Source organism: Sarcophilus harrisii, chromosome 1 (assembly GCF_902635505.1).
Source record: "Sarcophilus harrisii chromosome 1, mSarHar1.11, whole genome shotgun sequence".
Taxonomy (NCBI): Eukaryota; Metazoa; Chordata; class Mammalia; order Dasyuromorphia; family Dasyuridae; genus Sarcophilus; species Sarcophilus harrisii.
Genome location: NC_045426.1, coordinates 49,964,484 through 50,108,662, shown reverse-complemented (window position 1 = coordinate 50,108,662; position 144,179 = coordinate 49,964,484). Strand labels below are relative to the sequence as shown.

General features: G+C 40.3%; 5 protein-coding genes across 16 annotated transcripts; 1 reads left to right on the top strand and 4 right to left on the bottom strand.

Annotated features, from left to right (window-relative positions):
- Positions 1–2,966: 2,966 nt before the first annotated feature.
- GHRL (ghrelin and obestatin prepropeptide) lies at positions 2,967–15,206 on the top strand. Of its 6 annotated transcripts, XM_031955085.1 has the most exons (7): positions 2,967–3,064; positions 4,926–5,032; positions 5,582–5,743; positions 6,638–6,776; positions 6,976–7,074; positions 12,110–12,218; positions 15,024–15,206. In XM_031955085.1, exons 4-7 carry the CDS (start codon positions 6,669–6,671, stop codon positions 15,041–15,043), a joined length of 336 nt encoding a protein of 111 aa, XP_031810945.1. In that variant the 5' UTR covers positions 2,967–3,064; positions 4,926–5,032; positions 5,582–5,743; positions 6,638–6,668; the 3' UTR covers positions 15,044–15,206. The 6 variants fall into 6 exon arrangements, with proteins under 6 accessions (XP_031810945.1, XP_031810943.1, XP_031810912.1 ...); XM_031955083.1 differs by lacking the exon at positions 5,582–5,743 and having other exon boundaries at positions 2,968–3,064; positions 4,926–5,001; XM_031955052.1 differs by lacking the exon at positions 5,582–5,743 and having other exon boundaries at positions 2,968–3,064.
- A 5,181-nt stretch (positions 15,207–20,387) lies between these two features.
- TATDN2 (TatD DNase domain containing 2) lies at positions 20,388–44,212 on the bottom strand. Of its 4 annotated transcripts, none has more exons than XM_031955031.1 (7): positions 44,136–44,207; positions 42,965–43,429; positions 33,191–33,646; positions 29,196–30,059; positions 23,200–23,327; positions 22,001–22,184; positions 20,388–21,508 (listed from the first exon to the last, which is right to left on the bottom strand). In XM_031955031.1, exons 2-7 carry the CDS (start codon positions 43,421–43,423, stop codon positions 21,368–21,370), a joined length of 2,232 nt encoding a protein of 743 aa, XP_031810891.1. In that variant the 5' UTR covers positions 43,424–43,429; positions 44,136–44,207; the 3' UTR covers positions 20,388–21,367. The 4 variants fall into 4 exon arrangements, 3 of the variants coding, with proteins under 3 accessions (XP_031810891.1, XP_031810902.1, XP_031810895.1); XM_031955042.1 differs by having other exon boundaries at positions 20,391–21,508; positions 42,965–43,089; positions 44,136–44,212; XR_004232350.1 differs by lacking the exon at positions 44,136–44,207 and adding an exon at positions 21,651–21,752 and having other exon boundaries at positions 21,417–21,508; positions 42,965–43,671.
- A 14,909-nt stretch (positions 44,213–59,121) lies between these two features.
- Positions 59,122–112,913, bottom strand: IRAK2 (interleukin 1 receptor associated kinase 2). 4 transcript variants are annotated; one of them, XM_031955017.1, is made up of 13 exons: positions 112,850–112,913; positions 97,794–97,976; positions 79,081–79,248; positions 75,455–75,561; positions 71,563–71,757; positions 71,362–71,426; positions 68,947–69,061; positions 67,169–67,278; positions 66,485–66,680; positions 63,733–63,795; positions 61,936–62,136; positions 61,550–61,802; positions 59,122–60,503 (listed from the first exon to the last, which is right to left on the bottom strand). In XM_031955017.1, the coding sequence occupies exons 2-13, from the start codon at positions 97,963–97,965 to the stop codon at positions 60,382–60,384; spliced, it is 1,767 nt and encodes a 588-aa protein (XP_031810877.1). In that variant the 5' UTR covers positions 97,966–97,976; positions 112,850–112,913; the 3' UTR covers positions 59,122–60,381. The 4 variants fall into 4 exon arrangements, with proteins under 4 accessions (XP_031810877.1, XP_031810871.1, XP_031810875.1 ...); XM_031955011.1 differs by lacking the exon at positions 112,850–112,913 and adding an exon at positions 108,037–108,215; XM_031955015.1 differs by lacking the exon at positions 112,850–112,913 and adding an exon at positions 108,037–108,215 and having other exon boundaries at positions 79,096–79,248.
- Positions 112,914–116,809: 3,896 nt separating this feature from the next.
- On the bottom strand, positions 116,810–128,442 carry VHL (von Hippel-Lindau tumor suppressor). Its single transcript, XM_031955019.1, has 3 exons — positions 127,970–128,442; positions 124,921–125,043; positions 116,810–119,051 (listed from the first exon to the last, which is right to left on the bottom strand). The coding sequence occupies exons 1-3, from the start codon at positions 128,163–128,165 to the stop codon at positions 118,873–118,875; spliced, it is 498 nt and encodes a 165-aa protein (XP_031810879.1). The 5' UTR covers positions 128,166–128,442; the 3' UTR covers positions 116,810–118,872.
- Positions 128,443–133,422: 4,980 nt separating this feature from the next.
- On the bottom strand, positions 133,423–140,957 carry BRK1 (BRICK1 subunit of SCAR/WAVE actin nucleating complex). Its single transcript, XM_031955024.1, has 3 exons — positions 140,713–140,957; positions 134,268–134,350; positions 133,423–134,132 (listed from the first exon to the last, which is right to left on the bottom strand). The coding sequence occupies exons 1-3, from the start codon at positions 140,828–140,830 to the stop codon at positions 134,106–134,108; spliced, it is 228 nt and encodes a 75-aa protein (XP_031810884.1). The 5' UTR covers positions 140,831–140,957; the 3' UTR covers positions 133,423–134,105.
- Positions 140,958–144,179: the final 3,222 nt, after the last annotated feature.

The following is a 144,179-nucleotide window of genomic DNA, read 5'->3' as shown; positions in this document are numbered from 1 at the left end:
TCCTTTTGTTCAAGGGCAGAGGATGGGGAGGTGGAAGGAAGAGAGAGGTTTAGTGCCAGGCTGCCAAAAATAAAAGAGAATCATTGAAGCGCAGTGACAGAAAGAAAACAAGAAGGAAACCCAAGCACAAGAGCTTCAGGAAATCATGTTGAAGTTATGCAGACTTGAGTGAAAGTTCAATTTAAGAGACCTTCATCTATAACCCTCTTTCTTTCTTTGACTTTGCTTATGGAAAGGTGTGATTTATTCAGTGTTTGTCAAATTCAGAAGAGTAACAAAAATATTTAATGAAGCTTCATTTCTTGAAAGAATACTCAATCCATGTTTAACCTATATTGGATTGCTTGTTTTCCATGGGAAAGGGATTGGGGGGGGGGGGGGGGGGGGGGGGGGGGGGGGAGAGGAGGAGAAGAATTTGAAACACAAGGTTTTGCAAAGGTAAATGCTGAAAACTATCCTTGCATGTATTTGAAAAAATACATTATTTCAAAAAAGAAAAGAAAGAATATGCAATAATCTGGACTTTTCATTCAGTCTCACTGGTCTTTCTCTCAGATGATCTGAATCAGATCTGTATTTCTGATCTTTGGGCCGTATTTCTTATCTCAAATCTAGCTCAGGCTCAGAAATTACACTGGGTACTTTTTATAAAGAAAGAAAATCAGAGTAAGAATCAGGCGGGAAGGCGCATGGAGCTCACCCCTTTACTGGTATTTGCTCTCTGGCTGCCCACCTGCCACATCACAGATTGGATGGGCCCTGTGACTAGGGCAGTTTCCACATTCTTGCATAAGTATTTCCTTTCCATGAAGATAAAGTGGTTGGTATTTACCTAAAATCAACACTGGCGGTCACGCTGGGGAGATTTGCGCCATGGTTAGAGAGGATGGATTCATTCCCCAGCTGGGGGACAGTTACCCCAGAGGCCTTCTCATGCCTGTTTCCTGTAAGAAACTTGCTTCTGACCTAGGTTTGGCCCCAGGCAGATTGATATGTGGACAAGCTGTGTGTGTCATGTCTTACCAGTGGCTCCAGACCTCTTCCTCCAACCTTTCTCTCAGCGAACTCCCCATCCTTCATCTGGTCCTGGTTTCTAAAGTCCCCAATTTTGCCAGCTCTTGCTGGACCCCTCTGCATGGCCAGTCTTTCACATTATTCCAAGTACCCACCTTGTATTCCCATCTCCTTTCCAAAGGAGCTCAAGCTGAGAACTGGATAATCTAATAAACTAATCTGAGATAAGAGGCTAAGCGACAATGATAAGGTTGGATATCACGTGGATTTCCACATGGATTATCTCACTGGATCCTACTAAGCAATCCTGATCGTCCCCATTCTCCAGCACAAGGAACTGAGGGCCTATTAGCTGAAAAAGTAGGAACAAAACCAGCACCCACCTTTCAGGGTTGCTAAAAAAAAAAGATCAAATGAGATTATAGGTGTAAAGCTTATTGAGTCCTATGTAAATGTGAACTTTTACTGCTATTTTCTTATTTTAATGTCCTGATATTTTTTTATATGTAACCTTCTACTGTGCAGGTGTAGAACATGAATGCTTTCTGTCATTGAATAAAAGTATAGGACGGAAGGTCATCTTGGGGAGGTTCAGTGAAAAGAAAGCCTCTTTGGAACAACCTCCAGAGCAGATGGTCAACAGGGATGACACATCCACCCAGCCTCTTCCCGGTTTTATTTCCTCCTCTTAATATCTATTTTGTAAGTTGTTAATTCCAGGTTTTTCTAGAAATTTTGACTTCAGGGGCAACTAGATGGCTCAGTGGATAGAGCACCAGACCTGAAGTCAGGAGGACCCGAGTTCAAATCAGACTTCAGACATTTAACACTTCCTTGGCTGGGTGACCCTGGGCAAGTCACTTAATCCCAATTGCCTCGGCAGGAAAAAAAAGGAATTTTGAGTTCAGTATATCAACATCTATTAGAAGTGTTAGCCTTAAATGTTTGTGGATGTGTATTAAGTCTGGGCAATAGTTTTATTCATGATCATGCTCAGCCTCCGGGCCTGCTGATTTACTGAGTGCTCAAGGATAGCTTGGCTGCTTGGAGGAATAGGATTCTGAAAGGCGCAGGCGAGGGGGGGGCCCATTCGAGGCAGGGTCCCTTACCTGGCGCTCAGGGTCCCTTACCTGGCGCTAAGAGTCGTTTTGTTGGAGGACGGATGGGTTGGCAGTTGGGTAAGGAAGAAATCGGGGGAGGGATGGCCCGGGACACAAGGCAAATATTCCCCGCGATAGGAGCCCATCAGAGATGTCCTGGGGAAAGGTACAGAGGGCCCGAGTGAAGATGCTGTTCATGTAATTGGAAAGAGCATCATCAGGTGGTGCTGTCTATAAAGGCTGCTCTCAGGCGTTTGTGTGAAGTCTGAGCCATTGGGGCAGTGCTTTATTCTGACCCTGCTCCGCCTGCAGGGCTGCTCCTTTTGCTTCTGCGCTCCTTTGGGGGCACGGGGCCTTGGGGGGCTATTTTTCTGTCTTTCACAGGGAGCTCAGACCTAGTTGCTCTGCGGCGGCCTTCGGGCCCTTTGGGAGAAAGACGGGGCTCAGCCTCGGTCGCCGCGGCTCCCGTCCCGGGCCGGCGGGCGGGCGAAGGGCCGGGGCCTAAGTTATCTGCTAGCCGCGCTTCAGGGCCCAGGAAAGATGCCAGGCTCAGGGCCTCACGGAGCTCCGCGCCCCCTCCCTGCCCCGCCGCGGGACTCGCAGAGAGAACCCGGGACGGGACACAGCTCCGGGGAGGCCGGCCCCTGGGCCCCGAGGGCCCGCGCGGCGGAGAAGGCCCGGGGGTGGGCCCGGGGAGGCTGGCCCAGAGCGGCGGGCAAGGGCCCCAGGACACGCGCGCTGGTCGGTGCTGGGGAGCGGGCCGCGGCGCCGCAGGGGGAGACCCGGGATCCCCTGGTTCTGATCGGTTTTCTACCTCCGATGTCACGGACCCGGGCCCCGGAAGCGCTTCTCGGCAAGCGTGGGAGCCTCGGGGGGGGGGCGGGGCGGGGGCGCTGGGCGGCCTGCCCCGGAGGGCCCCCCACGGGGGGTTTCGTTATCCCCACCATAAGGTAACGTCACAGACGTTGGTGACTGGCTGTGGGCAAGGAAGGAAGGAAAGGGCAGACTCTGAATCTCTGACTCGGGGAGGGTCTGGCAAGGGCGGGCAGGAGGAGGAGCGGGGTCGGGGAAAAGTAAGAGTCCGGGGTGTTTATGGGACATCCGCAGGGGGACCCTGGCGGGACGGGTCGGGTGGGGAGAGAACCGGAAGCGGCTGGTTCACGGAAGGGGGGGGGGCTAGTGATTTGGGGCCCCGCTTTCCCCGGTCTATAATTAGGAAAGTGACGTCGTTAGTCCCAGGGGAGGGGCTTGAAACCCTCCGGCCTATGAAACCTTTGCGGCTTTCTCGCCCTTAACTTCCTGAGGCACAGGAGGGTCAGAAGACTTGAATTCAAATCCCGCCACTTCCACCCTGACCCAGCTAGTTCCTCCCGGTTCCCCCCCAAACGAGGGCTCCATAAATGGCGCCTGACGAGTCCTCCGAAGTCCCGCCCAGCCTGGCGCGTGTACGTTCAGCCTGGCGCATGGCGTCACGGCGGCCGCCGCCCCCCACCGGGCCTCCCCCTCCCCCACCCACGGGCCTCCCCCCCACTCCTGCTATAAATTAATCTGCCGTGCTGCAAGGGTTTGGCCGACAAGTAGCAAAGAGCGGCGGCAGCATCAGGACCCGGCTCCTCCGAGCCCAAGCCGACTCCCCTCCGCGGACAGCGGCAGCACACGGAGTGGGACGGTCCTGCCTCGCTCCCCAGAGGGGCCCTTTTTTCCCGAGGCCCTCGGGGCGCAGTGACTCGCCCAGGGTCCCACCGCCAGGACGCGCTAAGTGTCTGAGGGCACATTCGAACTCGGCCCCGCCCTGGGGCTGGGGCTCTGCCCCTGCGCCCCCTGCTGGCCCCCTTAGCGCCTTTCGAACACCAGCGTCTCTTGGCCGCATAAGCAAAGCTCTGAGTTCGAGTCCAGCCTCAGCCCGGGGCAGCCGTTGGTCCCAAAGGGGCTCCCGAGGAGGACAAGGGCACCCCCCTCCCGGGGTCGCTGTGGGGATATAATGAGATGCTACATAAAACCCCGTCACCGCCGTTGCTGTCCCTGGACCCCCTCAGCGCGGAGGCGCAGGTTCTTCCCCAGGACACACAGGGTCGGGTGCCTGGGGCCTGGGCCTGGGCCCGCCCGCTGCTGCTCAGTAAATGCCAGGGCCCCCCCCTCCCCGCCCCCCCCCTTGCTTTTAACGCTTCCCCCTCCTCCCATGCTCAGCGGGCCTCCTTCCCTGGGGCGCGCTGGTCTCCGGGACGCGCCCCCAGCTCCGACCCCGCGCCCTCCACCTCTTTCCCTGGTCCTCCCCCACGGCTCTCCCCTTGCAGCTCCCTCCCAGACGCCCCAAACCCCTGGTGGGCCTTCCCCCAGACCCCTTTCTGTTGGCCCCGCCTGCACGCTGTCTGGACATGGCACGAGTGGGTGCTTAATGGGGGCTGTGATGCATTAATTGATGGAGAAACTAGATGGCGGAGAAGGACTGATCCAAAGTCCGTGACGCGAGTTAGGGGCCCAGGCGGGAGCGGGTCCGGATGCCCTGGTTCCCGGGACGGATGGCCCGTCCGCCCCTCCCCCTCTCTGCTTTCTGGGGACAGCTGGAACAGGCCCCCCCACCCCCCCGACTGATTTCCACGACGACGGGAGCAGGGGCAGTCTCCAGGGTGCGGGAAGCATCTCTGGGCAGAGCCCGTTTCAGGGCCGAGTTGGGGCGTTGGCTTGGAACAAACTCTAGCCCCGCTATATAAGGGCCCAGAATCGGAGGGGGTCAGTCCTCGGCAGACCCCGCAGGTGAGCGAGCCGTTCTAAGACTCCTTGACCAGCTTGCCTGTGCTTGTTTCTCTGCAGGTTTAATTGGCGGCCCGGACCTTGGCCAAGCTGCTTCCCTGCCCTGGGAATTTCCTGATCTATAAAACGGAGATTGGTGGGTGGAAGGACGCAAAGCCATCCCTAGGGTGAATGCTCCTTGATGTCCCCGTCCTCCTCCACCCGAGAAGCAGTTCTGGGCTTTGTCGCGGTCGCCCCATCCCCTTACCAGCCCGGTCTCTGGGCCTAGAGGTCCCAGGGTAACCCCTCCCTCTGGGAAGGAAAGTGCCCCGCGACTCCTTCCCCTGCTTGGACACCAGGCCCCCGGACTGCCCAGGGAGGGAGCTGCCCGGCTTCTCTCTAGCAGGGCAGAGCACGTCCCCTCAGCAGCCCCTTCCCTTGTACCCTGGACCACCCCCCCCCCCCCAGCCAGAAGATGCTGACATTAGGAAAGAGTTAAAGCGGGCTCTGCCGGGGGGGAGTCCCTGGGACTCCCCTGACATTGTTGGTTCTGAAACCTATCGGGCCCAAAAGCTCTTTCTCTGGTTATGAGGCCACTGACCTCCATACTGATCATCTCACAGGAGTTAGCCTTGTCTTCTCAAGCCATAAAAAGCCCCCCTCTTCCCCCCCCCCCCCCGCCTTTCTCTTTGTTTAAATTAACCAACAAGCATTTATCAAGCCCCGTGGTGTTCCAGGTGCTGGGCAGGGCGCCGAGGATACGGGTCCAAGAAAAGGGAACCATCCCTACTCATTAGCTTACTTGTGCAAAGTGCTCCAGAAATAATACCCTCACACTCCCCGGCGTGGGCTCACATCACCCTTGGCAAGAGGCCACTACGGAGCCACAGCCGAGGAAGGTCCGAGTTCTGTGACGCCGGGCAAGCCGCTTGCACTGTTTGCCTCAGTTTCCTCATCTGCAGAATAGGGATTATAATAATGCCTACCCTTCAGGTTCATTATGAGGGATAATACCCGGCATGTGTAGGGGCTACATAAATGTTATCTGCTATTTTTCCTGTTGTTTTTTTGGAAGATGAAGCTATAAGATTGGAGAAATTGTTGTGTAGGACTGAGAAAACAAATTTTCTACTTTGAGTACTGTCCTACTACGTGCATGAGCACGAGAGAGCCATGATCTGGTTCAACCCTCCCCTCTGAGGTTGCCAGCCTAACAGCCTTGTGAAGAATATCTTGGCAGATGGATTTAGGCCATTTACTTAACTTCCCGGGACTTCAGTTTCTGCATTTGTAAAATGGAGTGGGGGGAGAAGGGAAGAAAAATGAGAGAACACCAGACTTGGTCGATCACCTCTGAGGTCCCTTCCAGCTTTAACTCTATCACTGTGCAGATCTCTCTAGGGACATAGGTTATCCAGTAGAGTTAAAAGAAATCAGGCAGAAATAAAAGGAACTGGCCTGCGAGCACAGAAGGTGAGAGCAAAGGAGAGAAGAGGGGCTGAGAGTAGGGGGTCCCTGGGGCCAGGCCGGCTGCCCACTGAGCAGTCATACAGGGCAAAACTTAAGCTGCAGCTTCTGACCCAATGTAAGGTCTTGTAATCAAATGTGGGGGTAACAGAATTAGGACTTATTATCAGGAAATGTTGGTTTTACATATACCTGTACACCCGGGATCATGTGAACATTTCTCAGGCAAAAAGGGGTCATGAGTGGGTAATGCCTGAGAACGGCTGGTCCGGGGGTCTCTTGGCCAGTGGGAACGAGGTGCCATCTTGCTGCCTTTCTCTCTTCAGGCCCTGGCTGCTTCCTGTCCCCTCCAAGAAGATGCTTCCCAAGGTGGCCATCGGCAGCCTGCTCCTTCTCAGTGTGCTCTGGATGGATGTGGCCTGGGCGGGCTCCAGTTTCCTGAGCCCTGAGCACCCCAAGACCCAGGCCAGTATTCACCCATAAAGGGCTATTGTCTTAGCTCTGCTTTTGTGACTGTGTGAATATTCTCAAGGCATCAAACCTCTCTGAGCCGCTTCCTCTCAAATCCTTCTCAAACTCCGAACCCCGTTCCACCCCCCAAGAAACACAAGGGAGAGAATCAGAGGGGCTCCTTCCCTGAAGGAACATTCTGTCTTTCTCACAGAGGAAGGAATCCAAGAAGCCATCTGCCAAACTTCAGCCCCGAGACATGGAAGACCCTTTCAGTCAGCCCGGAGGAGTGGAGAAGGGTTTGGAAATCCAGGTGGGTGCTTGATCTGATGATGGTCAGAGGGCACGGGGAAGGAGGAACGGGTTAGGAAGGACAGCTCATCCCTCATTCCAGGCACTGTGAGCGAGGTACAATTAGGGGACCCTGTCCCTGCTCTAGGGTAGGGTTCACTGCAAAGTTCAACTGGAAATCAAGAGACCTGGTTCCTAGTCCTGGCTCTCCCCCCTGGGTTCCCCATGTGTAGGATGAACCAGGTGATCTCAAAGGTCTCTTCTAGCTCTTGGGACTTTCAAATGAACATTAACCCACACCCACAAACACACACAACACACAAGTAAGACAGGGTTCATTTACGGAGGGCACCAGCAGACTTCTAGCATAGTAAATTTTTTTTTCAATAATGTGGGTCCCTGCCACCAGGCTACAAGCTATAATCAGTCACCCACTGACTTAGCAAGAAACCAGATCTAGAACCCACATCTCCAAGTTCCTAGCTCGGCGTTCCTTCTCTTGCTCCACTATAGCACAATGTATGGATCAGGCCTCTTTCCAGGGACTCCAACTAAATGCCAGATGGACTCACTGCATTTTTCTCTCCATTTGAGGATGGCTAATCATCATCCATTAACATAGTCTCCATTAACATTAACATCCATTAACCTAAACACAAAATGGCAGAGTTGCAAGGTCTCAGAGGTCAACTAATCCATAAATTGCTGCCCAGAGCTAGGAAGGGCCAAGATCACAGAGTCAGTGGCAGAATGGGACTAGAATCCCAATCTCTGGGTATTTCCTTTTCATTTAATTGCTTCTGATAAGCCAATTGGAGATGGAACAAATGAAATGATTTGACCTGAATAATAAGGCCCTAGAAGAAAGCACACTGTCCAATGCTTCACTCCTACTCAAGGACAGAAAGTTTGTCACAATTCGGATCTGTGTTCTGCTCCTAGTTATACCAACAATCACAGAACACTGAGCAGTCACTCCACTGAGACCAGCTAGCTCTAAAAGCTATTTAGTCAGGAAATATTGATTAAAGGCCTGCTATATACAAGGCACTGTGCTATTCACTGATAATACCAAAAAAAAAAAAAAAAAATTTACTTAGCTCCTGCCATCAAAGGATTTACATGTCATTGGAGGATAGAGTTTGGAGGTAGGAGATCTATCTACACATATAAGCATGGTACAGGGAAACTGTGAAGACAGAAAATTAACAAGTGGAGAGATCAGAGAAAGGCTTTAAGAAAGCGAAGAGTCCAAGAGGTATAAATGGAGGATGAGTACAGTCTGTCCAAGAGGTCATTTATGTACGTATGGTAGGGGTTCAGGAAACAACTGTCCAGTTGACTGGGGGACAGAATTTGAGAAGAGTAATTTGAAATGAATGTGGTAAAGTAGATGGCAATTAATCAGTATTTGAAGGAGACTATTATAAATGCCAAGTTTAGGAGTGGTATTTTTTTCCCAAAGACAATGAGAAGCCCCTGTAGTTTTTTAAGGAGAGGATGACATGACCAGATCCTTTAATTAAGGAAGATTCTTTTCATGGCCATGGAGAAAGGATGGTTTAATCACGGGAGAAGCCAGAAAGTGGGATGCCAATTATGAGGCTGGTACAGTTGTCCAGGAGGAAGGCAATGAGAGCCTAAATTAAGTGCAGAGGTTACAGATGTTAAGAGATGGAGAGTTAAGGTTTGATACCTGATAGGCTACGGAGAATGAGAGGGAACAATGCCAAGGCTGTATACCTGGGCAACCTGTAAGCACAATAGGAAAGTTCGGATGGAGGGACAGGTTTAGGGAAGATAGTAAATTCAATTTTATATATATTGAGTTTGAGATTCTAGGGGACATCCAGGTGGATGAATCCAGCAGGCAGTTAACGCTATAGGAGAAATATTAGGGCTAGACACATAGATTTGGGAGTCATCTCTATAGAAATGCTCCTTGAAGCTGTGGAAGATGAGCTCATCAAAGCAGAGAGGAGACAGAAAAGACTGAAGGGGCTGCTAGGATGATTGAGCAAAGGCAACTGAGATGCAGCAGCCAGACAAGGAGAAGGCAAAGCAGGAGAGAGGAATGTCACAAAAAGTGAGGGAGGATCCCGGAGGAATGGATGGTCAGTGGGATAAAAAGCTACAGAGTAAGCAACGAGGAGGAGGATTGAGAACAGGCTGCTACATTTTGGTGGTAAACAGATCTTGGAGAGAAAATACAGAAATGACAGGGTGGAAAGTTAGATTATGAGGGTTGGAGAAATTAGTGGGTAGTGAGGAAATAGAGGCAGCCAGTGAGCTATTTGTTTCCATTAGAAATTCTTTCCAAAAAAAAAAGAAAAAACTTCCTTACAACAGTTTGGAAGTAAGAGTGAGGAGAGATGAGATGATTGTGTTAGATGGATGGCAGAGTCAAATGAAGATTTTTCAGAATGCCATGGACTGGAATGTATTTGGAGGCAAGAGTCAACAGGCAGTTGGCTCTGACAAAGAAAAGGACCAATTCTTGTTCAGTAAAAAAGAGCAAAGAACGAGAGGATGGATGTAATTATAGAAGAATTTTGATCAGTGGAGTAGGGGACATGAGGAAACTTGCTTTGATTTTCTCATTCAAATAGGAAGTGTACGAATCAGAGAGAATATTGGGAGTCAGTAGGGCTTTGAAAAAAAGGTTTAAACACTTCACAGAGTAGAGAATGGGATAAAGAAACAAAGGAGAATGCACATTTTGCCATGCAACAATAAGGGTTCCATTGAGACAAAATATATTAATTTACAGTAGACCCAGTCAGCATGGTGATGTGATTTTATTCCTCCAGCTGTTAGCCTTTTAGGAGATTGAGCAGAGAAGGCAAACATGGTGGGAGATGATCAAATATTGATCATTTGTGAAAAGCAAAGGAAAAGGCAAAAGAATCCAAAGTATACTTGGTTAACTACAAATAATGGGGTTAATCACATAGAGGGGGAAAATAGGGTCATGTAAGAGTGATGGATTTGGTGATAGGCTAGAGAATGCAGAAATGATCCATCACAGATTTAGAAGTGACTCGGCGGGAGATTGAAGGACAAGAGATTATGATCAGAGAGAAAAACTTCACAATTTGAAAATAGAGGTGGCCCAATGTGAGATGTGGTGAGATCAATAGTGGTCATTTTTATGAATGACTAAAAATAAAACTGTAGATAACAAGAACTGAGATAGTTGATTAACTCAGAGACCAATATTTTTGAGGAACCCCCAACATGTATATAGGATCCTTGGGGAAGAAGATGGGTTGAGGTAAATGATGCATATACTGAACTTGAGAAGGAAAATACTCTAGATGTAAGTGGGTCACAGCAAAGAGAATCTGAATGGGATACTCTAAACAGATGAAGTAAAGCTCATAGGAAGAAATTTGTGTTGAGAATCTGGAAGGAGCAATGGAGAGAAAGGAGTATGTCAACTGCTCTTTGGGAGACATGAAATCAGAGCCAAGCAGCATGGTAGGTGGTAGCCATGAACACCCTGGTTTCTATGAAAGCTGGATGGAGACATTAAGGATTGAAGGGAAGTTTTTTCATGATGTGCATGTGGGGGTAGAAAGTACAATGGAAAAGGAGGGAAGAGATTAGTTAGGATAGGATTGAGGTGAGTACAAAAGTAGAGAAGAATTCAGCAGAGAAAAGTGATTTTTGCAACTTTAAATCCTTAGAATGAGAGAAGCAAAAAGTACAAATTTGCTAACCTGGGGAAAGGCCATTTTGTTTGGACTTCTAACTTCCAAAGTCCTGTGATAATGGTGGGATGGCACTGATGTGGATCAATCTTCTCCAAAAATCAAGAAATTGGAATTGAAGGCAATAGGGAGTTTAGACAGGAGATATGGACCCCCGGGGATCAAACCAGCTCCTACATGGCACACCAGCTCAGTAATTATATCCCAAGACATCAGACATTGAGGAATGTCCAAGAGATAGCAAATCAATAGAGTATAATGCATTTGGTGTAGACCTGATAAATAAGACCCTATTCTTTAGGCATTCAGTATAAGGTATCTCTATCCCCACCCTATCCCATATTTGATTTAGGAGGTCTTGATCAGAACAGCTCTGAGACTATAATTCTATGACAAAGCTATAACTAGATTTTTCCCCCTCCTTTTTAAAGAAAAGACTACACTGGGCGCTTTTAAGCTCCAATTCATCTGCTGACATTGTTGGCAAGGATTGGGCACTGATTTTTTCCATTTTAGAAATAGAAAAACTGAGTCACAGATTCAGTGACTCGATTTGTGTCACCAGTAACAAAGCCAGATTGTCTGTTCAGTATTTTGGAGTCTAGACCAGGCTCTCAGGATCCTCATTAGCTTAGAAGGATACCAAGGGGCCAAGAAATCCTCTGACATCAGAACCAATCTGGGTAAGGATAAAAGAGAAAAAGGGAGGGTGAGTGAAAAAAAAAAAGATAAGCAAAGAGAGAAACGAGTGTTAAGAAAAGGTGTCAAAGATTTCACACCTCACACCCCAAGACTTGACTCTAGAATTTCAGTGAGATTTCAAAAGCACTAAGCAAAACGCCCTGCTTAAAAATATATTTCCCTCCTATAGTCAACGTGACTGAAATTCCACCATTTTTTATTCCTTTGGATTTTGAAGATTTCTTTACCTACCTCCCAAAATCTGCTGAGACAGTTTGAATAGCCTTGGTTGGATGGGTAGGGGTGCCTGTAAGAGTGGACAACTTAAGCCATTATTAGCTAACTTCTTGATCCTGAAAACAAGTCTGAGGGGATAACCCTTAGACTCCTAGGATGGAAGAAAAGAAGGAAGAATAGTTCAGGTGTCTGAGCCCTAGACACTAACTAGTCTAACATTTTTCTGTTTCAATACTAGTGTTAGTGATTTTTGTGTCCCTGCTCTATATTCCCCTCTCCAATGTCTGTGCTCTTGGAAATAATCTGACTTTGAAGAGTATTTCTAAGCTGAAATCTTCCTAAAGGAAGCAGGCAACAAGGAAAGTTCCATTTATTTCTAATCCAATTTCTATTTTTTTTTTTTGGGGGGGGGACTCCTTTCTATAGTTCAACGCTCCCTTTGACATTGGAATTAAAGTGGCAGAGGCTCAGTATCGTCAGTATGGTCACGCACTGGAAAAGGTCCTACAGGAGATTCTTTTGGAAGAGAACCAAGGTAATTTCTTAAATATAGGAAAACAATAACAACAAAATAAGGTCAACAGCTAGCATTTATTTAGGCTTTCAGGTTTGCAAAACATTTTATACATATGATCTCACTTGATCACAAGATTTAGAGCTGAAAAGAAACTTAAGAGATTCTCTAATTCAATTCCCTCAGGTGGGAAGGGAGGAAAGTTAACTGAAGCCCTTGGTCATTCATAGAAACATTCAAGTATTAAGTTTCTACAGAATACAGAACACTGTGTAAGCCTCAGGGCACAACAGAAGGTTTCAGCCTTTTTCTTTTCCTCAATAAGCTTTTAGGCCAATAGTGGGGGGTAAGACAAACATATATAAGGAGAAGGGGGAAGCTGTTCCCACCAATAAGGAGACCTCTTCTGGAAGTTCATGATGGTGGGATGGAACAGATCACCAGTCCACTTAAGAGCACAGATATTCTTTGAGAGCCTTCAACACTCATTGCACAGAAAACTTTGGCACAATCAATACTTAACAAATGTATTAGAGAAGTACAAAGTCTGCAGGGGGAAATCCTCACTTATCAGGGGAAATTAGAGAAAATTTCCTAAAGGAAATGGCATATGAGTTAGTTGAGTTTTAAAGGAGAGCTTTGATGGGCAAATTGGGGCTGAGAGGATACTCGGACCAGAAAACAGTGTGAATAAATAAAGGGAATAGGAGGATGCCCAAGGTTGTTGGGGTACAAAGTAGCTCAGTGTAGCTAGAGTAGAATGCAAGGAAGAAAATACTATGCGATAAGGTCGGGAAAGAAGGAAGCCACAAGTCTATACAATTGCCCAAATACTTGCCAGGAATACTGCCTATATTTCCCATTGTCTGGTGAGATGGGGAGCTTGTAGAGAAGACCACTTCTCATTCAAGCTTAAAAATCAAATTAAAAAAAAAAGGATCAAATGAGATTACATGTGTGAAACACTTTTTTTTTGCAAGCCTTAAAGTTCTGTATAAATGCTAGCATAAGCTTCTTCTGGCGGGGTTCTCATTTTAAGAATAGTTTGGGCCAGGGTGGCTCTCACCAAAACTGTGAAGTAGGTCTGGCGTCATCTTTTCAGCACTCTGGCCAGGTCTGGTCTGAAATACCTCAAGTTTCTTACAGGTAAAGGATGTCTAGGCCATTATTTAATAGGGAACTTTTAGAGGAAATACCCCTTAAATGTCTATGTGGTGAAAAATTCTGAGTTGGGCAGTTCCTGCCTTGCTATGCCCTAAGAATAAAATTACCTTCCTCAGCCCATTTTGAGGAGCTAAGAGGGAGTAGGGGGAGATGGGATTTGCCACTATTTCCAATACCAGCAGAGGGCACTTTCTCCCAAGAGTAGCCTCAGTCCAGCTCCATCACCTTCATCTGTCTCTAACAATTTTTTCTGATGTGAGTTTGTACTTTGCCTTCCATTATATATCACTTTGTCCTTAGAACATCCCAGTGAGATAAGGAAGAGAGCATGTGAGTATTATTCCCCTTTTACTGATGAGGAAACATAAAATTTAAGTTTAGCCTCTCAGTTCTATCAAAGTCTCTAACTTAACCTTACATCATATTGAGTTCATTTTTGGGATATTTAATACTGATAATAAGAATTGATGGGACTAGCTTCTCAAGAGTAGGGTGGAAAAGTAAGTAGAAAGTCTCAGAGTCGGGAAGACCAGGGTAGAGATCTCAATTCTCATACATACTGACCATATATATAGTAAGGGGAATAGGTCACTAAAACGCACTCCTAGGCTCTAGTCAGCTGACTATAAATTGCAGAAGTGAGTGATAAGAGTTTCTGTATCCTGGAGTTCCATTACCAATAACTTGGCATATCCAGTTCTTATTCTAAAAAATAGCTTAAATTTATTATACAAATACTCATATAACAATAATTAGCATTTATAAAGCTATAATTAAAAGCCATTTGGATAACTCATTTAGCTTTTCCTCTTCCTGCCCAATTTTGGGACTTTTTGTTAACAGGTCATTAGCACTCAGGAATAATAAAATCAGAGATCCAAGATGACTCTGGAGATTCATAAGTACAAGAATTCCTTCCAAGTCATTCTATCCAATGCTAGCCGGCTAATCCAACCTCCTCGCCCATTTCAATGTGTCCAGTGATTAAGAGCTCACAATTTTGCTAAGCGTCCTGATGATGGCTGTGAAAGCACTTTGGACTATGTGAATGTTAGGGGTTCCCTACACTTCTCAACTAGATAAAACTGAGGTGCTTGCTTAGGCAGCCAGATGGTGAAATGGAGAAAAGATTGGAGTTGGAGTCAAAGATCCAAGTTCAAATTTGGCCTAAAACACTGTAATCCTGAACAAATAATCTCTGAGGCATCTCAGTTTTCTCATCTGTAGGAAAGGTTGTTATAAAAATAAAATAACATCATTCATAAAGCACTTCACCAGCCATAAAGCACTCTTTATTAGCATTCTCTAATCTGACAGCCAGTTGGTAAAATAAGAATGTGGAATTTGGGAAGAGGAATACCTGGTTCATATCTCACCCCAAATACTTAATAGTTGTGTAAGCCTGGGCAAATCACTTAAGCTCTTCTCAACTTCATTTCCTCATATGTAAACAGGGAACAATAGTGGTATTTTCTCAAGGGTTGTTATGAGGATCAAAAGAGATCATGTGTAAGGTACTTTCCCAACCATACAACATTCTATAAATGACAGCTATTATACAGAGAGGAAACTTGTTTTGGTTTGTTTTTTAATTGCATCAGCAAGCTGAATTACACATGGGGATTTTTATTTGATCTGACCTACTTTCTCTTTCTTTTTCAGGAAATACAGGAGAAAACTGACACTGGAGAGAGAGAAAGATGAGCCCCCACATTTTTCTAACCAACATGCATCATTCCTAGTTTCGCATTCATATTTGCTTCCCTGACAACTTCCTCTATCTGTGTATTAACTATATGCTGGGGAGAGAAATAAAATTCCCATTGTAGTCCAAGACCTAAAAAAGGGAACTTATTTCACTATAGACAAGTCCATTCTTAGGAAAGAATCTGAGCATTGGGCCAATAGCATCAGGAAGACATATTCCATTGTGAGGGAGGAGTGTCCATTCAGTGCAAACTAGATAAAATCTAAAATTTTAAAAACCCTAACTGAAGGCTGACAATTCAAAAAGTGGGGAGTATCTTCACACAGGATCCCCTCAGGGTGGGATTCTTTTTAAATATTAGAACTCTCCAGAGTACACAGGTTTGTTTCTAGATATTCACCAGACTATTCACAAGCCACAGCTGAGAAAGTCTTTTTGATGTCACAGTTTACCAGACCATAATGGATGACTAAATTTCTCTGAAATTATATGGAAGTCAAATGAGAGAAGAATTGGCCTACCCTAGCTCTTTGTACTTTCCTATTCCCTCTCTATCTTCTGGCAGCAAATCACAGTCCATATTGAAGCTTTTCTAATATTGAACTTGATGGCCAGTGAGCTTTGTTGTTCAATAGCTATTAGTTATGCCCCTAATCTCAGTTGGCCTGAGTAGGTTAGGTCACATATGTGATTAGATTTTAATCAGTGCTCTCCCAGCTCTCTGTCCTAAAATGATGCATTGCAAAGGGCACTGAACCTGGGAGTCAAGGGAAAACTGGGTTTGAATTCCAGCTCATACACTTACTAGTGGCGAGTCCCTGCCCCAAATTATTTCATCTCTACTATCCTCACTTAGTTTTGTTAAATGGGGATGGTAACATAATAGAGGCAGTCAAAGTCAAGAAGACTTAGATTGAAGTCCTTTATCTGATACATACTGTAATACCCCACTCAACTCTCAAGATTACAAATTACAGATCAGTTATGAAGGAATTTCCACTCTTTGCAACAGAAAGAATCTGAGCCCCTCCTCCCATTTTTTAAAAAAGGGATAATAGTTGATCTACTTCCCCAGGATTGTGAAACACTTCCTTAGCCTTTAAACACTAAATAACACTCCACCAACTTTCAAACACTCAGTAAATGTTACAAACACTTTAAATACTATAAGTAAGACAATCTTCCATGAGTCCAAAACACACCCTGCCTATTCACAGGATGTTGCTTATTTGACTCTGTAACTTAAGGACCTCCATCACTGTTCAAAAACAAAGAAATTGGTATCTTTAAGGTTTCTACATTTACACCTCAATATCACAGATGGTAATAGTTTGGAAGTGGGAGGGAACAAATAACATTGAGGAACACAAAACAACAGGAATCAAAAGAAGTCATCACAAATTATTCAATAGGAGGAAAGATGGGGTACTCTTGTAGGATGGATAGGACAAGTGAAATGTGTGAATGCTCCACTCATACCCTCTCCCACTTCAGAAGGTGAAGGACTCCAGCTAGGAGAACCCTTATGTTGCACTCTAGGAAGGATGTGATTAAGAATTAATCTTATGTGAAGGGCAGACATGATAGGATTGCAATCTGTGCCTCTGGAGGGAATTTCCAAATTGGTAACATCACAGCCATATGAGTATTTGAGACTGAATCAAGGATGAACAGATTTGTATGAGATGGGGAAACAGGACAGAGAGTTGGGGCACTTACGGGGAAAGTGGACCACCAAAGGAAAGAAAGTTAATAGAACTTGTACAGAATACTTGTCTGTAGTGAAATAAATTGAGGGAACAAGGTCAAAGACAAACTTAGATTTCAAAATTTTTGACCTGATTAAGGAGCACTAAATTCATTAGAGTACAGAATCTCCAAACAGTGCTTTGGTCTAGGGGATGTGAAAAGATTCTATACCTCTACTGGGGGCGGATCCCACTCTGGAAAGGACCCTGGCACAAGCTGTACAGGCCTTTAATAACAACTACCATTTATACAATGCCTTAAGGCAGGGGTCCTCAAACTATGGCCCGCGGGCCAGATGCAGCAGCTGAGGACGTTTATTCCCCTCACCCAGGGCTATGAAGTTTATTTAAAGGCCCACAAAACAAAATTTTGTCCAGCCCTCCAACAGTCTGAGGGACCGTGAACTGGCCCCCTATGTAAAAAGTTTGAGGACCCCTGCTTTAAGGTTTTCAAAGTGCTTTGTAAATACAATTTTATTTGATCCTCACAATAATCACAACAATTAACCTCATTATATAGAAAAGGAAACTCGGGTTCAGAAAAGTTACATGACTTGTAGAGTCACATAATTACTGTCTGAAACAGGATTTGGCCCTGGTCATCCTTACTCTAGGTCCAGCACTAAATCCTATCGCCATTAACCTCAAAGTTTCAAGGCCTATACTTGGTATATGGTATGTAGTAGATACGAGTGGGGGAAAACCAGGACTGTGGCATAAATAACTGGATCTGGGGGCAGGGCGCCCCGATTTGAGTTCCACCTCTGCTGCTTGCTCATCTCTTTCCTTCTCTAAAGTTCTACCGTCGACAAAATGAGAAACTTGGATTTTTGATGACTTCTAAGGTTTCATGCAGCTCTAAATCCTATCACTATTAACCTCAAAGTTAAAGTTTTAAAAGCCCCAGACTGTGGATTGTTTTATCAATGAGGAATCAAAGGCACAGATCCACCAAAAAGGGAGCAAAGCCAGCAACAAAACAGTTAAAAAATGAGGTCTGCTACAGTGGACAGTAGACAGACTCTGGCCCAAGCCCTGACCCTTCCCCCTCCCTCCCCCAAGCAGGCAAGCTAAGATGCTCCGAAGTTCAGCTTCCATACCTTGTACCAACCACTTCAACAGAGCTCTGTCAAGCTTATGGGCCGCTGCAGCCCTTGCAGAGACAAGTCCTTTTGATATTCCCCAAGGCATTACCCTCCCTCTTAACAATCCTGAAGGAAGAATGCCTACTGCCCAAAGCTTTCTCCCCGATTCTTTTCCTTCATAACCAATAGGGACAGACCAGAATTTCAGGTAATAAACCAAAGTAATTTATAAAACAAACTGTTTAAGGTCCCCATTCCAGTTTCTATCCACGTAATCTGGGGCGAATTAATACTCTCCCAATGGTTGTCATAAAATATGGCTGTCAGACTCAATGTCTAAGGGCCCTTCCAGCTTTGGCATGCCAAATGAGATGCCAATAATTCCAAGCATCATTTTTTATAAAAAATATCCTTCCCATGCTTTTCAGGAGGCATCAACAAAGCTACAACACATTTTTTTGAAATATTCTCCATCCACATCGCTTCCAGTAGAAAAGAGGGTACCACCTGGGTGAAAATGGGAGCTTATTTTGTCCATTTTTCTTTCCCTACACTATCACAAATATGAATCTGTTCAACTTGGACAGGTGTCCAGGGAAAAGGATTCTCTTTAATGCCTTCCTACTCTTAAGATAAATTATGGTTAATGCTTCTTTTCCCTGTTAAAGCTTAACTAAAATTCTAACAGGATGTCCTAGGATCTTATCTCACTAATATAAAGTTGACACAAAAAGAGAAAGCCACACCCACTTTTCCTTCCTTACTATGATAATTCATTTCACCTTTTGGCTTCAGTTTCTCCCTCAGTATCTTCATGTTGTTAAAAAAAACTATCAAGGATCTGTTCAAGGAGTTTTTGTTCACATGGGTTATATATTTATAGCTATTTATTAGAAATAAAAAATAATTTTGAATTTGTAGATCCTCTAAAACGGTTTCAGAGACCCCAACAATTCTTTGGACTACACTTTGAGGACCACTGGCTTAGACAGTTTTATAAAGCAGGTGTTCTTAATGTAGAGTCTGTGAACTTTTTTATAAAAAAAACATTTTTGTACAATAAATAAATGGGAAAAAATGCTAACATTATTTCTATATAACTGGTTTTTTATAATTCTATACATATTTATGCATGAGGGCCATCGATTTTGCCAAGACCTCCCGAGTATTGAGAACTCCTGCTTACAAAGTTCTTTCCAGCTCTGAATCCTATGAAATGCTATCTCATCCATTCCAACCTGAATTATAAAACCAGGTATCATCTCTGCACATCACTCATATTACTCAGAGCAGTCAAAACCAACATGGAAAACAAGGAAGACAGCTCAAGGATCACTTTATCTTTGGAAAGAGTGAATCAGAAAACTTGCTGCATCTGCTGGTAGTACAACTGAGAGAAGTGCCTTTCCAAAAGCTGGGCTGAAAATAATGCCCACTATTGTCAACCTCCAACAGCTGACACTCTAGACAGGATTTGTTAAACAGTAAATCCTGAAGTCTACAAAGCACCTTTCCCTGAAGGGGGAAATGCATCGGATTATCAACTTCTATTCATTTCATTGTTTTAATCCTCAATTTTTCATTTCATTTCAGAGCTAGGGAGCAATTCCCTTAAAATGCTAAATAGTAGGTAGAATAGTGAGTTTGCATTGGTAGAGATTAGTTAGTATTCACAGTTCACTTGGGTGACAATAAAAGCATTTTTAAAACAGTTGGCTAGCTCCCAAATGCTGTCAGGAAGATCAAGATTGACTCTAACTTTCCATTTGGTAAAAATAAGAAACAGAGTAGGTAATGAATGGTAAAAACAAGCTGGCACATGTGGGAACAGAACATAAATCTTCTGACAATGGTGAATGCACCAAAAAGAGGAGGAAATACTACATGTGATGACTTTAAAAAAAAAAAAAAAATCAACATTTTCAACTCAACCTATTTTCTGAGGTATCAGAAATAAAGTGAAAGCTAGCTAATTGCAACTGAACTTTCTTTTAAGTAACAGAGTAAGTAATTAGGCCAGACCAATCTGTTTAATGAAGAGGGGTTTAGATCAAAGATCTTTCTAAATTTAGAGTGGACATGACACAATCCCCAATCATTTTAACTTTAGGGAGCCCATTATGAATACACCTTAAGTGAAGGCCAAACAATGGGGCCAAGCACAATCCAAAACCAGAATTACACTATCGATGGCCCAGCAGGCTCACAGTCTAACAAAGAGATGGAAAGAGATACTGACACCCCAAAAAAGTTTAGGAGACAGAATGGGCTTCAGTACATCCTCTATGCTTAAAAGACAGCAAATCAGGGGCAGGAGGTGGCGCAGTGGACAGAGCCCCAGCCCTGAAGTCAGGGCGACCTGAGTTCAAATCTGGTCTGAGACACTTAACACTTCCTAGCTTTGTGACCCTGGGGCAAGTCACTTAACCCCAATTGTCTCAGCAAAAAAAAAAAAAAAAAAAAGACAGCAAATCTGTTTGTTTCACATGGAAAAAAACACCGAGAAGACACAAACATCTGGAGAAGTTATTCACCACTCAATCTGAGGAGAACAAAATGCACTTGCCATAGGCAGACTGAACGGAAGATGCCTTTCATCCCCATTACTAGTCCAATAAGTATTCCATGAAAAAGGTGGGAATTGGAGGCCAAGGCAATCCAAAATGATCCCAATTGACAGACACTATGGAGAACTGGACTCAACCACTTTAAAATTTGCCCAAAACTCACCCTTGGGGCTCCTGCCATGCAAAACCTGGGGGGTGTCCTCCCAGGGTCTCCTAGCCAAGCCGACTGCGACTGGCCATCAATACCTGAGCCCAGAGAGAACCAAACACAGACCCAAAGCGGCATCTTATCTGAGGCCGCTCTCATAGGCCTATCAGTAGAGCAGGAGGAGAAGCCAAGCCTCCAAACAGTGGCACAGAGTTCATTTCCCACAGGAGGACGCTCCTATGGAAGTGTGTTTCAAACAGAAAATCAGCGACATTACCCAACACGCCTGATTACGAAGATGACTTTATTGAAAAACTTCATGCTGCTTAACCACGGACTACAGTGCAGAGAGATCCGGTCCCCGACCTTCTCTCCCCTGGCAGGGGCAGGCTCCCCTCCCCCCAGGTGCAAGCCAGCTTCCTGTTTACCCTGACAGCTCCGGGCCAGGGAAGCTGCTAAGAAAGCCCCCTCCCCGACACACCACCCTCCAGGTTTTCCAGACAGCCCTGTCACAGTCCGAGCACACTGTGTGATGGGATGGCCCGCGGGGCCCTGTGGCTGGGTCTCCCTGAAAGTGTGAGGGGAGGAAGAGAAAGGCCCCGAGCCACCAAAGTTCACCTCAAGGCAAATCTGGCTTAAAGGGTAATCTCCTATGTTTACATTCTCTGTACTGGGAAAAAATGCAGACAGAATTTTAGAAAATACAACTTGGGGCAGATTGCTGAAAACCCTAAGGTCCCCTGCCTTCTCTTAAAGGCTGTAAAGGCGGCTGGTATTCTGTCGCAAGGTGGCCAAGGTCTGGGAGAGTGGCTCACCTCTGACCTTAGCAATCTCTCGAACTGTGTGAAGGGCCAGACCTGGGTGGGCATACTGGCAAAGGCTCTTGGGGACCTGGAAGACACCAAGGGATTAGAACAACCGTTTGTTTTCTGAATCATTCAAGGAACGCAAGATTCCCGCCGGCCCCCACCCCCACCCACCCCCTTTCCCCAGCAAGGATCTCTTTGGGATTGCCCTTTAGAGACCCCTTTACCTGCAGGTGCAGGGAGAGTCCTAGGTCATGTGGGGCTCTGGGTGAGAGGCAGGGTCCCATGTTTCCTTGGACTACCCTTTACAGGGTAGGACTTTGCACTGCCTGCAGCAGGAGGTGGGTGGAAGGGAAGAGAGTGGTTGCCCTTCATCTTCTCCTCCCCCTAGGCCTTTTGGTTCTGCAGAGCAACAAAAAGGAGAGATCTGCAAGGTCCCAGAGTGGGGTCCTCAGAGGTCACTTGGGCTCTATCTCTGCGGCCCTTGTGGGGCAAGACCAGTTCCAACCACACCTCCCCCGAACGCCCCTAAGCCGGTTCCGTCTCCCCCGCCGAGGATCCCCACAGACAGCTCTACCTGCCGAGGGAGGAAGTAGGGAGCGTCCGTTTCCACGATGACCCTCTCCAAAGGGATCTGTTTCAACGTTTCCCTGACTTCCCAGGCAGAAGAATAGGTGACAAGCGCCGTGAATCCCACGGAGAGGTTGGGAAAGTGCTTCAGCAGGGGCTCAATGACAGAATAGCTACCAGTGAAGCAGTGCCTTTGGGAGAGAGGAAAAGGAGACACTGGTCAATCTTCTCCCTGACAGACTCAGTAACGATGTCCTGGAACTCTTTATGTCCAAGCAGGAAACTAGAGCAGGGAAGGGCACAGAGTGGCAGCCGTACCAGGGAGAGCCAGCAGCTGTGAGCAGTCCTCGTTGGCCTGCTTCACAGCCATTCGCACCTCTTCCTTTCCTGTCTGTCTTCCTGAGTTTTTCCCTCACTATACTTTAGGCACCACAGGCACTTAGAACCTCCCTGGCTTAAGCCTTCCCTAGGGCCTGTCTCTGAGAGGGATCGCCCACACCAGCCATGAGATGTGCTCTGAAGGCGAGAGGGAATGCTGAGGTCCGATCTCCTCGGTCCCTCGGCTCACTCTCCCCCTTACAATCCAGAGCAATCCACGTCTCAGCCCGCAGCTCAGTTTCCTATTCCATACCACAACCTCTCACTAGGTCTCACCTTCCCACTCTGTTAACTAAGTCTTTCCAAAGAAAGGGTTAAAACCACTCCAGATAGTCAGAGACTGGTGTGCCTGTTGCCAGAGGGCAACCACACGAAAACCACCACCAGGACCATCTATGATTCAAAAAGTTCTGGACACTTTTCACTCTGCAACTGCACCGGACTGTGCTCAAACACAGAAAACACTTTCTCCTAAGGGCAACCAAGAGGTGTTCTTCCTCTGCTTTTGCTGGTTTGGTTCCTATAGAGAGAACCAGGGACCTGCATCTTATCAAAAATGGATTTTTAAAAACGGGAAATGAACTTTCCAACCCAAAAACAGAAAAATAGTCAACAGAAAAATAAATGTTGTCTTTTTTCAGTTCCCTTTGAATGTACTGAAGTATTTCTGGCAAGAATGAACAACAGCCTGATTCCCCCACTTTGGCCCAAATTCCAAACATTTGGAAATTCCAAATCTTCCCAGGAGAACATTAATCTGAAGTTCCCCAATTTCAGGTGTGCTACTGTAACTGGATTACAGTTCCAGGGTTCTTAAGATGTCTTTACCTATGGATTTTATAATCAACAGGCACAAATTTCTTCATAATCGAGAGTAAATCTTCGTCTGCTTCTCGGCAGTGTATCACTAAGGGTTTCTTCAAAGCCACAGCCAATTGCAATTGCCTTTCAAATACCTGAAAGGTAAAAAGCAAGATGTAGAAGCTATTTGGGGGATACCTGCTCCATCCAACATCGATAACATTTCTAAAAACAGATCAGCTACACCTTTACAACATAGCTAGGACCTACAGTGTATTGACTGACAGGCAGATTTCAGTCTATCCCATTAAAAAAATTAATATGATATACAGATACACACAGAGAATGTTTTCCATATGAATCATGTTGGGAAAGAAAACTCAGAACAAAAGAGAAGAGGGCAGCAAGGTGGCGCAGGGGATAGAGCACCAGCCCTGAAGTAGGAGGACCTGGGTTTAAATCTGGTCTCAGACACTTAACACTTCCTAGCTGTGTGACCCTGAGCAAGTCACTTAATCCCAAGTGACTCAGAAAAAAAAAAAAAAAAAAGAACAGAAGAGAAAAACCACAAGAAAACAAAAGAAAGGTAAAAATAGTATGTTTCAATCCACATTCAATCTCATAGTTCTCTTTCTGGATGTGGATATTATTTTCCGTCCAAAGTCTATTGGAATGTCTTGGATCACTGTGTTGCTGAGAAAAGCCAAGTCTATTATAGTTGATTATCACCCAATATTGCTGTTCCTATGTACAACGTTCTCCTGGTTCTGTGTGCTTCACTCAGCATCAGTTTGTGTAAGTCTTTCCAAGCTTTTCTAAAATCAGCCTGTTCATCATTTCGGACAGAACAATAGTATTCTGTTACATTAACATACATAACTTATTAAGCCATTCTCTAACTGATGGACATGCCCTCAGTTTCCAGTTCCTGGCCACTACAAACATTTTTTGCATATGTGGGTCCTTTTCCCTCTGTTATGATCTCTTAGGGATATGGCCCAGTAGAGACACTGCTGGATGGTTTGATAGCCCTTTGGGCACAGTTCCAAACTGCTCTCCAGTGGTCGCCGGTTGGATCAGTTCACAACTCCACCAACAATGCATCCTGGTTTTCCCACATTCCATTCAACATTTATCATTATCTTTTCCTGTCCTCTGTCCTCTAAGCTAACCTGATAGATGCCTTAAAGTTGTCTTATTTGCATTTCTCTAATTAATAATGATTTAGAGCCTTTTTTCATATGACTATAGATGGCTTTAATTTCTTCTTCTGAATCCAAGACCTACTTCAAAAAATGAGGTGTAAGAGCTTAAAGAAACACACTAAAATTAAGAATAAAAGCATGCCACTGATCAGGGAATGATCTATTAATTTATATATAAAGAAGTGAAAGAAAAATATAAACTTTATAAAGGGAAGTAAACAGAACACAACAACTACAACAAAACCAGTGAATCACCAAAAAAATTCAAAATTAAACCAAATATTTTGCCATTAGACTAACCAAGCTTAGCATCAGCAAAAACACAAGAAAATACACCTTTTATATTAAGGGTCAGGGGTAACTACTGGTTGTGGAATGTTTCATACAGTTAGACCACTGATATTTCTGAGTTTGCTGAAATGCCTTCCACTCCTGCCCCTCTTTGTTTATTCTTCTTTAAAAGAGATGGAAAGCACAAAAAAATTACTTTATAGACCTACAATCAGAGACAATTAATAAACATTTAGTGCCAAGCAATGTGCTAATAATCACGGGGAATATAAAGAAATGTATAAGACAGTCCCTGCCCTCAAGGAGCTCAAAATGTAAGGAGGGGGAACAAACAGAAAGAGAAGTTGAAAATAGTGGGGGTGGGTGGGGAGGAACATTATGAAGCCCTGCAGCTGAAGGGGATAATGGTCTGAAGAAGTATGTTAGAGGTGATAACATCTTGCAAGATGATTCATTTCTGGAAATCATAAAAACCAGGAGAACTGCCAGCTGGGAAATGATAAGGTGAATGTCTTCAATGTCTTCCTCAAATGGAGATTTTGGGGGAAGCTTTGAGAGGAACATCTTCTACCAACTTCTACCTTTCCCTCCAAGAAAAAGGGAGGGTCCTAGGGATGGAAGTGCTAAAGAGGTAGGAGTTTCAAGGTTGATTTCTTGCAAAATAAGTTTCTGGAGATCAAATTCATAAAAGCAACCCAGTGAAAAAAGAATAATAACCAAAAAGGGGGAGGGGGAAATGACAAAATTTATCTGAAGAAACAAAAAGACAAGAATCATGACAAAAGGTGAAAAAAAGTGGGCAGGAATGGGTCTTAACAGTATCAGATCTCAAATTGGAAACTCAAAATAGTAATCATCAAAACTATTTGGTACTGGTTAAAAAATAAAGGTATTAGTAGCACAGATAAGATACATAACCAAAGACCTCCTGTTACTAGAATAAAGATTTACAATTTTGCAAAAAAAGTTCTGGGAAAAGTGTTCAAAAGTCTGACAAAAATTAGGTTCAAAACAACATCTCACACCACATAACAAGATAAGCTCCTTTAAATATAAGATATATGTCACACCATAAACAAATGAATTTGTTTGAATTTCACAGGTCTGTGATCAGGGAAAGAGTTCATAACCAAATAAGGAACAGAAAGAATCACAGAAGATAAAGTGGGCAGTTTTGATTATATAAAATTAAATATATATAATATATATAAATTATATAAAATTAAAAACCTTTCAAACAAATCCAAGGAAACAGCTAACTGGGGAAAAGAAATCTTAGCAGGAAATTTCTCTGATAATTGTTTCATTTTCAAGAAATTGATTCAAATGTTTAATTATAAGTATTCATAAATGGTCAAAAGATACGAAAATATGAAAAGGCAGTTTTCAAGGGAAAAAATATAAGCTATTTATAACTATGTGAGAAAATATTACACATCATCAATATTGGCAAAAGGCAAATTAAAGCAACTCTAAGGTTTCACTTCCCAACCATCTTATGGCAAAGTTGACAAAAAGGAAAATAAATGTTGGAGGAACTGTAAGAAAATAGGGACACTAATTGTTGGAAAAGTGAATTGGATCAGCCCTTCTGGAAAGCTATTTGAAACTATGCCCAAAAAGTTGTTAATAATACATACCCTTTGATACAATCACACCACTACTAAGCCTGTATCCAAAAAAAAAAAAAAAAAAAAAAAAGTCCTATATGTACAAAAACATCGATGGTAGCTCTTTTTGTAATGGCAAAGAACCAGAAAATAAGTGGATGTGATAAACTGAGGAATGAATGAACCAATTATGACTTATGAAGGTATTAAAATATTGTGATATTGTAAGAAATTAAGAAAGACAGATTTAGAGAAATCCAGAAAGACATGTATGGACATCAGATACATCTCACAAAATGAGTAGAATTAGAAAAAAATTTATTTTATACTGTAACATCAGAACTATAGAAAATGAACAATTCTGAAAGATGTAAAAACTCTGAACAATCATGATTCCAGAGGAATAAAGATAAGGAATTCTACCCCCCCAACAGAAAGGCGGCAGACTAAAGGTGCTGAATGAGATACATATTTTGGACATGGCCAATACAGGAATTTGTTTTGCTTGACCATATTTATTTGTTCCAAGGGCTTTATCTTTTTTTTCCGGGGGAGAAGGGGCTGAGGAAGATGATGTCAGTCAAGACTTAAGCTAGCAGCATGATGATGTTGAGATTAGAAGTGACGAGCTTAACCTTGAAGGGGCATCTTGTTCCATGGAGTTGAAACTAGGCAGAACAGTGTGCAAAGAGTATCCAATTTTTTTAAAGAACAAAGAAATGCAACCATTCCCTAATAGATAAATGGTTGAAGAATATGAACAAACAGTTCTGGAAAGAATTGCAAACCATTAACCATAACCATATGAAGAAAGAATGTTCCAAACTACCAATAAGAGACATGCAAATCAAAACAACCTTGAGGTTTTACCGTATATCATGCAAATTGACAAAAATGACAAAAGTAATGAAAATATCTATCCCTTTTGAGACTCCAGCATACCCCACTGGGCTTATACCCCAAGAAATCTATTAACAAGAAGAAAGTTCCCCTATACTCCAAAATATTTCTAGCAGCACTTTTTGTGGTAGCAAAGAACTAAAAATAAAGTAGGTGCCCATGAATTGGTGAATAGCTAAACAAATTGTGGCACGTGAATGCAATGGGATATTATTGTACAATAAGAAATGATGAATGTGAAAAACACAGAAACATAGATCTAGATGATCTATGTAGAGTAAAGCAAAGCAAGCAAAAACAACATACACAGTGACTAGAATGATGTAAATGGGAAGAACAACCACACACTAAAAAATCAAAAGTGAATATAACAAGAGCAGCTGGGTGGCAGATACAAGCATTGGCCCTGGAGTCGGGAAGACCCGAGTTCAAATACAGACTCAGACAACTGACACTGTGTGACCCTAGGCAAATCACTTAATCCAGATTGCCTTGCAAAAAAAAAAAAAAGTGAAGGTAACAAATTATGAAGTTAAGCAAGACTTCAATGAAGAGATGAGCTTACCTCTACCTACCCTTCATGGAGGTATATGAAAACATATATAACGTGAGGGGGAGGACCTAAGCTTTCAGACTTATTCTATGTATTGATTAATTATACTGATTCTTTTCTCCTCTTCAAAAAAATACTATTTGTTACTGAGGATGGTTCTCTGGGAGGGGAAGTAATAATACATGGCCTCTAGGTGATGTAAGAAATACAAAAATCAACAAAAAATTATTTTTAAAAAAGAACAAGAGCATATGGTATAACAGGAAAAATCACTGGACTGACCAGCTCTGTCATTAACTGTTTGATCTCAAGCTTTCTCGCTCTGACAACATGAGAAGCGGTGTGGGGTAAAAAATATTGCTGGTATTTCTATAACCCCTACTATGTGCCAAGGGCCACACCAAGTGCTTAACAAACATGATCTCATTTTATCCTCACAAAAACCTTGGAAGGTAAGTGCAATTATTATTCCCATTTTACAGCTGAGGAAACTGAGGAACACAAAGGTTATGTGACTTGTGCAGGTCCATGGAGCAGTCAGTGTCTGAGACTACATCTGAACTCGGGTCTCCCCGATTCCAAGGGCAGGGCTCTATCCATTGCAATACCACCTAGCCTCACAGCAGTGGAAAAAAACAGATGCAATTTCTGCCTCAGCTGCCTAATCTGTAAAATGGGAATAATAATATCCACAATACTTCCTTCACAGTACTGCTGTGAGGATAAAATGAAAGAAGACATATAAAGCATTTGGAAAATGCTATGGTGCTATAATCTAAGAAACTAACTAGACTAGATCTTGAAAGGCCCCTTGCATCTCTGTAATCCATTGCAAGCAGCACACCTTCTCAGGAAAAAGGCCCAAGTCCTCTCAAGTACTGAATGTGTTGGTGACTGTTCTTAATATAAAGAACTGCAAATAAAGAGTAACTTCCGGGGATTTAATTCGGGTACTAGCTCATCCTCCAAAGGAAAAATAAACACGACTAGCTTTTTCAATTCCCTTGCTTGCCAGGCCTCTAATGAATGAAACTGTAAGGGTAATATATCAGTTTAGAATATACCTTGAAGGTAATACATGTTGTGAGCACCTCCCTTTCTTCACCAATCCTTTTTTTCCCTAAAGAAAATGAACAGCTAGCAAAGTAAAATGAGTGAACATACAACATTGTGATGGCTGCTAAGACCAATCTCCAGGGGCAGTAGGGCTCAGTGGGAAGAACAATGAATCTGATATCAAACGAAAGGTCTGGGTCTGGCTGGTGCTCCCCCACACAAGTGGCTGTGTATTGTGGATATAAACACCTGTGATAAATATGACAGCTGGTTGCTGTGAGGGTCAAATGAGATAATATTTATAAAAAGTGCTACTCAAACATTTATCATAGATACAAATATAGCTATTAACATCATAATTCGGTATAGGCTTATGAAACAACAACCAAAAAAAAGGTATCGCCTTACCTTTCGCTGATCTGAGACAGGAGAAGTACATTTATAAGAATAATCCAGTCCCATTTCTCCAAATGCAACAGCCTTGGGATGCCTCAAAGCCTGAAGGAGATTTCTTTCTTGACGTTCATTGTAGTATCGGGAAAAATGAGGGTGACAACCAAAGGCCCCCCAGACAAGGTCCTCTTTCAACAGATCCTCCCATAGGTAATCCGTGAGGGTACGAGGATCACAGAAGTCAGCTATACAACCTTGAAATTCTTTTGGGAAGGAGCTGCTATAAATCTTTCTAAATTTTGAAAAAGTTCCTTGGAATGACAACCTGGAATAAAGCATGTCCAAGTGACAGTGGGTATCGATGAAGCCCACGGAACCTTGGCACCCCCAGCCTCCCTGGTAGGAGGAGCCGGACGTGTGCTCTCGAGAAAAGCCAGGCACCTCTTCACGGAATGTCCTTTTCTCCCCCACCTTCTCTTGTTCCCATGTCTGAGAGGACTTAGGGGGCCTCCCTTCCACCACTTCCCCGTCCTCAGCGGCATTCCTACAGTTGCTGTTAGCAATCTCAGCAGAGCAATCACTGAGCTGGCTCTTATTTCTTCCCATTACGTTCAAAGCATCGCCAATACTGTTGGTGGTGGGATAACAGAAAGGCTTGGGGCTGCCAGCCCAGTAACCAGCATAGTCACACCAGGGACTGCCGTACAAGTGCGCTGGGTACATGACATAATCAGTACTGGAAGATGAAGGTTCTGAAACTACAGAGATGTTCAAAGAAACAGAATCCTCTTGGGAGAACCCCATGGTGGGAATATCTTCCATATCTGACCAATCGCTTTCTGAAGAAGGATTTTCTATCACCACCTCCCTCTCTTTAGGCTGTGGAAGACAAGAGAAATAATCATGGATACAATTACTTATCTTTCATGAAGATGATGCTATAGACAATAATGTAAATAGTATTTTTTCCCAATTATGTAGAGAGATTTTCCAACATTCATTTTCAGTAAGATGAGTTCCAAAATTTTTCCCCCTCCATCCCTCCCTTTGCCCTTCCCCAACACAAGCAGAATAAGTTATAAATATACAATTTTGTTAAACATACTTCCACATTAGTCATATTGTGAAGAAACGGAACAAAAGGATAAATCACACACATAAAAAAAGAAAATAGTATGCTTCAATGTGCATCCAGACTCCATCAGTTCCTTCCTCTGGATGTGCATAGCATTTTTCATCATGAGTCTTTTAAAATTTTCTTGGATCACTGTATTGCTGGGAAGAGCTAAGTCTATCCTATTTGATCATTACCCAACATTGCTGTTAACTGTGCAGAAAAACTATAATTAAGGAGAACGGCTTTGTAATTGAACCATTCACTTTCTTGGCCACCAAATCCCCCTGGCACAAGGGACAAAAATGCTCTTTATCTCTCTTCTTGGTAGGAGTTCCCAAACAGCTGGACAGAACTAAATGTGTAGTCTGTGCCCATGAAACAGAGCAGAGCAAATTTGCAAGACCTGTGATTAAAACTATAGCCAGATCCTATCTAGCACCATCCTTGCTACCAGTGGAAGAATCAATGATCTTTCATAATTCCCCTTTTTGATGGTGACTCTTTAAAGAGGTTAGAAATTTGATTCAATTCAATATTAAGCATTTACTATGTGCCAGGTATTGAATTATGCACTAGAAATACAAAGACAAAAATTAAACAGTCCTTTCTTAAAGAAGCTTACTTTACATTCTAATAAAAGAGTATGTGATAAGAAAATTCAAAGCTATGTTTGGAAGGAAGAAAATGCTAACTGAAAGAGATCAGAACAATAAAGGCCATCTGGTCCAGGCTAGTTTTTGCATAAAAGATATCAAAAGCATCCTTGAGATTTGATTGACTCTGTAACTACGGCTCAGGACACTCACAGAGCTTCCTGGTGGACTAAATATAAAAAGTCAGCACACGAAAAAGTTCCTCCATCAAGCTTCTAACTGACAGACTAGGACATCCAAAAAGAAGTAAAGCAAAGGAGAGAATAATGTATCTTTGTTAAATACTGTTTCTCTGATGTGGCTAAACTACCTTTCGTTCAGGTGTTAGACAAGGATCTCGTCATTTAATCAGTAAATATTTATTAAGTGCTTACTATGTGCCGGTCATTGCACTAAATAAGCTCACAATTTAATGGGGAAATAACATGTCAATAAATATATGTAAAAAGATAGGATATGGAAAGGATAAATGGGAAAGAATAAACAGGGAAAGCACTAAAATTAAGGGGAATGAGAACAGGATTCCTGTAGGAGGTAGAATTATAAGTGGGCCTCAAAGGAAGCCAGAGAAAGCATGAGGTAGAGATGAGGAAGAAGAGCATTTCATGCCTGGAGGCCAGCTGTTGAAAATACCCAGTTCGGAAATGGAATATCTTATTTAAGGAACAGCAAGGATAAAGTGTCATTGCACTGAAGAGTATGAGGGAGGAGGGAAAAGGTATAAGACTGGAAAGGTAGGAGAGGAGAATCTATAAAGAAAGGCCTTTGAAAGCCAAACGGAACTTTATAATTGATACTGAAGGTGAGAAAGACCATCAAGACTTACTGAGTAAGTGGGAAACATGTGGTCAGATGTGTCCTTTAGGAAGATCACTCAGACCACGGAGAGGAGGATGAACTGGAGGAGGGAGATCTGTTGGAGGCAGACTGACCAGCAGGCAATTTCAGCTGGCTGGGGTGAAGGCCATGAGTATAATAATAGTGCCAGAGAAGAGAAGGCAGAGAATGCAGGAGACATTAGGAAAGTAAAATTCACAACCTTGGTCGCAGACTTAGAGATGGGGAATGAGAATGAGGAATTGAGAATGACATCTAGACTGTGAGCCTGAATGACCAGCAGGATGGTGAGGTCTTCAGCCTTAGGAGGAAGTTTAAAAAGGGGGAGGTTGGGGGGAAGAGATGATAAGTTCAGATGGAACATGGGAGTGTGAGAGGTCAAGGGAACACCCAGTTTGATGTCCTATTGGTTTTCCAAAAGTCTGAACTACCAGACCAGCCAAAATCAGGCCTGCCTAAGGTGGGGATTAATACCCAGGCAAGCCAGCTGAACTGAAGCAGCAAGACACCAGTCCCATCCAGAACCAGGAATACATTGTACACAATAACAGCAAGAATGCGCGATGATCTACTATTAAAGACTTGGTTCTTCTCAGTGGTTCACTTATCCAAAGCAATCCCAATGAATTTTGGTCAGAAAATGTCATCTGCAACCAGAAAAAGAGCTATGGAGACTGAATGTAAATCAACACATGCTATGTTCACTTCTTTTTTGTTTTTTCCTCTCTCTCATGGTTTTTCCTTTATGGTCTGATTTTTCTCTCCCAATGTGATTCATAAAACAATGTATTAAAAGAAAATAAATTTACTAGGGAAAAAAATAGCTATAAGCAGGTACATGTGCCTAAGAATCTTAGGAAAACAGCACCATCTCCCAAAACAAAAAACTACCAGTCTATTAAAAATTCTATTCCACTTATTTGACTCTCTTTCCAGATTTAGACATTATTACCCCTCATATACTCAACAGTCTAGCCAGATTTACCTGTTCTCTATATCCCAAACAAGAAAATTCCATCCCATGTTCCACAGGGTCCTCTCCTTACCTCATGCTCAGAATGCTCCCTCCAAGGCTCAGTTGGAATGCTACCTGTTATTCTAAGCCTTTCTGATTCTCCAAATTGTCAGCCCTCCCCCTTTCCAAATACACACACACACACACACACACTTTTCTCTTCTATTACATTTATTTCATATGTACTTGCTTTATTAGAGTGCATATTGTTCCCCTCTCCCAGTTGAATATAAGTTCCTTGAGGGTAACTACGATTTCATAATTGTCTTTGTAGTATTCTTGATGCTAGAACATAGCATGCTTGTTGAACTGAATATATCAGACTTAAAAAACCCCAACGTCACCTAATCAAAGAACAGAAAAGGAACACAATGTGAGCCCTACTCACCCTCTGTTCTTCTGAGTAGGACTCTCTGCTTTTTTCTGCAACTGTCCTCAGGTTCCCAGGTGGCTTTTTACCCAAGGTGCTTTCAGAGTCCCTAACTGTCGTGATGCTGCCGAGACTTGCTGTGGCAGCTTCATCTTCCTCCCGGCTACTTTCTGGCAGATGAAACTGCTTTTCCTTAACTGGAAGGGAAACCCCACCGCTCTTCTTGTCAGGTCCTTCTCTGCTTCTGGGGCTGGCATCTTGGTTTTGCTCTGGCTCCACAGCCTCTTTCTTCTTCTTTCTTGGTATGGATTTCCCCAAAATGCCCTGGAGGGCCTTCAGGTAAATCACTGTAGACCCCTGGTCTTTGACTCTCCTCCTTGTCTTCTGGGTCACCCCTGCTTCCTCCACAGAATTATTATGACTTGGAGCTTCAGCTGCAAGCTCAGAGCTATAGGATTCATCCTTGGGATCAACCTGCACAAGAGAAGAAAAAAAAAATCTAAAATGTATTCCTATCATAAGAATTTTATCCATGGTGAAAGCCCAAAATATTATGGAAGCTTAATAATTTGTTAGAATGTAGGTGGGTGTCTATTTTAATAGAGCATCAATATATACACCAAAGGCATAAAACTTGCAGTCCCCCAAATTTCTGAGTGTGGCAGAATCAGATTAAAATGTGATTTGGAAATGTTTAACATAATACATAAAAATACAACATACATAATGTTAAATTTGTGATTTTCTAAGTCAATATGTGGCTTGCAGGGATCTTTTTCTATTTTAGTTGGACACCACTGGTTTTTAAGATCAAATGTTATGGGGAGCTAGATGACACAGTGGATAGAGCACCAGCCTTGAAGTCAGGAGGACCTGAGTTCAGATCTGATCTCAGACACTTAACACTTCCTAGCTCTGTGACTCTGGGCAAGTCACTTAACCCCAATTGCCTCAGCAAAAAAAAAAAAATTTTAAGTTATTATGGCCAACTTTAAATTTATAATTATTTTTCTTTCTCTAGAAAAGATATCCCACAATGAAATGGAATTCAAAAAAAGGTAAAAGAACATAAAGGAAATATAAAAACTTATCAGCAACCACAATAAGAGACCTTTTTTTAAAGGTCTTGGAATCCTCTACCAACAATCAAAAGAACTAGGCCTGTGGCCAAAAATATCATATCAAGCAAAATTATCTATACTACTGAATAAGAAAAAAATGGACATTCAATGGACATGGACATTTTCAGGACTTTCTATCAACCAAACCTGAACTTAATAAAATATTTAACATATAAAAGCCAACATCAAAGATTAATTTCATCATCATTAATATCAACATGGATAAATTGTTTATTATTTTTTTTAATTTGGGAAATGCAGATCATATGTGTAAGATTAACAACAATAGGGCATCTCTAAAGAAAGACAGGGGCAGAGTTAACGTAAAAAATAGTAACATCATACAAATGAGAGAACAGACACAGAGACATGGGGGTGGGGGAAAGGACTCATAGTTCTGAAAACTTACTCATATCAGAAATGAATTAAATAAACAACACTATATATATACCACAAAGGATATTGCACCCTCCAAAATCTGTAAAGAAATAAGGGAGGAAGATAAAGATGGGGGAAGCTAAGGGTGACAAAATAAGACAAGGAAGAGATCCATTGGGGGGGGGGGGAGGTTAAGTAATAGTAAGGCAAGTTAGGAGCATAATTAAAGCAAAGGTTCAGCAGGGATAGGAAAGATATGTGTGTGTGTGTGTATGTGTGTATATCTACAAATGTGTAAATATAGTCTTTCTTAATTATAACCTGCTTAGGGATGGAGGGAATGAAAGGGGAGAAAAAAAATAAAGTAAAAAAAGTGCACAGCAGAGAACAAAAGAACAATTCACAAGGAAGTAAAGAAAAGATGGACATTTGTGACTATGATTTACCAATGCATTGGTAATTTGTTGTTATATATTTTGTATTTCCCCTGATGCTTTGCTGAGTACATATTTCTTTTGTTTTATTTCATTTTGTTTTGTATTCCTTTTCTGATTTTCTTTTTTCTTATTCTGTTTCTTTAAATAAAAAAAATTGGGGGGGAGGGCAAAAAAAAGAGGGAGCCAAGAGAAAATGACAGGAGTTGTTAGTTTTCACTTTTTCTTCTAATAACACTAAGTTCTCCAACAACTGCACAACAATCTCCATCTCCTATAGGATAAAAGTTCTGTTCTTTTGACACTTCTTTTTTTTAACTTATTATATATAGCTTTTTTTGTTGTTTTGCGGGATTTTTTTGGCTTTTATACTGACTTTTTATCAGTGTGGGTTTTTTTTCTTTTCTTCCAGAGACAACTCTAGTGAGAACTGTGGTTCCTGTCCCCTCACATCCAAAACTGGTGTCATCCTGCCTAGCAACATTTATTTTATAGGCTTTATCTAAAAGCCAAGAATTCGAATTTTAAATTGCTTTCCTTATACTTTCTCTTTACATATGGTTTTTAACATTACATGTAAAAAAGACCTTAACTTTCATTTTTAAAAGTTCTGAATTCTCTCCTTCTCTTTCTACTCCTCCCCTAAACCTGAGGTTAGAATAAGCAATTTGATATAGATTATACAAGTTTCAGTCATGAAAAATATTTCCACATCAGCCATACTACAAAAAAGAAAATAGGCCAAAAGGAAAAAAAAAAAAGCCCAAGAAAATAAAATTTTTTGAAAGTATCTTTAATATTATCTAAATCTGCATTTAGACTCCATCAATTCTTTATTTGGAGATGGGTAGCATTTTTCATCATAAGGCCCTAGAATTGTCTTGGATCATTGTATTGATGAGAATTGCTAAGTCATTCACAGTTGATCATCTTATAATATTGCTTTTACTCTATACAATGTTCTCTTAGTTCTGCTCACTTCACTGTATCAGTTCATGTAAATCTTCCAAGTATTTGTAAGATTTTTAACATATAAGAGCTTGTAATTTTAAAATATAGATTCTTTCCCCCTTTCTTTGGTCTCTTTGGTATTCAGACCCAGGGGCAGCAGTACTTCCAGGCCAAAGGGTATGCACAGTTTGGAGCCCTTTGAACATAGTTCCAAATTGCTTTCCAGAATGGTTCTATCAATTTACAACTGCAACAATCTCTGGCTTCATTTCAACAAACACTAACATAATTTGAGGCTCCACCAAGGAAGACATGAAAATAATAGGAAAGAGGTGGGGTGTCTGCCTTTTAAATTTTTACTTCTGTTGTTGGGGCATTTGAACTGGATTTAAATGAAGCAGAGCTGTGCAGCGATATGCAGATAATATGGATTTTGAACTCTAAAAAGATAAAATAATTGCTTTTGAAAAATCTAATAATGATGTGTAGAATACATGGGAATAGGGAGAGCAATTAGGTTACTGTTGGAATACACAGGAGTGGGTTGGGGAGGGAAGAAAGAAGGGAAGGTAGAGGGAAGAGGAGAGACAAGTCAGGAAGAAGACTGGCAATTTTCAGAAGCAGATTGCCAATTCTTTCTGGATTCCAGTTCTTTTTCACATGCACTAATGGAAAGAAAGGAGGGCCAGAAGAAGCAACGGGCCATTTGAAGACTTTTCCTATTCACACATTATATATTTGCACCAGTTTAGAGAATCATCTGATTGGAAAATTTTATCTTAAAGTACAAGTACCTCCTGGGAAGACACACAAAGGAAGAAATCATAGGTTTTAACACATTGGGGCAAAGTAGAAGATGAAATCATGCATGATTTCAAAGTTTAAAACCTAGAAAAGAAAAAATGGTGCAGTGAGTAACAGGGATGGAGAAATTAGAAGAAGACAGACTTGGAAGATGTAAAATGGAGGTAGAACCAAGACGGCGGACAAAAGGCAGACAGATGCCTAAGCTCTCCACCAAACCTCTCTGAACACCTTTAAAAAAGGTCATAAAACGATTCCTAGAAAGGCAGAATCCACAGAAGGGTGGAATCATTTTCCAGACAAAGACAAGTGAAGAGGTCAGGATGCAAGGTCCACTGCACCTTTAAAAGGACAGCACAGTCCAGGGCAGGCCAAGCCAGCATAGCCCTGGCCGCAGAAAACCAGGAGTGAGCCACTGACTCTGCTTCTGAAACTCACTCCACAGATGTAAGGGCAATCGCTCAGGAGGAGACCACAGGGGCCTCTGGCCGGCACTGAGGAAGGACTCTGTTGCTTTCTTTGCCCGTACTCAAATCTGGGACAAAGTCCGAGGACAGTCCCAGGAAAAGGAGCACTCATATCCCAGAGTTTCGGCTACTGTGGAGCAGGAAGCTCTTCACAAATCCAGGGAAAAAGAGGAGTAAAGACCTCTCCTTAGATCACATCATCTTGGAAGAATTGAAAACTTATGGTCCCTAGAAATATGTCTGAAAACAGCTGTATAAAAACCTCTGAAATTTGGGACAATGAACTCTCTAACCTGGAAGCAGAAGAGTCCCACTTTAACAAAAAAATCAAGAAACAAATTGGGACAATGAGCAATCAACAGAAAAAAATTATGACCACAGAATGGTGACAGTGAAGATCAAAACACACAGAAGATAACAAGTCAAAGCTCCAACATCCAAAGCTTCCAAAAAATATGAATTACTCTCAGGTGATGGAAGAGTTCAAAAAGGATTTTGAAAATCAAGAGAGACAGAAGAAAGCTGGGAAGAGAAATAAGAGTGATAAAAGAAAATCGTTAAAAAAAAAAAAAAAAAAAAAAAGAATCGACAGCTTTGTAAAAAAGAGGAAAAAAAAAACATTTAAAAAAAAAAATACTGAAGAAAATAGTACCTTAAAAACAAATTAGGCCAAATGGCAAAAAAGAGGTACAAAACGACAATAAGGAAAATGTATTGAAAAGCAGAATTTGCCAAATGAAAAAAGAGGCACAAAAATTCACTGAAGAAAAAAACTTAAAAAGTATAACAGGCCAAATGGAAAAAAGGAGGCACAAAAGCTCAGTGAAGAAAATCATTCCTTAAAAACTAGAATTGAGCGTGCATTTAGGGAAGCTAATGACTTTATAAGAAATCAAGAAACAATAAAACAAAACCAAAAGAATGAAAAGACAATGTAAAATGTCTCACTGGAAAAAAAAAAAAAAACCAACAACAACAGACCTAGAAAATAAATCCAGGAGAGACAATTTTAAAATTATTAGACTATTTGAAAGACATGATCAAAAAACAGCCTAGATATCATCTTTCAAGAAATTATCAAAGAAAACTGTCCTGATATTCTAGAACTAAAGGGGGAAATTAGAAATTGAAAAAATTCATTGATCACCTCCTATGAGATCCCAAAATGAAAACTACTAGAAATATTAAACCCAAATTCCTAGGAAAACTAAACCCAGGAAAAATATTGTAAACAGACAGAAAGAAACAATTCAAGAACCATAAAGACAAATGTCATCCACATGTAAATTCTACCTTTGATTGCTACTGAGCTAGCTGTATAACTCTTAGCAGGTCACTTCACTAATCTTGTGACAGTTTCCTCATCTGCAAAATTGGAATAATAATACTCACCCTATCTATAGATAGGTCATTTGGTTAAGATTCATAAAATGCTAGGAAAGCAATTTGTAAATATGTGATTAAGTGACTAAAATGCCCATAGCTTTTTGCCCAAGAGATTCCTTTACCACTCTCATGGCCAAAGAGATCACTGATAAGAAAGTGTTCATATTATATCAAAATACTTACAGCAACACTTTTTGTAGTAGAAAATATCTTAAAATAAAGTAGATATCCATTAACTGGAGAAATACTTAAACAAACTATTGTACATGAATGTAATGGATTATTGCTGTACTATAAGAAAAGACAAATATATTGAATACAGAGAGGCATGAGAATATCTTTATGAAGCAAAGTCAAGAAAACAATATACTTGATGACTATGGCAAATATAAACAGAAAGAACAGGTACAAAACAATTAAAAATGAATGCTGCAAAATTGAAAGAATCAGCATAGCTTCAAAGAGGAAATATGAGAAAATATCTGTATCAATCTCTCTGCAAAAATAAGAGAACTATGAATGTATAAATTGCATATCTTTTCAGAGTTGTGCTATTATCAGTTATGCTGATTTTTTTCCTCCTTTACATTTTTTTGTTTTTAAAAAATACCATTTGTATAAAATAACTCTAAGAGGACAAAGAATATTGGAGGGAATTATGATGTTTTAAAAAGAGATATCAGAAAAACTTATTTTTTTTAAATTATTTAGTCGTAAAGATAAATGCATGTACCCAAGGGTCAACTGAGAAATCAAGGACAGCCAAAGTCAGGTATGCAATAGATAACAGTATTGAACCTGAAGTCAAAAAGTTTTTCTTGTTCAATTGGTAGATACCAATATAGTTTGCCAGTACTGTCCATGAGATTTTCTTGGCAAAGATACTAGAGTAATTCTCCATTTCCTTCTTCAATTCATTTTACAGATGAGGAAACTGAGGTAAACAGGGTGAAGTGAGTTGCCCAGGGTCTTACAGCTAAAAAGTGTCTGAGACTGGATTTGAACTTAGTTCTTCCTGACTCTGGGCCCAGTGCTCTATCCACTGAGTTCCCTCCTATCTACCCCTGATATATATATAAAGGCAGTTCCTGACCTCAAGGAGCTCACTCTCTATAGAAGTCAAGATATCACCACCTTCATGATGTCACTTGTCCTCTTTGAGAATAAAGGACAAACAAAGAGCACAGAGTAAGACAATATTAAAAAGATGCTGAAGGGCGCAGAGGAAGAACATGGTACGGCTACAGTGCCAGGTGAAGGAGGATCCAGAAGACCTGACAAGAAGTGTTTGGCAACCCTTTTTGTAGTGGCAAAGAAGTTAATACCCATCAATTGGGGAATGACTGAGTAAGTTGTGGTATATGAATATCATGAAATACTATAGTTCTATAAGAAATGATGAGCAGCTGATTTCAGAAAAGCTTGGAAAGATTTACTTGGAAAGATTAACTGCTCCTGAGTAAAGTGAGCAGAACCAGGAGAACATTGCAACATGCAATAACTATAGTAACAGCAGGATTGTGTGATGATCAATTATGACAGACTTGACTCTTCTCAACAATATAGTGATCCAAGACAATTCCAATAGACTTGGGATGGAAAATGCCATCGGCATCCAGAGAAAGAATTATGGAGACTGAATGCAGTTCAAAGCATACTATTTTTCACCATTTTTCGTGTTTTTCTTTCTCACAGTTCTTCCACTTTGTTCTGATTTTTCTTTCACAACATTAGGCTTAATTTTAATTATACATATAACTTGGATCAGATTGCTTGCCATGGGGGAGGGAGAAAAAAATTTACAACTCAAAATCTTACCAAAAAATAAATAAAATAAATGCTGAAAATTATCTTTAAATATAATTAGGAAAAAATGAACTACTATTAAATGGGGGGAGAAAAAGTCTGTCGAGGACCCATTATGGCTCAAAAACTACCTCTAGTTGGTACCTGAGATAGAAGTAAATCACTTTCTCTGTATCCCTTTGATCACCTAAATCTGTGAGAGTGACCTCAGAGGGAGAGGGTTGGCCCAGAGGAGTAACTAACTACTCTTTAGCCAATGGAAGAATATTCCAGTCTGGCCTTTGATTAAAGAAAAGTCATTTAGTTAATTCTCTTAATTTCCTACTTGTTCCCACATTTCATGGCAAAGGCAATCCTGGTGGGTGGCCATGTAGTGGGGCTGCATTGATAGGAAGGGATCAACAAGTGGGATGTAGTTAAGGCAAGTGCTTCAAACCCTAGTAATTTTAAACTAAGTAGTTCAGGTCATTCCAGGAGCAAGTGGAAAGAATAAAAAGGGTTATCTACCCCCTCTCTCCTTCCCCCAGGGTTAGTGCCAAAGATTAGTATTATTTGCATTATCAAATAAGAGAAACAATCTTCGTTAAATTCACCTTCCACCCTTTTCTAATTTGAGAGGGGGCGGTGCCCCAAGGTCAAACTTAGCAAGAAACAGGGACATTATAGGAGGATCCATGCTAACAGTTTTAAAATGTAATTATGTTTTACTGTGTTTTTATTTTGTTAAATATTTTCTAATCAAATATTCTTAGAAGAATTGTATGTGTTTAACCTAAATTGGATTGCTTTCTGTCCAGGGGAGGAGGGAAAATGGGAGGGGGAGGAAAAACACAAGGTTTTGCCTCGGTTAATGTTGAAAACTATCTTTTCATGAGCTTGGAAAAGTAAAAAAGAAATAGCTACAAAATACAGCCTTATTTTAACCTTAAAAAATATAAACAAGGGGCAGCTAGGTGACACAGTAGATAGAGCATCAGCCTTGAAGTCAAGAGGACCCGAGTTCATATCTGATCTCAAAATACAACTTTCCGAGCTGTGAGACCCAGGGCAAGTCTCTTAACCCCAATTGCCACAGCAAAAAATATATATTTTTATATAGATAAGATACATAAAAATTACTTATATAAATATTTATCACTTATACATTTATTATATAAATATTATTAAATATTGTATTATATATAATATATATTATATTTATATATAATATATATTTATATTATATATTATTTATATATAATATATATTTTTTATATATAAATATATAATATATATTTATATATTAAATATATATATATAAATACTCCTGGGAGTACAGAGAGCTGAAGCCTCAGGGCTTCAACTTTGACGCCTCTGGCCTAAAGAATTAAGCTTTATAACAACCTTACAAGGTAAGTAGGAAAACCTATGTTCCTACAGTTCAGATAGTAACCATCCAGATCAGATGGTTCCAATTCTTTGAGGTCCCAGACAGTTAAACAGATCAATGTAGACTTTATATAATAACAGCTAATATGTATAAACGTTTCAAGGTTTGTAGAGTATTTCACGAATATTACCTTATTTTCTTCTCACACTAATGAGACCCGGGAGGTAGATGCTATTATTATAATGAGTACTGTTGATATTATCATTACTATTTCACAGAGGAGGAAACTGAAGCAGAGGTTAAGCCTTGCCCAGTTACATCTACTGTCAGATTAGACCTCACAAGTTGCTGACTCTAGGCCCAGCAGCATTCCACCTGCTGCCACTAGATATCTCACTAGATAAGAAAGACAAATGCTAAGGAGATGGTGCAGTGGACACATCACCCGCCTTGGAGTTAGAAAGACCCCAGTTCAAAATCCAGTCTCAGACAAGTGACACAATAGTTATGTGATCCTGGGCAAGTCACTTTACTCCAACTGCCTGGCCAAAAATAAATAAATAAATGAACGAATGAAAGGCCAGATGCTAATAAACACCTTTAAAAAGAAAAAACTGGTGGTCTCCTCTCCCTCCGTCTCTCTCCGGCGCAACTCCCGCCAACCTTTGTCAAGGAAGAGCTCAGCTTGTCAAAGTTCCCAAACTTTAAAAGTAAACACCAATTAACCATCCCCTGCATTTGCGGCCGGAGTTCAGAAGCCTTAATTACTTTGTTTCCAGAGTAATTGCTCTGCCTCAGAGGGAGCACCCCTGCAGGAGGACTGCGCTGCAGCGGCTGCACTCCAACCCCGCATCGGGCGCTCCGCTAGCTCGCTGGCCCCGGGCAAGCCGGTTAGCCTCGGGCTCAGTTTCTTCCGCTGCAAAATGGGGCCCCCAACGGCGCCTTGCTGCTGGCGCTGCCGCGGAGCTCCGTCTGCTCGCCTCCTTCCCAAACCCTTAGGAGCTAGGCTCCCGCCTCTGCAGGCTCCGAGGGCCCCACGACGCGGTCGCTTCCTGCGGGCGCGCCATGTCACTTACCCTGCGGCGGGAAGCTCCGCGCCGTAAGGTGCACATTTCTCGCACGCAGGGCCCGCCAGGCGGGGGAGAGGGGAGGCCCTCGGTCCTCTCGCCGAGCAGGGGGCGGCCGCGAGCCCCACCTGCACCTGGGGAATCAGAAGAGTTGGATTGGCCAAGAGGGTCGCGGGGCTTCCAGCCAGGTACGTGTTTGGGGGTCACTTTTTCCTTGCCGCGGGGCCCTCTCCCGGGGGGCCTGCCCTTGCCTTGTCGGGGGGAGCCGGGAGGAGGGGGAGGTTTGGCGTCCAAAGCGGCTGGGGAGGTCCTGGAGGAGGAGGAGGAAGGGGAGGAGGAGGAAGGAGAGGAGGAGGAGAAGGAGGAAGCGGCGGCGGCGGCGGCCTCGAGCTCCCGGCAGCTGCGCTTGCTGGGGTAGGAGCCACTGCCCCCTTGGTACTTGACCTTGCGCAGCCGATCGGACGCCATGAGCACCTGCAGGTTTAACGCGGGACCAACAGGTTATCCGTGGCCCGGGCCCCAGAAACCCGCGCAAGGGCGACCCCGGCCCAGGGGCCGGGCTGCCTGGGCTGCGGGAGCAAGCTGAGAGCCCCGGCGGGCCGCCGCCGCCGCCCGGACCGGGCCGGGGGCGCCCAGCAGGAGGGCTGCCCCAGGAATAGACCGTGGCCCGGGGAAGCTCGCCTACCGACCCCGCCTCCTCCCTCGGCCCGGCCTCCCCCGCCTCCTCCCTCGGCCCGGCCTCCCCGCCTCCTCCCTCGGCCCGGCCTCCCCCGCCTCCTCCCTCGGCCCGGCCTCCCCCGCCTCCTCCCTCGGCCCGGCCTCCCCCGCCTCCTCCCTCGGCCCGGCCCCTCCCCCGCCTCCTCCCTCGGCCCGGCCTCCCCAACTCCTCCCTCGGTCCGGCCTCCCCCGCCTCCTCCCTCGGCCCGGCCTCCCCCGCCTCCCTGAGCCCGGCCTCCCCCTCCCACGCGCCCGAGCCCGCGCGTCCCTCGCCGCCCCGGTGGCCGCCCCGCGCGTGGCCAGCTCGAGGCTGTGCCTCCACGCCCCCCTAGGCCGCGTTCGGAGCGCAGGCTCTCCTCGGCCGTAGCCCTCCCTCTCCTGCGCCCTTCGCCCTTCTCCTCGCGGCCTTTTCCCGCCCCCTTCCCGCTCTCTCCCCTCCCCCCGCGCGGTCCCCGGCTCTCACGGGCTCCGCAGCACCGGCCCTGGAGAACCGGCGTCCTCGGCCCTCAAGCCTGCCCCGGACTCTGCGCAGAGGGGCGGGAGCAGGCGGGGGAGGCTCGCCCGGTGATTGGATGAGCGGGGAAGTGGGCTGCTGAGGAAGAAAGCGGGGGAGGAGCGCCGCGGGGGTGAGGAGCTGTCCAGAGCATCCGTTCTCGGGGAGAGGGGCTCGCCCAGGAGAGGATTCCGCGGGCAGCAGCGGGTCCGCTGCAGCGTCTGGCGCCTCAGAGCTCTCTGCAGCTACCTTTAACCCTTTCTCTGCTGCCGCACCCCCCACTCCCCACCCCTCTCAGCTGCTGGGGCTCCCCTCTCCTCTCTGCTGGAGCTCCCCACTCCTCTGCTGCTGCCCCCCACTCCCGGGACCCCTCTCTACTGCTGCCCCCCACTCCCGGGACCCCTCTCTGCTGCTGCCCCCCACTCCCGGGACCCCTCTCTGCTGCTGCCCCCTACTCCCGGGACCCCTCTCTGCTGCTGCCCCCTACTCCCGGGACCCCTCTCTGCTGCTGCCCCCCACTCCCGGGACCCCTCTCTGCTGCCCCATCCCCCCTCCTCTCTGCTGCTGCCCCCCACTCCCGGGACCCCTCTCTGCTGCTGCCCCCCACTCCCGGGACCCCTCTCTGCTGCTGCCCCATCCCCCACTCCTCTCTGCTGCTGCCCCCCACTCCCGGACCCCTCTCTGCTGCTGCCCCCCCACTCCCGGGACCCCTCTCTGCTGCTGCCCCATCCCCCACTCCTCTTTGCTGCTGCCCTCCTCAGCTTTCCAGTCACGGCACCTGCTTCCACAAGCATTTATCCAGCACCTACTGTGTACTGTAACTCTAAAGATGAAATGTCTCCATCCTCAAAGAGCTTATAGTCCAGAAAGAAACCCCTCAGGGTTATAGAGAGGGGTAAAAGATCGAAATAAGTTCCCGAACTGGCGACGTGGAACCTAGTTCCTGAGTCCCGAGTTCAGTCTTGGATGCACATGATGTCCTTCCTCCAAAGCCCTGCTCTTCTTCCCATTTCCCAATCTATTTCCTCTATTACCCTCCTGTCAGTCTTCCCTCAATTTCTACTATTCCCTTGAAATGTGGGGATTTTTCTTATCTGTCTCGGTCCAAATTCTCGAACTCCTTCAACATCTCATTTCTCCCCCCCTTTCCAGAATCTCGAAAACCACTTTCTTTGGGTCACACCTTCACTTAGGACTCTATACCAGTCAGTGTGTTTCACAATCAGAGGAAAAAATGGGGTAAATGGCTTCCGTGAGCAAATGGGCCCCTGCTGAGATAATTCTGCCTACCTTCTTTCTGGTGCTGACTCCTGGATGTCAAAGTCTTTGAATTTTTCCAGATAATTCAGGTATATGAATTCATTCCTGAAGCATCTGCTCATTTTTATTTACTCCTATTTCAAACTATCAAAACAAAGGATGAGGAGCACTCCAAAGATAATTTACATTTTGTCTAGAAAATTCACATCTTGCTTGGAGGCAGTTAGAAGAGAAAGGTTCACCTTGTTCCTCCAGGTATATGCCAAACTACTTATTAACTACTGATGCTAATCTTACCTCCCAGCATCTAGCAAGGTGTCTTGCCCATAGCAGCCACTTATCAATTATTTGTTAAGTTTAACATACATTTTGACAGTGCCTCAGCCCAAGGATGAAGAACTCTTACTTCAGATTTTATAAAATCTTCTATTGCTCCTCCCTTCCCTGAAAATGGGTGTATATGTAGTTTTGTCTGATGTAAAAGATTTTCTATGTGAGAATCAGTAGTTGGTAGAACCAAAATCAAACAATAAATATTTAGTATTTACTGTGTGTTAGGCACTGTGCAAAGTGCAGGGGATACAAAGAAAAAGCTAAAACAGTCCCTGTCCTCAAGGAGCTTACATTCTAATAAGGAAGACAATATGAACACAAGATATATACAGAACACAAGATATACAAGGTAACCTTGGAGAGGAAAGCATTAGCAGCTGTGGGGAGAGAGAGGGAAATATTAAAGGAGAAAAAAAAAAAAAAAAACCTAATATAGAAAGTAGCATTTGAGCTAAGTCTTGAAGGAAAACAGGGATGCTAAGAGACAGAGATGCCCAAAAAGGGTATTTCAGGCATGAGTACAGAGGTGCCCAAAGATACAGAGATTGGAGATGAGATATTCGTTGTAAGTAAAGAATAGCAAATAGGTCTGTGATGGGATTGTATAGTCCATGGAAGGGAATAAGGTGTTAGAATACTGAAAAAGTGAAAGCCAAGTGATGAACTTTATATTCTTAAAAGAGGATTATCAGTGGTAAAAGGAAGCCCCTGGGTTTCATGATCAAACCTATACTTTAGGAAAATCACTTTGCAAACTTTGAGGAATGAATTGGAATATGAAAGAGATCTTGAGATGGGAGAACCAATTAAGTCTATTCCCTTCTCTTCTCCTCCTCTCCTCCCCCACCGAAAGAGGAAAAGGATCTAAACATTAAAAAAAACATGCACAGCAGCTCTTTTCATCGTAGCAAAACTCAGGGGAGAATGACTAACAATTGGCTAAGCAAGTTGTGAAATATGAATGTAATGCAATTATCTTCCATTACTAGAGCACAGGAGAGAAAGTAGAATAATAAATATGTGAGGCAGCTGCAAAGAAATCATTGTTGAACCCATGAGAGCTTATGAGATCACCAAGTGAGATAATATAGAGAAAAAAGAGAAGGCCAAGTATAGGGCCTTGAGGTGCACCTACAATTAGCAGTAATGACTTAATGGAAAGACAAACAAAGTAAACAGGTAGGAGAAATAACAACAGAAATTAGTCCCATGAAAACCTGTTCTAGAGAGTGTACCTGGTAGAAGCGGTAGTCAACAAAGCAAATATTATAGATGAGTCAAGAAGTAGGAGGACTGAAAAAAGATTGATAGAATTAAGAATTAAGAAATCATTGGTAAAAGAGAACATTGTACACAGCAACAAGATTATGTGATGATCAACTATGATGGACTTGCCTCTTTTCAACAATGAGGTGATTCAAGGCAATTCCAATAGACTTGGGATAGCAAGTGCCATCCACATCCAGAGAGAGAACAGTAGAGACTGAATGTGGATCAAAGCATAATATTTTCACTTTTTTGCTGTTTGCTTCTCTCGTGTTTTTCTTCTTTTATTTTTTGATACGATTTTTCTTTTGCAGCATGATGAATATGGAAATATGTTTAGCCAATATTGCATAGCTAACCGTCTCTGGGAGGGAGAAAAATCTGGAACACAAAGTTTTGCAAAGGTGAATATTGAAAACTATCTTTGGATATATTTGGAAAAATAAAAAGCTATTTTAAAAAAAAAGGAAATCATTGTTAATTCTGGAGAGCAGTTTCAATTGAATAATGGAACGGTACCTCAGAGTCCTCATTTTACAGGTGAAGAAAATGAGATTCAATGATTTCCCTAAAGTCACATATATAGTATGTATATAGGGTGAGATATTTCAATCCCAAAGCCAGGGCTCTTTCCACTATTTTAGGTTAAGCAAATAGAACAGGTTTTTTGAATGAATTTTTGTGTCTGCTGCTAATACAAGGAAACAATATTGATCAGTCAGTCAAGACCTATTAAGCGCCCAATAAATGGCAGGCACTTCAATAAGCACTGGAGATACAAAAACAGGCAAAAGACAGGCCCTGTTCTCAAAGATTTAAGAGGGGAGATGACAATAGTGACAAATATATACAAAGAAAACCACATTTAAGATAATAGGAAATAATTAACAGAATAGAGGCACAATTAAGAGGGTATAGGGTACCAAATTCCTTCTATGACACAGACATGGTACTGATACCTAAACCAGGTAGGCTGAAAACAGAGAAAGAAAATTATAGACCAATCTCCCTAATGAATATTGATGCTAAAATCTTAAATAAGATATTAGCAAAAAGACTACAGAAAATCATCTCCAAGATAATACACTATGATCAAGTAGGATTTATACCAGGAATGCAGGGCTGGTTCAATATTAGGAAAACTATCAATATAATTGGCCATGTCAATAACCAAATTAACAAAAACCATATGATCATCTCAATAGATGCAGAAAAAGCATTTGATAAAATCCAACATCCATTCCTATTAAAAACACTTGAGAGTATAGGAATAAATGGACTTTTCCTTAAAATAATCAGCAGCATCTATTTAAAACCATCAGTAAGCATCATATGTAATGGAGACAAACTGCAACCATTCCCAATAAGATCTGGAGTGAAACAAGGTTGCCCACTATCACCGTTACTATTTAATATTGTTAATAGCTAGAAACGCTAGCTATAGCAATAGCTATAGCAATAAGAGCTGAGAAAGAGATTAAAGGAATAAGAATAGGCAATGAGGAAGCCAAATTATTACTCTTTGCCGATGACATGATGGTATACTTAGAGAACCCCAGAGATTCTGCTAAAAAGTTATTAGAAATAATCCACAACTTTAGCAAAGTTGCTGGTTATAAAATAAACCCACATAAGTCATCAGCATTCTTATATATCACTAACAAAATCCAACAGTCAGAGTTACAAAGAGAAATTCCATTTAAAGTAACTACTGATAATATAAAATATTTAGGAATCTATCTGCCAAGGGAAAATCAGAAACTTTATGAGCAAAATTACAGACCACTTTTCACACAAATTAAGTCTGATCTAACCAATTGAAAATATTAAATGCTCTTGGATAGGGCTAGCAAATATAATAAAGATGACAATATTACCTAAACTAATCTATTTATTTAGCGCTATACCAATCAGACTCCCAAAAACTATTTTAATGACCTAGAAAAATAACAACAAAGTTCATATGGAAAACAAAAGGTCAAGAATTTCAAGGGAATTAATAAAAAAAATCAAATGATGGTGGCTTAGCTGTACCAGATCTAAAACTATACTATAGAGCAGCAGTTACCAAAACTATTTGGTATTGGCTAAGGAATAGATTAGTTGATCAGTGGAATAGATTAGGTTCAAGGGATAAAACAGTCAACAAATATAGCAACCTAGTCTTTGACAAACCCAAAGATCCCAGCTTTTGGGATAAGAACTTACTGTTTGATAAAAATTGCTGGGAAAATTGGAAACTAATATGGCAGAAACTAGGCATTGATCCATACTTAACGCCGTACACCAAGATAAGGTCAAAATGGGTTCATGACCTAGGCATAAAGAATGAAATTATTAATAAATTAGAGGAACATAGGATAGTTTACCTCTCAGACCTGTGGAAGGGAAGGTTTTATGACCAAAGCAGAACTAGAGATCATTACTGATCACAAAATAGAAAATTTCGATTATACAAACTGAAAAGTTTTGTACAAACAAAACTAATGCAGACAAGATTAGAAGGGAAGCAATAAACTGGGAAAATATTTTTACAGTCAAAGGTTCTAATAAAGGCCTCATTTCCAAAATATATAGAGAATTAACTCTAATTTATAAAAAATCAAGCCATTCTCCAATTGAAAAATGGTCAAAGGATATGAACAGACAATTCTCAGATGAAGAAATTGAAACTATTTCTAGTCATATGAAAAGATGCTCCAAGTCATTATTAATCAGAGAAATGCAAATTAAGACAACTCTAAGATACCACTACACACCTGTCAGATTGGCTAAGATGACAGGAAAAAATAATGATGATTGTTGGAGGGGATGTGGGAAAACTGGGACATTGATGCATTGTTGGTGGAGTTGTGAACGAATCCAACCATTTTGGAGAGTAGTTTGGAACTATGCTCAAAAAGTTATCAAACTGTGCATACCCTTTGATCCAGCAGTGTTACTACTGGGATTATATCCCAAAGAGATTATAAAGAAGGGAAAGGGACCTGTATGTGCACGAATGTTTGTGGCAGCCCTTTTGTAGTGGTAGAAACTGGAAACTGAATGGATGTCCATCAGTTGGAGAATGGCTGAATAAATTGTGGTATATGAAAATTATGGAATATTACTGTTCTGTAAGAAATGACCAACAGGATGATTTCAGAAAGGCCTGAGAGACTTACACGAACTGATGCTGAGTGAAATGAGCAGGACCAGGAGATCATTATATACTTCAACAACAATACTAGATGATGACCAGTCCTGATGGATCAGGCAATCCTCAGCAACGAGATCAACCAAATCATTTCTAATGGAGCAGTAATGAACTGAACTAGCTATACCCAGAAAAGAACTCTGGGAGATGACTAAAACCATTACATTGAATTCCCAGTCCCTATATTTATGCACACCTGCATCTTTGATTTCCTTCACAAGCTAATTGTACAATAATTCAGAGTCTGATTCTTTTTGTACAGCAAAATAATGTTTTGGTCATGTATACTTATTGTGTATCTAAGTTATATTTTAATATATTTAACATCTACTGGTCATCCTGCCATTTAGGGTGGGGGGGGGGTAAGAGGTGAAAAATTGGAACAAGAGGTTTGGCAATTGTTAATGCTGTAAAGTTACCCATGTATATATCCTGTAAATTAAAGGCTATTAAATAAAAAAAAAAAAAAAAAAAAGAGGGTATAGGGAAGGGTTCCAGTAAAATATGGGATCCCCTAGCTTTGAATATATATTTTGACCCATGAAAAAAACCTTGTTTACCTCTATTTTTAAGAAGTAATAATTCATTTGTGAATTGATCCAGCCATTCTGGAAAGCAGTTTGGAACTGTGCTAAAAAAGTTATCAAACTGTGCACATCCTTTGACCCAGCAGTGTTACTACTGGGCTTATATCCCAAAGAGATTTTAAAGGAGGGAAAGGGACCCACATGGGCAAAAATGTTTGTAGCAGCGCTTTTGTATTGCCAAGAAACTGGAAACTGAGTGGATGCCCATCAGTTGGGTAATGGCTGAATAAATTATAGTATGTGAATGTCATGGAATATTATTGTTATATAAGAAATGATCAGGGGGGTGATGTTAGAAAGGCCTGGAGAGACTTACATGAACTGATGCTAAGTGAAATGAGCAGAACCAAGAAATCATTATACACGGCAACATCAATATTATATCATGATCAATTCTGATGGATATGACTCTTTGCAACAATGAGATGATTGATGCCAGTTCCAATGATCTTGTGATGAAGAGAGCCATCTACACCCAGAGAGAGAACCATGGGAACTGAGTGTGAACCAGAACATATCATTTTCACTCTTTCTGTTGTTGTTTGCTTGCATTTTGTTTTTCTTTCTCAGTTTTTTTTCCTTCTTGATCCGATTTTTTTTGTGCAGCAAGATAACTGCATTAATATGTATACATATATTGGATTTAAAACATATGTTAAACATATTTAACATGTATTGGATTACCTGCCATCTAGGGGAGGGGGTTGGGGGAAGGAGGGGAAAACTTGTAATACAAGGTTTTGAAAGGGTCAATGTTGAAAAATTACCCATGCATATGTTTTGTAATAACAAAAAAAGAATATTCATGAAGCCTTCATTGCAACTGTGTTTTGTATCAACCCCCTTTCCTACATCCCCTCCCCAGATTTCTCTATTTCTATTAATTATAGCAGCATCAAGACATTACTTCCCAAGTTTCATAAAGGCAGAATTCTCAGTTATGTAAATATAGCTGAAGAGAAAATTCCTTTTTCCAGGTTTTAAATTCAGTCTGTGCCTTAGCAACCACTCTAAGAGGGGACACTAAGGGACATAGTATTCAGATTTTCTTATCAGAAAGAGGATTATACTCAGTGAATGCTGAGGGGCTCTAGTGTTCGGTGACTTTGATTGCACTAGTAGCAGGCACAAAAATTCAGATGATATGCAGGATTTATTTGTGTAGTGGATCAGCCAACGTTACTTCCTTGGGTTCTTTTAAGGTATTTTAGTTGAGTTCACCTTCCCAGAAATATCCAGGCCAATAAAGCCTTATTGGAAGGCAATATGTTTATCAGTCAGCTACTCAGTGAACATATTATTTCCTTCTTGTTTACAGTATCATTCCACAATCTTCCACTGACTTCTAGGAGGGGGTAAGAGAAGGGATACTTGGCATAACTATGATGATATAAGAAACAGAAAACATCAATTAAAATTTTATTTTATTTAAAAAGAAAGGCTTTCAGTCATATCCCTAAAACTCTGAGGCGAAAATGAAGCCTTTTTCTAGAAACTCATGGGAATGGAGGTTAGCATAAGGACTCCTGAATATTCAAAGAGCAGCATTTGTATCCTCCCCATATTTATCACAGCACCCTGGCTCATAGTAGGCCTAATAAACACTTATTGATAGATGGATTGTTCTATTTGGCCCCCCAAAAAGGCAAAAGTAAAGCTACAGGGAGAAAGTACCAAAGCAAATTTGGGCTTGATATAGTTAGATTATAGCTTTCTTTAGATTATAGACTTTTTAAAAAATTATTATTATAGCTTTTTATTGACAAAGCATATGTATGGGTAATTTTTCAACATTGTTCCTTGCAATTGGAAACTTCTGTTCCAATATAGTTAGACTTTAAACAAACTTTTTATTTTTTATTTTTTTGTTGAGGCAATTGGGGTTAAGTGACTTGCCCAGGGTCATACAGCCAGGAAGTGTTAAGCGTTAAATGTTAAGTGACTGAGGCCAGATTTAAATTCAGATTCTCCTGACTGCATAGCTAATGCTCTATCCATTATATCAACTAGCTGTTCCCTTTCAAAATTCTAATGTGGAATGTAATACCTCAGGAAGTAATGGATTCTCCTTGATGAAAAGGCTTCAAATGCTAAAAGGGATTCTTTTTCAGATAGGATTTATTTGTTTTTTATTAAAACTTTTTATTGTCAAAATATATGCATAGAAGTTTTCAACATTCACCCTTGCAAAACTTTGTGTTCTAAATTTTTTTCCCTCTCTTCCCCCCATCCCCTCTCCTAGATGGCAAGTAATCCAGTATAGGTTAAAGATGGGCAATTCTCCTATAAATATCTCCACAATTATCATGCTACACGAGAAAAATCAGATCAAAAAGGAAAAAAAAAAATGCAAGCAAACAACAAAAAAGTGAAAATACTATGTTATGATCCACACTCAATCCCCCCAGTTCTCTCTCTGGGTGGAAATGGCTTTCTTCATCACAAGATCGTTGGAACTGGCTTCAAATAGGATTTAGCCCATATACCTTTTAAACCTGTTCCAACCCTGAGATCCAATCCTGACATGTGACTCTACAAACATTTATTCAGCATGTACTATAGCCGTATTATATTAAGACTCAGGTGAGGTCCCCTCCATAATGGTACCTAGTAAAATTTTCTGGAAACTAAGTACTTACAGATACAGATAACCTCAAGATTTTCCCAGATTTCCAGGGGGAGGTTAAAATCACATGAAGGAGAAGGGAAGAAAATCCCAGATATTAATTTGGGTTTTTCCTAACTAATGCCCTGGAATGAAGGTTGTACATATTGTGTGTGTGTATGTGTGTGTGTGTGTGTGTGTGTGTGTGTCTCTTTAACTAAGCTGAAACTCCTTGAGAACAGGGACCATGCTCTCTGTTCTCTGTACAGTATTTAGTACTATAATGTCTAGAACATAATAGATGCTCAAAATATGTGGGATGGCTGAAAAACAAATCTGAGTTTAAATGAATAAACTGAAAGAATCACCCTCTAAATCATTTTGCTAAGGTCCCACACCCTGCCAAACGCTAAATCTTCTGATGAATGAGTGGGGTTTACTAAGTCAACGGTGACAAACAGAAGGGGAATTTGTGATCAAACTTCCTTGCCATGTGGCTTTGTGGTAGCTCAGCACAGAGATAAGTCTGAGTTGTAATCTTGGTCTCCTGCTCTGAGACACAGCATCATGGATTCAAAGCTGAAAGGGGAAAGAAGGAAACAAGCATTTAAGAACCTACTACTTGCCAGGCCACCTCTCTGTCCCATCAGGAAGGTACCCTATGAGTCAATGAGTCAAATTCTGATTCTTAGAAGTCAGCAAATCTCCTGGACTCTGCTCTCCCCTATTTGCCACATAGGAGTACATTCTAATGTGCCTTGGTCACTATATAGTGTGAGCAACCTGTGGAATTGTATTTCCATATGCAAGGATGCAGAGAAAGGTCACATTGTAGAAAACAAAATATGGAGTCACTTAACTTATAAACGGATAAAAATGGACCAAAAACAAGAAGTGGGTGAAAAGAGACAGGGAACACTGAGTGAGCATGCTTACCTAGTTAATTTCTCTTCCCCAAGGGAGGCATTTTCTGCCATTTTTAGATATGGGTTATATGATAAGGAACATACCAAGGAGGAACATGCAAAAGAAGGACCAGGAAGTCTATTAACTTCTCAGTTGGTAGGGTGCAGAGGGAGGGTCTTGCGCTTTGGGATAGGAAATAAAAGGCTCATTTTCTATAAGCACAGCCATGTCTTTCTGTAAAATCAACTCCATATACTTGAGTTCTTTTTATCCGTGTAGTATATTTCTAACATACAGAAAATTTAGTTCCCAAAATATACAGGCTCTTTTTGTGAAGCGGACTTCCCTATAACCTAGTCCTGGAGAATGGAAGGTCCATTTTGGTCATCTAGAGTAACCCAGGGTGTGGGGCCTGGGCATTTGTATGAGCCTCTCCTTCTAATGTTTTGGAAACTGGAAAATTCTCTAGGCACTAGTTCCTCAAAGCCTTTCACTCCCTCCAGGGACCTCTCTAAAGAAAGCCTAGAGCCAAAGATAGCCTTTTAAACCAGAAACTAAAAGAAAGGACTCTTCTCTCAAGCTCTTAGCCTATCTGTTCCCTCACTCAACCAGAGGACTTTGGATCTCCTTTCTGGAGAAAGATCTAGAGATCTAGACTTTCTACTGTTCTTGTCTTCCTAATTCCTAACCCTAGAAGGGGTCTCTGTCTACCTATCTCCAAACCATCTAGAGTTACTGGAAATTATGAAATGGTAGCATTCATATGGTGATTTAAGATGTGCAAAATGCTTTACAAATATCTCATTTTATCTTCACAACCAGAAGGTAGGTGCTGTTGTGATCCTCATTTTACAGATAAGAAAAGGATGACAAAAGCTTATAAACATCTAAAGCAGATTTGATTGTATTTTATTTTTTAGATCTGAATTCTCTTCTTCCTCTTTCTCCTATTGAGAAAGCTAGAAAACAATAATATGCCTCAGTCAGCATTCTCAAATCCATTACTTCTCTATCTAGAAATAGCATGTTTCTGGAATTGTAATTGGTCATTGTGTTGTTGATCAGAATTCCTAAATCTTTCAAAGTTATTTGTCTTTATCATTTTGCTTGTTTTCCTGATTCTGCATCAAGTGATACGGGTTTTCCCCAAGTTTCTCTAAAATTATCACCTTCATCATTTCTTACGGCATAATAGTATTGCATTATATTGATATACCATGGCTTGTTCAACCATTCTCCAACCCATAAGTACCTCCTCAGTTTTCAATTATTTGCTGAGACCAGATAATTCATGTCTTCCTGACTCCAGCATTCTATCCACTTATGTCATCTTCTTGCCACTGTGACTGGATAAATTATAAATTCAGACTAATTTCAGTTGCACCACAACACATATTTTCATCCATTTATTCATTCTATGTTCACCCTTATGTTCATCTCTTATTACCCATATTACATTCCCCTCAACATAAATTCCAAACCACAGGACATCACTACTTCCAGGAAAGAAGGAAGGAATTTCTTAATAACAGATAGTCTCTGGAGCTCTGGTCTTCTCCTTTCTTAGCTTCTTTTTTCAAATGTCATAGATTTGTGCAAATTCGGGGAAAGATCCCCATCATACTTGTGTTTCTCCTGTCTGTCTCCTTGACTTAGTTGAGTCAGGAATGACAGAGAGACAGAAATAGAGATTGACTCATTCTGTCTGAAGGAAAAAAATTTCTGCTAACCAAATCCCAAGAAAAAGTTACTTTGACTAACAAAGATAGATAATATGACAACATGACACAAAAGTAATAAATAAAATTAAGTAATAAATTAGTAGTAAATAATAAATAATTATTTATTTATTATTTTGTAATAAATAAATAATAGTAATAAATAATATTTATTTATTATTATAGTAATAAATAAAAGTAAGCAGTAATACTTACTTTTAAGTAATACTTATTAAGTAATAATTAATAGTAATAAATAATAAAGTAATAAAGTAATTGTATTTCATATACATTGGAATTGTATTTCATATACAAGGATGCAGAGAAAGGTCATATTGTAGAAAACAAAATATGGAGTCATATTCAGGTCCTCCTGACTGCATAGCTAATGCTATATCCATTACATCAACTAGCTGTTCCCTTTCAAAATTCTAATGTAATAAATAAAGTAATAGTATAGTATTTTTTTGCATTTTGTTTGGTTGCTATAATAAAAGTAATAAATAAATAAATAAAAAATAAAAGTAATAAATAAAATTAAGAGTGCACAAAGAAAGTCCCTTATTTAGGTCAAATTCTAAGACACACACACCCACACACACACACACATACACATACACACACCTCACACCTAGCTTGTGAAAATATTTCATCTAACAGGTTGGCAACTCTTTTGCTCCTCTTGCAAAAGTCAAAAGCCCCTTTTGAAAAATAAAAATTCTCCAAGCATTCAGTTTTCCCGGAAGGGGCACTGATCTTTAGGAAGATTTCCCAGGTTTCCTATTCTACCTATTTCCAATTTGTCATGTTTAAACATAGACAGGAAGAAAAACATAGATGCAACTTCCTTAACAGTGTGAGAACTTACCTGGCTTGAAAGAGATTGGAGTGAGGAGGATTAGATCTCTGGTTGTAGGCCTTCATGGAAAAATCCTCAAGTGGCAAATTCTACCAACGAATTCTTAGGGTTTTCTCTGGAGGGCTATTTCAGGGACATCTTCCTCTTATGTCCCTTCATGGTCGCCAAATGTTGCAGTGGAATTTAAGGTAAGCTTAGGCACAAAGTTCCACACACGTGCAATTTACTGGTAAATCAAGCAATTGCCTATAAAGGGTCTTGACTCCTCAGACAGTCAAAAGACCACAAAGTAAGGCTTACCGGCCTTCATATTTAGTTTTGGGAAGTAGAAGAAAACAAATAACAGGAAACAAAACAATATGACTGGTTATAAAGTCTGAAGATGGAAAACAACATAATTGGGCCAAAGTCTGGAATTCAGGCCTAGCAACATCTCCCTCCATTTTGTTGCTATGGAAAGCTCACAGGTGGTGTCCCACCTGCGTGGACAGCAGCCCATTGAAGAACAGCCAATATGGCAGAGATAACAAATTTCCTAGTAGTCAAGTAACAAGTCCCTTACAAGGCTTGTTAACAAGATGATAGATCTCCATTAATTGTACATGGGGAGCCTAACAATACAATTTTTTTTCCTTTTTTTGGATTAAAATGATTTATGAGACAATTTAGTTCAGAGAAGAAAGCTAAACTTCTAAACTCAGAGACAAAGAAATGTAGCTTTGGCAATTTTACAACATGTTGGGGATAACATTGAATAGAATCAATTATAAAATAGAATCAGAATCAATGAAAATCTTTTGTTCCACACAGAACTTTTCATATATATATATATATATATATATATATATATATATATATATATATATTTTTTTTTTTTTTTAGCTGAGGCAATTGGGCTTAAGTGCCTTGCCCAGGGTCACACAGCTAAGAAGCATTAAGTATCTGAGTTCAGATTTGAACTCAGGTCCTCCTAACTTCAGAGTTGGTGCTCTACCTTCTGCACTACCTAGCTGTCCTAAAAGTAACTGTTTTTTCAAAGAGACTTATTCCAAAGAGAGCATTTTGAAAACAAAAGTTTAGAAATGTTTCCATTTTCATGTAAATTTGTTGTCCAAAAATGATATGCACCTTGAAAAACTTTCCTCTATCCACACTTAGAAAGAGCATTCTCCAACTTAGGTGAGGCAAGTGGAGTTAAGTGACTTGCCCAGGATCACACAAGTTAAGAAGAGTTAGGTGTCTGAGGCTGGATTTGAAGTCAGGTTCTCCTGACTTCAGGACCAGTGTTCTATCCACTGCACCATCTAACTGCCCTTAGCTGAACATTATTACAAGAAATTTATATTTTGTTTTGGGGTAGGGTATGTGGGAAATGAGAAAATGAACAAAATATTTGTCCCCCCCAAAAAAAGAAAGAAAAAAGGGTCACTGGAGTTTTTGGTTTTGTTTTGTTAAAGAATACAAATAAAGTGTGATCTCGGGCAAGTCACTTAACCCCAATTGCCTCAGCAACCAAAAAAAAAAGAAAAGAAAAGAAAAAAATACATATAAAAAGATGAATATGAAAATATGTTTAGAAGAATTGCATATGTTTAACCTATATTGGATTGCTAGCTGTCTTAAGGAGGAGGAAAGGGAAAAGAGAGGGAAAAAAATTTGGAACACAAGTTGCTAAATGCTGAAAACTATCTTTGCATATATTGGTTGCTTTTTTTTTATTAAAGTTTTTTATTTTCAAAATATATACATGGATAATTTTCAAGATTCACCCTTACAAAACCTTGTGTCCTAATTATTTTCCTTCCCTTCTCCGCATCTCCTCCCCTAGATGGCAAGTGATCCAATATATGTTAAACATGTGCAATTCTTCCATACATATTTCCACAATTATGCTACACAAGAAAAATCAGATCACAAAGGAAAAAAAATGAGAAAGAAAACAAAATGCAAGAAAGCAACAACAAAAAGAGTGAAAATGCTATGTTGTGGTCCACACACTCAGTTCCCACAGTCTTCTCTCTGGGTGCAGATGGCTGTCTTCATTACAAGGTCATTGAACTGGCCTGAATCATCTCATTGCTGACGAGAGCCATGTCCACCAGAATTCTGATCATTGTGTATTTTTTTTTGCATGTATTTGGAAAAATAAAATTCTAAAAGAAATTTTCAAAAGAATGCATATAAAAGAACATAATCCAGAGGGAAGGAATCTAGACAAGCAGAACATCTTTGAAAGATACATGTTGAATTTATTGTAACTATGCAAGCTCTATGCAATAGAGATTCACAGTTTTACATACAACCCTTTCAACATAATAGAATAAGTTATAGATGTATACAATTTATAAATAAATACACATATATTAGGGAACTCAAAAATTTTTGCTGACAGGGATCAAAACAGCTTGGGAAGACCATGTCTCCAGAGACATTTAGGGTGACTTCCCTCTTGTTAACAGCTCACCTATCTCAGGGGACTGAGTTGATCTTCCCGACTTCAAGGTTAGTTAGCCCTCTCTCCACCATGCCCCCATGCCTCTCAGAGGATGATATATCAAAATGTTTCAAAAGGCAGTAAGGTAGGAGTTAGAACACCGGATTTGGAAAAGATCTTAGCGATTACAACTGCCACGCCTTCATTTTTCAGATGAGGAAACGGAAGTCCAGGGCAGAGGTCAGTGACAGAGTCAGCTCTCAAACCCAGGGCCTCTGATTCTAAAGCTAAATAACATATTATTCTCAAAATAAAAGGTCTTTACTACAATGTGTAGTTCTTCTTTGCATCAGTAATGTCCCTTGGGTGAAGAAGTAGAGGGATCCTCTGTTGCACAGGTCAAAGCTAATGGCAAATAATAAATATCTGATTCATGTTCAGCATCTAAAGTGTTCACACCTGCATGTAACATGGGATCAGGTGCCATGTTATGAGGGCCAGGAGCAGTGAAAGAATTCTTGCACATTCTGAAAAGGCAGCTGGATTGGTTCTGCCCCACTTGGAGGCAACGTTCAGCAGAGTCCCAAATGTTCCAGAATCAGGGGGACAACCAGTCAGTTCCGCTCAGATGCTCCAGGAAGTCTAAATCAAGTTCAGGGCTAATTTGGGTTTTCAGAGATAAACTCTGGGCTTGTGACTCACCAAGAGGCACTCTGGTTAATGAGACTCAAACTCCCTGAGTTCGTAGTGTTCTTTGATACAGAGAACTTTTCCAAAGTTAGACAGTGGGTTCCATCGTTTCCTTGTCCCTTCATGGAACATTCTGTTCCCATCATCTCAGTTCTGAAGCTCAAAGCTCAGATTTCAGATTATGGAAGGCTAATAGACCAGGTAGATTTTTATGTCTTTAAAAGCAGAAGCTTTAGCACATTTACGAAAAGTATCCTCTCACCCACTCTTATGTCCTGAAAGTCTTTATCCACAAAGAACTCTTATTTCCAACCTGTCTCTTTTTTTCACTTCTTTTTCCCCATATTAATTTGTCACCTAATTTATGGCTTAAAAGATCCAAATAGCTCCTCGCTGTTCAACTGCTGTTCTTCATAAAGCAAAATATTTTCCATCAATTTCTTCTTAGCATCATTGACTTCAACTTCCCAAGAATTTTCTGTTGCTAACATCAAAGGGAAATTAATATGAATAGGAGCAAAGGAAAAGAAAATCCACATTTTTAAAGATTTTGTCACTCCTCTTTCCCCCTCCCCCCTCCCCCCAGCTCAAAAATTGTCAATGACTCAAGATCATATAATTATAAAGTGGCCAACCAAGGCAAGTCATCCCTGAATAAGGAGGTTTCCTCCAACCCTCTCCACAAATTGACTCCAGCTTCTGCCCGAAATCCTCCAGGAAACTCACTGTTCCACTTGGGAAAGTTCTTATTCTTAGGAAGGTTTTCATTAAAATAAAGCAAATTCATAAGGTAGGTGGCACAGTGGGGAGCACCAGCCCTGAAATTAGGAGGGCCTGAGTTCAAATCCAACTTCTAACACATGACACTAGCTGCATGACCAGGGATAAGTTACCTATCCTTGATTGCCTTGCCCCCTTCTTCCCCCCCAAAAAAGCAAATTCTTCCTTTTTAAAATGTTTGCCTGTCACTCCTATTCTACCCTCTGGGGCCAAAAAAAAAAACCAAAAAACCCAACTTAAACCTTTTCTCACCTGACAGTCCTTCAGCTGCATGAAGACACTACAGCCTACTCCCTCCCCTCCATCCCCTTTATCTTCACCCCCCTGCTTCACTCTTCTCTTGTTGAAATCCTACTCTCCACTTCTTTCAGCCAGTCTCCATGAAGCATGAACACAAGGCCAGTCCCCCCTGCCAGCCTTCCTCTAGATTTTCTCCAACTCATTCAACCCCTTTGTACAGTATGATGCTCAGAATACTTCAGATATGATCAGATCAGGGTGCTCACTGCCTAACATAAATTAGAGAATAAGCCTAGAGAAGAAAAGACTTAATAATAGGGACATAAAAACAAAACAATATTTGAAGAACAAAAACTAAAGATCCCACTCTCGGGCACGATTCTCTAGCAGTCCTAGGCAGCAGCACTCAGGGATGGCAGGGGATTCTACAAGTCCCTCCCGCTGAGTCTGGAGCAGGGAGGTGGGTGACCCTGAGATGAGGAGGAGGGGAGAAGGTTCCCACGCTCTTACCAGCTGGAGGATGCCCTGAGGAGGCCGCCTCTGCCCCAACACAGAGCGAGCCCTCTTCGCACTCTGACCCTGCCCAGAGCCCCTTCTCGTCACGGTCATTTGAAGAAGAGCATTCTGTGCCAAGATCGTCGACATCATCCGTTTCTTCCGGGGTGTTCCCCGATGACCTCTTCAGTTCCCAATCACTGCTGGCGTCACAAGGTCCCTGGGGGTCTCTGACCTGACGCTCCACCTCTGCCACGGCAGCACGCACCTGTGGGGAGGAGAAGTGCTTGCTGGTCGGCTCCTCAGGGGAGGTAGTGCAAGGAGCAGGGCCTTGGACAAATCCTGTCTACCTTTATCCAGCTGGTTAACAGTGTGACTTTTGGGGAGAACCCCAGTCCTACCTGCGTCAGGCTGGGGCTCTTCTTCTGCAGGCAGAGGTAGACAGCTGTGGCGAAGTCCACAGCACACTTCTCTGGCAGGTGCCCAGCTCGGGCATCCTGGTATTTCTGGCAGATCTCCTTTGCAGCCAGCTTCTCCACACACTTGTTCTTGGAGCACAGTGGGACTTTGGTGCTTGGGATTTCACTGATGAGTAAGTCTTTCTGTGGAAAGAAGAGATCCTCATGTGAGCTGATAATGGTTAACCACAAATTCCCCCCAGACTATTTGCAGAAAGGACTTCAAATATTTTCAGCTGTGGTAGTTTTTTTTTTTTTTCAAAAAGCAATTTATGAAACTTCAATATCATCGAAAAACAAATGTTATCAATTTTCTACCTACACCACTTTTTTAGGGTTATTTCCTGGGCCAGTCCTTGACTTGCCCTTGAGACCTTTACCACCACACAGGGTAAAGGGAAGAAAAAAATTTGGAGACAGAAATGTAAGGCAGTATGTTTAAAAATAATATCCTCTCTGGAGATTGAATCAATCAATACATGCTATGTTTGGGTTTTTTTCCCTCTTTTTCTTCTTCTGTTTTTTTTTTTTTTCCTCTCATGGTTTTTCCCTTTTGTTCTGATTTTTCCCTCCCAACATGATTCATAAAGACATATGTAAAAAAAAATGCACATATATAACCAAAATAAATAAATATAATCCTCTCCTAAAAAAAATACTATCCCCTCACATATATAAAATGTATAGGGATGGAAAAAATTCAACTATTTCACAAAAATTCCCAACACTAAATTCTACTTGCCATATATTCCACCAAAACCCAGTGAACTTCATAAAACCTTAGATGTCCCATCATGGAGACCAGTGAGAAAATCTCTGCTCTAGACAACAAGAAGTTCTGTTTGACCACTAGCCACATCCTGATCCTTCCAAAATGCTATATTATAAGCTAGGGGCAAATGGGGCAGTCTATGGATAGCAATAACGGACAGAAATTAACAATTTTCTTCCCATCTAGGTGGTGAAAGAGCTGCTTCTTGCTAATAGCCCTGAGACAGAATGTATGGCAACACTGGTGCCAACCAAGGAGAGGAAGTGTTTTAGTTATCTATCCCAATGGAAGAAAAAGTGAAACTGCTCAAACACAAAATCTATAAGAAACCAGAGAAATATATACTGCAACACCATGAAGTGCTCACTTTTGTATATAAAGGCTGAGTCAATAATGCAGGGACTTTTGGATTAGCTGTTGCCCCAGAAAGGGGATACATTTGCCCAGAACCTCTAACCTTATCACAGTAATAGAAAATCCAACAAAACAAAGGGTAGAGAAATATGGGATGACCTTGAACAAGGGTATTTAAGAATCAAATAATCAACAAACATTTATTAAGTACTTACTATGTTCCAGGCACCAGTGCTAGATACTGTGAATATAACAAAAACTAACTCTTAAAGAGCTTCTGTTCTATAGGACTTCGAAACATATGCACATCAGTAAAAACAAAATTGAAGAACAGGTGATGAGTATTCCTCAGAGATGAGCCAGAACTCTGCTGTATTTAATGCTTAAGAGAAGACCTAACCCGAGAAAGTTTTCTGCAAATGGCTCCACATGTGACTGAGACTGCCCTAGCCTTCGAATGGCATGTCTGAGGGCTCCAGATAGAACACACATATGTTCTCTGCCCCACCCCACCCATCCCCAGGCCGCCTCTGGCTAAGGTTATTAATGGGCCCATAAGGAGATATAGCCTATGAACGTGGCCTTACCAGCTGAACCAGTGCTCAGTGCCTTACCAGATAAACTGGAGTTCTCTCTTTGTCCATCGCTGGGATACCAGTCAGAATCTCTGCTAATACCTAGAGAGAACATTGTATTAGGGTCTTGAGTGTGTTTATCTACATGGTCTATTCAAGAGCATTACCATTTATTCCTAGTGATAATATCTAGCCTCTGTATGTATATGATTGCTGAATTTGTACTGATTCTCAGTATCTGATAATGGAAATTAGGTGGTACAGTTATTAGTACGTCCACCACTGTTACATGCCTAGGCTACTACTAAGATAGTCCCTAAAATGTCTTCCAACCCTGTAGTTCATGAGGTTACAAAAGCTGGACTTCATCCATACTGAACATCACTCCCAGACTCACCTTTCCTTTAAGCACTGCTTTCACTAGGTTACTCCACTACCCAGAAATCTTCACAGGATCACAGATTCAGAGCTAGAAGAACCTATTTTATAGATCAGGAGACTGAGACTTGTTTATACAGGTAGGAAGTGAGAGAGGCAGGATTTGCAGCCAAGTTTTCTAACTGTAACAGTGGTCTTTCCATTGTACCCCACTGCCTTTAGTGGCACTGTTTACAGCTATACTCCTTACCTCATTCCCAGGGCTCTCCAAAAATCTGTCCTCAGTCTAGCTAGCCAATCTTAGCTCTTATCCTTCTTCAGCACCAACTTCTGTAACAAGTCATGCTCCTGACGGCTCCACAGGTGCTTCAGGCTTATGGCCCATCTCTGTGCCTTTACTCTCATGATGAGTCCCTTCCCTTTGGTCTGACCAAATCCCACCCAGCCTTCAAGGCTCAGCCTAAATCTCACTTGTACCACCCTTCTGCCTCTGTTCTGTGAAATCCGAGACCAGCACTATTAATTTTCTATCCCAAACTGTGATCTGTTTTCATCTACTTGTCTCACCTCTTTGATGGAATCTACTTTCAAAATATCCTATTTTAATAAACTTAATCATCAATAAATAAAAATATTTTCATTTTAAAAGACCAAAAAAAAAATTACATGTAAAACTGTGAACTATTAAGTGTAACTTTTTTTTTTAATTATATATTAAATTTAGCAAAGTAGTACCAAAATTGACCTGCCTGTGCCAATGAAACCTTTAGGTCCTTGACAATAAGACCATGGCTCTTGGTTCTTTGGTTTCGCCTAAGCAAGGTCTAAGTATTCATTAGATTCTTGCTAAATAGAATTAAGGCTCAAAGTACTGGAAGATACACATAGGTTACAACAAAAGCAAGACAAGAACCCAGAACTTGAATCTGTTATTTTAACTTTATGGCCAAGGACTTATTACAATACAGTAGGCAGTGGGATATGATTTTTAAAGTACATAAAGATCCTTTTTCAGAGAGATTCTCCTTCCAAAATGTTCCTCATTACTGAGTCCAAGGGCAAAATGTTGCACAAATTACCATTGTTATCTCTTGTTTCTGCTTAAATATTTTATTTTGTTATTAGGGAGTATTCAAATACAGGAAATAGGATTGGGAGAGAGGTGCGTATCTGGAATTGACTACAATATGAAGACAAAAGACACAAATAAAAGCCTTTTTAAAAATTTAGTAGGCCCATTTCCATCCAAATCAATGATTAAATGCTGGTGAGTACACATTTTTTCTTTGACACTGTTGGGGATGTCCAGAAATACAAAGCACAATTCAGGCCTTCAGAAAGCACTTTGGTGCAGTGTTCCAAGGTGTCATAGTGCACAGAAGCTAGTCCTGAAGTCAAGAAGACCTGGCCTCAGGTACTGATTAGCTCTGCCTGCCTGCCTGCCTCAGTTTCCTCATCTGTAAAATGGAGATAGTAATAGCACCTAGTTCCTAGGGTTGTTTTGAGGTTAAATGAGGTAAAGCATTTTACAAACCTCAAAGTATTACATAAATGCTGGCTATTGTTATTGTCGGCCCCTGGATTCTTTCTAGTTCCTGTGACCTGCCGCTGGGAAGAACTGCTGCTGGGGAAGACCACCACTCGCGGATCACTTTAGGAGAATGCTGGTCTACTCGTTATTGAAGTTGATCAGACAAAATTTTCCACTGAATGGGACTGATCGGATAAAGTATTTCTTAGTATTGAGTCACATGTTCCCAGAATGAGACCCTGGGAAGGTCATTTACTCTCTGAGGAATGAACTTTGAACGTGAGATACAGGAAGTTGCAGGAAGTGACATGATCTGTGGGAGGCAGCCAGGATTAGTGATCATTGGTCAAGGATGGTTACATCCTGTTAGTCTATCCAGTGAGAAGGCTCAAGCCTCTTGCTTTTAAACCCTGGATAAGCGGGAAGCAGGTCAGGTTCCAGGAGCACATGGCGGGAGCATGGGATACCTCCCAGGTGTGTGTCTGGGCCTCTCCCTGCAGGGATTAAATAACTGTTTTCTCTTTGTACCTGATGATTAGTTAATTGGATTGGGAAGGGGGTCTTGCACCCGACCGGTCCCATACACCACCAAGAATTGTCATATGTCAGCGTCCACAGAATTGAGAATGAGCTATCAATCTTATTGATTATTACCTGGTTGCCCCCCATTCTTTCCATCCAGGGAAAAACCTGTGACTTGGTAATTAAGTTGCCTAAGGCACATAAAAGTGAAGCTCAATCAGCTAATACATGTCAAAGGTAAGATTCAAATGCAATTCTTTCTGATATCAAGCCTAGCTCTCAATCCACTCTGCCACACTGTACAAGGCAGGCAAGAGAAAGAAACTTAGAGCCCAGCCCTACAAAGAACAGAAAACTTACTATTCCACAGCTAAAGATGTCAACTCTTTCTGTGAGCTGTCCCACTCTGATGAAATCTTCTGGGACATATGCAGTCAAGGCCTGGAAAAGCTGGGTGTTCATCATGGTATAGGAGGATTTTTTATCATCAGAGGATAGTCGAACTCTGGGGTGTCCAAGCTTTGGGGCAAAGTTTCTTTCCAACAGAACATTGGAGCTATAGAAGATCAAACACAGCAAAAGTTATCCTTCTGAGCAAGACAAAAAAGGAACTCAAGTGATCCAGGCCTGTTCCAATGGTCTTGTGATGAAAAGGGCCATCTGCACCCAGAGAGGATTGTGGGGACTGAATATGGATCACAACCTGGTATTGTCACTGCTTTTTGTTGTTGTTTACTTGCATTTTTTTTCTTTCTCATTTTTTAAAAACCTTTTTAATCTGATTTTTCTTGTGCAGCATAATTGTAGAAACATGTATAGAAGAATTGCATATGTTTAACATATATTGAATTACTTGCTGTCTAAGGGAGGGGAGGGAAAAAATTTAGAACAAAGGTTTTGCTAGGACAAATGTTGTAAACTATCTTTGTATGCATTACCTCCCAAAACTGCTTTTGCCCTGAATGAAAGCATTCCAAATTAGGACGGTAAGGAAATCAAACTCGGGAACAGTCACTAATTAATTTTATCATTTCATCTTCTCACCTCTTGATATTACCATGAATAATCTTGAGACCATGTAAGTATTCTATGGCTTCAAGAAATCCTAAGGAAATGCTGATCCGCTGTTCCCAAGAAAGGGGAGCAGTATTGTCCTAAAGCAAGAGAAGAAAATGAGTGACTTCTGGCCTTTTAACTTTAATTGGAATATAAAGTTTATTTTTAATTTATGGAATAAACATTTCCATAACAGTACAATAAATACATAAAACTACAAATAGAATATGCAGTTTTCTAATTCTTTCCCATACAACAAAATTATGATGCAAGTTTCTTTTTTTCTTTCCTAACCCCCCACCCAAGAGATGGCTATTATTAGATACAAATAATGTAACTACATATACACATATAAATCTGTGTATATAAATATATATACATATATATGTATGTTAAATTATTCTATTCATAATTCTATTTATCGGTTCTTTCTCTAGATGCAGATAGCATCTTTCTTCATATGTCCTTTATAGTTAATTTAGATATTTATCATAATCAAGTAAGTTATTTGCTAAAAGTAAAACCCACATAGAGCAATCCTAATTCCTTTCTTTAGTGCCCCCATAACATCAAGATGTTGTGGTGCATTCAATTGACAGTATTCAAGGGGGAGAGAAATACATGAAGCATATCACTGACTATAGTGGAAAGAGAACCAGAGAGTCAAGGAGCCTGGGTTTGAGTCACCCTCTGCTGTGTAATTTGCCAAGTAATTATGGGCAAGTCATTATCTATTTTCCCCTCCACCTCCAGCTTAATCATCTATAACTTAATACTGATTCCACCTGCTTAACATGATCAAATGAGACAAAGAATAGAAAGCACTTTGTAAACCACAAGCCTGGAGAGAGGAAGACCTGAGTTCAAATCCAGCCTCAGGTACTTAGTATCTGTGTGACTCATAGAATTATATAAGGTTAGAGCAAGGAGAGACTTTAGAGCATAGACCATGGGATATAAAACATAGAATATGTTGGGGCAGCTAGGGGGCACAGTGGGTAGAGCACCAGCCCCGAAGTCAGGAGGACCTGAGTTCAAATCTGGCCTCAGTCACTTAATACTTCCTAGCTGTGTGACCTTGGGCAAGTCACTTAACCCCATTGCCTCAGCAAAAAAAAAAACAACATAGAATATGTGATTTGGAAGGGAACCTTAAAACATTGACTTGCCTGAGTTGAATGAAGCCTTAGAACCCAGATTATTAGAACCCCGAATGTTAGTGCTGCTGGAGACCTTAGAATACAGAACATCAGAGCTATAAGTGACTTTAGAAATTATCTAATCCAAAACTTAGAACTGATGTAAAATGAAGTGAGCAGAACCAGGAAATCATCTTACACATAAATAGCAATACTGTAATGATGACCAAACATGAAGGACTTAGCTATTCTCAGCAACACAATGATCCAAGATAATTCTGAAGGATTTATGGTGAAAAATGCTAACCACCTCCAGAAGAACAACTGATGGAGTCTGAATGCAAATCAAAGCATACTATTTTTGCTTTCCTTATTTTTCTTGGGGTTATTCTATAAATATTCTTTACTAGGATATTTCTCCTGGAGACTTGAGTCACTGATATATTCCTTCTTCAATAAAGATCACAACACAACCCACTGAGGATCCATAGGCAGTAACAAGAGTGAATGGAACATCTGCATGATGTTTGGTATGTGATGCTCTGGACATTTTCTTAAGAGTTGAAATAACAGTCAAGTAATGATGGTGAAACAATGGACACAAAACTCCAGACTAGAGGCCCTTACTTGGCAGCGGAGTCTGTCCTCCAGAGAGCCGTTGGGCATGTAGGGGTGTATGACGCTGTGAAACACTTCCCCGGTACAGAAGCCGAGCAAAGGTAAGATGTTTGGATGAGAACACCTGAAAACAAACACAATTCACATGTGGAGAATGAGAGGGTGTGAGTTCTTTAGTTTCCATTACAGTATGATAGAATCTCAGCAATGGAAAGGCTCATCTAATCCAATCTATACAGGGAAAAAAAAAGCTTCCCACACCACCACAGCAAGAAGGAGTCATCTGAGCATGGCCTGAAGACCTCCACCTCCCAAGGGAGACCATCTTTCCTCATTTGGAAAGCTCTTATGGTCAGGAAGTTTTTCTTAGAAGAGATCTAAATCTGCCCTTAATTGTCACTGAACTCTTATGAGTGGTAGCTGACATTTATATGAGACTTGCAGGTTTACAAAGAGCTTTATACATATCATCTCGTTTTTCTTTTCACAGCAAGTGTTATTACTATCCCCAATTTACAGATGAGGAAAGTGAGCAAATAAATTAAGTGACCTGCCCAGGGTCATTCGTCTAGTAAGCATATAAGGCTAGATTTAAACTCAGCTCTTCCTGATTCTAAGTCTAACACTCTATACCCTATGGAGCCCTTTCCCAGTTTTACAAAGTAGGATGCCACTCCCTAGCCATTGCCAATGTGCAGAAAATCCTAAGGTCTAAAAGATATTCTGGACATTCACATTTGGATCTTATCCTGCTATTATCTTCAAGAAAAAAAAAAAAATAACATTCGATTGACAGTATTCAAGGGGGAGAGAAATACACGAAGCATATCACTGACTATAGTGGAAAGGGAACCAGAGAGTCAAGGAGACTGGGTTTGAGTCACCCTCTGCTGTGTAATTTGTCAAGTAATTATGGGCAAGTCATTATCTATTTTCCCCTCCATCTCCAGCTTAATCATCTATAACTTAATACTGATACCACCTGCTTAACATGATCAAATGAGACAAAGAATAGAAAGCACTTTGTAAACCACAATGCAACAAATCAAAGTCTATTTTTATTAATGAGTTGTAGTATGAATGAACATATATACAAAATATGTGAACATATATATAAGTAAAGTGTTTTGTAAACTGTTAAGGACCACATAGATAATCATCAATTTTATCGTTAAACATGAAAGTAATTAATACTATGATTTTATTAGTATTAATAACAATTATAGGGGGACTAAATTACTTAATAATCATTGACATTGATATGGCATTTTAATGTTTGCAAAGTGCTTTACATCTGATTCTCTCATTTGAACTTCCTAATAATCCCCTGAGCTAAGGACTACAAATATTAGACTCATCTGATATATGAGAAAACAAAGGCTTTGAGAAATGAGAACTGCCCAAAGCCCCCTGGCCAGTACAGGCCAAAGGCAGAATAGGAATGTTTCTAAGGTTCTTACCAGCCCTAAATACTGTTTTAATGGTAGATTCATTCTCAGCTAGGTATCAATCCAGCCAAGTCAGCTGTTCACCTTCAAAAAGTTACTGTGATACCGCTGTTACAAGCACAGCAAGTTACTGGGTTTTTCTCGGCCTTGCTGTTCCAATCTGTAAAATGAGACCTACTACAAGTCACTATAAAAAATAAAAATCTGGTGAATAGCTTTAAAATCCTTAGATTAAAAGTCTAGAATCGTGTAGAGGGCCGGAACTCTGAAGAGGTATACTTGAATCAAGGATAGCATGATGCTTGTGGTTGAGCACCTACTCAGTGTGAGATAATGGTTCTCTATGGTGATGTAATGGTGGAGTGTGCTCAGTGTGTTGTAGTGATGTAATCGTACTAAGGTATCTAAGGACGTCTCAGACACAGAAGGCCCTCTCAACCACAGACGCAAGAGAAGGCGCCAGACTCCAGATCCAGGTTCCATCTTTGACCAGCCACGTGACCCTCCTGCCTCCTTCACTCCTCCACTAAGATCAAAGACTTGGACTGATCCCAAGATCCTCCAGAGAGCTAGTCTGGACATTACAGAATCACATTTAAGTATGATTCAAATTCATAGGTCTTAATTTTTATGATTAATTTAAAAACTTATTATAGTTATGCATTATATATTGTTATAGTTATTATATTTATTGTTGTTATTATAGCAACATTTGCCAGTGGTTTAACCAATGTTGTTTGGAGTATTTAGATTGAATGATTTGGCAGCATGATACCACAGGAAACAACACAGATGACAGGGATTCAAGAAGCCTGCTTCTAGTCCCCTGGACAAACCACTTCCCTCTCTAATGCTCAGTTTCCTCCTTTGTAAGAGAGAGAGTTCAGATGAAGTGAGGTTTACACTTGACTTCATCTCTATGACTCTACTATAGATATGCAATTTTAATTAAAGCTATTTCCAACCCAATACTTACCTAAGACACATCTGGACTTCCATGTGGAAGAAACTCTCGATGGATATGTCTCTTGGGCACCTAGTCTGTTGAAAACAATTTACATGTAATACTTTTAAAAACCAATTTTACCACATGCACTTCCAGTGTTGAACACCACCTTGCCCAGCCTTCCCCGCTCCAGTGCTGCCCTGCATAGCAATCAGGGAGACAAATACTTGCCTTTTGAAGCTTTTTAAAGGCATACTGCATGTTGTGTCGTTGCCCTTTATAGACATCAGCAAAACTCCCTTCGCTGATTTTGTTATCTTGACTAAATCCATTGGTGGCCTTGATCACCTCCATTTCTGTCCAGTAAAGGTTTTCACCATTTAGACTCACAAGGGATTTTTTCTGAGGAATGTAGCTTTGGCAATTCTATGAATCCCAAAACAAGAGAAAAGCAGATCATGAATACAAAGAGGGTGAAACACCCTAACCAGTCACCCCATGGTATGCTTAGAGCTTAAATGATCTAGTCCAAGCTATTCATTTTTTTATTAAAACTTTTTATTTTCAAAACATATGCACAGATAATTTCCCAGCATTGACCCTTACAAAAACTCAGAATTGATCGTCATATAATCTTTTTGTTTTGTTTTGTTTTTATTATTGCTTTTTATTTACAAGATATATGCATGGGTAATTTTTCAAAACCTTGCAAAACCTTCTGTCCCAACTTTTTCCCTCCTTCCCTCCACCCCCTCCCCTTGATGGCAGGTACCAACACATGTTAAATATGTTAAAGTATATGTTAAATACAATATATGTATACATATCCATACAGTTATTTTGCTGCACAAGAAAAATCAAACTTGGAAATAAGGTAAAATTAACCTGAGAAGGAAATAAAAAATGCAGGCAGACAAAAACAAAGGGAGTAAGAATGCTTTATTGTGGTTCACAGTCATTTCCCAGAGTTCTTTCGCTGGGTATAGTTGGTTCTCTTCGTTATTGAACAAATGGAACTGATTTGGTTCATCTCATTGTTAAAAAGAGCCAAATTATCATATAATCTTGTTGTTGCCAAGTACAATGCTCTCCTGGTTCTGCTCATTTCACTTAGCATTAGTTCCTGTAAGTCTATGAAATCATCTTGCTGATTGTTTCTTAAAGAACAACAATATTCCATACCATTCATATCCCATAACTTACTCAGCCATTCTCCAATTGATGGGCATCCACTGTTTCCAGTTTCTAGACAATACAAAAAGGGCTGCCACAAACATTTTTGCACATGTGGGTCCTTTTCCCTTTTTTTTTTTTTTTTTTTTTTTTTTGCTGAGGCAATTGAAGCTAAGTAATTTACCCAGAGTCACACAATTAGGACATGTTAAGTGTCTGAGGCCAGATTTGAACTCAGGTCCTCCAGACTTCAAGGCTGGTACTCTATCCATTGCACCACTTAGCTGCCCTCCTTTTTCCTTTTTTAAGATCTCTTTGGGATATAAACCCCCTAGAAACACTGCTGGATCAAAGGATATTCACAGTTTTATAACCCTTTGGGCATAGTTCCAAATTGCTCTCCAGAATGATTGAATCAGTTCACAATTTCACCAGCAATGTGCTGGTGTCCCAGTTTTCTCACATCCAACCTATTCATTTTACAAAAGAGAAGTCATTTGCCCAAGATCACACTCATATTGGTAAAGAGAGGAACAGGACCCCAATCTCCTGACTCCTGACCCAGGAATGTTCCTGGCTCTGTAGGAAACGTTCCTCTTGGAGGAAAATGCAGGGTCAGTATCATTAAATGATGTTAAGATTTGATGAGCACAAACCAGGAGAGATATCAGTGGAGAGAAAAAGAGAGACAGAGACACACACACACACACACAGAAGGACACAGAAACAGAGAAAGGGGTGAGGGAGGAGAAAAGAGAGAGACAAAAAGAAAAAGAGAGACAGAGAAAGAGAAACAGAGACAAATACACACACACACACACACACATATATATATATATGGTTGGGGGGGGGGGGACAAAAAGACAGAGAGACAAAGAGAGACAGAGGGACAAAGTCAGAGAGAGACAAAGAGAGAACAAACAAACAACCCATTGGATTGGAGTCAGAATATAAGGATTTAAACCCAAGAAATACTACCTACTCACTACCATGGTGATCCTGAGGAAATAATTTTCTTTTTATGAGTTTTTGTTTCCTCTATCATGACATGAAGAGTTGAACTAGACCAACTCCAAGATCATGTGACTAAATCCTGTTTTTCAAGAACTTTTTAATGTATATTTTTTCAAGATATCATTTAGAAATCCATCTTAAAAAACTATTTAGGATTATAAAGCAAGAAATTTCCTAAATTATTCAGAGATAGTTAGCAAGAATAGACTCTTATGCACAAAATTGTTTATAGCATTTCTTCTTGTGATAATAAAAAGATGGAAACAAAATATAGGTCCATTAATTGGAGAACGATCGAACAAGTAATAATGCCTTCATGTGATAAAATACTACTGCCCTGTAAGGAATGAGGACCAAGGGAGTAGAGAAGCATTCAAGCATTCACATAAATTAAAACCAAATGAAGAGATTAGAGTCAAAAGAACAATGGTACAAATGAGTGCAACAGTGTAAATAAAGTAAGCATTGACAGACTACAAAATTCTGATCAAAGAAAATGGTCAATAGAAATGCTGTATTGCCATAGAATATGGACATATTCCTCCTTTCTGCTAAAAATCAAACTTTTATAATAAGAAGGGCTAACATGTATATAGCACTTAAAGCAAAGCACTTTATAAATTATATCATTTGATCCTCAAAATATCTCAGGAAGGTAGATATTATTATGTCCATTTTACAGATGAAGAAACAGAAAGATCAAGTGACACAATGAGTAAGTATCTGAGATAGAATTTGAACTCAGGTCTTCCCAATTCAAAGTTCAGTCCTCCAGATCTAATGTAACATCCTAGTACAAATGTTTTGTTTGGATGTTAGTAAGTCTCTTCGGCCAGAACAAAGATTTATTAATAAATATAACATACCAATAAGCAACTTTATCATTTTATTTAAACACGTTTCTACTGTGCTATAAAATCTTATCAGCTCAAGCACTATTAATTCAGAACTCATATGCTGTCTGACCCAAACTTAGCAAAAAGGAGAAAGAAGAGGAAGAGGAAAAGAAGAAGGTTTAAACAAATCAATAACGCAATAGAAGATTGCAAAGAAGAGGTTTTTAAGAAAACTTGTTTCTAAGCACTTAGCAATAATTTGCAGACAATGATTGAGTTAGCATATGAAATTATCAAGAATTCTGATTTAGTATGGTATAGAATTCATGAGGCTTAACTTTACAAAAGAAATTTTTCTTAAAATAAGCCGGTGAGTTAAGAGAAAGGTTGGATAGAATTATTCAAGAAAGATCTACTTTCTACAGATTTATAACCATTCAATTCTCCAAATTAAAGATTGGAGAATCATTCAATAATGTCAGCCTCCTTATTATAGAGATATAAAAAACTAGATAGGACATTAGCTTAAGAGTTAAAAGACCTGGGTCCTGCTGTAATAATAATGAACAAAGAAGAATCTATGATGATGATGGTAAATAATAATGAACAGAGAAGAACTGGTTATGGATAGAGTACCAGGCTTTAAGTCAGGAAGACCTATCTTCTTGAGTTCAAATCTGATCTCAGACACTTGCTATCTGTGTGACCCTAGGCAAAACCTTGTCTAATTCAATTTCCTCATTTGTAACATGAGCTGAAGAAGGAAATGGAAAACCTCTCAAGTATCTTTACCAAGAAAATTCCAAATGGAGTCATGGAGAATTGAATGATTGAAAAATGGGCTCTTATTTGGGTATCAAAGCAGGTCCTCTAGAGGCCTCCATTTGGGTCATCTTAATTATGTGATATACTCCCAAATACTCAAAATTGATTTCCTTAAAAAAAAAAAAAAAAAAAATTTATGGCTCAGACATCTCACTATTTAAGCCAAGCTTAGTGAAATTTTTTGAGAATAATGTTTCTGATGGGGAGAAATAACAAATAACATTAGCTGTGAAAACTGCTACCAGAGATTTTAGTGGAATAAAATGGAATTTTACCTTCATATCTGATGAAGCAGAAGGATTTGTTTTTAAGGAATGAGGGAGGTCCTCTTCAATAAAAGGAATGTGTAGGGCTTGCTTTGTGGATCCACTTGGACTTGGCCCTGAAATAAAGAATGAAGGAAATATGACTATATAAATCATATTTATTCACATCAATCTACATGGAATTGGATTTGTCAAAGAGGAAACACTCTATCCAATGCCCCATCTAGTGGCCAATAAGATTTTAAGACTAACCAAAGATCTCAAAAGTTATCTTATTCCTTTCACCCCCAACTTACTTTATTGAATTTGCTCTCAAAGGTCCCTAAAGACTCAGATACAAAATCCAATGGTCTTTTCTTAAGTCTTAATTCTCCTTGACTTTTTTTTTTCTAGCTATAGAATGATTTCTTCCTTGGTTTCCATGATATTGTACTTTCCTGATTTTCCTTCTTCCTCTCTTTGCAAGGACCTTTTTTTCCTCTTCTAGATGACTATAAATAGGTTCTCAAGGTTCTGGTTTCATGTTTGTTTTCATTTTCCTTAGTACACTATGTTTTGGCCAAGTCAAACATTCCCACTGGCCTTTGGGTGACACCCAAATCTATACTTCCAATCCCAACTTCTAACTTGAACTTTGGCCTCTCATTTCCACTTATACTTTGGACATTTCCACTTGAATGACCTATAGAACCTCAAACTCAATACATCTAAGGTTGATCACATCATCTACCACCCCAAAAAATGTTCTTTCTCCAGCCTTCCCCATTGTCATTAGTAGTACCACCATTTCCCCAGCTATCCAAGTTCAAAACTTTGCATCCTAGCCTCTTCCCAATCATTTCTTGGATCTTACCAATTGACAAACATTGTCCAATCTATTTCTAAAAAATGTCTGATATCTGTTCTCTTCCTTTTAACTCTATCATCATTTTGATAGCGATCCTCTGACTCAAAATTGGGCTATTTTAATAACTTCCTAACTGATTGCCCTACATTTAATCCCTTACCTCTCTTAGTCCTATATGTGGCTGCCAAAACCATTTTCAAAATGTACAGTTTTCATCATTCTACTGATGAAAAAACATCACTGGCTCTCCATTAGCTACTAAATCCAATCTTGGTAGCCTAGTATTTAAGGCTCTATACAATCTGGTTCCACCCTACATTCCCTGGCTTATATCCTAATATTCCTCTTGACGTATCTACAATCCAGCTCAGCTGGACCACTCTCCATTCTTTGAATGTGACCTCATGTTTCCCAATTTCTAATTCACATTTTCTAAACAAAATCAAATAATGGAACCAGCAGATTATAAAGCCGTGAACTTGAGGTCTATTCCTGGCAAAATTCTAGAAACTATTATTAAAGTGAACCACCAAGAAAGGAAATAAAAAAAATTTTTAAAGTAGTTTTTATAAAGACAGGTCTTGCTAATAATCATTTTAAAAGTAGGATTATTAAACAGGCAAATCAGAGGAATGTTGCAGATATAACTTACTTAGACACAGAATGCTACAAATAGTGTTTACATTTTAGCCAAGCATTTGATAAAGCATTTCATGATATTTTTGTGAAAAAAGAAGAAGCTATGTAGTAGACTAGAGCCTCATATAATTAGACAGATTCAGAAATGGCTGACTCTCTGCATTCAAAAGGTAAATAGCTGCTAACAGTTCTGTGCAGACTTGGAAGGAAGATTACAGTGGCGCACCTCAGGATCTGTACTTGTCCTTGTCCTATTTGTCATTTATATCAATGACTTGGTTAAACAGATAGATCACATCCCTGTCGTGAGAGGATTAAACAAGATAAAATGTGTGAAGCACTTTGCTGACTTTAAGCATTATGCCTCACAAATTTTATCTTATTGGGTTCAGTCCAATCCTCTAGGATTTCAAACTAACTTTGGACCTGACACTGGCGCCTGATGTGCCAGCTATTCCTCCTAGCTTCGTGCCATCTGCAAATATGAGAAGGCTGTTGTCTATATGCTTAACTAAGCCACTGATTACCCAGAGTGTTAAGCACATAATTCGATAAATAGCAATGAGGTTGATGGGAATAACAATATTGGCTAATCTTTTCTTTCTTTTCCTTCAAGTTTACTAAATTGGTAAATGGGGGGAAGGCTACAGATACAGTTTGCCTAGATAAATAGCAAAGAATTTACAAGCACAGATCCCTGGGCCATGCCACTGCAGGCTTCCTTCCAATTTATATGGCTAGCATTTATACAGGGCTTTCAGGTTTGCAAAGTCCTTTACAAATTACTGACTTATTTTTATCCTCATACAACCCTAAAAGGAAATTGCTATTATTATTCCCATTTTGTATATGAGGAAACTCAAGGCAGAAAGAAGGTAAGTGAGTTACCCAGGGTTACATGGCTAGTAAGAGTCTGAGGTTGGATTGAATATAGGGACTGTCTTGACTCAAGGGCCAAGGCTCCATCCACTACACCAGTGAACTGCCATAGAACCACTAACAACTCCTCACTGAGTTCTGAATCAGTCTTATTGTGCCATTCTAGCTCAGACACTAACTATATTATTCTCTATGTGTCAAATTCAAAGAGGAAAACAAGGCCACTAATGTATACATAAGTATCACTACGGACTGTATATTGCTTTAATTTTAAAAAGTAGCATTATCTATTTTACCAAATATATTTGCCAAGTGTTTCCCACTTACATATTTCAGTCCCATTTGGAATACACAGCCCAGTGCCCCATGTTTGACACCTCTGCTCTAGTGCATTCATCTTCAGCTTTACCACAAGAATATCAGTTCAGTTGTTCAGTCATTTTTTTCAATCATGTTTGACTCATCATGATTTCATTTGAGATTCTTTTGACAAAGATACTAAAGTGGTTTGCAATCTATCTTTTTTCATTTTTTTTTTTTGATGAAACTTTATTTTCAAAACATATGCAAGGATAATTTTTCAGCATTAACCCTTGTTAAATGCAAAAAGTTAAGTGCAAAACCTTTTGTTCCAATTCCTCCCTCCATCAACCCCTTTCCTTAAATGGCAAGTAATCCAATATATGTTAAACATGGCAAAAATATATGTAAATCCAATATAGGCATACATATTCATACAAATATCTTGCTGCACAAGAAAAATCAGATCAAAAAGGAAAAAAATGTCTTCTCATTTTTAACAGAGAAGAAAACTGAGGCACATAGGACTAAGTGATATCCAGGATCACACATCCAGTAAGTATCTGAGGAGAGATCTGAACTCAGGAAGATGAGTCTTCCTGACTTCAGGTCAGGCATTCTTTCCACTGTGTCCAACAAAAATATCATAAGATGTTTAATCTAATTCTTTGCTAAACATATAAGTAAGCTTGTATCTACAGCATTCCCCTAAGCATAGTATCTATAATCTATAAATTACTAATTTAGTAACTTCAGAAAAGAAAAAAAAAAGATTAGTTATTACAGTTATATCATCAACCTCATTCCTATTCCTGGGGAAGGTCGAGGATTTGGCCCAGTGCTTTGTCTAGAGGACCCTCTTGGTAACTATGAAATGCATGGCTGAATGTAGAACTGATTTTCTCCAGGTTGATTCTACCACTGTCTCCATACCCTTGAAAACCTGCTTTTGTCCTAGGTCACCACATACCGTTCCTAGAAGTACCTGAACTAGAAAAGGGAATCAATCCTGAGGGTTTTGTAGGGCCTTGTTCTTGGATTTCCTCTGGTTTTCTTATTGAAGATATTGAGGACTTCTCAGGTGGCAGAGAGTCAGGAAGAACATGCGAAGCACTAGCAATTTCAGGAACGGCACCCCCTAAAACCGAGAGAAAATAGAGGGGTTTTCATTATATCACTGAAGAGGAGTCAGATGATAAAGAGAAAAGACTGCCCTTATTAGGACCCAGGAGATTGAGTTCTAAGCTCAACTCTGCTACTCACACCTTTCCAAGACTTTTTCATAAATGAGAAAATTGAACTAGAAGTAAAGGACCTTTACTTTGATATCCTGAAGATCTCAGATTTTGAAAAATGTTTTGATAAAGCAATTTAAACAAACATTAAAGTGCTATATAATATTATGTATATATTAAACCACTATTGTTTTATTATATTCTATATTAAAATGTTGTTGTTATTGTTGTTATTATTTTGTTTTTGTGAGGAACTCACTCTACTGAGGCAGGAATCCATCCAAGTCTTGGAGGGCTGCTATCTGAGGCTCAGAGAGGATCATAAATATAGTAAGTTGAGGGTTAGACTGGGGGTAGAAGCTTGAGGCTGGAGCTTCTGGATTGGAAGCCTAAGACTCTGCCCCCTCTTGACACACTGGCTCTCCAAGTCTCTTTAACAACATCTGTACTATTTACCTAATCCTGTAGAGCATGATTAACTTTGCAGATAAAAAAACAAGCACACACTACAAGTGTAATAGCTCTCATTCCAGAAGAAGAATACACTGAAAAGAATACAAAGCTACAAGTCAGAAGACATTGATCTTAGTCTGAAGTCTGCCTCAGGCTGTGGGGGCTACAGGGATTTGGACAAATCATTCTTCCTCTCTGAGTTTCAATATTTTTAGCTTAAAAAAAAAAGAATGAATTAAGCTATTATGTTAGATCTTCACTAAGGTTTCTTCCAGTTCTAAAATCTTAGAAACATGGAAACATAAATATCTCTCCCCATTTTACAGATGGGACAACAGATAACAAGTGTGGAGTCCTAATCTATTGTCTTTCCTAAGAAGGAAAATTTACATTTACTGTTTCATTAACCTTTCATGAAATTTCTGTCTTCATTCAACAAATATTCATTAAGTACCTAGTATGTAGAAAGCACTATGCTAGACCCTGGGAAAGAAGCAGTAGAACATGTTTTAAGTTAGTGAAGAATCTCAATCCCAGACAATTTCAAAAGAAATTGTGTTGCTGTTCTCGGTTTGCTTTAGTTACATCTGACTCTCTGGGACCCCATTCTGGGATTTCTTGCCAAAGATATTGGAGGGTTTTGCCATTTCATTCTCAAGCTCATTTTATAGGTGAGGAAATTGAGCAAAGCGTTAAGTGATTTGCTCAAGGTCAAGGTCACATAGTGAATGTCTGAGACTAGATTTGAATTCATGAAGAATATTCCTGATTCCAAGCTCAGTGCTCTAACCACTGAGCCACTGGCTGCCCAGTTTGTTTTTTAAGTACTATTTTATTCTTTGTGATCCCTTTTGGGGTTTTCTTGGCAACATACACACCCCACCCCACCCCACCCAACAACTAGTCCAAGTAAACACTTCCTGGCAGACAGTGATCCTTAGGGAGTCTACTTTAATGAAAAGACCAAGAAGGGCTTAGTATATAGTTGACTTTTAGAAACAAAAGGGATTTTCACAGAGCAGGCTCTCCTTGGGGCCTCCTGAGCTGGCTAAGCCCATTTCGGAGCTTCTGAAGGAAAGTTTCTGGGTGAAAATCCAAATAGTGCAGACAAGCTCACAGGCTGTTGACTGGAATTCTTGGAGAGGAATTAAGGGAGTTATGAGTTCTATAGAATGGAACTCCCAAAGAAATCAGATGAGCCACTGGAAGTCCCAGCATGAGTAAGTACTAGAGATGGGAAAAGAAATGTTTCTTTTAAGTCCTTCATTGGAGGCTTTGGGGAAAACTGGCCCCAGGATCTGATCCAGAGCCATGAGTTCAGTCCTAGTTCTGATACATCCTGGCAGCGTCGCTATAAACTGTTCATCTTTCACCTGAGACTATTTGCTCATCTAAAATTTCATATGTACAGTATGTGTGTGATACAGATGGGAATATCATACTTACAGTAGCCCCCTCAGAGGAGAAAGGAAAAGTACCTTATAATCTTGAAGCACCAACCATCCCTCAATATTTATTAAGCACTTTCTATGGGCCAGGCCTGGGGATACAAGGACAAAAGGATAATCTCTGCCCTCTAAGAGCAATTAGAATGTAAAATCTAATGGGGAGACAGCAGATCCACATGTAAGTACATTCAGAAAATATCTAAAAAATAATAATAAAGTTAGTAGGTGGTGCCTGGGCTGAGTCCTAAAAAAAGGCCAGGGATTCTTAGAGGAGAGAAGAGGAATTCCAGGTATGAGATGGGCACAGGGAGGGCAATGGAGGGAAGAGGGAGGAACAGCATTATGCTATTGTGCTCTTTGGTTTTAAATATCTGATGTATATTTGCATAGTGCAAAGCACTCTTCTCATAATAACATCTATAAGTCTCAATTTCCTCATCTGTAAGATGGGAAGAAGAAGAATACCTGAAGTATTCACTTTACAGGTGTGTAAAAACCCAAGTTTAAGTCTTTCCCCAGTCATTTATTAGCTGTGTGATCCTAGGCAAGACCTAAGAATGATTGTGTTATAGTCCATCCCCTTTCATGTATCTAAATGGCCCCAACCCCAGCAAATTAAGTCCTCCTTCTCAGGGAGGGGGCTTCTGCTTACTAGGGTTTTCCTCCCTCTGAAAGATAATTCAATTTCGGTTTGATTCCTGGCTCTCCTGTGTCTAGCCTGCTTTGTTCAGCGCTGGTCACCCAGAGTTTAGAGACTCTGGTCCAGTTGACAGTGCAGAGCACTTAGTGAGTGCTTGTTGACTGACTGATAAAGCATTCTGTTCTCCATTTTATTATGTTTATTTGTCTAAGTGTCATTTCTGCCTACTCCGCTATAAGTTCCATGAAAATAGGACTATCTTATGCAATACCTTTCCATTTCCTTTCCCTAGTACTTAGCACAGAAACTTAGAAAAGAGTCATGACTTCATTACATGAGTTCTTCCTCTTTCCATTGATACAAAAGTCATAACCCCTAAATGGTTCATTAAATGCTATGGCTAAAAGAAAAAAAAAAAAACAACCATCTTTTGATATAAAACACAGCTAGGACTGAGGCTCAGAAATGACAAATAATAAAGGTTACATGTAGCTACTGAATCTGAACCCGGCATTCAAACACTGGTCTCTTAACATCAGGTCCATGTTTATTTGTTTTCTCTCCATGAATCCATGCTACAGGCTACTAGGTGATGAAGTCAATAGAACACAGGTCCAGGAGTCAGAAGACTTGAGTTCAAATCCAGCTTTTGGCACTTATTGGCTGTATGACCCTGGGCATGTCACATTACCCTGTTTGCCTCAGTTTCCTCATTTGTAAAAATGAATTGGAGAAGGAAATGGCAAACTACTGCAATATCTTTGCCAAACAAAACCATAAGCAAACAATGATAATCCATGTTATCTCAAGATGACTGAATGATTGATACATTGAATTGAAGTAAAGGGAAATTCAAAGAAGGAAAGGGTCCCATCTAAAATTACACAGTCTCAGAACCAGAAAAAAATAGAAATGTATAAAAAATGCTTGAATTATGTACAATATGGAAACTTGAATAAAGGTATAATGGGAAAAATGCTGGACTTGAATCCTATACTTTTGGATGACTAATCATGGGCAAATCACTTTAACCTTTCTGTGTCTTAGATTTCTCATCTGAGAAAATGGGACAAATAATATTTTTATTATCTACATCAGAAGATCATTTTTAAGGAATAAATTATAAAAATAAAATTTAGTTTAATAAATAAATTATATTTGCAAAAATACCGTGGAAATGTCACCCATTATTATCACCTTCATTTACTTTTCATAGTGAAAGAGAGACAGCAGAATGAAATATTTAGGCATGAGTGTACCTAGGTTCAAATCTGAGCTCTGCCACTTACTTTCCTTTTATGAAAGTATGGAGGGAATAACATCTGTAAATGAAGGGATTGGACTTGCTGCTCTTTAGGAGACTTTTCAGCCAAAATATAATGAAATTATTATTTTACTCTCATTCATAATTAGCTAAAAGTTTCCATAGAATGAAATTTTACCCTCAGGAAGGAAATGTTATTTCTGTCCATGTCAAGAAGAAATCTGGAAACTCTGTAAAGAGTTATGCAATCAGAAGAAGGATCAGTGACACAAACAGGAAACAGGAAAGAAATGTCTGAAAATTTCCTAAGAGAGTTCTGGCTGTGAGTCTGTTGGCTATAACCCAAATAAATTTCTTCTGATTCATCCAGTCAAAAGTCCCTCTTGAGACCAAAACCACCTTCCTTCTGTTATGAAATATTCAAATCAGACCACTTGCTGAATAGCTAAATACTAGGGGAAAGGCAGATCCAAGAACAAGACTAAAGGCTAAATATTGGGTCATGACATTTTGACTAGAGAAAAAATGACAAAGAGAATGGAAAGAGGCAGCTTTTGGTACTTACCCCCTGCCCTCTCACTGTTTTGTTGGGACTTCTTCCAATTAATAGGAAAAATACCAGGATCAGTACCCAACCTAATTCCATTCTATTCAATATTTTATTGTTATTATTGTTGTTCAGTCATGGTTGACTCTTCATGAATTCATTGGGATTTTCTTGGAAAAGAGAATGGAGTGGTTTTGCTATTTCCTTCTCCAGCTCATTTTACAGATGAGGAAACTGAGGCAAACAGGGGCGAGTGACTTATTCAGGGTCACATAGCTAGTAAGTATCTGAGGCCAGATTTGAACTCAGGGAGATGAGCCTTCCAAACTCTAAGCCCTGCAGTTTATCCATTTCGCCATTTCTTAGCTGCTACATACATGGAAAGCCCCTGCCCTCAAAAAGCATATGGTGTAATAGGGCAGAGGAAAGGGCCTTCACAAAGGCCTAGGAAATAGAAATTGGATGAGGTTCAAACCAAGTGCTACAGGAAATCTGAGGGTTTGGAGATGACTTTGGGGGGTCAGCAGTAAGGGAAGGCTTCATGGAAGAGATGCCATTGGACTTGAGCAGGATGTTCTCAATGTGGGAGTTACAAAGATGGGGAAAAGTCTGGGTAAATACAAGAAAGTGGGATAGGTTAGAGTGGGATTCCCAGGTACAAGTCCAGACTCCAATCCTTGGTAACTGATTTTTGGGGAGTCAGAAATGATAAGTGACTTGTCTAAGATCACACAATTGGTAAATGTTCTTCCCCTTCCTCATCTTCCACTGATTATATCCAACTGTAGACACTTCCTAACTGTATGATCCTGTCTGCCTCTTATTCCTCATCTGTAAAATGAGCCAAAGAAGAAATGGCAAAATACTTCAGGGTTTCTGCCAAGAAAACCCCAAATGGGGTCAGACAGAGTCAAATACAACTGACCAAATGACTGAAAAATAAATTCAATACCTAGAATGTTCCTCCTCTTACTTCTGCTTCTTGGAATCCTTTGTACCCTTTACTACTCCAGATTCATTTCCCATGGAAGGTCTTTCTTCCTTTCCTCAGTTATTAGTATTCCTCTCCCACAATGAAATTATTTTGTGTTCAACTTGTATATAATTTGTATTTACTTCTTTGTATACCTTTGTTTTGATTTCTGTATTCCAATATAAATGGTTTCCTTTGATTTTATATATTTAAAAACATTATTTTAAGAAAAGGTACACAGGTTTCATCAGGCACACACACACAAAAGAATCCCTAGTCTACATTCTTCAAATTGTCAATAATTCTATTTCCAAAATAAGATAAAAGTGAAATTACCTAGATTATAAGAATCTAAGTCTTGGGCTCTTTTCATGCAAACATTAGAGGAACAGGATGACCATCACTGCCATACACACACTCACCACACCACACCAGACCACACCAAAGCCTGAGCTCCAGATATGGAAATGAAAAGCTTTACATGGTTTTCCAGCGAAGGTACTTTCCAGGTATTTTCAGGTTTTCAATCAAGGGGATTTTGGGGCAGTGAGTTTGCAACAGGGCTGCAGATGTCTTACTACACTTCCCATGAGCTAACTCTCCTTGGATAATGAGCATGAGGTCAGGATCACCTACTCCACCAAAAAAGGGATCAAGGTCAGGAAGAAGCATTATAACTTTCTTGTTTCTTTTCGGCCTACCCAACCCTATTCCATCTTAAATTCCCTAGAGAAATTAGGTCACAGCCCTCCCTAGGAAGAAAAAAAAAAAGAAGGAAGCCCATGAGGCTAATGGAAACTACGGAAGAGTAAAATGACATCCTCTTCACTCTGCACCTACAAACAGAGCCCTTGTGGCTCCCACCTTCCACTCCCCAGGCCTGGCCCCTTGGCTCTCCCCGAGATATCTGGCCAAAGTCCATAAGGCTCTGATTCATCCCACCTGTGGCCAATGTCTTGCTTTTTTCTGGTCCTGGCAGCAGGCCCTCACCCCAAAACAAATTTGTTCACCAAACCAGCCCCTCGACCAAAGGAAGAATAGACTCAGATATGAGGATTCCCTGGTGGGAAGGTCTGTGGCTATGACCACTCAAAAGTTCACATAGCAAACAATGACTGGTGATCAGATCTGTTGTTGGTCAGTCATTTTTCAGTCATGACTGACTCTTCATAACCCTCTGGGGTTTTCTTGGCAAAGACACTAGAGTGGTTTGCTATTTCCTTCTCCAACTGATTTTTACAGATGAGGAAACTGAGGCAAACACAGTTAAGTGATCCCCGGGATCACACAGCTAGTAAGTGTCTGGAGCTGGATTTGAATTAGATCTGCCTCCAGGCCTAGTGCACTATCATGTACCATCTATTTGCCCTATATAAATAATAATAGCTACAAAATCTATTTATAGATGAGAGTTCAGAAAAGATAATAGAAACAAACTGAAGGTTATTGTTAATATTTTGCCTGAGTTATCATGCAAATGAAGTTTGTTTGTTTTTTTTAATGCTCTGAGAACACTTTCTTATACAAATTACATTCAGATGCTGAACAACATTCTAAAAGAATAACCCTCTAAAAATAAGACAGCCACAAAACATGCCAACTGAAGACAATTTTTAAAAATAGACACTACTTTTCCTTTGCAATATAATGTTAGTGATTTTTTAGAAACAGAAGGTGATTTAGCAGTTTTGTCTTCATATAGCATGTAGTTTTTCTGTACTGCCAAAAGTTGGGAATGCTTGACAGGAAAGGCACCAAAGAAGGAAACTGGCAATGGTAGGGCTATTGGGAAAATACTGTGTGAAAACAGAGAATGCAATCATTTACACCTAGAGAAAAGTTCCAAACTGTAACTTTAAAATCATACTGTGATGGAACCTTTTTCTTCTGTGGATCAAGAACACTTTTTAAACAAACTGTAAATGGTTTGTAATTGATGGCTATAAATGTTATGATCAGCAGCAACTTTATAATTACAGCCAAAAGTGACCTTAGTCACTTAGTCATCATAGTCTAAGACTTTAAAATTTTTTTCCATTCAAGACTCTTTTAACCTGATAAATTTTTATGTGACTGCAGAGATATAAGTATATAAAATAGGTACACAAAATAGAGAGCTGAATGAATAGAGAATTTAAATGAGGGGCCTTGGATATCTCAGGAAAAGCAGGCTACATATGGCAAATAGGGGGAGGAATTACACTTTGGGAAGAGCTGAGGAAAACCAAAAGACAGATGTTGCCTACTTCAGGATGGCTGAGGGGTGCCCCAAATATCAAGTAACAATATGTTTAGGTTCTGCCAGTCTCCCCCTCCTTTTATGAAAAAATTCTTCAAAGTTTATTTACTTAGGAGTCATTAATAGAACAATAAAAATTTAATGTCCTCCATGAGGCAGACTAAGGAACAGAAGGAGTCTCAAAACAAATGCAAACTGGTATATATCTATCTGAGAATCTGTGCTCACTGGGAAAAAAAATGATACCTACTCTTTTGGGGGGGATATGAGTTACAAATTTTTCTCTCTACCTTCCTTTTGCTCTCCCCATGATGGCAAGCAGTCTGATATAAGTCATAGTAATACTTCTACATTAGTCATGTTGTAAGAGAAGAAACAGAACAAAAGGGTAAAGTCACCAAAAGTCCCCAAAATGAAGATAATATGCTTGAATCTGCATTCAGACTCCATAGTTCTTTGAATTTGGATGGCATTTTCCTGCATGAGTCTTCTGGGATCATCTTAGATCATTGTATTGCTGAGAAGAGCTAAGTCTGTCATTGCTGATCATCATGCAGTGTTGCTGTTACATGTACAGTGATTCTACTCACTTTACTCAGCATCAATTAGTCTTTCCAGGTTTTTCTGAAATCCATTTGCTCATCATAGCTTACAGCACAATAGTATTCTAATATATTCCTATACCACAGCTTGTTTAGCCACTCTTCAATTGATGGGTATTCCCTTAATTTCCAGTTATTTACAGCACAAAAAGAGCTGCTATAAATATTTTTGCACAAAAAAAGTCGTTTTTCCCTTTCATATAATCTCTTTGTGATTTTATTGTGTAGTGATATTGTTGAATCAAAGGGTATACACAGTTTAATAGTCTTTGGGGCATAGTTTCAAATTGCTCTCCAGAATAGTTGGGTGATTTGAATAGTGATTTGAATCAAAGGAAATGAACAATTTTCAGAACATTAAATTACAGCCATCTATAGTCATATGAAAAAATGCTCTAAATCACTACTGATTAGAGAAATGCAAATTAAAACAACTCTGAGATAACAACTCACACCTTTCAGATTGACTAAGATGACAGGAAAAGATAATGATAAATATTGGAGAGGATATGGGAAAACTGGAACATTAATGCATTGTTAAGTGAAGTTGTGAAATGATCCGACCATTCTGGAGAGCAATCTGGAACTATGTCCAAAGAATTATAAAACTGTGCATACCCTTTGATCCAGCAGTATAACTACTGGATCTATATCCCAAAGAAATCATAAAAGAGGAAAAAGTATCTTTATGTGCAAAAATATTTGCAACAGCTCTTTTTGTGGGAGCAAAGAACTGGAAAATGAGTAGATGGCCATCAATTAAGAATGGCTGAATAAATTATGGTATACAAAAGTAATGGAATATTATTGTTCTATAAAAAATGATGAACAAGCTGATTTTAGAAAAGTCCTGGAAAAATTTCCATGAACTGATGCTGAGTGAAATAAGCAGAACCAGGAAAACATTGTACACAGTAACAACAAGATTGTGAAATTATCAACTATGAAAGACTCGGTTTTTCTCAGCAATAACAGTGATTCAAGATAATCCCAATAGACTTAGGATGGAAAATGCCATCTTCATCCAGAGAAAGAACTATGGCAACTGAATGTAAATCAACACATGCTATGTTCACTTTTTTTTTTCTTTTTCTGCTTTTTTTCTCTTGTGGTTTTTCCCTTTTGTTCTGATTTTTCTCTCCTAGCATGATCCATAAATGTGTATTTAAAAAATAAATATACATGTATAATCAGAAAAAAATAAATAAAACTATTTTTAAAATAGTGATTTGGAGCATTTTTATATGACTATAGACAGCTTTCATTTCTCCATCTAAAAACTGCTTGTTCAAATTCTTTGGGGAATGCCTTATATTCTTGTAAATTTGGCTTATCTCCCTATATTTGAGAAATGAAGCCTTTATCAGAAACACTGCCTGTAAAAATTGTTTCTCATCTTCCTACTTTCCTTTTAATAATCTTGGTTGTATTGATTGTTTGTACAAAACTTTTTTAATTTAATGCAACCAAAATTACCTATTTTGCATTTTATAATGTTCTCTATCTTTTATTTGGTCATAACTTTTTTCATTCTCTGTAAAATATAACTATAGTATCACCCTTTATGTAAATCTTTAATTACATCTTCCCTTCCACTTTTGAATGAATGTTCACCTCTAATTACATTTTACAACATGTTTCTTATTCCAAGTCTCCACGCCAATTATATTTTCCCTCCCAAAGTTCCTTGTTCTGCATTTCTTACATTTTTTCTGATTTAAATTTCATAATCCTCATCCAATTCTGTGTTGATGACATCCACTCATCACCATCACTGGAAATAACACCAATTTCTACCACCTGACTTTTAACATGAAACTCACACAATTCACCAAAAGGAAGCACCAAGGTCAGTGTAGTCCATCTCTGACAAGCAGTCATATTCCTTCTGCTTCCTAAATACCCCAGAAAGGCCCTACTTCAAATTTAGGGAGCCCAAGCAACAGCACCAGCCTACTATCCAATATGCTTGGTGCTTGTTCTTCATTCTCCAAGTCTCCAAAATGACATCACCATGTAAGAATCAAGTTACAGTGTGTCCAACTGTGGGTGACCAGACCAATATGAGCTCAAAATGCTCTGCCACGGGTCTAACTTTGAAATCAGCCCTCTCAGCGACTCTCAATAATGTCACATAACCCAAGTCTTAAACCCAAATCACTCTGGTTCTCACTGACTGATTGATGGATCAACAATAGGTGCCAGGCCAAGCCCCAATTGTCATTGTATGGGTCAGAGTGAAAGTAATGTAATATGATTTTGTGGTCCCCTGACTTTGGGGGGCTTCTGATCTAACAATAATTCAGTAGCCCTAAATCTTCTAGCTTTGGAATCTGCCTCAAGAAACCCCCACACCCAATCTGTCTGACCACTCCTCAGTCAGATAGCTTCTGGCCTCAAGAAACTCCCACAAATCAAACTCCTGAGACAATAAGACCACTCCTCAATTCACTGCTGACTGGTAATCTTGTCAGTAATAATCTTGTCAGTAAAAACTATTACTCCCTAGTCCTACCCTTGAGCCATAGAATTAGCATTAACTATGGCAGAAACTGTATAAAAGTCTCTTCTTACTTCTGTTTCTCTGCTGAAATTCCCTTAGAATTCTAGTCTGCTTTTGTAATGGTGTTATAATTACTGTTGCAATAAAACTTTGCCCCTTGGTTAGGAGATGGGTTCAAGACTGAAAATTCTTTTAAGACACTTAACACCTGTCTGGAGAACTTTTGGAGTCCCCCCTTTCCCAACAATCTCAACAAAAGTAATATTGCTGCTTTGGCCAGAAACCCTAAGGGTCTTACATTTTTTTCCTTCTTTCCTTTTTTCCTGTTCTTTTTCTTTTCTTTTTTGACTATGTAACAGAGAGCATTTTCTGCCTCATTTTTTATTAATCTTTAATCACTTAATGGGCATCGCTTCAGTCAAAGTGAGACCTGGGAGAGACTTTAAAAAGGCCAAGGGCTTCCACGACATCGAGGGCTATCTCCGGCTTCCTGATCTGTATCCTGCCACTGGACCCAGGGAAAGTGAGACCTTGTCCAGCCCTCCATGGTGTCACCTCCTTGACATCATGGTCCCCTTTGAGAAGGACAAACGACGAGACATTCAGTTGTTCTGCCTGCATTAAGGCGGGCTGTCAGGGGACAGCTGGCTGCATTCTCCTGCCAACCTGGAAGTGTATTCATTAGTGTAGCAGGGGTCCTCAAACTATGCCCCACAGGCCAGATGCAGCAGCTGAGGATGTTTATCCCCCTCACCCAGGACTATGAAGTTTCTTTATTTAAAGGCCCACAAAACAAAGTTTTTGTTTTTACTATAGTCCGGCCCTCCAACAGTCTGAGGGACAGTGAACTGGTTCCCTATTTTAAAAGTTTGAGGACCCCTGGAGGAGGCAGTGCCAGCTGACAGAACTCTGACTCATAAAGTCCTCTGTTCAAACCCAATCGCAGACAGTCTCATTAGCTGTGTGATCTTAGGTAAGTCCCTTTTTGGGCAAGTTGCATTTGCCTCAGCTTCCTCAAATATAAAATGGGGATAATAACAACAGCACCTTCCTCTCAAGGATGTCATGAGATCGTGATTGACAATCCCAATAGACTTTGAATAGAAAACTGTCATTTGGATCCAGAAAAAGAACTATAGAGATTGAATGTAAATCAACTCATGCTATGTTTACTTCTTTTTCTCTCGCATGATTTTTTCCCTTTTGTTCTGATTTTTCTCTACCAACATCATTCATAAAGCAATGTGTATTTTTTTTTAATGAATGAATAAAAACGAGATCATGAGCTATTATTATTAGGATGTCTTTGGGGTTCTTCTATATAGTATAGATGAAGTGACTGTTTTTATTCTAAGCCTTGTGAAGCTTGAGAGACTGTAATGAGATACACAGAAGTGGACTAAGTTAGAGACAGGAGACCCTGAATAATTACTTACTTATCAATGACTCTCAGTGTTTCTCACTAATAAAATAAAGGGGTTGAACTAGATGCTATATAAATTATTTTTATATTTTAAATTCCATAATTCAATGAGGCAATAGACTAAAGCATAGCTGGACCTGAGGCCAAGAGAAATCTGTGTTTGAATCCAGTCCCTAGTAAGCTAGTAACTGTGGGCCCTATTTATGTTTGCCTCTCCCCATAGATGTCATTCCATCTCTGTCTTTGCTCAAGCTACGCTTCATGCCTGGATCTCCCCTTCACACAACCTCCAGCTTCCTTTAGAGGGGGGCTTTTCAATCCAAATAGAAATATAATCACTAATCTGTATTAAGGATTCTGTAGCTGTGTATTTACTTAGTTTTAAAATATAATGTTATCTATGTTCTATTGTAATTTTTATTTTGTCAAATACTTTTGTATTACTTTTTAATCTGGTTCAGCTACATGAGGGAGGTTGACTGCAATGTCTTTGACACCACTACTTTAAAGCACAGCTTAGAAACTTCTTTTTCCAGGAGGTCCCCCATAGATCTTCCCAATTCTCTTTCCCCACTCCTGTACCCACCCCAAGTTACTTTGTATTTACTTTGTATATTTTGTGTCTATACTTATCTTTGTACCAGACACATCAGGATGCATACATACAAAGATCAGTGTAGTACAATGTAATCTCTTTGAGAAATAGGACTATTTCATTTTTGTGTTTCTAGTTTGTAGCCCAATGCTTGGTATACAGTAGGTGCTCAATAAATAAATAAAATAAATAAAACATAATAAATATTTGATTAATAGTCCTTTAAGGTTTACAAAATGGTTTTCTCATAGCTGATGTTCACTGAACATCTGTTGAGTTGAACCATATTAATGCAGACTGTTCACCAGAAAGGTAAATACTGAAGCTAAAGCTTAAATACTCTGGCCATATCATGAGAAAATGGAACTCATTGGGAAAAGATCTGATGTAGGGAAAGACTGAAGGCAAAAGGAAAAGGAAACGGCAGAGGATGAGATGAATGGATGCTGTGAGGGAAAAATTGAAGTTGAGCTTAGGCAGGCTTTAGGACATAATAGAGTATAGAAGGACCTGGTGTGCTATAGTCCATGAGGTCACAAAGCTGGATATGATTAAATAACACCACCATCACCAAAATAAATAAATATAATAAAATTCCCAACATTAAAATGAAATAAATTGAGCAAGTCCTTTGATCTCTGTGAATTTTATGCTCCTCATCTGCAAACTGAACATAGTATTATTGATGTGATTTACCCTCTTCCCATCAGGAAGAAACCCAACCAATTATTATCAGATATAATTAAATCCCCAGACTATCCTGTTTGTACCAGTGATTGTGAGGTAGGAACTCTTTATTAACCCCTATTGACCATCCCCAACTCTTGGTATCTTTGAGATATAAATCAGTCTATCTTAGGCAGGTCTGGGACCTGGTCTGTCAAGTATATTTCATCTGACTCCTTGATCCTCCCTCCAAGTTTGTGCCTTTACTTTCCTGAGAAACCCCAAGGCTGTATTTCCCCTATAAAAAGATCTACTCATGATGAAGATCTTTGCTAAATTTGTTCAGGACTAAGCTCACTGAGCTATTCTTTTCTCTCCCTCATACTGCTTCCCTTTTAATGGCACCTTTGAGACTAACCAGCCAGTTAATGGCTTACTCCCACCTCATGGAGTATTTCCTTTCTCTTGGTTAATTGTGAGTTCCCCTGGAGAACTTGCCTTTTTCCTTGCTAATAATATGCTATCCCAACTTTATTTTATATTTGCCACTCCTAGTGCCTTTTTTTTTAAAAAAACAATTATTTTTGTCTGTAACCTCTTCCCCTAAATAAACCTGCCTTTTGCCAAAGAGAATGGCCATTGTGAATTTGCCACACTTTTACTTCAAAGTAGACTGTTCCCCCCACCTCGTCATTATCCCAAGATTGTTCTTGGTTCAGGTAAATAACCACCTCCAACACAACCTGTCCATAGCCCATCACCTCGCTCAGTCCCCAGTTGTTTGTGAGTTGTCTCTCCCATCAGACCATGAGCTTCCTGAGGGCGGGGGCTGCCTTCTGTCTCTCTTTTCAACCCCGGCACTTAGCCCACTGTCTGGTGCCCAGTGGCAGGCCCTTAATGAGTGTTTATGGACTCATTATAGCACACATGCAGATTCTAAAGCACAACTTTAATGTCAGTTATCACTATCAATATTCCATTATCATCTTCCCAGAGCACATAAAGTGATTCTGGTAAGCTGTGAACTCCGAGGGGCCTAAGACAGCTGGAGGCAGAAGGGCTGGTTCAACAAGTTAAAAAGGAGCCATCCAACAAAAGAGAAAACTGAGGCTCAAAGAATGTAGGTGATGGGGCCAAGGACACACCACTTCCATCTTCCGGAGCTGAACCTCTGGGCAACAAGAAGGGATGGTTTCTAGAAGGCACCAGTTCCAAAGAAAAGTTAGTAAATAGTTTTCAAAGAAAAGACTGCATACACTCTCAATAACCCCATAAAAAAGATCATTCCAAATGATTAATGATAAAAGAAAATTTAAATGGCTCTGAGTTTTTACCTAGTAACCAGAAAATTAAGAAAGATGGCAAAAGATAGAAACACATTAGAGGAAGAAACCCACAAACTCAACCATTTTGGAAAAAGATTTGGAACCATACAACAAAAGTCAAAAAACTGTTTAAATTCCCTTTGACCTAGAGGTCCCATTAATGGGCATATATCCTCAAGAAGATTAAAGACAGAAAAAATTACATTACCTATATATATATATTTTTTTCTGTTTTATATATATATAAATACAAAATATTCCTATCAGCATTTTTATGGTATCAAAAATTAATAGAAATAAAATGAATGGGTGGAAAATTGGCAAAGCAAATTATGACATTATGAATACTAGTTAACATCATTTCACTTCACATAGGCCAGTTTTGTTTGACTGCTTTTCTTTGTTACTAATAAAGTCTTCTGGGAGAAGATGGTATAGCCATCGAAAATTCATCAATAAAACTGTTTAATTTCAGGCTTATTATAAGTTGAAGAATTCTAAAAGTTTTCGCCAGCCCAAAAAAAACCCCCAAATCCCAAAACTTTCATCCATTTGTTTTGATGTCTATCTCTATCTCTATCTCTATCATTACAATCATTCTTTTGGGTTCATCTTCTCTCTCTGGAAGACTCATTAATTATAACTATGTTACTTAGTGGAGGTCAGTGACAAATTAATCCAACAGCTATCATGAACACATCAGTACAGATGTGAGCATCAAAACAACTGGATGGCAGCTTGTCGAGGCACCACACTGACCTTGCACATGTATTAGTTGGGACTCATTAAGAAACCTTTCCTCAATCAAAAAACTGGCAAACATTTTTACATTCAAAGGTTCTGATAAAGGCCTCATTTCTAAAATATTTAGAGAATTGACTCGGATTTATAAGAATTCAAGCTATTCTCCAATTGATAAATGGCCAAAGGAAATGAACAATTTTCAGATGAAGAAATTGAAACCATTTCTAGTCATATGAAAAGGTGCTCCAAATCACTATTGATCATTAAGACAACTCTTGAGATACCACTATACACCTCTTAGATTGGCTAAGATGACAGGAAAAAATAATGACAAATGTTGGAGGGGATGTGGAAAACTAGGACACTAATACATTGTTGGTGGAATTGTGAAGGGATCCAACCATTCTGGAGAGCAATTTGTAGCAGCCCTTTTTGTAGTGGTAAGAAACTAGAAACTGAGTGGATGTCCATCAATTGGGGAATGGTTGAATAAGTTATGGTATATGAATGTTATGGAACATTGTTGTTCTGTAAGAAATGACCAACAGGATGATTTCAGAGAGGACTGGAGAGACTTACATGAACTGATGCTAAGTGAAGTGAGCAGAACTAAGAGATCATTGTACATGGTGGCAACAATGATGCTACAAGAGATGATGCAGACTAGTTCCAATGATCTTGTGAGAAAGAGAGACATCTATACCAAGAGAGAGGACTATGGGAACTGAGTGTGGTTCACAACATAGCATTTTCACTCTTTTTTTGTTGTTTGCATTTTGTTTTCTTTCTCATTTTTCCCCCCTTTTTCATCTGATTTTTCCGGAGCAGCGTGAAATTTGTGGAAGTATATAGCGGAAATGCACATATTCAACATATATTGGATCACTTGCTGACTGGGGGAGGAGTGGGAAAAGGGAGGGAAAAAATTAAAGCACAGGTTTTCTAGCCATAAATGTCAAAATTTATCCAGGTATATATTTTGAAAATAAAAAATCTTTAATTAAAAAAAAAAAAAAAAAGAAAAGAAAGAAAAGAAAGAAAGAAAAGAAAGAAAAGAAAGAAAAGAAAGAAAAGAAAAGAAAAGAAAAGAAAAGAAAGAAAGAAAGAAAGAAAGAAAGAAAGAAAGAAAGAAAGAAAGAAAGAAAAGAAAAGAAAAGAAAAGAAAAGAAAAGAAAAGAAAAGAAAAGAAAAGAAAAGAAAAGAAAGAAACCTTCCTTCCTCCTTCCTACATCTCCTTCTGGGCCAGTGTCTCAAGGTTTTTTAAAGTATCAGTGAGCTAATGTAATTACCTCATTCATCTATGCTAATGGAAGAGACACAGAGAACCAGAAAATATATATGCATTTTACCTATGACTTCCTGGAAACAACATCCTTTACTCTGAGTTCAAATTAGTGGAAAAAAATACAGAAGATAAAACTGAAAATGATAGAGAAAAGGGCAGTAAGGTCTGGGGGCTGGGGGCTGGTCTTGGTCTTTAGCCAAGGGAAGAAAGGGCTCTGGTATTTATTAGCTTAGGGCAGATTCCTTTTTTTTTTTTTTTTTAAAGCTTTTTATTTTCAAAACATATACATGGATAACTTTTCAACATTGACCTTGCATAGCCTTGTGTTCTACTTCCCTTAGATGGCAAGCAAGTCAATATATGTTATACATGTTAAAATATATGCTAAATTCAATATATGTAAACATTTATATATCTTGATGCATAAGAAAAATCAGATCAAAAAGGAAAGAAAACGAGTAAGAAAACACAATGCAAGGGAACCACAACAAAAAGAGCGAGAATGTTATGTTGTAATCCCCACTCAGTTCCCACAGTCCTCTCTCTGGGCATAGATGGCTCTCTTCATCACAAAACCATTGGAACCGGCATCAGTCATCTCATTGTTGGAAAGAGCCACATCCATCAGAATTGACCATCATATAATCTTATTGTTGCCGTGTACAATGATCTCCTGGTTCTGCTCACTTCACTCAGCATCAGTTCATGTAAGTCTCTCCAGGCCTGTCTGAAATCATCTGGCTGATCAGTTCTTATAGAATAATAATATTCCATAACATTCATATACCATAATTTATTTAGCCATTTCCCACTGCTGGGCATCCACTCAGTTTCCAGTTTCTTGACACTACAAAAAGGGCAGGCAGATTCCTTTTGCCTGTTTCCCGAGAAGCAAAATAAACTGCTTTTCCCATTGATGAATCCCTTTGGAACTTTCATCTTGGGAACAAGCTAGATGGGCAGCTAGGTGGCACAGTGGGAAGAGCACTAGGCCTGGAGTCAGGAAGACCTTCCTCCATGAGTTCAAATCTGGCTTCCGGTACTTACTAGTTGAGTGATCCTGGGAAAATCACTGAACTCTGTTCATCTCTATTTCCTCATCTGTAAAATAAGCTGGAGAGGAAAGGAAAACCTTTCCAGCATCTTTGCCAAGAAAATCCCAAAAGAGGTCACAAGGAGTCAAACATGATTGAAAATAGTTTTAACAACAGCTGTGTTTCCAAGCAATTCACTGCTATGCTCCATTCACACTGACTATGTATATGATGGTTTGAGAAAAACTATCTTTAAACTGTAAAGTACTATAGTTATTCCTTCCACATTTTGACTTTCTCCATCATGGTCAGTATAAGAAGTTAAATAGAAATTCTGGGGAGTTTTCCAAAAACCACAGATGATATGGAGCCTATGACCAAATACTTAACCCAAATTTTGCAATAAGTTACTCTAAACACCCATTAAAAAAAAAAAAAAGAAAAAATTCAGATTTCTCTGGTACAAAGAGAGAGCCAAATATTTTTATGCACATTTTCCAGATCACAGGGCATCACACCCCAAATCTCCCCTCAATATTGAAGGAATACATTTGTCTATCAACGTGAATGATGATGAAAATGGCTGTGTCCCTTGTGGAGCAACTGGGGGAATTGCTGACAAGGGAAATAAGACGATCCTAATCATTCTCAGCCACAGCATGACTAAGCCTGCCAGGGTAGGGTGGGGGTGCCTGTTTGTTACTCACAGTCCAGGATGACTTGGGCTGCTCGGTAGAGCTGGAGTCGGTACAGGAGGTCCAGGAGCTGCTGCACCGTGGCCTGCCTCATCCCCCACCACCACAACAGCTCCCGGGTGATGCTGACACCTTGAATCCTCTCCATGGACTTGATCTTCCTCAACTGGGTCTGGTCAGTCATCACATAAGAGGCTAAACAGTAAACAGAGAGAGTTCCCAGTTAGCCAGGCCCCCTGCCAGGTAGAATGACTTTTATCTAGATAACTAAACAAGGTTGATTTTACCCAGAGAAAGATTAAGTATCTGCCTGCATGGTACTCTATGGAAGTCAGTGTATGTCATTCCTCTTATCCATCTCCATCAATTCCTCCTCTCCCCATCCAGTTGCCAAAGAGCCTGAAATAATGCCATTTGGATTTATTTCTTTGGGTTAAGCTATTAGATCTCTAGGAGGTCCATGGCAAAATGCAAATATGTTATCTCCCATTGCTAGTGCTTTCACTCTGAGACTTCTTTCCATTATGTAGATCTTAACCTGGACTTAGGCATTTGTATGGTGTTTCCCTTAATAAAATGTGAGCTCCTTAGGGGGAAAGAGAATTTATTTTTCTTTCTTTGCAGTGTCTACAGCTCCTTTTTATGTGCTTCTTTCCTCATTAGAATTTAAGTTCCTTCAGAATAGAGAATTTTTTTAAACTTAGTAGAAAATTCTTAATAAATATTCATTGGATATTTGTAATGGGTTTTGCATTTCTTGCCTTTTCAATGAATGGGTAAGAATCAGGGGAGAGAAAGATAATTCAGAACCCAAAATGAAAATACAGTGAATTAAAATAAAAAATATAAAAATAAAAAATAATAATTGATTATTTTATTGTATCCCCAAAGCTTAGTATAAGGAGCAATTAATAAATGTTGACCTAATGACAGACCGGAAGAGCTAACACATTAACATACATCAATATCTAGCATGGATGAAAAACTTCAAATTTGAGCTGTCAGGGAAAAGATGATGATAATTGTTGATGGGGATACGGGAAAACTAGGACACTATTGCATTGTTGGTGGAGTTGTGAACTAATCTAACCATTCTGAAGAACAATTTGGAACTATAACTATGCCCAAAGGGTTATCAAACTGTGCCTACCCTTTAATCCAGAAGTGTTTCTACTGGGCTTGTATCCCAAAGAGATCTTAAAGGAGGGAAAGGGACCCACATGTGTAAAAATGTTTGTGGCAGCCTTTGTTGTAATGGCAAGGAACTGGGAACTGAGTGGATGCCCATCAGTGGGGAATGGCTGAATAAATTATGGTATATGAATGTTATGCAATATTATTATTCTATAAGAAATAATCAGCAGGATGGTTTCAGAAAAGCCTGGAAAAATTTACAAAGGTGAATGTTGAAAACTATCCATGTTTTTGGAAAAATAAAATACTATTAAAAAACAATAACTTGAGCTGTTAGCACATGATAGAGGGAGGAAAGGGAGGCAGGGAAGGAGGGAAGGAGGAAGAAGGGAAGGAGGAAAGAAGAGAGGAAGGGAGAAAGAAAGGAAGAAAGGGAGGAAGAGAGGAAAGGAGGGAGGGAAGGAAGAGAGGAAAGGAGGGAAGGAAGGAAGAAAAAAGGGAGGGAGGGAAAAAGGGAAGGAAGAAAGAAGGAAGGAACGAAGGAAAGAAAGAAAAATTTCTTTTGCCTTCCATCAACTTTGAAGTTTATCAAATTAATGATGTAACATATTCACCAACAACCCATGCTTTCCTTTCTCTGACAACTTCCTACACCCAACTCAATTACAACTAGTTTGTTTTTTGTTTTAAAATGAGGCAATTGGGGTTAAATCACTTGCCCAGGATCACACAGCCAGGAAGTGTTAAGTGTCTGAGACCAGATTTGAATTCAGGCCCTCCTGTTCAAGCTGATGCTCTATCCACTGTGCCACCTAGCTGCCCCTTATAACTACTTTTAAAGAGTTACCTGAGGAGGGGTGGGGGGGGTAAGAGGTGAAAAATTGGAACAAGAGGTTTGGCAATTGTTAATGCTGTAAAGTTACCCATGCATATATCCTGTAAATAAAAGGCTATTAAAAAAAAAAAAAAAAGTTACCTGAACTATGGGGACTGAATGTGGATCACAACATAATATTTTCACCTTTTGGTTTGTTGTTTGCTTGCTTGTTTTTTTCTTTCTCATTTCCCCCCCCTTTTGATCTGATTTTCCTTGTACAGCATGATAAATGGAAATATATTTAGAATTGTATATGCTTAACCTATATTGGATTACTTGCTATCTAAAGGAGGGAAGAGAAGGAGAGGAAGGGAGAAAAATTTGGAACACAAAGTTTTGCAAGGGTGAATGTTGAATTTTTGCATGTATTTTATTTATTTTATTTTTTTTAGCATTTTTAAACACAATTTTTTTTATTATAGCTTTTTATATACAAAATATATGCATAGACAATTTTTCAACATTGACTTTTGCAAAAACTTCTGTTTCAACTTTCCCCCTCCTTTCCCCAATGCCTTCTTCCAGATGGCAGGTAGTCCCACACATGTTAAATATGTTAAAATATATGTTAAATACAATATATGTATACATATTTATAGTTATCTTGTACATACGATCAGATTTTGAAAGTAGATAAAAATAACCTGAGAAGAAAAAAACAAAAATGCAAGCAAACAATAACAGAAAGGGTGGAAATGTTATGTTGTAGTCCATAGTTTTCCATACTCATACTTTTTCTCTAGGTGTATCTGTTTCTGTTCATTAGACAGCAATTGGAACTGATTTGGTTCATCTCATTGTTGAAGAGAGTCACGGCCATCAGAATTGATCATCATATAGTATTGCTGTTGAAGTGTATAATGATCTCCTGGTTCTGCTCATTTCATTCAGCATCAGTTCGTGTAAGTCTCTCTAAGCCTCTCTGTATTCATCCTGCTGGTCATTTCTTACAAAACAATAATATTCCATAACATTCATATACCACAATTTATTCAGCCATTCTCCAATTGATGGGCATCCACTCAGTTTCCAGTTTCTGGCCACTACAAACAGGGCTGCCACAAACGTTTTGGCACATACAGGTCCCTTTCCCTTCTTTAGTATCTCTTTGAGATATAAGCCCAGTAATAACACTGCTGGATCAAAGGGTATGCACAGTTTGATAACTTTTTGAGCATAGTTCCAAATTGCTCTCTAGAATGTCTGGATCCATTCACAACTCCACCAACAATGCAACACTGTTCCAGTTTTCCAACATCCCCGCCAACATTCCGCATTATCTTTCCCTGTCATTCTAGCCAATCTGACAGGTGTGTAGTGGTATCTCAGAGTTGTCTTAATTTGCATTTCTCTGATTAATAATGATTTGGAGCATCTTTTCATATGACTATAAATAGCTTCAATTTCTTCATCTGAAAATTGTTCACATCTTTTGACCATTTATCAATTGGAGAATGGTTTGACTTTTTATAAACTAGAGTCAATTCTCTATATATTTTGGAAATGAGACCTTTAGCTGTAAAAATGTTTTCCCAGTTTATTGCTTCCCTTCTAATCCTGTCTCCATACAAAAGCTTTTTAACTTAATATAATCGAAATTTTCCATTCTATGATCAATAATCATCTCTAGTTCTTCTTTGGTCATAAATTCCTTCCTCTTCCACAGGGCTGAGAGGTAAACTATCCTATATTCTTGTAATGGGCTGAAGCTTGAGTTGATGCACTGAGGTCCCAAGCACGTGAGGCTAAATAGTAATTGGGCTATACTCTATTAATATACATGATTGGATAAAGAATGGCCCCCGCCTACTCTCTGTGCAAGTCCTGATGTGTTGTATAGGAAATGACAATTTTGGTGGGTGGAGGCAGAGAGAGAGACGGGAAGAGAAGCTGGGAGAGATTGGGCCTGGGTTCCATACTCCTGGCTGCTGGTCGTGTGGCTGCTGGTCTAGCTAGCTTCTTGACTCAGCTGTACACATCACTATTGCTGATTCTCTCCCACCTCCGATCTTTCTTCACTGAGAATAAAGACTGACGATTTTCCCCTAACCTGAATTCCTGACTCTGGCTGATTTTCAAATACGTGGTCTTCACATATTTTTCTAATTTATTTGCAATCTCATTCTTTATGCCTAGAACATGAACCCATTTTGACCTTCATTGCCTAGTTTCTGCCATACTAATTTCCTATTTTCCCAGCAATTTTTGTCAAATAATGAATTCTTATCCCAAAAGCTGGGGTTTGGGGGTTTGTCAAATACTAGATTGCTATAGTTATTGACTATTTTGTCCTGTGAACCTCACCTATTCCCTAGCCAATACCAAATGGTTTTGGTGACTGCTGCTTTATAATACAGTTTTAGATCAGGTATAGCTAGGCCACCTTCTTTTGACTTTTTCATTAGTTCCCTTGAAATTCTTGACTTTTTGTTCTTCCAGATGAATTTTGCTAATTTTTCTAGGTCATTAAAATAGTTTTTTGGGAGTCTGATTAGTATATCATTAAATAGATTAGTTTAGGTATATTGTCATCTTTATTATATTCGCTCGGCCTATCTAAGAGCACTTAATATTTTTCCAATTGTTTAGATCTGACTTTATTTGTGTGGAAAGTGTTTTGTAGTTTTGCTCATATAGTTCCTGATTTTCCTATGGCAGATAGATTCCCAAATATTTTATGCTATCGACAGTTATTTTAAATAGAATTTCTCTTTGTATCTCTTGCTGTTGGATTTTGTTGGTGATGTATAAAAATGCTGATGATTTATGTGGATTTATTTCATATCCTGCAACTTTGCCAAAGTTGTGGACTATTTCTAATAGCTTTTCAATAGATTCTCTGAGGTTCTCTAAGTATACCATCAAATCATCTGGAAAGAGTGATAATTTGGTTTCCTCATTACCTACTCTAATTCCTTTCTTTTTCATCTCTTATTGCTGAAGCTAGCATTTCTAATACAATATTGAATAATAATGGTGAAAGTGGCCTTTGCATGTATTTTAAAAATAAAAAGCTATTATTATTATTTTAAGTTTCCTGAGGCTCAATAAGTTAACTCCTTAACCAAGATCACAGTTTTGATTTGGGATTGATTTCATGTGTTTGGAGGAAAATATGAAAGAGAATTAAAAGGAAGACTTTCTTACTCTGACACAAAAGATTGTCTCAGCTTGGGGAGAAAAGTCTGGAGCTTCCAGGGAATTATCATCATCATGATTTATATAATGCTTACAAAAATTTTCAAAGATAATGTTTGGACATATTACTTTCACTGAATCCTCATAACATCTCTGAGAAGTAAAAACTATCTCCACTTTACAGATGAGAAAACTGAGGCTAGAACAGGCTGAGTGGTACACAATGGAAAAGAGCAGTTTTAGGAATCAGAGGTTCTGGATTCAAATTTTGCCAGTGATTTTTTTTTTTAATAGCTGTTAGTGCCTCCAGATAAACTTTCTCAAGACTATAAACCTCTGCCTAAAAGGCTGATCTGCACTGATAAAAAGCAGGTTTCACACTGGGAGTTCTCCATACCACCAAAATCCCAGGCCCATCCCAAAAATTTACATGATCTACCTTATAGGATTGTTATGATATAATCAAATGAAAAAGTCACTAACAGCACCAAGAAAATAAAGCACCCACTCACATCAAAGTGATGACTCCCCCCTCCCCCATGCATACTGCAATCCTTCCAAAACATCTCATTCTACGATGGAATCACAAAGATAAATTTATCAGACATTTGTACTTTAGTGTATAATTAGGAGATCAGAGAATTTCTATTTAGATGGGACTCCCAAGATTCCTTATGCAGCAATCACTAACTCATTTTATATCTTATTTTATTCCAAACTTAAAACACCAATAAGTATTCACATACAAAGTAGAATTTTAAGAAGATTGTATATGAAACTGCAAATCTCTCTCTTCTGTACAATTTGCTTTTCTTTTAAATATAATTCAACATATAATTTTCAAAGTTATCCTGCTTAGTAGGCTTTTTTTTTTCCTATTTTCTGCTGTGAATTTTAAAAACTATGACCCTTTTTTATTTTCTCAATAATTCAATCCTCTTCTTTTTACTACTTTCACTTTCTCCCCAATAAAAGAAAAGAAAATGAGAGGTTTGGACCCAAGGGCCTCTAAGGTTCCCTCTAAATCTGAATCTAAGATTCTGTAATCACAGTTCTGTGTGCCTTTCTAACTCACCAAATTCCTTCTTTTCATATTCAAGGAACCTCAGTTCCCTTTTCTCTAGGACAGGGACTAAGAGATTGTTAACTGTTCTGCACAGCCCTCTTAAATCACCAGCTAGATGGCAGATACATAGACAGCTGAATCAGGACCTTAGTTTAAATCTTACCCCAGATGCTTACAAACTGTGACTTGGACAAATCATGGAACCCCCATCTGCCTCAGTTTCCTCATTTGTAAAATGGGGATAATAATAGCACCCATCTCTCAGGGTTGTGATGAGGATAAAGTTCTATACAAATGCCAACTATTATAATTCTATTTGGGAAGGAGCTTATTTATGGTCTCCCAAGTTGTAAAGAGCAGAATCAGAATTCTGATTCAGGGCTTCACTGAGGCTAATTCTAAAACCCAATTTCTGGTGCCCCATCTGTGTTTTTGCTCCAAGTCAACCTCCTTACCACCACCACACCACATACCCTATTACTCTTCTCCAAAACCTTGCTCTCAACCAAAGTATACTGGAAATTGAGTCTACTGAGAAAACTAATAATGTTTATTATCCTCATAAAAGCGGCACTGAACAGAAGGCGAGCTCTTATCTTTGGCAGTGGGGACAGGGGTAGCCGGAGACTTCTTCATTCCAGCCTTGAAAGCTGTCTATGGCAGCAAAGGAGTCCCCACTTGGGGAGGCTGATGTGGCAGGTCCTGGGTTGCAGTAACTGGTTCAGCTGCCCGTCCCACCCCTCCTCTCCACCCAGAAGTGAAGAAATAATTCAGAGCATGGGGAGGGGAAATGATGTGCCAAGAATCATAGCTTACTGACTTAGCCACCTGAGTCACCCAAACACAGGCCTCTTTGTGGAAACTTGTCATACTATCATGGAAGGCGGGAAAATCGGCTCGGCTCACAATCAAGAACAAGAATCTTAAAAGGAACACTGTGAGTCCTGACAGACTTCCACAAGTCCTATAATTTCTTTTAACCCATTTCCTGCCCCACCAAGCTAGAAATGAGACAGTAAAGAAAGAGCTCCAGTCATTGAGATGAGAGGGGGTTAGGAGTGAATCTATGATTTCTTGATAGGAACTTGAATTCTACCTGCTGGGGCCTCCAGCACGGTCCTCTGAAAAGCAGAGGGCTCACAAGGATTTGAGGGCATAAGGCTGGGATTCAAGAAGTCACTAAGTCACTTAAAGAAAATACTTTATTTCCTGAGGAGAGAAATCTCCAAGGGAGGTTAGAGGTAGGTGTGTGATAAACTCCTGGAGAGAAGGGCCAAGCTGTTTTTGTCTTCCTTTGTATTCCTAGCACTAGCACAGTGGGGGAAAAGAAAAAGTTAACATATAGGAAGTTCTCAACAAGTGTCTATTGGGGGTGATAGGGTTTCCCTCAGCCCCAGTCAGTAGCATAGAAAATTTATTATCTAGGAAAATTGTGAGCAGAATCCTAGCTGAGGCTGGGAACCCAAGACAAAGTTTCATTGAATATCCCTCTTTTTCATTTATAAATGAAAAGTGCCCATTCACGGTCATAAGCTCAGAAAATTTATTTCCCCTCCATAAAGTTCACAAGTCCTAGACTGAGCCCAGGATGTCCCCGAGAAGCCATCCCTTCTATCTCCTTGCCTCCCTGACACTGGCTATTTTAAACAAAGCTGGACCCTGTCAGAGCCACTGGAGAAAAAGTTCCACCCTGAATGGGAGGTTAAAATGGATTGCTTAAAAACTCCTAGGATGAATTAGGACTCAAAGAAACCTTAGAAATCATCTAATCCAAACTCCTTATTGGATAACCAACAAGAATATATTAAATACCTTCTATATGGCAGATATGATCAGAAAGATATTTCTATTCCATATCTGGCATATATCTGTGTGACCTTCTGTTTCCTAGTGTGTAAAATGAAGGGGTTAGACCAGTGACCCTCTAGGGTCCTCTCTCACTGGGAATCTATCTATGATCCAGGGAAGCCAAAGATTTATCAACTTTGTTAGGCTCTGTGGTTAGTAAATCAGAGTCTGCATTCTAGCCCAACTCAAGACAAAAATCCAGCACCTCTTTAGCAATTCATCAAAAATAGCCCTAACTCCAAGAGATGCTTGTCTCTCTCTTTTAATTTTTAAACTCTTTTCATTTCCAAGGATATACACAAGCATCCAAACACATGAGCAAGAATGAGAGTACAAAATGTGCCTATTTTTAAAGACTCTTTCTCCCCCACACCCTATCCCAAGTTAAGGAGATTTCAGTCTTTAACAAGTAACACATTTGGGTATAAAATAACCCTTCCAAAGAAGATGTTCCACCTCTTATCTAACTTAATTCTTTGTCATTATTATTATTGTTGTTCAGTTCTTTCAACTATGACCCTATTTGGGGTTTTCTTGGCAAAGATACCCGAGTGACTTGCCATTTTCTTCTCTCACTCATTTTACAGATGAGGAAACTGAAGCAAGCAGGATGAACTGACTTGTCCAGTGTCACATGGCTAATAAGTGTCTGAGGTTGGATATGAACTCAGGAAGATGAGCCTTCCTGACTCTACATCCACTGTATCAGTTAGCTGCCCTGATTATATACTGATAACCTCAATACTCTGGATAACCTTGTTCATATCTATACACCAAAACACCATGTAATATATGGTAAATCTAAGAGGCAGGAAAGAAAGAAGGATGTTTCTTGGGTACTTTTTTTTTTCTTTAGGGGAAGGTACCAAGTGCCTACATCTTCACCACATTCTAAGGTGGTTGGTTTCTCTTCTCATAAGTCTGTGATTCACTTCCCCTCAGACCTAATTCATGTCCCACCATCCTTGGGGAAACAGCACAGAGATGGGCACATTTACAGTGCCTTCCCCAAAGACAAGGGAAGCATTTCTTTTCTTCTTCCTACCATGATACGAAGCAGTAATAAAAAACAATTTTTCAGCACCTAGAGCTAAAAAACATACCTACTAATCTCACAGGGCTAGTACCTTAAGACATATCTTTTTCTTGGACTGGACTTACGATGTTATCAAATAGGAAAAGCCCAGAGGAGAAAATTTCCACCACTAATAAAGGTTGTTACATTAACTTATAGTCTGGGAGAAAATAACAATATTGATATCAACTCGCATTTATGTAAAGGCTTGTAAAGCACTTTACCTACTTTACCCGTTTGAACTTTGACTACATTATCACATTTGAACCTCACACTAGTTCTGTAAGTTAGATGATGTTATTGCCACCCTGTTTTAGAGATAGGCAAATTGAGAAAAAGCTAAGTAACTTAAGCAAAAGTCATACAATTAGTGAGTAAGTATCTAAGGCAGATTTTGACCTCAGATCTTCTTGCATTCAGATGTAAGGCTCTCTTTACTAATATGCAGAGTTGCCTAGCTTAAGTGCAGGCCAGACCTACTAGACATTATATATATGGACCATAAGACTTGTACCTAGATTCTCCTTACTTGAGATCAGCTCTCTAACAAAGCTCTTTGCCTCCATAGATACATTCATAATTAGACAAGCAAATAAATCATAGAATGTTATAAATGAGAGACAAAAAAAAAAAAAAAAAACATTTAGTTTAACCTCCTCATATTATAGAGGAGCAAAAAGCTAAAAACCCAAATCTGATTACCATTCTGAAGTTTTGTCCATGATATTATGTTATACAGAACAAAATTAAAAGGTAGAATACTTAAACAAGAAAAAAGTTTATATAAGGAAGTGACAAATACTGAGTCAAAAAGGCAGAGGACCTGAGCTCAAATTGCTGCTCTTCTATGGACTACCTGTTAAAAATCTCTCTTGGTTTCATAGTCCTCATTTTCCCACTCTATAGAAGCTTCCATTTCCTTCTTTATAAAATGAAATCATCAGACTAGATCATCACTAATGTCTCTTCCAATTCCAACTCCTGTGCTGAGTGCTCTTGGATGAGTCCATCAGCTAATCCCCTAAGACCATGGTACCTTGTCAGCCCAGCCATTCCCCGGGTTCCCATCCTCCTTCAGTCTCACCAGGGACCCCAGAGACCCTTGACACGTTCTCACCAAATTGCATCCAGTCCCATTCACTCAGGCTGTCCATCTTATGGCAGAAGTCCTCCAGTACCCAAGAAGGAAGCTGATAGATATATCGGGAAGTCCGAGGGCTCCGGAGAGCAGGTGGGGGTGGCAGCAGAGGTGGCTGCAAGGCCATTTTCCCTGCTTCCAGTAGTTTACAGTCTGCTATGGCCAAGACTTTTTCCTCTCCCCAGCCATCGACCTGCTGGGACCTCAGATGTGTTCTTGCCTCCCAAACCAAACAGGGTGTCCCCTTTGTTAACAGCAGAGCGTTGAGCTTTCTGTGGTTTGTTGTAAGTTCCCACTTGTTAACAAGATGTCTTCGAGGCTAAAGCTTCAGCCCAGTATGAGTCAGAAATTAACTGGCACCAAGCTTCTTGATTCAGGGGAGGAGCCTCAAGGGTAAAGGATTCTTTGCTAACTAGCTGCAATTTTCCAGGAAGTTGGCCGAGCTGAGCCAGACTGGGCAACACTGCCACCAAGCCGTATCTAAAAGCCATAACAGAAAGTGAATCAAAATACTGAACCCAAAAGAGGGAGGGAATCCGAGAAGGGGGCGGAGTGTGGGATCTATTACTGCTTACTAGTTTGACTACTGCACAAGTCAAATGACTTCTTGAAGTTCCAATCTCCTTTGCTTCTTTGCTCTCAAGCCAGCTTATTAACAACCTACTATCTCCTGTTTTGAGGAAATGACTGGGATAATGATTTATAGAGTTAAAAAGGACCTTGGGTATCATTTAACCAGGACCTTAACAATGATTAAGCTGAGGCCAGAGGAAGTTACTTCCAAGTACAAGAGCCAGGAATCAGAGGACATGCGACTTTAAATCCTGTGCTTGTCTACATCATGTAGGACAACCCCCGTGAGTAAAAAACCTTTGTCCTCAGTTGGAAAGACATATGGAGGCATAGATATGGTCAATGTTTTAGGAAGGTAGCTTGCAGCTTTACACTGGATGGGCAAGAAGGAAACTGAAAAACAGAGATCATAATAGCTGGCTCCTATTAACTTGAAAGCAAAGACTGGTGGGAAAAATTGAGGGTAAGAAAGGATCAGAATCTTGGAGTTAATCAAGAGCAGGAGCTAAGAACAGCTAATCCTAGAACCCTTTGACTTAAGCACTGTTAGAAAGTCTCATACATACTCTTAGGTTCTGAATAGTCAACCATGATGTGGTAACATTATTTGGATATGGTCTAATGATCTCCAGTTAGGCTAAAACCAATTACCATATTTGATAAAATCAAATATTTTTAATTTCAATATATGTGATTACTTCTTTGAATTTATTATCTGAGACTTTAAAAAATGCATAACAAATATGCATAGCAGTACAGTGTGGAAGTAAAAAAAAAAAAAAAAAAAAAACCCTAAAAAAAAAAAAAGAAAAAAGCAAGTGCTCCCTTTCTGAACTTCTTTTGTTTCGACTCCCTCCATTTGTAAGGTCCTTGAGGACAGGGACTATCTTTTATTATTAATTTTACCCACAGCATTTAGCACCATGTCTGACACAAAATAGGTACTTAATAAATGTTAACTGAATTGGACTGGATGTCAAGGAAAGTAGAACTCAGAGAACATTACACACTACTGCAATTAATATAAACAAAAGCCACTAAAAGGCAACTAACACTGGTAATCTTGGTTCCAGAATACAGATGAAGAAACGAACGTTCTTCCTCATTTTCCTGCTACTGAGATGAAAGAGTATGGGTGCAGAGCATTGCATATACTGTCAGATGATGTTATTTTATTGCTCAATTCCACCTTAATTTTTTTATTAATTACACAAAAAGATTCCATTGAAAGAAGGGGAACAAGGAGAGTAAGGGATAATTTACCCATCCAATCTTTGGAGAAAAGAAGAATTTATGACCGAACAATAGAGAACATTATGTAAAATAAAATGCAAAATGGAAATTTTTGATTACATTAAATTAAAAAAGGTTTTGCACAAACAAAACCAATGCGGCCAAGATTAGTAGGGAAACAGAACACTAGGAAATAATTTTTAGCTAGTGTTTTTGATAAAGGCTTCATTTCTAAAATATGTAGAGAAATGAGTAAAAATTACAAGTTATTACCCAATTGATGGTCAAAGGATATAAACAATTTTCAGATGAAGAAATTAAATCCATCTATAGGAAGATTTTAAAATGCTCTAAATCACTATTGATTATAAATAAAAAATGAGGTAATACCTCACAGCTATCATAATGGTTAAGATGACAATATTTGGGAAAATTGGAACACTAATGCATTGTTGGTGGAGTTGTAAATTGATCCAACCATTCTGGCAAATAATTTAGAACAATACCCAAAGAGCTATCAAACTGTGTATATCCTTTGATATAGCAGTGCTTTTACTGGGTCTGTATGCCAAAGACATCATAAAAGGAGGAAAAGCTCTTTTTGTGGTGGCAACAAATTGGAAATTGAGGGGATACCTAACAACTGGGGAATGGCTGAATAAGATATGGCATATGAATGTAATGAATATTACTAGTCTATAAAAGATGATGAGCAGGCTGATTTCAGGCTTAAACTTATGCTAAGTGAAGTGAGTAGAACCAGAACATTGTACATAATAACAGCAAGATTGTATGATGATCAACTATGATAGACTTAGTTCTTTTCAGCAGGACAGTGATTCAAGACATTTCTAATAGATGTGGGATGGAAAATGCTATCTTCATCCAAGGAAAGAACTATGGACACTGAATGAGGATTGAAGCATACTATTTTCACCTTTTTGTTGCTTTTTTCCCCCTCATTCATGATTTTCCCCTTTTGTTCTGATTTTTCTTTCCCAACATGACTGATGTGAACATATGTTAAAAAAAAAAAAATGACTATGCAGGTATAACCTTTATAAAACTGTTTGATATATTGGGAGGATGAATGTAAGGAAGAAACAGAGAAAAAAACCTGGAACTCAAAATCTTAAAAAAATCAATATTGAAAACTATCTTTACATGTAATTGAAAAAGAAGATGACCCCAGGCCACTCTGTAGCTCCAGAACTAAAGGAAGTCTCTCTCCACTGACCAGACCTTACCTCGAGTTACTCAGAAACTGCAGGACTGAGGCCAAAGCAGAATACCTTCCACAGCCCCATAACGAGCCTTTGCCTTCCAAGGAAGGGAGTGTAACAGGGAATGTGAGATCATGTTCATCCGTTTGTCAGTGCATGCCGTGGGCACACTCAAGGGACCCAAACCTGAGTGCCACCTTAGGCACAGGGAGGCTGCACGGGCCGGGGTCCATCACCTCACCTCTGCAGGTCTCTATTTCCTCCTCTGTAAAATGAGGGTGATAACACCTACTTCCTAGGGTGGTTGGAAGGATCAAATGATATGTGTAAACACTTGGCAAATCTTTAAGGGCTGTAGAAATCCTAGCTCCTATTGAGGAGATTCTAGGTAAGACCCAAGAGGCAGAAGGTGGTGCAGTGGAGAATGCCAGGCCTGGAGTCAAGAAGATCAAATCCTGCCTCGAGACTCCCTAGCCGTGAGACCCTGAGTAAGTCCCTTCACCCTGTCTGTCTTAAGTTTCTTCATATGTGAAATGACCAGAAGGAAACAGCAAACCATTCCAGTATCTCTGCTAAAAAAAAACCCAAATCAAGTCAGGAATAATTGCACGCAACTGAAATGACTGAACAAGGTAGTACCCCTAACTAAATTTTGTCTTGGAGATTTCCCTGGAGTTGTTCTGGAGCTGAGGGATGGAACCAAAAATATTGGCATTGGGATCCCAGGCCCCTGGTGGCAGCCTCCTGAATCACAAGGTGAGTACATGATTTCTTCCAATTAGGGACAAGGTGACTGAGCAGTGGACCTGAAGTCAAAAATACCCAGGTCCTAATTCTGTCTCAGTTATTTACTGAGTGGGATGCTAAGCAAGTGACTCAATTTCCTCATCTGTAAAATAGACATAACTCCTACTTTACAGGGATGTTATGAGGTTCAAACTCCATTTGTTGCAGTTTCTATTTCCACAACCTCTCTCACACCCAACCTTTTCTCAGCAATCACATAGCCATCCCAATAAGTCAAGCCATTTCTGAGTCCTCTGGCAGAAGGCACAGGGCATATTTCATCTTTGGTCCTCTGGAATCATGGATTGTCAATGCATTGATTTAGTATGAAAACTTTTTCAAAAAAAAAAAAAAAAGCTGCAAAGATTCTTTTGCTTCAGGCAAATGTTAACTATTTCCTCTGATTTTAACTGCATTGATTTTCACTTATGAAAAAATGTTATATCTGCTTTCATGAAAATTATCAATTTTGTCTTCTGTTGTTGGGATCCTCCTAATTCCTTGCTTTATCTTGACCTCTTGCCCTATGTATAATTGTGAAAATTCATATAAAAATTCTTAAGTCATTCTCCCAAAGGCAGGTCAGGTGTATCTCACCTTTGAGGTTCTAGGGAAAATACTGAGGACATTTAGGGTACTTTTAAAGACTCCACTAGTTGTGCTTCCCCTCCCTCTCTTAATCAAGAGTGATAACTTTATTAGTTCCCTTTAACCATTTAACATTACTTATTTTTTACAAAGGGATATTTACTGCAAAGATATAGCAAGAATAAAAATATAAACATTTCCCTGCATACCATGGGAACTAATATTCCAAATCCCATCTCAGTCACTAAGGGCAGTGGAAACACAACACAATTTTAAAAATATAACATCAGTCCCACCAAGCTCACATTCAGAGGAAGCAAGAATTATACAAATCCCCATCTTTGCCCCCATGGGCTGGATCCTGAAGGTCACTTCTAAATTCCACTTACTGCTCCACAGGATACCGACACTGAGCTGATTGAAAAACCCAGATGTCGTCTGATGGTCTGTCTGAAAGTCTCCTGGTTGGAGCCTTCAAGCCCTTCACCTACAAAGGAAAAAAGGACAGTGATGGACAAATGCAGGAGCCGGCTTTCATGGGACCATATGTTGGCTTGATCACATGGTTAGCAGACTGACCAGTTAAGAGGCTACACATACGCTCAGGACTAAGTCACTCCCATCAGACATCACCATGACTCCCAGGAATCCACATGGGGAGAGGCCATCCCAGTCACTCTCTGCACATACCTGTCCCAGTTTTATTTTTTATTACTCTAATTTATGACTTTTATCTCTTAAGACACATATCCAGTTAGTTTGTATATATCTTGGTATGTGGTGGGAGATGTGAATATTTATCTCATCTCGACCATTCTGCTTTCCAAATTTTCCAGGTTTTTTGTTGGAATGGTAAGACTTTACCCCAGTTAGGGTAATGGGGGAGGGGGTCACTGGATTTATTAAACATTATACTGTGTTCATTTGCTTCTGTTCAGTTGTGTACTTGATCTGTTCACAAGGATCAATCCCTTTTAATCAGTGCCAAAGCTTTGACAATGACTGCTTTTGTAGCACAGGTTAAGATTGGTACGACCAGGTAGTCTCCCTTGTTAAGTTTTTCTTTAAAATGTATTCAGTCTTCCACCATTCTTAATTGGTGGGGACACATAGCTTGAACCTCATTGATGCTGCTTCCTGGGAACCTAAACACAAAGACCAAATCGAAATTGGAGGTCCCTCCTTCAGGCTTGATAGTATGAGCAAAGGAATTGCTGTAGCCTTAAGCAAACATGCTTCTATTAACTATGTACAAGGCAATCTACAAGGATCTCATTCTGAGTCACTAAGGGGCCTGAATTAGCCCTGGCCTCTAACAGTGATCCCTTTGCTCTTTGGAAAATACCCATATAAAACCATCTAACCCTATATTTTGCTCAATCCACTTCTGCTTTTAAAAATGTAATCTATAGCTAGAATGACAGGGAAAGATAATGCGGAATGTTGGAGGGGATGTGGGAAAACAGGGACACTTAATACATTGTTGGTGGAATTGTGAATACATCCAGCCATTCTGGAGAGCAATTTGGAACTATGCTCAAAGTCATCAAACTGTGCATACCTTTTGATCCAGCAGTGTTACTACTGGGCTTATACCCCAACGAGATAGTAAAGAAGGGAAAGGAACCTGTATGTGCTATTTGTGGCAGCCCTCTTTGTAGTGGCCAGGAATTGGAAACTGAATGGATGCCCATCAATTAGAGAATGGCTGAATAAATTGTGGTTTATGAATGTTATGGAATATTATTTTTCAGTAAGAAATGACCAGCAGGATGATTTCAGAAAAGCCTGCAGAAACTTACATGAATTAAGGGTGAAATGAGCAGGATCAGAAGATCATTATACACTTCAACAACAATACTATATGATGATCAATTCTGATGGACCTGGCCATCTCCAGCAATGAGATGAAGCAAATCAGTTCCAATAGAACAGTAATGAACTGAACCAGCTACGCCCAGTGAAAGAACTCTGGGAGATGACTATGAACCATTACATAGAATTCCCAATCCCTCTTTTTGTTCGCCCGCATTTTGGATTTCCTTCGCAGGCCAATAGTACACCATTTCAAACTCTGATTCTTTTTTGTATAGCAAAATAATTGTTAGGACATATATGCTTTAACATACTTAACATGTATTGGTCAACCTGCCATTGGAGGGAGGGGAAAAATTGGAACAAAAGGTTTGGCAATCGTCAGTGCTGTAAAACTACCCATGCATATAACTTGTAAATAAAAAGCTATAATAAAAAAAAAAAAATTATATATATATATATATATATAAAATTTGATTACACAAGAACTCCTTCCAGGGTCACATTGAGTTGGGAATAAGACTGAAAAGTCAGTGAGATGGGCCAGTACTAAGTCATGAGTTTCCTTTAGTTATATAAAGAGAAAGTTGGGAAAACACTTAGAAAACTAATGATTCACCCATGTGATCAACAGCAGAGCAGTACAGTTCAACCATCTAGTCCTCTGATCCAGTGGGCAAACTTTCCTTTGCTGATGCTCACTGAGGTGGGGAGAGGAGGGTGGCTCACACACAGAACTGAACAACCACCTTCAACCGTAACTCCTAGAGATGTTAATGAAATGCTGGTCCTAAGTCAAAACGGAAGTCATGTTTCACAAAACTGTTGTCTGTAATGTTAATTCTGAGAAAAACCTATTTCTTCATGGGTTAAGGATCTTGTCCACTTGTCAGAAATTGATGGTATTAAGAAGTTTTAATTGAGTCTTGTCCAGGGTATATCATATAGTGGCCCAGGGGACAGCGAACTGGACCTGGAGTTCAGAAAGTCTTTGGAGCTTGGGTATGTTACTTCCAACCTTCCTCAGCCTCAATAACAGGAGCTACATCCCAGGTTAAGATAAACTAAAATAAGATTTGTAGAGCCTTCATATAAAAGGGCTATTATCCCATTACTGCTACTCTGCCATGGGTACAAAAGACCCAAGAGACAGCCCACTTACTTAAAACTCTTCATCTCTTCTAAACCACTGCTTCAGCTTCACCTTTGTGGATGTTCGGTGTCCTCAAATAGCAGTCATTCTTTTGGGGGAACAGGGGTTAGAATGGTACAAGAATCTCAAAATAAACACAAAACTAAATTATTTCTGGATGGTGAGAACTAACAACTAACTGGGAAATCGGGTCAGACTTCACATGGAGGATAAGCTGAGCCCCTGCGGATTGTCCAAGGCAAAGGCTGAGAGGGGCTAATGCTTCAGAGGCCTGCGAAATAGCTTGAACAGCCAAAACAGGAGATTGGATGCTCCATTTAGAGAACAGAAACTGCAGCCCTCGATCCAGGGTTGTCACTTCTGATGTGACTGTGGCTAAAGTTTCAGCCTCCTGGGTTCCGTGGCAGGGATAGCACTCCTGGACACTTCAATTAGGAGCTCCTACTCTGTGCCAAGCCCTGAGCTCCACGATTCACCAAAGTGTTCTCATTTGATCCTCACAACCACGCTGGGGGCAGGAATAATTCTAATGCCCACTTTGCAGCTGAGGAAACCTGAGGGAAATGGGAAGAGGCCTCTCCTGGGTCACACAAGTGTCTCAGCTCAGATCTCCCTGACTGCAGGCCCTGTGGGTGGCCCTCCGGCCTGCTAGGAGCCCGGGGGGTTGTGTAAGTCACTCAAGACTATGAGTCTCTGCTCAGATCCTTTCTGTAGCAGAACCGTCACCCCAAGTTTCAACCATAATCTTTATAGCTAGTATAACTGAAATTCTCTGTTCAATTCTCTTCCCTAGTCAATCTAAACAGTTAGCTACTGAACCCTATCTTCTCCCTCTGGCCCTGGACCTCCTCGGTCATGTCAGCTTTCCCCGCACCGCTCCTTCCCAGGCTTCCTTCAGGAAGGACATCTTCGAGCTTCTGAATCCCTTAGGCCACACAAAGGCTGAGTGAAAAGCAGATGTTCATTACTCTCCGACTAGACCTCCCACTTCATCTCTAGACTCCCCTTCACTTACAAGTGTATACTCACACCTTATTTGCCTTCTTCGGCATTTCCTAATCTTTCTCATTTCGAGATACCCTTAGCTCTACCTGTGAAATGCCATATTTACAGAAATCTGTGGGGAAAGAATGGGGATGGTGTTAAAAAGATAGGGTCCTGAGCTGAGTGTGACTAAGAATCCAAAGACAATGTGACTTTTTTGTCACAGTAAATAATAAAACAGTTGCTCATGAATAGATAAAGGATGCAGTTTGTAAACATTACTACTTCAGATGTAATATAAATATGAAGGATTTAAAATCATAGGAAATAAATAGAAACAGAAAAATAATGTGCATAATAATGACTGTAACAATGAAAAGAACAAAAGAAAGGCCTGTCCATGGACCCAATTCTCTTTATTCTGCTCAGTATTGTTAAATGTCAAATTGTAGACAAGACAAAAATTGAACACTCTCAATAAAAACAATAAGAGTCACAGAAATACAAACAGATGATGCTACATGCCCAGGCAGCCGGTGTTCCTTGGACAGCCCATATCAGAAATTATATTTAAATTGTATGATTCCACAAAAGAAAAAAAAAATCATTGTAAAGGAAGGACGAACATCAGATAGAGGCTTTAAGCGAATATGGGAGGAGGGGAGGAGCTGAGCTGGAGGCAAGACCTGGGACTTGGAAGATGAAAGAGTAGGCCATGGCCTTCTTTATCACTGTCCTACCTGACCAGGGCACAGAGGCCTCTAAATGACTTGTCTAGAGCCTGTCAGTGTCCTGAACTCATGATGCCCCACTGTTTCTGAAGAAGGAAACTAAGAATAAACTCACCAATCCTGGTTCAGACCCCCAAATAGTCCCTATCCATTTTAATATGCATAATTCTGCCCTTTTCACCAGTGCTGCAAACTTCCCACTTCTAAAATGCATGGATCTTCAGTTCATGCTATAAGCCATAGGGAGAAAGAGACAATTAGACATGAAAGAAAATGAGAAAGATTAGGAAACACTGGAAACAAAATGCTCTAGGACTTAAAAGATAAAGTTATGGTGGAATGACTTCTCGATATTTCATTTGGCCTCTGATTCTTACTCTGACTCCCTAATAAGTTAGAGTTCAAGAACTCTGGGTCCAATAGTCAGTATTTGGTGATCCATTACCATGGGAAAAGGAAAATCCAACATCAGCCTTTATGGATTGTCTCTCGGAGGGCCTGAAGTTAATGAAATTAAGTCACATTAACAACAAAGAAGTTATAAGAGATAAATTGAGGTAAATTCACCATCTACACACACACACACACACACACACACACACACACACACACACACACACACTCTCTCTCCTTTAAAACTCACAGTATAAAAACAAAAAATACAAAAGCATTTTCTTAGGTAGAAAAATTACAGTGGATGATTAAAATATTGTGCTTTGTGAAATATGATGGTATCAGTGAATATTATCATAAAAAAGAAAACTACAAACAATATTCAAAGTTCTATGAAGTTCTTGCCTTCATAGTCATTTCTTAAGGCTATGAAATATAAATATTGATAACACCCCCTTGTTCACTGTGCAGAAACCAACCCATAATTCAAGACAGTCACAGTTTAGAAACACAGTATTGTTGTCCTGTTTTTAAAAAAAAATTAACAAAATTACTAAGTGACGTCTAAAAGGTGACTGTCTCACAAAATGAAAAGATTAGTTTTTACAATCCCACCCACAAAAAGCTCCCGAACACTTTTGAATAAATAACTCGTTATTAAAAGCTATTTAGTATTTATAGTAATGTGCTTTTCCCCAACAAAATAACCTTGTATATGAACAATTCTGAGACAGACACTTAATCATCTCCCTTAAACATTCCTCTTGATTTTTTTCATATAAAATAATTTTCTCATATAAATGTTTTTTAATTCTATATTTCAGGTCCAATACAACTCATCTAGGTAAATCCTCATTTTCCACAAAGGAAAACAAATGGATTATGTATGTACAATACTGCCTTACAGAGTAAGAACTAGGTTAAACTAAGCCAAAGCCCTCTAAGGCCATAGTCTTAACTTCATAAACCAGAGTAGATCATATAGTTAGAGCTGGAAGATACTATAACAATTATCTGGTTCAAAATTTTAGGGTATCCCTATTCGAGAAAGTTTGCATCTTATTAGTTAGAGCATTCAGACCACTGAACAACAGCCACGTCACCAGAAGGTAGATGAGAATACTCATTAAAATGAATTTTGTGTTCCTGAACATCACAAGGCTTAGAGAATCCAATGACAGCTCACCATCTCAATTACAGAGTTTAAATGTGATCTACCATTGGAATGAAATTTTACTTCTTGAGAGCAAAATACTCTGAAATGGACAGGTCACAGTACCATGGCTAGGTAAAACCATTCACTGCCTTCCACAGCACAAACTCAGGAATGCCTCTCTCAATCTCCATCCGCTTGATTCTCAAGGTACTCCAGTGCAAGTCTCCGAAGGTCCTTCTGGATATCTGGCTGGTCTTCCAGATCATCATACAGTGACCTCACGATGTCCAGTTTCCGATAGTCCTCAGGCTTGACCAGACACCGAACTACTTGAAGACATCTCTCTTTCAAAGTATAAACTGTAGGGAAACAAAATCTCAGTGACAACTCATTGTAAGGGATTCAGTTCACATAGCATTGGTATGCTATTTAAATCTAACCTACAAAAACAGGTGCTTCTAAAGCTGCCTGAAAATGGAATTTCTACAGAGCAAATTGGCAATTCAGATACAGCACTGTCCTTTACCATATGCTAATAATTTGACTGATGAACAGAACAGAAAAAAGGGACTTGTGGATAAAGAAATTTTGCAGATAAAATTCAGAGAGAAACTCTTGGGTAGGTGATGTTTTTAAAAACATCCCTCAGATAAATTGAGAGACTCTGTTTAGAGGCAAAAGCTAAGTGAGGCTAGCAGTGAGGTGTCTCAGTTCATTTGCATCTGCCTATTTTTAGAGTGTGAATGGCTAAACCTCAACAAATGATGAGTCAAATAACTAATTCCAAGAAGCTAATGAGACAAATGAACAAAGGAAAATGTAGAAAGAAAAATAGCTTGAACAGATAATGACATCCACTTAGAGGTCTATACACGGCTATAAAGGAAAAAAAGGAAAAGAAACTCCATGCAGTTATTTCTACCCTTTATTCTAAAACATTGATATCTTGACAAAGATGTAGAACACAGCCCATATTTGAAGACAGAATCAATGTGAGGGCTTATGGCATGAAGTAGGTGCTATTATCCTATCTTCATTTTACTATTGAGGAAAATAAAGCTAGAATTAAGCATCTTGTCCAGCAATACACAGCCAAGAAGCATCCAAGACCAGATTAAAAGGTTCATCTTCCCCACTCCAAATCCAGAAATTTAACCTGTAACCTTCAAATTTGTCCTACTTTTGCTCATATTCTTTCTGGCATTGCTTCTGTTCAATTATCAAAATTTTTCCTCTTTACCCCCCTCCACTTTTTTTTAGAAGGATGGGTGGGAAATGAAGAGAGAATGGAAGGTCATTGAGGCATCTTAAAAAAAAAACAAAACTGCTTCGAAGAGAAAAAAGCAAGCACAGACAGGCCAGTTTTAAAAGCTACAGGATAAAATTATATACTTTATAGGAAAAACAACCTGTAGCATAATACAAACCTGTAGTTTCACGGACAATCATTTTTAAGTTCTAGTCTGTTTATGGAAATGTCTATTTTATTTGATACTAAGGTTAAAACAACATAGAAAGAAAGAGAAGGACTTGGGACACAGTCTTGGGAAATGCCTCCTGGTCGTAGCCAGACCAGGCTCAGGCCAGCAGAGGGAGTCAGAGTACAAACTGAGACATAAATTAAATAGCGACAGACTAGAAAACCACTAAAAACAAACTGACTTGTTAACCAGAGATTTTAAGAAAAGATGAAAATAGTAAAATAGACACTGTTCCCTTCTGCCTCCACATTCACCATGGCAACCTCACCCTGGGCTACAAAGAAAGACAGAGAGGATGCTAGGAATTCTGATAAAACTCAGGTGCTCTACATCCCAATAGGCTGGGCTTCTGGTGCCTCAGGCAACAAGGAAGCAATGTCTGGGAAACAAGTGCAAGTCCTCCAGACCAGCAAAAATCTGAAGACCACATCCATGGCCCCTTAAGAGGAAAACATCCAAGACTACCTAAAGCAAGCTGGGTTCCAACCACACTAACTCAGTGGACACTAATATGGTCTTTGACAATGTCAAACTCCCAACCAAAACCCCAGACAGAAAAAGGATGTGAAGACCAAGAAGAGTAGCAGTGGAAGGTGGGGAAATGGGACATATTGCATGTTAGACAATGCTGGGCAAGAATCTGGTGAAAAAAAGAAAAGTTATAGGAAGTGATCTTCTAGGGATGGGGTTCATTTTTTTTAAACTAGGGGTTATATTCCCCAATTGATAAATGATCAAATGATATGAACAAATTTCAGATGAAGAAATTAAAGCCATTTCTAGTCATATGAAAAAAATGCTCTAAATCACTATTGATGAGAAAAAAGCAAATTAAGCCACTGAGGTATCACCTCATACCTCTCAGATTGGTTAAGATGAAAGAAAAAGATAATGATGAATGTTGAAGGAAATGTGGGAAAGTGGGGTCACCAATGTATTGTTGGTGGAGGTGCAAACTGATCCAACCATTCTGGAGAGCAATTTGGAACCGTGCCCAAAGGAATATAAAACTATGCATATCCTTTGACCCAGCAGTGTTTCTATTGGGCTTATATCCCAAAGAAATCATAAAGGAGGAAAAAAATCCACATGTGCAAAAATGTTTGTGGCAAGGAACTGGAAACTGAGTGAATGCCCTTCAGTGGGGAATGGTTGAATAAATTATGATATACGAATGCTATGGAATATTATTGTTCTATAAAAAATGATCAGCAGGGATAACTGATTATATTAAACTAAAAAGGTTTTGTACTAACAAAACCAATATAAACAAGATTAAAAGAGAAGTACAAAGCTGGGGAAAAAATTTTATAGCCAGTGTTTCTGGTAAAGGTCTCATTTCTAAAATATATAAAAACTCTGTCAGATTTATATAATACAAGTCATTCCCCAACTGATAAATCAAAGGATATAAACAATTTACGATGATGAAATTAAACTATCTATAGTCATATGAAAAAAATGCTCTAAATCACCATTGATTAGAAAAATGCAAATTAAGACAACTCCTAGATACCACTACACACCTCTCAAATAGGTTAAGATGACAGGAAAAGATAATGATGAATGTTGGAGGGGATGTGGGAGAACTGGGACAGAAATGCATTGTTGGAAATTATACGATGATCAATTCTGATAGACATGGCTCTTTTTGATAGAAGTGATTCAGGCTCCTGTGATAGAGAGAGGAGAGAGAACACTGGGGGATTGAATGTGGATCACAACATAGTATTTTCAATTATGTTGTTGTTTGCTTGAATTTTGTTTTCTTTCTCATTTTTTTCCTTTGTGATCTGATTTTTACATATTTAACATATATTGGATTACTTGCCATCTGGGTTGGGGGAAGAGAGGGAGAAAAAAAATCATGGAACACATGGTTTTATGGGAGTGAATGTTGAAAACTATGTTTTGAAAATAAAAAGCTTTATATATATTTTTAAAAATACATTGTTGTACTTAACATGTATTGGTCAACCAGCCATCAGGGGGAGGGAATGGGGGGAAGGAGGGGAAAAACTGGAACAAAAGGTTTGGCAATTGTCAATGCTGTAAAATTACCCATGCATATAACTTGTAAATAAAAAGCTATAATAAAAAAAAATTTTTTTTTTAAATACATTGTTGGTGGAATTATAAAATGATTCAACCATTCTGAAAAGCAATTTGGAACTCTGCCCAAAGGGTTACAGAACTGAGTTAGCAGAGCTATTATTGGGTCTGTATCCCAAGGAAATCATAAAGGAGGGGAAAGGACCCACATGTGCAAAAATGTTTGTGGCAGCTCTTTTTGTGGCAAAGAATTGGAAAATGAGTAGATGCCCATCAATTGGGGAATGGCTGAACAAGTTATAATATATGAAAGTAATAGAATATTACTTTTCTTTTTTTTTAATTATAGCTTTTTGTTTACAAGATATATGCATGGGTAATTAATTTTTCAGCATTGACAATTGCAAAACCTTTTGTTCCAATTTTTCCCCCTTCCCCCAACCCCCTCACCCTGATGGCAGGATGACCAATACATGTTAAATATGTTAAAATATAAGTTAAATACCATATATGTATACATATCCATACAGTTATTTTGCTGCACAAGAAGAATCGGACTTTGAAATAGTGTACAATTAACCTGTGAAGGCAATCAAAAATATAGATGGACAAAAATAGAGGGATTGGGAACGCTATGTAGTAGTTCACACTTATTTCCCAGAGTTCTTTCACTGGGTGTAACTAGTTCTATTCATTATTGAACAAATGGAACCGATTTGGTGCATCTCATTGCTGAGGATGGCCATTGGAACCGGCATTAGTCATCTCATTGTTGGAAAGAGCCACATCCATCAGAATTAATTACCATATAGTATTGTTGTTGAAGTGTACAATGATGTCCTGGTTCTCCTCATTTCACTTAGCATCAGTTCATGTCAGTCTCCCCAAGCCTCTCTGTATTCATTCTGTTGGTCATTTCTTATAGAACAATTATATTCCGTAACATTCATATACACTACAATTTACCCAACCATTCTCCAATTGATGGGCATCCATTCAGTTAGATTACTTTTCTATAAAAAATGATAAGCTAATTTTAGAAAGGCCTGGAAAGATTTATACAAACTAACTCTGAGCAAAACAAGCAGAACCAGCAATACATTGTATAGTAACAGCAAGATTATGCAATAATCAACTATGAAAGACTTGGATCTTCTCAGTGGTTCAGTGATCCAAGGCAATACTAATAAACTTTGGATAGAAAAAGCTATCTGCAGTCAGAGACAAACAATGGAGACTGAATATAAATCAGCACATACTATGGTCATTTTTTCCCCCGTCTTGTGTTTTCCCTTTTGTTCTGATTTTTCTCTTCCAACATGGTTAGTAAAGAAATATGTATTTTAAAAGTTAATATACATGTAAAACAAAAATAATAATTTTTTTTTAAATATTGAAAACAAAGGAAAAAAGAAACTATGAGTAGGCTAATTTCAGGAAGGCTTAGAGACTTACATGAACTGATGCTAAGTGAAGTGAGTAGAACCAAGGTAACACTGTACACAGCAACAAAAAGATTATATAATAATCAACTCTGATGGACTTGGTTCTTTTTAACAATGAGGCAATTCAGGCCAATTCCAATAACCTTGTGATGAAGTCATAAGCTGTGTCATTTGCATCCAGAGAAAGGATTATGGGAATTGAATGTGGATCACAACATAGTATTTTCACCTTTTTTGTTGTTGTTTGCTTGCTTGCTTGTTTTTTCTTATTTCCCTCCCCCTTTGATCTTATTTTTCTTGTGCAGCAAGATAAATGTTTATAAGAAATGCACATGTTTAACCTAATTTGCTATCTCAGAGAAGGAGTGGAGGGAAGGGAGAAATAAAATGGAATACAAGTTTTGCAAGAGTGAATGTTGAAAACTATCTTTGAATGTATTTTGAAAAATAAAAAGCTATTTAAAAAAAGAAGGGATGAGCAGGCTGATTTCAGAAAAGCCTGTAAAGTGTGTACATTAACTGATGCTAAGTGAAGTAAGCAGAACTAAGAGAATATTGTACACTGCAACAAGATATGTGATGATCAATTATGATAGACTTGGCTTTTTTCAACGAGGTAATTCAAGGCAATTCCAATAAACTTAAGATGGAAAATTCCTTCTGTATTCAGAGAGAGGACTATGAGGACTGGATGTGGATCAATAAACAGTATTTTCACCTTTTTTTGTTACTGTTATTTGTTTGTGGTTTTTTTTCCTTCTGCTTTTTTTCCCTTTTGGTCTTTTTTTTTTTTTTTTTTTTTGCACAATATGATGAATATGGAAATATGTTTAGAAGAACTGCACATTATTAACCTATATAGGATTGCTTGCTGTCTTGGAGAGGGGGATGGGGAGGAGAGGAAGAAAATTTGGGACACAAGGTTTTGCAAAGATAAATGTTGAAAAGTATCTTTGTAGATATTTAACAACAACAGAAAGACAATTCCAATAGACTTGGGCTGGAAAATGCCATCCACATCCAGAAAACTATGGAGACTGAAAGTGGATCAAAGCATAGTATTTTCACCTTTTTTTGTCCGTTTGCTTTTTCTCTCTCATGGTTTTTTCCCCCTTTTTGTTTGATTTGTCTTACATGATATGACAAATACAGAAATATGTTTAAAAGAAGGGGAAAAGGGCTAGGGACTATGTGGGAGAAGTTCTGGATGGCAGGGAAGGAGCTTTTAAAAAAGGCAAGCTACATCTTACCTGGGAGTGTGATATTGGCAAAAACAGGCTGTCCATTTTCATTGAGAGATGGCACAAATAATTCTGTCTGGTTAACAAGAAGTCCATCACCTGTATTTGCATCTCTGAATAACCAAAAATGACCTATAATAAAATAAGCAAAAAAGTTGGTTAAATGTGACTATGCTTAATTATGAAGTCACCAATTTATTTAACTGGTGCAGGTGACTTTGTGTATATCACTTAAACTCAATATCTGGGGGGGATACTTCAAAAACCTACTTAAGATGTTATGCCATAGTGTCCTTGAAGTTTTCCTACCTCAGTTACTCTGCCCCCAAACCCCAGGCTATAACCATTCCCTCTTAATGTTTGATGGGATAAAGGTCTATCCATTTTAGACATCATTAGACTATCCATATACTATTATACTATTATACTATTAGGTATCTCCCCCCATAAGTTCATCCTCATTTGAAGTACCTCTCCCTTTATGTCATTGTTCTTGTTACCCTATAAAAGTCTTATATCTGACATTCACTGCTAGATACTTTGAGATGAGAATCCTATCCAGCCAATCGATTTACTCTCCAATAAATTAATAATCAAACTTTTCTCTAATCTCTATCCTGCCTCAGTTTCTCCAGCATTACAAGGAGACTTAGATAAGGTAGTCAGACTCAGAAAAAATAAAGCCCAGGCCCACAATCAATAAATTAGTCAACAGCAGAGACAGGCCCAAACCCCGGCACTTCCTCCCAATCCTATCCAACCTAGAAAACCTCTGCAAACAAACAATTCTAAGTGTCTCTTCCCAAGGGCTTCTACTCCAAGAGTGGAAAGAACGCTAAATGTGGATTCCTCAATCAATATTTCTGAACTACTCTGAGAAATTCCCTTAACTTTTGAGGCTCATTTCTTCATCTGTAAAATGCAGATAAATCATATTTGCACTGTCCACCTTACTGGAATGTTGTGAAAGGAAAGCACTTAAAAAAAAAAGAAAAGAAAAGAAAAGCCTTTTATTTTCAAAATATATGCATGGACAACTTTTCAACATTGACCCTTGCACAGCCTTGTGTTACAGATTTTCCCCTCCTTCCCCCCAGATGGCAAGCAAGGGAAAGCACTCAGTAAACATTAAGTGTTCCTTTATGCCCAGTTGCATAAATCAGTGTGTCTAGCCTTAATCACTGAGCACTGTCCCAGTCAAATGGAGACCTGTTGAAGATCTCAGCTTAAAAAGGCCAAGGTCTCCTACTACATCCAAAGCCGTCTTCAGTCCTCTCGATCTATAATGACTCAGATGGCTCTGGAGGGGAAAAGTAGGTAAAGTAGGAAAAAGTAGGAAAAGGCAGGTAACCTTGAAAATCCTTCCTCACTTCAATCCATTTCACTTTCATGCCACGGCATCACCTCCCAGATGCCAAGAACAAAGGACAAACAAGAAGCCAGTAAAATTTCTATAGGAAGCTGTTCCTCTAATTCAAATAAAGAACAAAAATAGAGGCTACTTAAGCAACAAACCTAGAGGAGAAAACACAATTGCAGATTACTATTATGGGTGAATCACAGATGTACAGGGAGGAATACAACGTAAGAATAAAGGAGGCTAAAAATAAAGACTAACAAGAAAGAACTACACTAAAGTCCGTTAAAAAAATAAATAAATAAATAAAGGGAAAGCAGCAAATTTAAATATTCAAGAAGTAGCAGAGCAGCAGAAAATCGCTTAAGAAAGGAAAATGGCAATCAAAGGAATTGATCAACAAGTCCAGAACAGTCAGGGAGGGGAGGAGAAAGTAATTAGTGTTTAAAAAAAAAAACATCCTGTCCTTTTGTCAGTACAGAATTGAGCCAGACCCCAAAGGCTGCAGGTAGCTCCAGTTCTGTCCACTGGCCTCCACAGCAGAGACTGGTGTGGAGCTATCTCTACTTCTCCTTCCCACGCCCAGGGCCGAGCAAGTCCCCACCCCCAGTGACCTTCGCTAAACCCCAGCACTCCCTCAGGCTCTCTTCTCTCTCCTTTTCTCCTAGAAAAAGCTGTCTACACTACGGGCTTCTATTTCTCAACCTCTAACAATCTGGCCGCTGCCTGGGGACCTTGGTCAACTTAAGCTGCTCTCTCCAACTGTACTAATATCTTGACTGCCAAACGAAATCGCCTGCAAGTTCTCCGGCTTCTCCAACATTGCGGACCTAGACACTTCGCTCTCGGGCTTCTGTGGCTCCGGGCCCTTCTTCCACATCACCCATAGCCGTCTATTCCAGGGCTTGGACCCCACGGGCTCAAGTATCAGCCTCTACACAAGTCTATATGGCTCAGAAGACCCGAGTTCCAGAGCTGCCTGCGCGCTTGTAACTGGGGGATTTGATTCTGGTAACCCGTCTCACCTGCAAAATGCACTGGAAGAGGAAGGGCAGACGACTTGGTGTCTGTCCCCCAAAGGGGCCACAGCCACCGCCGAAACGGACTGACCCCAGGAGGCGGGCTGCCCCAAATCGGATCGCCCATCTCCCTCCCAACGTGACAAAAAGGGGCTTTAGGCTCGCGCCTGCCACTCCCTTTCCTCCCTATTCTTATTGAGCAAGACCCCCGTAATGCAGGCCCCAAACCTGGCGCAGTCTGGGCCCCACAAGCCGGCCCTGAAGCGGGTCCGGTCCTCCCTCTTCTGGCTGCACGGTAATTAAGTTAAGCTCTGGCCCAAGCTTCGGGAGCACTTAAGCTACGGCTTATTAGAACAAAAGAGCCCTCCCCGAACCCCTTTCAGACAGCAGTCACAGCCGGAGTCCTCAGACCCGGCCGCGCCCGATGCTGCCCTAGCTCTTCCCCCGAGCCTCCCTGCGTTCCCGGGCCGCCCCACCTTCCCTTCCACTACTCCATGTTTATGAAAAGCAGACCGTGGCAGCGGGCCGGCGCGGACCCCGTGCGCCCCCGCCCCCAGCGCGGACCCCGTGCGCCCCCGCCCCCAGCGCGGACCCAGAGAGCTCCCCGGGGCCCGGGCTCCACGGTCGGCGGCCCCCCTTCCAGGCTCCCGCCCGCCCCGCCCCGCCCCGCACCGCCCCGCACCCAGGTAGCTGGTCATCCTGCGGCCGGTGCCGGGCAGCAACAGCGGGTAGGCCGTCGGGTGTCCCTCGAAGTTGACCCAGAAGGGGAGCACCTGGCGGCGCGTGCGGTTACAGAAGATCACGCAGGAGGGCTGCCGGGTGTTCATAGAGCGCAGCTGGGGCGGCCCGGAGACCGCCCCGAGGGGCTCCCGCGGCATCCTCCGTTCCCGCGCGACCCAGCGAGAGAGGAGGGGACGCCAGACCGCACGTCTCACAGGCCACCGGCCCTCAAATCCGCTTCTTCCGTCTGGGAGCGCAGCAACGGGAGCCCCAACGTGTCCCGACGTGCCTGGCGTGGGGGGCGGAGCCTCGCCCTGGAGGGCGCCGGCGTGGGGGCCGGGCTAGCGGAGCCGCCCGGCGGGGGCGGGGCCAGGAACAGGCTTTGGGCTCGGAAAGCTGCATCTCGCCCGAGCTCTCGAGGTCGCCCTGGAGCCGTGGTCCCCGCGGCCTGTTTCTCACATATTTGTGCGACTCAGAAGCTAATTCAAGTCAAGAAGCTAAGAGCGCATTAGTTAGTGCCTTTCCTGAGCCATCCCGGAGGCCCAGGAGCCGGAGGATTCGGGGTTAAGTCCTCAGCTAGCGTTTTTAAGTGCCAGGATGTGCCAAGCGCCGCGGATACAAAGAAAAGCGGAGAATCCCTGCGCGGAAGGGGCTCCCCTTCTAATGAAGCCATCACCTCCTGGCTTTTCTACTGAGCCGAGCACTGTACTAGGCCCCGGGGAGAACAGGGCTGGAAAGTGGCACATTCAAACCTAGGCCTTTGGGGTTCTCCTTCTGCTCCCACCACACTATCCAGCTCTACTGCACTACCTCGCTCCGATCGAGCGGGATCACAAAGAAGGGAACGGGAAATTATTCAGCTGGGAGTGCTCCAATGAAATAAAACCCCCTCAATCACTTTTGCGGTTTGGGTTTGGTTTTTGTGGTTTTCTTGGTCCTAATTTCATCCATGGGATGTGGAAATTCCTTTCACTAAAAGACGTACACGTCTATGTAATGGGACTGCCTAGATTGTCTAAAATGGAGGTTCTAACTCCCGGGCTGGGTGGGAAGTAGTCTCCTTTGGTTGGCTTTCTAACCCAAAGATTCAATTCCAGATTGAATGAAATGTGTGTGTGTGTGTGAGAGAGAGAGAGAGAGAGAGTGTGTGTGTGAGAAAGACAGAGACAGAGAGAAGCTGAGAGAAGCTAGATGGCTTTGTTGATAGAGCAATGGACCTTTGGACAGAGCAATACCAACACAACAACCAAACAATACATATATATGTTTATATATTACATAAACATACATATATAGTGAGATACCGATGGATACCTCTGAAAGAGGATCCTGCAAAGCAGATAGAGAAGTGCTCAAATAGGAGAAAAATCATAAGAGAACTGTCCCAAATTTCTCCCTAAATTAGTTCCATCTCTTTAACATCAATACTCTTCTATGATATCAAATGCCTGGAAGTTGTGGAATACCATAATCTTTGAGGAAGTTTAGTTGTAATTTCTCAAAAGGCAATGGAGAAGTTCCTGATGGATATAAGCAGACTTATAACCAACAAAAATTGTGTAGAAGGCTAAGGAAGGATGCCTGCATACTGTCCTTGTTTAGACTACACCAAATATTTGGTGCACAATAAAAGTATAATTAAATATTTTGTTAACTAGACATCTAAGATATAAATGATTTGTTAATATTAAATTTTTAAACCTTTCTGACACTTATGCCTAAAATATACAGTATTTTCCTTATCATCATGATTAAATAGCAGTGCTTTTAATTAAGACAGGATAACAAAGTAAAATAAAAAAAGGGAAATCCTTTTTTACATTTCAGGGATGTGATCTTCTATAGAGTCCCATTCCACTGATAATTGAAAGGACTGTCAAATTTGCTTTTCTTGGATTGCAACCTGGCTGAAAAATGTGTTATATCTCCAACTCTCAGAAATAAAAATAGGCCTTATCTAAAACTGTTCTCTCCCCCCAAGAGGCTCCTGCCCTCATCTTCTATTTCTCCATTAAGTTACTTTTCCACAGAGATGCTGCCATCTGTTGGAACTGTCTTCCATTAACTAGAGCTTCTTTAAAGGGAGCTCCTTTATTCCCCTATACATGAACACATTTCTTCTTTTATTCCTTACTGTAGCTGCTTCAAACACTGCAAAAGGAGCGCCTGTTTTTTCCCCCAACTCCCTCAATTCCCCCGCAAGCACAAAAGGATCAAGGTCTTCTCCCTCTATCTCATTTCCTGTTATTAGCTCCTAGAGGTCTGTTATCATATCCATGAAGATGATTCCCAGATGTATATATCTAGCCTTAGATTCTCTGGGAGCTCCTATCCCACATCCATCATTTGATAGGGATAACATCTAGACATTATTTAAAACTTGACAGTGATGACACCTGACATCCTGATCTGGATCATCCAGAGAGGTGTCTCAAGTTCTTCCCCAAGGCTTCCAACTTGTCTACTATTCTCAACCATGATTCTCTCTGCTGTAGAGAATATTCTTGTTCAGATAAAGATTTGATTCCATTTCCTCTGAGGTCCTTCAACTTTGATATACAGCAATTTTCCCAGACTCAACATTTCAGAGCTGTAAGTGACATTTCAGATGATCTAGGTTGGGAGTTCTTAATATTTTGGGGGTTATGCACTCTTTGGACAGTCTGAAGTCTACGAACCCTTCTTAAGATTTTAAAATACAAAGGATTACAAAGGAAATCTAAAGGTTAATGAAAATATTTTCCCCCATCTAAGTATGTAGATGCCCTGAAATCCATCTGTGGAACATGTAGTCCATGGATGCCAATACCTCATGCACTCCTAGCCCCATTTTACAAGCGAAGAAACTGAATGCACTTCAAAATGAAAGCCCTTTTTTTGTTTAATTCATTGCCATTTGCAAAGTGCTTACTAAAAGCTGAGCACAGCAGATACAAAAAGTGAAGTTATTGAGGTAGATCAACTCTTCTTGACCAGGGGGAGGGTTGTGATGATGTCCTTACACACATACTCATGGAGCTTAAGCAGAAAGGAAAAAGATTCCATATCTTTTTATACACTTGCAGAAAAAGGTCAAGGCCAGATGTGCAAATGCTGAAAGGTTTTGTGTCTCAATTTCTATGGCAACCTTCTGTGCCTGCATTGACCCACTTTAAAATTTCTCCATGTCCTGTCCAGGAAGTGTTTGAGTAAACAGGAGACTGATATCATCTTCTCATCATAAGCCAGAGTGGAAGGGGTCCCATTTTAAGGTGAAGAAGGACTTATTTAACAGAGACATCATAAAGCAATGTGTATTAAAATAAATTAATTAAAAAAAAAATAAGGCATAGAGATGAGATGACTAGTTTGACAGATGATAGATCTGGACAGAAATTACAAATTATGGTTGTAGTTATTTAATAAAACTAGCTCCACTAAGTCCACTAAGGAGGTAAGAGAGTAGACATCTACTCCACCCCTGAATGTCTCTCTTAGGCTGAAAACAGGAAATGTTTGTGGTGTTCTCTCAAATGAAGACTTCCCTTAGAAAAACAATGAGCTACACTTAGCAAAGTTTTTTTCTTTTTTTAAAAAAAACAAAACAAAACAAAAAAAACCTCTTCAAGACACATCTTTGGGAATAATAGATTATCAGAGTGCCAGAAAATATACCAAAAATAATTTCTATGGAAAAAGAAATAAATGATTTAAAAATTGCAAGATAGATAACTGTAAATTGTAGATAGACTAGATATCCTAGAGAGATCAGCCACTAGGTAGCTTTGAATTAGGTCAGTTCTGACTACTTGTAGTTGTGCCTGTGTTGCTTTCTCTAGAGAAGGAAGCTAAGTTTATTTGGTTTTCTCATCATTTAATCTTAAAGGGGAAGGGCCATATTTCTTTAGGATTAGCAAGTGAATCTCCAACCTTTAATCTGTCAAACATGGTTTCCTGAATCAATCAAAAGACTGAGGCATAATTCAGAAGAATTAAAAACTGCAAAGAGCCCTGTGACCAGAACTGCCAACAAGTAAAACTGAGCAGCAGAAATAGAATATGTAAAGGTCTAGTAAGGGCAAACTCCTAAACCTTTAAAACTTGCAAGTTGTTTTAAACCTGTTTCAAACTTAGAATGATTTGCTATTTCCTTCTCCAGCTTATTTTACAGATGAGGAAACTGAGGTAAACAGGATGAACTAACTTGCCTAGAGTCACAGATAGTGTCTGAGACCAGACTTGAATTCATGTCCTCTGGACTCCAAGGCGGATATTCTCTTCTCTTAAGTTATGTCTTAGGTCACTTGAATAAATGAAAAGGCCTTTATTAAATGTATTTACCACATGCCAAACACCAAGCTATGCCATGAGGATACAAATTCAAATAAAGTCCCTATTCCTAAGAAGTGTGAAAGACGGGCAATGGGAGTAAAGGTGACCCAGGCAGGATATTTTATTTTGAAAAATTCTAAGAAAAATGAGTAGAACCCTAGGGAAAGAGAAAACAGAGCAGGTTGCTCTGTTTATATTCAATGAGTTACTATTAGCAGCAGAACACAGTAGAGCACTCGGTGGCTTGTTGGAAACAAATTTCAAGTCTTTTATGTGTTTATAAATAAAATACTGGCAACAGGAAATTAAAATAGGTAACCATGAATATGTGATGTACTTGTCCTGCTAGACAGAATTAGCTATAGCATTACTCATTAGCCCTAGAACTAATGGCACTAGACACTCACAATCTAATTCCTAAGGTCATAGGATGTAGGAATAAGGAAGCAAAATTACCGTAAAGTGTATTTTTTGCTTCTAGTAACATTCAAACAGCAATTAAACAGTATTTGGGAAGAAGGGCTTGGCCTGGTGATTTCACTGGTCCAGAGAACTCCCAAATGAGGAAATGGGCAATTTAGGGCTTGCTCAAGATCACATGACTAACATGTCAAGACTTCCTGGTTGCGAGACCAAGATGCTTCTTTGATAATAACAGCAACAACAAAACAAAACATTTGCAACTTCTATCTACCCTTAACTAGACTTATTTCCAAGTTTAATAAAAAGATCTTACAAGGTCTCAAATCAGAGGTGGGCCTTTCTTCAGTAAATAGCACTGCTATATTCTGACATGATCTCTTGGGTCCAATGACCATTTAGATTTGGAAAGAACCTCAGGGGTCATATCAAATTCAAAGCCTGACATTTGGAAAATCAGAAGGTAGGTGACTTGCCAGAGGTCAGTAATAAGCAAGAGTCAGAGTCAGGATTTGAACCCATTTCCTGAGACTCCAAATTCCGAGCTCCTCCCACGGCACGATGGACAGACCTCTCAGGCTGTTCTAAGCCCTGGCCATGGCTGTGGAGTCCACCCAGAGAAGCCTGCTCTGAGCAGGGGCGGCGCTGGATCTACTTCCATCTTCATCTGTTCAATCACATCAATCAGCTAAAGTTGAGAAGTTTATTGGGAAAACATGACAGGCAGAGACATCTCACATGACAAAAAAGAAAACGACTTTGAAAATGGCCCCTCCAGCCATGTGAGAGCCCAGCCCCATCTCCTTTAAAAGGACAGAAAATCTGGCGTATTAGTAAGGACATTCTATGGCAGCTCATGCGCCCTGGTGGAGGGCATCAACCTGGACCACCTCAACACTGCTCCCCCTCAGCATGGAGTTCAGCACCCCCATTAATGATGGGCAGTGAACACGGAGCCCTTCTCGAAACGACAATGTGGGTCTGGTGGAAATGCTGTTCGGCCATCTCTCACCTGGGAAGCTGTAGGGGACAGGGACTGAAGATGAGGTGGATAAGGACATCTTAGAGAGGGTCCCAAACTTCCAGCTTTTCAGCCATTTTGACAAATATCTCCAAGTAAAAAAAAAGTCACTTAAGTAAAATGCTCAATGTTGTTTTTCCGAGAGTTCCCCCTGGACTTCTCCCCCACTCCACACACCCACAGATGCAAATGGTAGAGCCCAAAGGCCACATTTTAAAAAACAGAAAAGCAAGAACAAGCCCTGGCACTCTGTAAGGAGTCAGGAAGGAGCTGGAGTCTGCTGGCGCCTCTCCCACACAGGCTAGTGTTCTCCAAGGCGACTGTCCAGCAGGTATATTGCATTGGTCTAGGTAAGGGTCTCTCCCTTTGTTACCTGTCAAAGGAAAATAGACACAACTCAGTTTACAAGGATTTGGGAAGATCTAGTGCCCTTCATGCAGAACTCCCAAACAAGCTTTTCCCTTGGGCATCTCTGACCCCTCTCCAGAAAAGGTCTGGCCAGGCTCACCCTTGCTTCAATGTACTCGATTCTTCGTTCCAGGGCTGTCAATTTCTCATTTAGTGTTGCAAGCCTTGAACGACAGGACATATCTAATAAAAAGGACACAGAAGGCTCAAAGTCAATATCACAACACAAAGACTCAAAGCGTTCCCAGCCCCACCTCCCAGCCAAGAAGAGAAACTGAGACCTCAGGTAGAATACATATTTAAAGCAAAGCCGGGGGCAGAGAGATCTTAATAGTTACATAGTTCATTGCCCCCCACCAAGTGTGGGATAACTGAAATTCCTATTCAAGATGGCAAAAGACAAGAGAGTTAATGGGCATTCAAGACAGGAAAAGTCTCACAAGTTAAAGGTTGCAACTGAGGGTAAAAGGAGGACAGGGAAATAGCACAGGAGAGGGAAAGATGACATTTTAAAACTCATGATGATAAATCTCAAATAACTCTAGATTGTAGGGATCAGAAGAACAATGTTCATGGAAGAATCAATGGAAAGATTATTTTTAAGAACAGGAAGCACCTTAGCCCACCTACTCTATCTTCCTTAAAGATAACTTTGAGGAAGATGAGGCTCAGAAAGTTGAGATGAATCACCCAAGATTCTCATAGTCATAGTTCCACTTAGTGGCAGAGCTGAGATACAAATCTGAATTTCCAGACAATTCAACTGTGTTTTTTTTACCCTTTCTTCTTCTATATTTCCAAGACCCAATTTATTTTTTAAGTTTATGTCAATTAGTAGGGTATGACTACTAGGTACTGAAACAGAAATGAGAAATATGCCATTCCACTTTAGAATGCATAAAGAAATGGAGCCAAAGTCTGACCCATTCCCTGAATTTCTAAGTAATAGACTTAAAAAGTCTTAGCAAAATAAAAGGTAGGCTCCCTATAAAATTTTAGGCCATAAGAAAGTCAGCATTGGAAGGACGGATAGTTCTTGAGAGCTTGAATGAAGAACTACATTCTGAAATGCAAAAAGAAACAAATTGAAATAAGGAAAAAAGGAAACAAACTGATGTAGATTTTTTCCTTTTTTTTTTTTTTTTCCTTTTTTTTTTTTTACTTCCTCTAACAAGGAATGGCTCTTTAAGTAGGAGAGGGATACTATTTAGAAATTGTAGATAATGCAAAAGCTACCAATAGAACATTTTTTAAAATAACAAGATAAAAAAGGGAGGTAATGGAGGACAAATAAAAAGTCAAGGAATCTCATAAGGATAAGAAAGCACAGATGAATGGGATGATATTAAGAGATGACTAAAAGAAGATAAAAGTACTCAACTTTTATTCTGCTTAGCTAATTTCTGTCTAGGAAAATGAGCTCTGGATTGGAAAGGAAAAAGGGCAAGTTCAATAGGAAACAGCATCATGATACAGAAGCCCAACATGCCAATGCCTTTTCAGGCTGCATTAGCAATGGCATGGTGTACATACAGGATAAGACAGCTCTGGTCTGCTCTGGTCAGATCCCACCTGGAACTCAGATGGTCACTTTAGAGAAGACACTCTTAATCTAGAATGTGTTCAAAGATGGTGAAGAACATTTAGATTCTACCATACTTAGATCTTTAGAAACTTTTCCCCTGTGGGGGACAGTGGAAAGAGTATTGGATCTGGCGTCAACACCTGAGTTCAAGTCCCAACATTTAACAGCTATATGACTTTAAGTCAAGTCCTCTAAACTTTCTAAAGCTCAATTCTTCATTTTTCTAACTCACAGGGTTGCTCTGAGGAAAGCAGTTTGTAAATCTCAAAGCATTATATAAATTGCAACCATATTATTTGGTAGTTCTGTGGTTCCCCCCAGAAAATCTATTTCAGAAGAAAGAGCTGTGTAGAAATTATTGTCTTGTTCCTAAGCCCCACTAGACATTTATTCACATTATCTTTAACTTACAACAGAAAGAGCATAACTCAGAAAGCCAAGAATTAGGTTGGAAAAATAGTTTCTATTTCAAAAGCAAGGGACCCTTAATAGCCTTCCTTCTGGAGAGGGCAGTGATTCCTTGGATCATCAAAGCATTATACAGCCACCTTCTCAAAAGGGATGGGGCCTCCTACTGCTTCCCTGAACCATCTGTCATACCCAATCACAAAATCCATATTTCATCAAGCCATAAGCATACAGACTGGGCCCAGAGTCATGCCATCCTGATGGCTAAGGATTAGAACGAAATATAGTTAAATTCATTTAACTGACAAGTATAGTAACAGCATTTTTAGTATGGGGGAGGGAATCAAAGAGTATATCTTATACAATTACTGATTTATGGATCTTTTAAAACATGTTTCCACTATAAATCTTAGGTCCAAACTATAAAAGCCTACATTTTTCTTTAAGATATAATTGGACATAAGACTCTTCATTTCTAAATTTAGCAAATATGGTGTGCCACTTCAACTAAGAATAAAATGGCTGTGATTTGAGCACTCATCAGTGCAGAAATAATGTCACCACATCTGATGCTAATTTTCAACACAAGGCTGGTGAATAAAATGGGACAAACAGCAGTGTCAGGTTATTATTAAATTTTAGAAAAAGGGCCTCTTGATTTATACAAAATGCTTTACTATCAGAGAGCTTGGAAGCACAGTAATGTGTGTAACCATAACTTAAAAGAAACAATCTTCTAGGTCCTCTTGTTTAAAAAAAAAAAGAAAAGAATTATATCTCCCAAGGATCAGGTTCTTCTGATCTTTTACTTCCAATATCATTAACTATTATACTCAGATTTTAGACTAAGTAAATGATCCTCACTCTCCCTGACCTCCAAACGGACACCATGGGAGTTCTTCAGCCTTTAAGAAATTTTTGAGTCCAAACATGATATGAGGAAATGTATTAGTTTCAGTTCCCCCAATGACATAAGGCCAAGATGTCAGGAACTAACATGAAAACTCAGAAAGTCTTTCAACTTTTTAAGTTGATTTAAACTCAGCTCTACTGGGTAGGAATGTTCAACTTGTTTCAATTCCAAAAATCATGGAACATTACAACAAGGGACCTTTTTAATTGTTTACTCCCAACTCCTCATTTTACATGAGGTACCAGCCCCAATAGGGAATATAATGTGCCTTAGGAAGTCCTAACAGCTACTTAGTGGCCAATGTAGGATTAGAAGGACCCAAAGCTTTTGACTTCTGGTGCAAGGCTCTCTGACATCTATTTCCTAGATTTCTCAGGACATATAAAGGCACCATTCCCAAGGCCACCTGACTATCTACAACCCTGACAATTCTCCTTTCTTTCCAATATGGTAATCGATCAACTAATATTTAAGTATCCTTCTGTGGGGCAGGGACAAAGTTTAGCTAAGACAAGATCCTGCCCTAAAGTAGTCTAACAGAGAGAGGACAAGACCAGAAATAGCTACAAAAAGTATTACATACTAAGAGTCAAAGACCCTGGTTTCAAGTCTAGCCTCAGATACTTACTCTCTGTGTGACTTTGGGCAAGTCATTTAACTTCTCTGGACCTCGATTTCCTCATCTGTAAAATGTGGGGGTTGGACTAGGTGGCCTCTCAAGTTCCTTCTGCCTCTAGGTCTATGAAGTCTTTACCCTCCATTCCTCACCTTTCTCCAAAGTAAAGAAACTCAGGAGAGTAAGTCACACCTAGGTCAAACTGACATACTGGGTGGGGGAAAGAGAAGCAATAAACATTTATATAGGACCTACTACATACTAAGCACTATAAAAAGCACTTTTATAAATATTATCTCATTTGATCCCCATAACAACCTTATCAGGGAGGTACTATTTTCAATATGCATATTAATATGACCTGGGCCTCCTCAACCCATGATCTAAATTTTCCTTTTATCTTAGCCATCCTCTAGATTGTTTATACCTAAAAGCTTACTATCACTTATAAGTGCTTCTTCATTTCAAATTCAATTTCATTTTATTTTTCAGTTCCAAATTCTATTCTCCCCATCTTTTCTGCCATAAGAACACAAGAAAAGCAAAAGCTATTACTAGCATGTAATCAAGCAAAATAAATTGTCTCACTGGCCATGGTCCTCCTCCATTAAAAAAAAAAAGTCAATCTGCATCCACACATGGGTCCTTTTCCTCTGATTTCTTTGGGGCATAGTATTGATATCATATCTCTTCCTGTTTTTATTTTATGATTTTAAACTGACATTCCCTTCTCTGACTATAATCTCCTGATCTACTTTGTTTCTCCTAAACCAATTATTCAGTCCTCCAGGACTTTCAATTCCTTGCTGTTCTCCAATTCCATCATCGTGTGCCCTCATTTTCCTCCCTTCATAATCCTGATGTTATATGTAATTAGTTCAAGTATGCGCTGTCCCCATTGTCTACCTGCTTTTCAGGCCCTGCCAACATTCAACCCTGAACTATTCCCTCCATCTACCTGCCTTTTCTTCATTTTCCAGAGCTAAATGCCACTGGAGGAAACTATTTAAGGGTGCTGACTCCACTATAAATTCATGTGATCTAATCTTAAATCAGATCCCCTTCCAACTCTTCCAGGAAGGTACCCTATCAATCATTCTCTCCTGTTCATCCAGGCTCTCAGTAAGTACTGACTCTTTTACAGTTGCCTATGACTTTTTCCTGGTCTCCACCATCCTGTCCTGCTATGTTCCTCTGCCACTTCACCCCCATCCATTCTTCACCTCACCACTCAATTGAAATTGCTTCTCTCCAAAATGCTAAATCTCAGGGTCTTTTTTCAGTCTCCATTTTCCATCTTGTTGAATTTTTGGACATTGCTAACCACTCAGTCACTCCCTCTAACTTAGAAAAACACTCCTCCCTTGGATTCAGTGCTATTTTTCCTACCCCCCTGGACTACTTCTCAAACTCCTCTGCTGAATAAGCAATTCACTTCCCCCCTCTGCAAAAGTAGGTCTTCCTATTCTTATCTTTCTGCACTTTCTCCCTTAGTGATCTCACTGGCTCCCAGGTATTCAATGACCTCTGCTGGGATGATAAATCTGTATAGCCAGTTCTAATCTTTTTCAACTCCACAATTATCAACTGACCCACCAGGATATTATTTTTATAAGGCAAAATGAATATGTTCAAATTGAAATTATTTTATATATACCCACTAAGACTCTTCCTCCTTCAACCTTCCCTATTTCTGCCAAAGCCACATAGAACTCATCTCATTACAGTTGATTGATTCTATCCCCACTGCAGCTCCCTCCTTCTGCACTCACACGGCTGCCATCCTAGCTCATGCCCTTCTCACCTGTCAGCTTGAATATTTCTAATTCCGTTTCCATTCAGTCTGATTTCCAATCACATAAGCTGCCCAAATAATAAGTCTGATCATGCACCAGATAGTGCTTCCTCAGCCTAGCACAGGCTATCCCACCTACCTGTCTAGACCTAGTTCGCACTACCCACCCTTCCACGTATGCCATATATGGGACTCCTGGCTGTTCCCCAAATTCTTCCTTTTATTTTAGCCTAAATGTACTCTCGTGCCTTCTTCCTCATCTCTTACTCGGAAACTTTCAGTTCCTTCCAGGTTCAACTCAGGGGCCTCTTCCTCAGCGAAGCCGCATCAAACTACTATTTATGTTGTATCCTCCCAATCGAATGTAAGCTCCTTGAGGGCAAGGTCGGTGAGGCTCTTAAGGGAATCGCTGAAGGAAGACCAAGCCCTATTCCACACGGAGGCGCAGCTACCACTGCTGCTTCCGCTTCCACCTGCATCACTCTGACTAGTCCTGGGGCTGACGGAGAATTGCTGGCCTCCCAGGGCGGGGCTTGCGGACACCCCCCACCCCCTCGGCAGGGCCCCGGCCCCCCGCTGAGCGCGTCCCGGCCCTCGGAATTCTCGGCAAACAGCAGACTTTGGAGTCAGAAACACCACGGAAGGCCTCGGGCTCCAAGGCAAAGACAACAGAGGCGCAGGGACCGCCGGCCCTTAGCTTCTGGCCCCGCGGCTGGCCAGCCTGGACCACACGGTTCGGCACATAGTCAGCGCTTAATAAGAGCCCGGACTCATTCGTGTCCCGCTTCTCCTCGGAGGATCGGTTCCGAGGCAGGAGCCCTTCCCGTCCCTCCCCCAGCCCCGGCCCCGCGGAGGTCCGTCCGCTTCCGCCGTGGCTCCCGAGGCCCCGGGATCGGCGCCTCCTCTCGGTTTGGAGGTCCCGGGGCAGGGGCAGCAGCCTGTCAATCCTGCTCTCTCCGGCCTCACCCAGGACCTCCCCGCTTCCCAGCTCGGAGGGACCGGGGGATTCTCTCTCGCCCTCCCGGAAGCGCTCGAGGCGGGGGGAAGGGACCGCCTCCGGGGGACCCGGCTGGCCCAGAGCGCCCACACTCCCGGGCGGGGGGCGCAGGGCCGGGGTCACGGGCGTAGGACCGGCGCGAGGGCGGGGTGCGGCTGGGGGAGTGCAGGTTGGGGGGCAAGGGGCAGGAGCCGCTCCTCCCAGCCGTGACTCCCCCTCCCAGGGGCTCACCGAACGAGTTAAGGAAGTCCGCGATCTTTTTGATGCTGCTAGTGATGATCTCGATGTACTCGCGATTCGCCCAGTCCTGGTGGATCTCCCGCTGCACCGGATCCTCCTGCCCCGCCATGGCCCCCGCCCGACCCAGCGCGCTTGCGCCGCCCACGCCGGAAGCGCGCTCTTGGCCCGCGCCCCGCCCGCCCCCGGAAGATGGAGGAGCCGGCGGCAATACGCGTGCGCGCTCCGAACGGCCGCCCCCGCCTGCTCTGCAGAGACCTTCGGAGGGAGGCGGGTTGCGCGTGCGCCTTGAGCCCAGCGGGGCGGGTGGGAGGTGGGTTGGGAGGGCGGCCCAGCTGTTGAAGGCCGTTAGGGGGAGCGCGCGTGCGCCGCCGGACCAACCAGGCAACCTTGGCCTCTAAGTTCTCAGTCTTAAAAAAAAGTCTGCCTCGTGCAGCCGGCCTTTGAGCTCGCTCCCAAAGCGCCCTTCGGAAGCGGCCGGTGTGCACGGGTTCGAGCCCTGAGCCCGGGGTCCAAGCTGCCTCCGCCACGGTCTGTGGGGTGACCCGGCCGGGCACCTAGCAGCCCTCGCCCTAAAACACGCCCCTCAGATGCTGCCCAAGAGCCGCGTCACTGGTCGCGCGGATAGAGCGCAATAACGGAGCCGCACTGATTAACCGCCTGCTGTATGCCCAAGTGTCGGGAGTGCAGAAAGGGGCCGGACAAGCCCCGTCCGCAAGAAGTTCCTAGTCCAAGAGTCGCGTCGCTGGTCGCGCGGATAGAGCGCAATAACGGAGCCGCACTGATTAACCGCCTGCTGTATGCCCAAGTGTCGGGAGTGCAGAAAGGGGCCGGACAAGCCCCGTCCGCAAGAAGTTCCTAGTCCAAGAGTCGCGTCGCTGGTCGCGCGGATAGAGCGCAATAACGGAGCCGCACTGATTAACCGCCTGCTGTATGCCCAAGTGTCGGGAGTGCAGAAACGGGCCGGACAAGTCCCGTCCGCAAGGAGTTCTTAGTATAAGGCAAAGCCCCCGAAACTGTGCCTTGCATCCCGTATGGGGGGCAAGTAACTAAACGTGGGGGTGGCCAAAAACTTAACAGTGAAGAGTTATCCAATGTTCGACCAGCATTTAATTCTTTATGTAAAAGTAAACAAGCACATCCATCCCAGTATGCAAATATTTTCATCTTTAATAAGCGGTAAAACTGTGTATATTTGTGAATATCAAAGAATTGTTTCGAAATAAATTTATGATTTGTTATTGATAACATAATATTTGTTTTGTATACCTATTATATATCTATATACCCAGGATCTATTTCTTGGGTGAAAAGGCAGAGAAACGTTAAGCCGTCCTGGATTAATGCGGCAGAAAACATGTAATCAAAGCGAGCTATGGATAGGATAATTGGGAAACACTGATGGGAGTTTTTGGCTTGTGTCCTGTTTTTGCCCAGATTGGGGACTGTTAGAATGGAACTCTGTATAAGGTGTCAAGACTTTTTTCAGTATAGTTTTGCTGAAGCTTTTCCTCTTTAAAATTTGTCACACAATTTTGAAATACTCAAATAAAAAATTCTGTCCATTCACAGAGAAAAAAATGGACCTGAAATGATGGACCTGAAAGCAGATTAAAACATGTTTTGTTTTTTTTGTTTTTGTTTTTTTTTACTTTATACAAATTCATTTAATTTTTTCAAAATTTTTTCCCAATTACATGACAAGTTTTTTTGACATTGATCTTTTAAAACTTTGAGATCCAAATCCTCTTCCTCTCCTTCCCATCCCCCTTCATTGAGAAAGCAAGCAATTTGATATAGATTTCACATGTACAATCATGCAAAACTTATTTTTATAGAAGTCATATTTTGAAAGAAAACACAGATCAACCCCCCTCCCCCCCCAAGGAAAATTAAAAAGTAGGCTTCAAAAAAAAAAGTATGCTTCATTCTTCATTGAATCCACAAGGTCTTTTTCTGTAAGTAGATAGCATTTTTCATCTTAAGTGCCATCCATGTTTTAAAATAAAATTGAAAATTTGAAAATTCGTTGTCACGAGTGATGATTTTCTAGGATGTGGGAAAAGGGATTGCCAGTGCAATTAGGTGATGTAGAAACAAAACATCAATAATTGTTTTAAATGAGAGACATTATTACATCAAAGCTTCTTAATTGTAGGGATTGTGACTCCATAGGGGCTGGTGTCATTGAATTCAAGGGTCCCAAAATTATGAATTATCATTAAATGTTTGATTTGCATATCTATTTTATATATCTAAGGCTATGTAAAAATTTCTCAGGTGGAAAGGCCGGTGGAAAGTGGAAAAGAACACACAATTCCCTCAGTCCTATGATTTATAAAGTGCTAATCTTACCTCCCAGAATCTCCAAACTAGAAGGATTCCAGAGGTCCCCTGGTCCAGACCATTACAGAAACACAAACCCCTCCTCTCCAATGCACAAAGCAGGTGTTTTTTTAGCCTTTGCTTAAAGATTTTAGGGAGAAAAAGGTTTCTGGTTTCACTCAGCCATCATTCTGGTTATTAGGAAGTAGAAAGGAGTAGTTCAAGGGGACTTGGCCTCCAATTTGTTAACTATCTGGATCTATGTTAAGTTCAGGAGTTTGGACTGCATGGACTTCTAAGGTCCCTTCCAAACTTACATTTCAGATCCATTTTTCCATAACACAAAGCTAAATCTGCTTCTAGGCATCTAGTTCTTCTCTCTGGGCAACCCAAAAGAATCCAATTTCTTTTCAGAATGACAGTCCTTCAAATATTTGAAGACTGCTAATATATTCTCTCTCTTCTTAATAATAGCTTTTTATTTTTCAAAATCCATGCAAAGATAGTTTTCAACATTCACCCTTGCGAAACCTTGTGTTCCAAATTCTTCTCCCAAGAGTACAATCTCTTCAAAATGACAGCACTTCAAATATTTGAAGAAGATTGCTAACATTTTTTTTAATAATAGCTTTTTATTTTTCAAAATACATGCAAAGATAGTTTTCAACATTCACCCTTGAGAAATCTTGTTTTCCAAATTTTTCTCCCTTCCTCTTTACTCCCCCTTCCCCTAGACAGCAAGTAATCCAACATAGATTAAACATGTGCAATTCTTCTAAACATAATTCTACTTTTATCATGCTGCACAGAAAAAACAGATCAAAAGGGGGGAAAATGAGAAAGAAAAAAACAAGCAAGCAAATAACAAAAAAAAAAAAAAAAATGAAAATACTGTTGTGATCCACATTCAGTCCCCATAGTCCTCTCTGAACGCAGATGGCTCTCTCCATCACAAGGCTATAGAAATTAGCCTGAATCACCTCATTAACATATTCTCTCCTGAGTCTTTTCCAGGCTAAAAAAAAAAAAAAAAAAAAAAAAAAAAAAAGGTCAGTTTTCACTTCAACTGATCACTAAATGGCATTGACTTGAAAGGACTTCACATAATTTGATCTTCACTAAAACCCTAAGAGGGA

Excerpts from the sequence above, each read along its gene's own strand:
- GHRL (XM_031955085.1), top strand. The coding sequence starts at position 6,669 with ATGCTTCCCAAGGTGGCCATCGGCAGCCTGCTCCTTCTCAGTGTGCTC. Across the intron at positions 7,075-12,109 it reads AGAAGGGTTTGGAAATCCAG|TTCAACGCTCCCTTTGACAT; the intron begins GTGGGTGCTTGA and ends TCCTTTCTATAG. Across the intron at positions 12,219-15,023 it reads TCTTTTGGAAGAGAACCAAG|GAAATACAGGAGAAAACTGA; the intron begins GTAATTTCTTAA and ends TTTCTTTTTCAG.
- TATDN2 (XM_031955031.1), bottom strand. The coding sequence starts at position 43,423 with ATGGCGTCCGATCGGCTGCGCAAGGTCAAGTACCAAGGGGGCAGTGGC. Across the intron at positions 33,647-42,964 it reads GCGGAGCTTCCCGCCGCAGG|GTTGATCCCAAGGATGAATC; the intron begins GTAAGTGACATG and ends TCTCTTGTGCAG. Across the intron at positions 21,509-22,000 it reads CCTACTTCCTCCCTCGGCAG|GTCCCCAAGAGCCTTTGCCA; the intron begins GTAGAGCTGTCT and ends GGTGTCTTCCAG.
- IRAK2 (XM_031955011.1), bottom strand. The coding sequence starts at position 108,184 with ATGGCCTTGCAGCCACCTCTGCTGCCACCCCCACCTGCTCTCCGGAGC. Across the intron at positions 69,062-71,361 it reads GAAGTCCAGATGTGTCTTAG|GTGTTCTCATCCAAACATCT; the intron begins GTAAGTATTGGG and ends GTTTGTTTTCAG. Across the intron at positions 61,803-61,935 it reads AGAGCCCCAGCCTGACGCAG|GTGCGTGCTGCCGTGGCAGA; the intron begins GTAGGACTGGGG and ends TCCTCCCCACAG.
- VHL (XM_031955019.1), bottom strand. The coding sequence starts at position 128,165 with ATGCCGCGGGAGCCCCTCGGGGCGGTCTCCGGGCCGCCCCAGCTGCGC. Across the intron at positions 125,044-127,969 it reads CAGGATGACCAGCTACCTGG|GTCATTTTTGGTTATTCAGA; the intron begins GTGCGGGGCGGT and ends ATTTTATTATAG. Across the intron at positions 119,052-124,920 it reads TGCCAATATCACACTCCCAG|TTTATACTTTGAAAGAGAGA; the intron begins GTAAGATGTAGC and ends GTTTCCCTACAG.
- BRK1 (XM_031955024.1), bottom strand. The coding sequence starts at position 140,830 with ATGGCGGGGCAGGAGGATCCGGTGCAGCGGGAGATCCACCAGGACTGG. Across the intron at positions 134,351-140,712 it reads GGACTTCCTTAACTCGTTCG|ATATGTCCTGTCGTTCAAGG; the intron begins GTGAGCCCCTGG and ends CCTTTTTATTAG. Across the intron at positions 134,133-134,267 it reads TCGAGTACATTGAAGCAAGG|GTAACAAAGGGAGAGACCCT; the intron begins GTGAGCCTGGCC and ends TTCCTTTGACAG.